The 144,179-nt window shown below is 40.6% G+C and overlaps 2 protein-coding genes and 1 long non-coding RNA gene across 16 annotated transcripts; 2 read left to right on the top strand and 1 right to left on the bottom strand.

The window, feature by feature from the left end:
• Positions 1-33,400: 33,400 nt before the first annotated feature.
• Positions 33,401-100,754, top strand: FN1 (fibronectin 1). Of its 13 annotated transcripts, none has more exons than XM_059703061.1 (46): positions 33,401-33,816; positions 34,774-34,902; positions 35,807-35,944; positions 37,287-37,418; positions 38,361-38,498; positions 41,392-41,550; positions 42,287-42,478; positions 45,756-45,935; positions 46,568-46,744; positions 47,798-47,950; positions 49,411-49,539; positions 50,574-50,717; positions 56,529-56,650; positions 57,169-57,340; positions 57,761-57,937; positions 58,700-58,828; positions 58,923-59,012; positions 59,739-59,933; positions 60,952-61,224; positions 63,083-63,349; positions 67,498-67,592; positions 69,229-69,397; positions 70,074-70,160; positions 72,261-72,452; positions 73,755-74,027; positions 75,447-75,629; positions 78,150-78,239; positions 79,518-79,787; positions 80,537-80,653; positions 81,221-81,385; positions 81,824-81,979; positions 82,848-82,961; positions 83,762-84,025; positions 85,183-85,370; positions 86,178-86,265; positions 87,072-87,248; positions 87,898-87,987; positions 88,221-88,400; positions 89,520-89,609; positions 91,110-91,216; positions 92,225-92,363; positions 94,928-95,080; positions 97,792-97,917; positions 98,426-98,532; positions 99,086-99,196; positions 99,986-100,754. In XM_059703061.1, exons 1-46 carry the CDS (start codon positions 33,669-33,671, stop codon positions 100,055-100,057), a joined length of 7,047 nt encoding a protein of 2,348 aa, XP_059559044.1. In that variant the 5' UTR covers positions 33,401-33,668; the 3' UTR covers positions 100,058-100,754. The 13 variants fall into 13 exon arrangements, with proteins under 13 accessions (XP_059559044.1, XP_059559038.1, XP_059559037.1 ...); XM_059703055.1 differs by having other exon boundaries at positions 90,831-91,216; XM_059703054.1 differs by having other exon boundaries at positions 90,756-91,216.
• LOC132238204 (uncharacterized) lies at positions 95,087-97,643 on the top strand. Its single transcript, XR_009453750.1, has 2 exons — positions 95,087-95,412; positions 95,638-97,643. It is a non-coding gene; the product is annotated as an uncharacterized LOC132238204 (long non-coding RNA).
• A 7,551-nt stretch (positions 100,755-108,305) lies between the features above and the next one.
• Positions 108,306-137,052, bottom strand: ATIC (5-aminoimidazole-4-carboxamide ribonucleotide formyltransferase/IMP cyclohydrolase). Of its 2 annotated transcripts, XM_059703053.1 has the most exons (16): positions 136,912-137,052; positions 136,478-136,604; positions 133,976-134,052; positions 132,777-132,843; positions 128,597-128,685; positions 127,899-128,050; positions 127,442-127,598; positions 125,025-125,150; positions 124,096-124,203; positions 123,363-123,448; positions 122,249-122,338; positions 119,515-119,643; positions 111,245-111,337; positions 110,336-110,518; positions 108,858-109,013; positions 108,306-108,531 (listed from the first exon to the last, which is right to left on the bottom strand). In XM_059703053.1, exons 1-16 carry the CDS (start codon positions 136,928-136,930, stop codon positions 108,412-108,414), a joined length of 1,779 nt encoding a protein of 592 aa, XP_059559036.1. In that variant the 5' UTR covers positions 136,931-137,052; the 3' UTR covers positions 108,306-108,411. The 2 variants fall into 2 exon arrangements, with proteins under 2 accessions (XP_059559036.1, XP_059559035.1); XM_059703052.1 differs by lacking the exon at positions 136,912-137,052 and having other exon boundaries at positions 136,478-136,875.
• Between the last annotated feature and the right edge of the window lie 7,127 nt (positions 137,053-144,179).

Genomic DNA, 144,179 nt, shown 5'->3' with positions numbered 1-144,179 from the left:
ATTTTAATTTCACATTTCCCCTCCCCCTTTGGACCTAACCAGGTTTTAGAAAACCTTCTACCTATGACAATAGTGCTAGTAAACTAAGAAAGAAAATAAACTATTCAACTCACAGTGAGTTAATGCTTTCCTCATCCTCTCTATCATAGACAAGGCTTTAGACCAAGAGAGGAGTTGTGCAGGCTCTAAATTTTGGGTTGAAAATAATGCATTGTACTGGAGACAATGGAGTACAAATGTAAAGTGCCCCTAACTTATAACAGATTTTTATTAGTTGTTACAACTGTATTCAATCAACTGTACCCAAGGAACTGAACTAAACTATTCCTAAGCAAAAGCCAAAAAAAATGACAGGCCCATGAAAAAATAATTTTGGATGTGGGAACCTTTGCCTTGGTATCACACTCTTAAGTTACTTGTAAATTTTGTGCATTGGGACAGACATAGTACACACACACACACACACACACACACACACACAGTCACTCCTATAGCTGGCAAGCTAATTGGTACTGTAGCTATACAGTTCATAATTAAGTGAGAGAGAGGGCGGGGATGATATCATTGTCAGGCTCAGAGAGATGAATAATTGGGATGCCAGCTCTATGCCAACAACCTACAATTGATAAAGCACTGAAATTAGGTTCCAAGTTAAGTAGAAAATAGGCTAGGCTATATTTCTAGAGTCATGGTTTCTATAACCACTAACAAAGGAATAGAATATAAAATTTAGAAATCCTAAATATTATAATCTGTACCTTGCATAGGAAAGAATCACTGTTTTTCTTTTTAAATTGATTTTAGAGAGAGGAAGGGGGAGAGAGAGACATGGATGTGAGAGAGAAACATCAATTGGTTGACTCCCACACCCACCCTAACCAGGGTTTGAACTCATAACCTAAGCATATATCCTGACTGGGAATCAAACCCACAAACTTTTGGTGTACAGGACAATGCTCCAACCAACTGAGCTATATGGGGCCCAGCAAAAATCACTGTTTCAAAGTTCCAAGTCTGAGGTTCACTACTTTCACAATTACAATGCCAACATTTTCCCTAAAACAAATGTATAAATTAGTTAACAGTTCCCAGGAAATAGTGTTGTTTCAATTTGGGGGGTTTGTTTATTTATTGTTTCATCTTTGCCTATCTTAGCAAACATTTCTTTTCTTAACCAATAAATGTGAAATGGAAAGAACAAAGTCAAGGCCATGAGAGATGATGGCATTTTTTTTTAAGTCTTTGCTTTCATTCCTGGGGTAGAGAAAAGTGACTGTACATTGAGATCAGCCCTTCAGCAGTTTTAGAACTTTGACATTAATCTCTTACCATCACTGTCTCACAAGAAGATCTTTTCTCAGAAAAATCCCTTCCTTTTGACAACAGACCATTCATATCTATCCTGATATTTATCTCGGTTTACCCATCCTTACAAAAGCAAGTAGACATTTCATCCACTTATGTGAGTTCAAATGCTTTCATCAGAAATTGCAAGGGTACCTATTCAAATCACTGATTTTTAAAAAATATATATATTTTACAGGCTTTCTCAGATTGGTGGCCCATCAGCTTGTCTGGGGAACTCCAAGCCAAAAGCTGTTATACCTGAGAGCTCCCTTCAGTTTGGGAGAATTCATTTTCTCCTTTGCTGTGGCAGCCAGCTGGCTGGAGCAGGGTTCCCCTTTTCTCACTGGCACATCCGTCCTCATGAGGAACCAAGTAAGGGAGGCTTAGATTTTTGCCTAGGAATGGCCATCTCCATCAAGTGTGAGCTCCAATAATTTAAGAGTGATGGCAGGAGCCGTGCTCTGTGTGAGCTATGGCCATTAACACAGATATTTGTACCTCAAAGACCCCAAAAACCCCCTCTTCCCTCCAGCTCCTATCCTGCTAAGCTAAGCGTTCTTCCACCTACTTGTACTTCCAGCTTCTTCTTATGCAGTAAACCAACCATTGGTTGTGTGGCGCATCACTCATGACCATCTATTTGCATAATATCACTGTTGAATTTCATGCCATTTGAACATATGAATGGTACCCTTTCGTGGCCTCAGAAATGATTCAGAGTTTCCTTTGAATTTTTATGAGAATTTGGGAAAAGAAGGATCCAAAATACCACCTTGAAGCAGAAGCATGGTATTCTTTTCTGTGAAAAGGGCTTAAATAATATGCTTTGTGCACTAAAAATTTATTTTCTGAAAAATAAAGATTTCTTACCAAAGACATGTTTTTGCTTTTGCTTGCCGGGAGCCAGTCCATCCTTGCTGTTTCAAGGAACCTGGCATAGATGGCATACTGTTCTTAATATGTTTGCTCACCTTCTTGGCACTATGTGTTTTAACCAAGGTCTTTGAGAAAGGTTGTTTCCCCAGGTAGGGATTTTCCCCTGAAGTTAGGGAGGGAATAAAACCTCTTAACTAAGTGCCAGGCGGGTAATTAATCACTTTAACTATGAACAATCATGCTTAAGCTACATAATCTTTACTCCCTGGAATGGAGATAAGAAACGCCCTAACCTTTGGAATAGAGATTGATAGGATTGGAATCAACTGGTATAAATACAGATGTAACAAGACAGAACTTAGAAGACAGAACCTACACAGAACCTAGAGACAGAAGAACTTCGCTGGAGAGAACATGCCAAAAGATCCTGGACAGAAACTGGCAACAGAACCTAGAGACAGAACCTAGCGAGAGAACATGGCAAAAGATCCTGGACTGAACCTGACTATAGAACATGGCAAGAGAACCTGACTAGAACCTGGTGACTGAACCTGGCTGGAGAACCTGGACAGAACCTGGCTGGAGATCCTAACCAGAACTTCGCTGGAGATCCAGACCAGAACTTCGCTGGAGATCCAGACCAGAACTTGGCTGGAGATCCTGGCTAGAGATCCTGGCTAGGCTGCTGATCAACTGAACACTATCTCCGTGTCATTCCTTCTTCGCCAACTCCGTCCACACCTTTGGGGACCCCTGGACCTGCTGGGGTTGGACCCCGGCATTTGCTTTTGTTTAGTTTTCTTCTACATTTTCCTCCTTATCTTTGAAAAGTTATATATTGATAAGATCTGACACTTGGTTCTCTGAAAGCTGGGTGGAAGATATTCACCAGACTGAAAGCTCAGGGTGATCAGAGACCATGTCTTTGTACCTCTAGCGCCTCTCATAAAATAGGTGTTTAATAAATATTCTTAAATTAATGGAAGGAATGGCTGTGCAGACAACTGCTTCTTTATCACAGGGCAACATGAAGACTTGATGACAATGCCAAGGAATCTTGGAGCCGAATGACCACACACAGGGCAACATGTATCCTTACCTAAGGTGAGAGGAAAGCAATATTCTTCAATTGCCTGGGCAGGAAGTAGAATTCCATAAACTCGACATGGGATTCGGGGTCATAATGGTAAAATACATCATGGCAGATTTCATAAAAACCAGGATGTAGCACATTTTGTCACATCTCTCTACTTGAAATGTAGGAAAGACTATGTAACATTTCTTAGGAGGGGGAAAGGAGCTATTCTGGGATGATTTACTTTCCCTAAATCTATGAGAAACATATTTTGGAATTCTCACTAGAACATTTGACGTCCTTAGATTTGAAGCTTCATGAGTTCAGGAAATTGGTATTTGGCCAGGAATTTAAAGATTGTTTTCTTTATTGAGTAAGAACATAATTTCTGAATTTACTAATGCTTTTGGAACACGAGTCTTTTTAAACAAATCTAAAATGTGAAAAACATTTTTTTATTTCAAAATATTTAAAATGTGGGGGTACTTTGTAAATGAAACTGCTAATATTCATCTAAACCAGGGGTGAGCAACCTTTTTGTGAGTGCGTGCCAAAACCAGCAAAATCTCTGACTCAAAATTCTTCTGCATGCCAACCCTAATTTTTTGAGAACATGTTATGCCTACTTGATATCTCTTAAGGTGTACGTATGTGAAGAACCTTAAAGAAATAATAAAATTCATTTGTGCGACAAAAACACAGTATATGATGATGAAAAATACATTTATTTTTTAATGTATACATGTTATGTAAAATTATTTATCTAAGATGCACCTACACTGAATTTATCTGAAAAATAAAAAAGTCGATATTAAGAAAAAAAATTGTAAATGGAAGATTATAAGAGAGTGTTTTGCATGCCAGCAAAAGTTACTGGAGTCCCATGTTTGGCACGTGTGCCAGGAGTTGCCCACCCCTGATCTAAACCAAGGGCAAGAAAATCAATAATAGAGTCCTGCCTATTGTCTTACATTCAAAAGAGCTGAAAATGTAGAAAGAAATTTTTTATAAGGAATAAAATGTCATTCTTACTAAAAAGTTGTTTTAAAAAGCTGTTTAGAAAAAATAAGAATGATAGGGTGTGATACAATTTTTAAAGACAATCCTTCCATTTGGCAAATAACTATCAAGGATCTAGTATATGATAAGTACTGTTCTAGATGCCAGGGATCAATAACAAACAAAAAATTCCCTACCTTCATGGAAGAAATTCTAGTGTGTAGATATGAAAGCAAACGCAATAAATGAGTAAAATATGTGTGGTGATAAGTACCACAGAGAAAACTAAACAGGTGAGGAGGATGGAGTATACAGAGGTGGGGGGTTGTATTAATTTCCTATTGCTGTTATAAATTATCAAGTGGCTTAAAACAACACAAATGTATTATATTATAATTCAGGAGGTCAGAAATCCAAATGGACTTCACAGGCTAAAATCAAGGTGTTGGCAGAATTCTGTTTCTTCGAAAAGAGAATCTGTTTCCTTGCTTTTCTAGCATCTAGAAATCACCCACATTCCTTGGCTCATGGCCTCCTTCTAATCATCACATCACTCCCACTGTTGCTTCTATCATTCAATTCACCCCTCTCTGATTCTCACCCTCCTGCCCCCCTCTTTAAAAAAACCCACCTGTGATTACATTGGGCCTACTCTGACAATCTAGGATAATCTCCTCATTATAAGATTTTTTAAAATTAATGTAAAAAAATTTCCTGATTACAGTTGGTATTAGTTTCAGGTGTACAACCTAGTAAGTAGACATTGATATCACCTCAATAAGTCTCGAACCCACCTAACATCAGGATAATCTTCCCATTAGAAGATTATTGCACACATGGACTCCAGGTAACCAGCATTGACCGACCTGCACTTGGCGAGACTAACGCCAATATTTTAATCTACTTCTCTTTCTTCTGTGTCTACTTCCATGTTTCTGTAATGCCCTTTGGAAACACTAAATACTCAGTTCTGGGTACATAATTTTGCAGGGAGCGACTGTGTTAGGGTTTGGGAATTATCTTGTTTCCTAAAAATGATGGATATGAGGCCAGTGCTATGGATATATTGTATGTCCTATTAACTCTTTGGGTTTTTTAGAAAGTGAGAAGGTAGACATTAAATTAATATAACTGCTGAGGTCCTAAAAACTCACATCCTTTTCTTTAAAAAAAAAAAAAGTGTTTCTTTAATTGATTTTAGAGAGGAAGGGAGAGGGATAGAGAGATAGAAACATTGATGAGAGAGGAACATCGATCAGCTTCCTCCTGCATGCCCCCTACTGTGGATTGAGCCCGAAACCCTGGCCTGTGCCCCGACCGGGAATTGAACCGGTGACCTCTTGGTTCATGGGTCAATGCTCAACCACTGAGCCACATCAACCAGGCATCACACATCCTTTAATGAAAAAACAGCCCAGGTTGCACATGCTCTAAGAACCTCACCTCTCCCGAGCTATCCAGAGCCCCATACACCAAGACTAAAATGCTGAGTTGTAAATTAGGAAGAATAGCTTCTAAGCTTAATTCTAATGTAAGAATTTTGAACTTTGGCCTTTTAGCTCACAAGGATAATGACATTTATTTATATAACTTAATTTCTTTGGATTTTAATATCTACTGATTTTCATTTAAAAGGAAACTTTGTTTATGGATTTTATAATTTCTTCCTAGGACTGTAATCATTGAAAAAATGTTATACTTACATTTGAGAAATCTCTAAATTTTTGGAATTGTACTAAGACTTATCCGGCCCAAATATCAGTAGCGCCAGTGGAATTTCTCTGCATTTCACTATTGGAGTGTCTTTATGTTATCATTTGATCTCTGAAAGACTAGAAAGGAGTATTCTGGACATCTTGTGGGCTGTGGAACAGAAGAGGATGTGAACATTCAGCCTTGGATCTAGACTGGCTTTGGAGTTAGTTGAATTAATACATTGCTCTGACCCACTCCAGAATTTTCTGGGTACCAAATCTACCCGATCCACTGGAGGTCCCAGGGGGAGCATCAGTAGAGGAGTGCTTGATATGGCGAGTGGCCCCAAAAAGGAGGGAGTAGGACTGTCCCTAGAGGGAGGTAGCCACTCTCCCGGCTGCCCATAGGTTTAATAGTTAATTCAGTGGGTTAAGAAAACTAAGAGCCAGGAAATACTAGTAGGAACTTTCCCCACATCCATGACATTGTCTTCCATATGGAAGTTACACTAGCTGTAACAATTCTGGCCTTTCTTCTCCCACCCCAAAGTCCTCAGAGACAGAGTGACTTACCTTATCAGTAAAAATAAATTGTTTACATTCACGGGGCCAGCCTGCTCACAGAGACCCCTTTGGGAGGTCAGCCCCAGTGCAGCCCTGCCTGGACTGGGGACTGGATAGAAAAGTCTGCTCGGTACTGTGGTTCATATTAGGAAATCCAAGTGGATCTAATGCCAACTGACATCTAATGCCAATTGATAGTCTTTATCAGAAATAAAGGTGATATTTGGAACCCTTATGATTTGTCTTATTTCTTGATTGGTTCAGAACCCAGGCACGGATGAATGGTGTTATTTACTGAACCCTTGAAAGATCCTATCAATGGGCAAAGAGGTGTCTTTCTGTTGGAGTTACTAGGTTAGTAGAATAGGAACCTGGAGCTGCTGGTAGACATCTTATCACTGTATTTGGGTGGGGAATGTTCTTTTTGAAAACAAGCCAATGAAAAGAAGGCAGAGCCAGGAGTAGTGGAAAGAGACCGAGTCCTGATGACAGATATTAAGCATCTGTATCTAGCTGTGTCTGATGCCCATGAGCTTTTCAGTTACAGAAGCCAACACATTCCCTTGTTTGCTCAGGACAGTTAGAGTTAGATTTTGGATCCCTGCATTGAAAAAGACCTGACCAATATTGTTTAGGGATGAGCTGTTTTTCTTGAATCTCAGTCACAAAAACATCTGCTTTTTAGTTTATTTCTGAATTGGAAAAAATGTAAATTTCAAAGTTGCAAACCATTAGCATTAAGGGCAAGACCCTGGCTTGCAGACAAAGTAAATAGCTACTTTCAACGCTACACCCTTCAGAGATGTTCTTGTCAGATATCTGGAGGAGGCAGTTAGATGGTTGTGGCTGAGGAATAGAATGGTATTTTCCCAAATAAAAAAAGGGCTGCTTGGTGGGTAAACACATTATGTAATACTTGGTTTTGTGTGTACGTGTGTGTGTGTGTGTGTGTGTGCATGTGTGCAATTTTCTTGTTTTTGAGCTTTTATAGCAAGTTAATTTTCTTTACTTTTGAATATATATTTGATTGTAAAATCTCTCATGACAATAACTTTAGTAGCTCATAATATGAAATTTTAGAAAAGTGGCACTTCTTATTCAGGAGATGTTAATGGGAATGGAAAGAAATGTGATAGCGAAATTACATATGCTTCCTTAGAGAAGATGTCAGAAGAAAAGGCATATTAATTAGAAATTAACAGCAGTAACAGTTTAAAACTGATTTCACGTCTGTCTCATTAACATTTTAGGAATACAAATAGGCCTGTCATCACAGAAGAATTTTCTAAAGACGCCTTATCAAGACTCAATTGTAAAACAGAGACAATGCTCCAGGGCAAAGGAAAATCTGGTGAAACAGCAGAGGGTGGGAATCCTACTAGACATGTTCTCCACTAGGATCAGAGCCGCTGGGTCGCATCTCTGAAATGAGATACCCACTGTGGTATATAATTGGTGATCACAAGGGAAGAACACAATAGGGTTGAAGATATCAACAGGAAATCTAAACACAGACAATTCACTTAACTGTGAAATTGGTTGCTTAATGGTTGGTGTGTCTAGACTGAATCCACATATAATCATGCACAGAAACAGGAAAAATTTACCCAAAAGTTGGGGATGAAAAATAGTTTATCCTTATGCTTGAATTTATGAAAAGAAACCATGTGTAAATTAGATAACTCTTAGAGTTCATAATTTTTCTGTGCTTTTGCAGGTTTTCTTACTTTCAAGTACAGTGGATTTTTTCGGTAGTTACACATTGTTGAAACTACCTCTAAAAGCCACTGTCAAAATCGAGTAGATTCACTTCATTACTTTTAGCAAAACCTGTTCATGAATATGTGTAGTAAGAGCTTTTTCATAAGGATGCTGCCATCTCAGTCCTAAAGTAGACAAAATGGAAAGGTAATCTACTGGAGTAGAACAAGCTGAGGAGAAATTTGTCTTTTATTCCTTATCAAAGGAACTAGAAAAAAACTCAGGGAAAAGAGAAAAGAAACCAAATAAAATGACACCATTTACCTTTGGGAGAAAGTAGAGTTGAATTGTGCTTTATCCATGCCTATCAAATGTTAAACTGATGTAAAACCTTAAATATTAACTTTAAAAATGAGCTTCCCAGCATATTCAGAAAAAAACCCTTTTAATTATTATAAAAAGAAGACAAAAATTTTGATAGCATTGAAGCTTTTCAACTTTATGTCTAATACATGTGATTTGATGTCATGTATATCAAACTTTGATATGTGTGTGTATATATGTATTTTTAATCCCCACCCAAGAATATGTTTTTATTGATTTTAGAGAGAAGAAGAGAGAGAAACATTGATGTGAGAGAGAAACATCGAGCACTCACTCTGTCGGGAGAGGGATAATCAAACTGGAACCCAGGTATGTGCCTGACTGGGAATCTAACCCAAAACCCTTTGCTGTATGTGACAATGTTCTAATCAGCTGTGCCACCCGGCCAGAGCATGTCCTGAAAGATATATCTTCAAGTTCATGCCTGGTGTTAACATTGGAGCTTTTTTCTACACAATCTGTAATTTTTACAACTTTTATTTTTTAAGTACAAAGAACCTGATCCAAGAGAATATTTTTCATTTCTTTTCCTTCTGAAGAAAATGTATGTATAATCTTTCTACTGGTCACAAAGGGCTTGCAGGCCAGGCAGAGCAATAGGAATGACCATTTTGTTTTGTTTCTTTTTTTTTATTTTACTGCTTAAAGTGTTACAAAGAGTATTACATATGTCTCCTTTTTTTTTCCCCGCCCTTGACAATCTCCTGGCCTCCCCTGCCCCCACCCCCACCCCCAGTGTCTTATGTCCATTGCTTATGCTTATATGCACGCATACAAGTCCCTTCAGTTGGTCTCTTACCGCCCCCCTATTTGCCCCCCAACCCTTCCCAGCCTTCCCGCTATAGTTTGACGGTCTGTTCTGCCTCTGTATCTATTTTTGTTCATAAGTTTATAATGGTCTTTATTATCCATAAATGAGTGAGATCATGTGGTATTTTTCCTTCATTGACTGGCTTATTTCACTTAGCATAATGCTCTCCAGTTCCATCCATGCTGTTGCAAATGGTAAGAATTCCTTCTTTTTTATAGCAGCATAGTATTCCATTGTGTAGATGTACCACAGTTTTCTAATCCATTCATCTACTGATGGGCACTTAGGCTGTTTCCAGATCTTAGCTATGGTGAATTGTGCTGCTATGAACATAGGGGTGCATATATCCTTTCTGATTGGTGTTTCTGTTTTCTTGGGATATATTCCTAGAAGTGGGATCACTGGGTCAAATGGGAGTTCCATTTTTAGTTTTTTGAGGAAACGCCATACTGTTCTGTTTCTTTAGTCACTAAATTAAACTGAACATCTATCTCATCTAAATCAGTGCCATTTTCATTGTTACTTTTTTTAAAATATATTTTATTGATTTTTTTACAGAAAGGAAGGGAGAGTGATAGAGAGTTAGAAACATCGATGAGAGAGAAACATTGATCAGCTGCCTCCTGCACACTCCCCACTGGGGATGTGCCCGCAACCAAGGTACATGCCCTGGACTGGAATCGAACCTGGGACCCTTGAGTCCACAGGCAGATGCTCTATCTACTGAGCCAAACCAGTTAGGGCATTGTTACTTTTACACATCACATTACTCAGAGTTCTTTCATTACAACAACAGAAATGAACTCTAGCTATTGTAAACAAAAGGAATGTATTGGAAGAATATCAGGGTTTCCTAGAATCAGCATGAAACTAGAGAACTGGGTTTGGGGGTCAGAGTCTTTTCTGAGCTTAGACCTACAATATCTACAAGTGGATTCCTTAAAGACATCTCAGATGACTTCCTCCCCTTTCTAGACAAACATCTGTCCTGCTTAAAGCCTTTCCATGACTCTCCATTGTCCTTAGTATAGTCAAGTATCCTCAGCATGGCCTCTGTCTCCTTACACAATCTTGAAGGTGTTGCCTATACTAAGTTCCTACCTCCCAATCACAACCAACTTCTCCAGTCCAGCCCCTGTCTACTTTGTCTGCATCCTTTCATGCCAAGTCCTCTCTTGAAGGCCAAGCTACAGCTTCCCAATTGGTTTGCCAAAGCTCAAAGCCCTTCTGCAAATGGATTGCAGATAGGCCAAAATTTGGGGGCCTTTGGGACTGCCAGAGGCACAGGCTAGTCCAGTGATGGCGAACCTTTTGAGCTCGGCGTGTCAGCATTTTGAAAAACCCGAACTTAACTCTGGTGCCGTGTCACATATAGAAATTTTTTGATATTTGCAACCATAGTAAAACAAAGACTTATATTTTTGATATTTATTTTATGTATTAAAATGCCATTTAACAAAGAAAAATCAACCAAAAAAATGAGCTCGCGTGTCACCTCTGACACGCGTGTCAGAGTTTCGCCATCACTGTCCTAGGAGGACTTCCCTGACTACCCACATTTGGTTAGCATTCAGTCCCGCAGAGCTCTTTACTCCGCCTTTTGAAATATTTGTGGCACGTGAAATTACATTCATCGGTGTGTGACTCTCCCACTCTATACCCAGTGGAGCAAGAACTCAGTCTGGTTCACTACTAAATTCCCAGCAGTAGAGAACAATTTGTTGAATTGATATTCAATACATTTTTGTAGATAAATGATTATCAGTCTTGATTTCCCAGATTTAGGTAAAAAAAAAAAATAATGGCAATTACTATCTTATATGTGTGTGCTCTTTTAAAATTGTTTTTGAATTACAAGCCTTTCTTATTTGAAAACAAAGAAATTAACAACATGCCTAAGGCAGCACAACTCACCAGTGGGAGATTAGTAGCCAGAAGTCAGGCTCTGTGTTATTAGAAGTTTAGGAAAACTTTGGGATTCTTTAAGGCTGAGATTCTTTGTAGGGTAACTAGAATTTTTTTTTCTTTTTTTAATAAACATGCATGACAGCCACAGTAAAAGCCAAACTTTTTGGTGACATGATATATTGGTCTGACCAATTATAGCAATCACCACATACTCATAATCACTTCCTGCTGGTATGTTGAAATTTTCAAGTACTATGAGAAATTTGGTCATGAAAATTCTTGATTATCTGTCATCTATCAATTTATGTTTTGATTTGAAGAATACATCCAAAAATATGATAATTAACTAGATAAGGGAAATCCTTTTGCAATGTATACATAATCAAATTACCACAATGTACACTTTAAATATCTTACAACTTTGTTAATTTCACCTCAATAAAGCTGAAATTTAAAATAAATAAATAGATAAATAATAAATGTGATGGGCAAAATTCCCCTGAAGAAAGAAATAAAGAAAGGAAGAATAGAAAAGGAAAAGGAAGGAAAGGAGAGGGGAAAAAAAAAACACAAAAAAGATAAGGAAGAGTTTTAAAATATATTCAATTGTGATGGTCAGACAAAGAATTTCTTTTACCATTTTCTGAAACTGGGTTTTACTATAATGATTCCTCACAATTTAGCAGAAGAGATGGGCTTCTAGTAAAAATTATACCAGGAGGTAAATATAGCAATGACCTGTAATTCTGATTTCTTTTAATACATCATGTGACATTTCTGATTATAAATTGATGGCAGACGAACATCAGTATGAAAAATTTACTATTACGGAATGCAGACATGTTATTCATAACAGTATGCCACATGGAAATATGAGTACTTTAACTAGAAAGTGAGTTATTTGGTCTTTCTATTTTGTGTAAATCTTGAAAGCATAAATTAAAAGCAGAAGATGTATTGTATGGATTCAGGATTTAAAAACCTCTGCCATACTCTATAAATCTTTCAGCAGTGTGAAGGCCAGCTTATTCAACTGGCCAGACAGACACTCTTATCTCTTCTCTAGTGTTGTTGTTCTACTTTGGGATGACGGGATTAAAGAAAAATGTACCCTGAAATGAATATTTCCCACTCTAAATATTCAACATAAACCCTAAGGCCAGATAAGGTTCATTTTAGTTTCTATTCAATGCTCTGTATGGTGCATGAGGTTGAAAGCTTTTTTATTCAGAAAACATTTCAAACTTTCATGGGTTTTCAGTGTCTATATGAAAGAGGACTCAGTACACAGAGTAATGATCTCCTAGATGCCTACTTGAAAGGTATTTATTTTATTTTCATGTTGCCTGAATAATTTATGGGGCATATTTTGCTACTTATGGAGAAGAGGAACTCAAAAGGCAATTTTTTAGAGCTAAGAAAACTGTTTCCCCCCATAAACATCAAGCTAGTACTCAAAATGTCCTTATGAGCAATATAATAAAATAAAAGATGACTATTTAATATGTAAGTGGAAGTAGAAAAATTCACACTTACATTATTGCCATATACCTCAATAAATAAAAGAATTACGAAGCATGAAATATCAAGATGACAAAACCTCCAAAAGAGAAATAGCTCTGTTGGCCAGGAATTTATAAAGTATTCCTACCCTAAATACCAGCAGAGGAAACCATACAGCATATTTCAAATTTGGAAACTAGGAAATAATTTTAATCTACTATATGTGATAGTGACAATGAGGAGTATTAAGTGCTTATGTTGCCCTGTACTGTCCTGGTCCATCCCACACATAATTGCCAGAATAGTCTTTCTAAATAAGCACAATTCTGAACATTGTTGTTCCCCAAGTAAAAAAATGTTCAAAGGCTTCCTCTTATTTTAAAAGAGTTAAGAACCTTTTTTTAGCTATATACTGAAATATTTATAGATAAATTATTATTATGACCAAGATTTGCTTTAAAATAACCTGGGGCATGGGAGAAAGGGAGTGGAGGCATAGATGGAATAAGATTGGCCATGTAGATCACTGTGGAAGATGGGGAATAACTAGATGGGGTTCATTACCAGATTTTCTCTACTTTGTATATTTTATACGTGTTGGTGTGTGTTGTTTTTTTTTGTATCTCTTTCCATTGACATTCAAAAACTCCTGTAATTTGAACCCAATAGTTTTCAAGTTTTATAGTCAACTTTTCAAGCATCCAAAGCCATATCCAAATCATTGTCAAAATATTGTCCCTGAGCATATCTTTTCTGAAATCATTCTTTGCTCAAGTTCTTTTTCCTTCCAGGAATGTTCTTCCCTCTTAGTTTCACTTGTTGGATTCTCTCTTCTATAAAATGATGGGCTTGAACTAGATAACTTCCAAGATCTCTTCCACCCTACAATTACTGAGCTAGGTTGACCATTCACTTCTAAAAACAAACAAACAAACAAACAAAAAAGAAAAAGATAAACAAAAAAGATCTACTTAGGAATAAGTCTATAAATAGAGGACCCAACTAAGCCACAGTTTGAGCTAGTATTGTTAAGTGCCTACAATATCAAGTAGTCTGGAACCCTAGCTGGTTTGGCCCAGTGGATAGAGTGTCTGCCTGTAGACTGAAAGGTCCTGGATTTGATTGTGTGCAGGAGGCAGCCGATCAATGATTCTCTCTCATCATTAATGTTTCTATTTCTCTCTCCCTTTCCCTTCCTCTCTGAAATCAATAAAAATATATTTTTTAAAAAGTTGTCTGAATAATGATAAAATTAGATTTTCCCCATTTTTTTTTATTTTACTATTATTGACTTCCTGGAAACATATCATCCTAAAAGAAAGCTGTTCTAATTAATCTCTAAGGTCTACTTAGCAGTATATTCAATGATTTCATGGAGTGAGTGTGCCTTAGGGAAAGAGGTTGTTGGAAACAGAATAGAGCATCGGACTGGTTGTAGGAATTTGGCTAGAGTGTGAGACGATGAAGCATGGAAAGGAAGGATGACTAACCTGGCTTTGGCTCTCCATTGTACCATGTGAGCACGATTCCCCTTATTTCAAATGACTTAGAGGAAACATTTTTTGCTGCATGGATTTCTGTTATTAAATGTTAACTAAAGTTATTTCAGAAATAAAAACTTTTAGCAGCCACTGGATTTAACAAAAGAGCAAGATTTTAAAAAAAATGTTATTCTCCAATTCTAAACCTCACACACATTTTAATTGTTGTAGTTTTGTGAGCACAGTTCTCTTTTACTAAGTGTCAGACACTGTGAACAGTGTTTTTCCTAGATTATCTCATTTAACCTACTCAAGAAGGCAGATTATTGAAGATGATGCTTATTTTGCAAAAGCACAGAGAAGCTAACAGACTTTATTCAACGTCATATAATTAGTGATCAAGCATGGCTCTGAACCCTGACAGTTTGACTCTCAGACCCACACTTCATTTCTCAGCCTCTGACAGCACTGTTAGTATCACTTATCTAGAGCACAGTACCTGGCACAGAGCGCACGCTCAGTAAATAGATGTTATTGTTAATATTTGTTACATTGCAATATTAGTGTCTTATTAAAATGCCCTGTGTTTTATTCTCCTCATAGCACCGTCCCACAACTTGTGACACAGGCATAACTCTTAACATGTTGTTGAATTAATCTATCAATTAAACCAGAAGTAGAAACATGCTGCATATCACTATCTCTATCAACAGAAATAATAAGTATGGTTTTTTTCCAAATTTGAGAAGCAGAAGTCTTTTGTATTTTCCAAATTTCATAAATGTACCAATGATTTTAAATCTTATGCTAGGTAAAAAATACAGAATGGACTCTCTGGGACACTTTCTCAGATTCTCATAAGATTTATTTTAATTTTATTTCCAGCTTTATTGAGACTATAATTGACATATAACATGGTGTAAATTTAAAGTATACAATGTAATGATTTGATACATGATGTATATATTGCAAAATGAGATTACTTTTATTTTTTATTTATTTTTCTTTTTTTATTATTATTAGGTAAGGTATTACAAATGTGTCCTCATCCCCCCCATTAACCCCCAACCTCCCCCTCCCCTACTTTTATTTTTTATCGTAACATCTTCCAGCTATTTTTAATACTGACTCATAACATGACAAATGTTATTTTATAATTTAGAATGGAACAAAGATTAAAATTGAAATGTATTAGGACAGGGGTCCTCAAACTTTTTAAACAGGGGGCCAGTCCACTGTCCCTCAGATGGTTGGAGGGCCAGACTATAGTTTTAAAAAAACTATGAACAAATTCCTATGCACACTGCACATATCTTATTTTGAAGTAAAAAAAACAAAACTTCAAAAAAAAAAAAAAAGGCTCTCCTAACTTCAAAAAAAAGGCCCTACTAACTGCAAAGAAAAAAAAAAAAAATAGACCTCCTAACCTCAAAAAAAAAAAAAAAATCCTAACTTGTTCTTACCTCGGTCCTCAGGCAGCAGCTGGCTCTGCACAGGCAAGCTCATGACTTGTCGGATCACACCTGAGACTGAGAGGAGGAGTCGAGAGACAGAGAGAAGGAGGGGAATTGGAGAGTGCAGCGCACATTCCACACATGCGCACTGCGGGCCCAGGACTAGTCGGCTGCTAAGCAACAGGCAGTGGCGGCAAAAACACCCAGCGGGCCGGATAAATGTTTTTGGAGGTCCGCATGTGGCCTGTGGGAGTAGTTTGAGGACCCCTGTATTAGGAGAACACTGACTACACTGAATGCATTAGAAAAATCCTTCAAGATTTGTCAGTTTTGAAAATATACCGCATCCTCTCATGGACATCTTGTAGCTGGAAAAGTGTTCTAGGTCAGGAATAATATAATTATGGTAATTAAGGATTTTACAACCAAGACATTTAATATATGTTGTAGACAAAATTCTAAAATGTCCCCCCACCCCATGATTTCCCATTCTCATATGAACAGCTCAAGCCTTGATTAGTTATAATATTTGGAAAGGGATTTTGCAGATGTAATTAAGAATAATAATCAATTGACTTGAGTTAATAAAGAAATTATCTGGATGGGCCTAATAAATCAGATGAATCCTTTAAAAGAAAGAGCTTTCTCAGGCTTGTGGCAGAAGTCAGAGAGATTTAAGGCACAAGGAAAGATTCAAAACACCATTGCTGCATTGAAGATGGAGGGGTCCACATGCAAGGACTGAAGAGTCACTGTATGTGGCTCTGAGACCAACCCTGACAACAACTGTAAGGAACTGAATTCTACCAACAATCTTAGTGAACTTATGAAGCGGATTCTTCTACAGAGCCTCCAGATAAGATCCTGCCCCACCCTGATTTTTGGCTTGTGAGGTCCTAATCAGAGAATCCAGGGGAGCCATCCCAGATTTCTGATCTACCCAACTGTGAATTAGTGTTTTATTTTAAGCTGCCCAATCTGTGGTAATTTGTTACACAGCAATAGAAAACTATTTTTCATTGATTGATTGACCTGTCAACATTCACTTTTTTGATCTACAGAAATAATGATTTCATTTGGTTTAACCTAATATTATTTGGATGTGTTCAATCTAATACTATTAATTTAGTTGATGGGTTCTTATAGACTTGACATCTTTGAAAGATAGCAAAAATAAATGTCCACAGACTTTACTATTTTGTCCTTCATTCCCCAAAATGCATATGCAAAAAAAAGTATATATGCTGATCTTGTCATCAGTCCTACACCAGAGAAAATGTCTCCCACCTCTCGTCATGTTATTTTTAACTGCTGTTGCTACCAATTATGAGCTATATTATAGTTTGTGCCTGTCCTCAAATGTGATCTTCAAGTGTTTGCGTTCAGAAACTGTATCTCTGTTTCCAGTAGAGTACTTAAGGTAATACTCTTGTAATAAATGAACATTGCAATCTTCAGGCTTACACTGATGGTGCTTTGTAATGCAAACAATTTAATGATTCTGTTATGAAGAGTGATATAAAGCATTTTGCTTTAGCAATGGCCACTGGGGAAAAAAGATGTTTTACAGTTTAGAGGAGAGATTGAGACTTTTAAACTTTTTATCTGCCAAGTGAAAGAGCAGTTGAGGAAAGTAAGTTCCCATATACAGAAACAAGACTGAGAGTGTTCATGAGTGAGCTGACAATTCAATACGCCATCCTTTCAAAACAGCTTATGAAAGTATTAGAGAACAAAAAAAGGGCAGAGGAATGAATCTTCATTGGCATAAAGAATCCAGCAATCAGGTTTTCTTCAAATACCTTAAAATGTACGCATTTTTCTTTACCTTTTACATATGCTAACCAAAAGATACAAAGGGTGAACTCATTTCAAGTAGGTGCAATGTTTTGACTTCAGGAAGAGGGTTTTGAGACAGAGTAAAGACCAAACAGCTCCTCCTAGTTGTCACTGAGGGTGTGGTATTTATTACCAAATCAGGAAGTGTGTTCCTGGTGAAGCCCAACTGTACGCTGGAATAAAGAACTTAGTCATGTGTCCGGACCATTGTTGCCTCCAGGACTGTAAATCAATGTTGCTCCAGCCATCCAGACAACAAGAAGCTGTGGTTAGTTTAATAAATTATGGGCATGTCACTGGAATCCATCTACTTAGCAAATCCTCAGGAACATGCTTCCAAATTATTACTGTCTCTTCTTTGGGCAGCCTTTGATCATGAGTGTCCCTTATAAGTTTTAGAATATGCCAAGTAATTTTTTTAAAATATATTTTATTGATTTTTTACAGAGAGGAAGGGAGAAGGATAGAGAGTTAGAAACATCGATGAGAGAGAAACATCAATCAGCTGCCTCCTGCACATCACCCACTGGGGATGTGCCCGCAACCAAGGTACATGCCCTTGCCTGGAGTCGAACCTGGGACCTTTCAGTCCGCAGGCGACGCTCTATCCACTGAGCCAAACCGGTCAAGGCATGCCAAGTAATTTTACCAACAGAATTTTGGTCATTTACATTATTGATTAAGGAGTAACACACAGAAACTATTTTCAAAACTAGCAATAGAATGCTAATAGAATAAGGCACTTCTCATAAACAAGGATCCTTTTTTAATCTCTAGAAATTGAGATGGTTCTTAACATCTTAATTTGTAAAAATTAATTTCAAATGGTTCTGTTCTTCCCTAACTGGTTTCAAATGTTCCAGATTCTTTGCTATTATTGTAAGCAAAGGAATACTGGGTAGTTTATTATGTTCTATTAATGAATATAAAGAAAAAAAACTTTAAAAAAGTTGACATCATTACATGTTTCAGTAGCCATTATAGAATATTAGAATTGAAAGAGAACTTGGAAGTCACCTAATGCATTATAAGCACGAATGAGTCTCCTTCAACAACTATCACCAAGTGATTGTACAGCCTTTGACTATGTCAGCCCATTTGAGTCTTTCCATTAGAAAGTTCATCTTTATGTTGAAATAAAATCTACCACCCTATAATTTCTATCTATTGTCATAAAATTCAAACTGTACTTAAGATTGCAGCTATTTTGTCCTTATCTTGTTATTATTTAATTATAGGTCTATATCTAGTTACTATGAAAAGTCTGCTAACATACCTATTCTATAAAAAATACATTCTATATTGTACGTTGACATAGATTTCCATAGAAGCAATTCCCACAAGTAGGATTTTAATTTCCAAATGGCACAGTCTTAAATATTAGCTCAGAAACCATTTCATTCTTCAAATCCATTCAAAGCCATTTCTGAAGTTTCTTCCGAAACACGTACATGAACTTGTACTGTAGCCCGGTCGGTGTAGCTCAGTGGTTGAGCATCAACCTCCTTTGATTCCCGGTCAGGGCACATGCTGAAAATTAGTTACAGCTCCTTTGAAGTGTGTTGTTTTTTAAATTTCTCCAAATAAAAATGTTAAAACTAAAATGTCAAAGTAAGCAATAGTAATACTAACACAGTTAAATTTAAAGATACATGTTCAACAGATGCATACATTTCTCTGCAAACAAGCATCTGCAAATGGAGAACCACGAGTGGTTACCTTACAAACAAAAAGCGACTTGAAAAGTTATACTAAATTGCTCTTCATGGCATATGTTGGCATTTCCTGAGATATTTAGAAAGTCACAAAGGTATATTTCTAGGCGAGATAGCAAGTAGATTTTGAAAGTGACCATTTTTACCCCGTTCCTGATAATTTTCCCAAAGCACAGTCCTCTAACTCTCTTGGACCTTTTTCTCATTTTCTCTCTCCCCTGGAGAAGTGAAGTGACTTACTGAATTTGTAAATTTGGGAAGAATAACCAGACAAGCTGGATCAACTCTGCACCCCTCCCTCTCCCCTAGGTGTTAAGTCTGTTCATTGAGATCCTTATTGCTCCTCCATGCAGTTGGCCTTGTGGGGGCAATCACATGGGCGGTGTGGGTCACTCTGTCCAGCGGGGCCTGCAACTGGCAGATAAGCCTCGCTAACTCTGAGAACAGTGAGCTGCCGGGGTCCAGCCCCAGCAGGTCCAGGGGTCCCCAAAGGCGTGGACGGAGTCGGCGAAGAAGGAAGGACACGGAGACAGTGTTCAGTTGATCAGCAGCCTAGCCAGGATCTCCAGCCAAGTTCTGGTCTGCATCTCCAGAGAGGTTCTGCTGGTTCTCCAGCCAGGTTCTGTTAGCCATGTTCCCTCGCTAGGTTCTCCAGCCAGGTTCGGTCACCAGGTTCTAGTCAGGCTCTCCTGCCAATCTCCGCAGTCAGGTTCAGTCCAGGATCCCCTGCCATGCTCTCTCGCCAGGCTCCGCCTCCAGGCTCCGAGGCCTGTCCCTGTCCAGGATCCTCCGGCATGCTCTCGCCAGCGAAGTTCTTCTGTCTCTAGAGAACGTTCTGTGTAGGTTCTGTGCCTAGGCTCTGTCTCTCTTGGTCCTGTCTTCCAAGCCCTGTGTCTTGCTGTCTTATTACATCTGTATTTATACCAGTTCATTTTAATCCTGTCAATCTCTATTACAAAGGTTAGGGCGTTTCTTATCTCCATTCCAGGGAGTAAAGATTATGTAGCTTAAGCATGATTGTTCGTAGTTAAAGGGATTAATTACCCGCCTGGCACTTAGTTGAGGGGTTTTATTCCCTCCCTAACTTCAGGGGAAAATCCCTACTTGGGGATTCAACCTTTCTCAGAGAGGTGACCTTGGTTAAAACACAGCGCCAAGAAGGTGAGCAAACATCTTAAGAACCGTATGCCATATATGCCAGGTCCCTTGAAACAGCAAGGATGGACCGGCTCCCAGCAGTGAGCAGGCCCACTTTGCTCTCTGCCGAATCACTTCCTTCACCTTAGCCCCACCCGTTATCTATTTAGCACTCAAGCAGGGAAGAGAAGTCTGTTTTATCATCTATACTTCCCACCTCTAGGGACCCCAAAAGGGGAAATCATGAAGTAGAATAACAAATATATTTTGATTACTTAAACAGAGGGGAGAAACAAAGGTTTTATTCTTCCTAGAAATAAAGCGTTAGTTCTTTACCTTTTCTCTTAAGAACAGAAACAAGTTGAGGATATATATTTCAATATTCTGGATATATGCGAATTATGCACATAAATACATAGCAAGTGTAAATGTGTCCTTATTTTATATTTAGGTATTTTTAAAGGCAAAGTTTTAAAAATTGTAATTGACAAGAGTTGTTTTATAATTGTGTACTAATTTTTTAGCCCACGGAGTAAAAAATAACTTAAATCAACACATTTGTTTTACAAGTGCAGAACCTGAGGCACAGGGAGATTGAAGCATAGTCAAGGACACACAGAGACCTAGCTGGTTTGACTCAGCGGATAGAGCGTCAGCCTGCAAACTGAAGCGTCCTGGGTTCGATTCCAGTCAAAGGCACATGCCCGGGTTGTGGCTTGATCCCCAGTAGGGGGCTTGCAGGAGGCAGCCGATTAATGATTCTCTCTCATCATTGATGTTTCTATCTTTCTCTCCCTCTCCCTTCCTCTCTGAAATCAATAAAAATATATTTAAAAAGGGGGGGGGGGGCAAAGTAGGAACCTGAGCACCAATTATATTAAAAATACTAATGATAAATATCATAAAGCTGAAAGCCATAATGCCACTGTAGACCACTTGTGTGCATCTTTTGACATATTAATGATGTAGGCAGATACAATTTTATTTAATTTTTACAAAAGAGAGTGATTAAGTTATAAAAAGAAGTACTTTTCCTGCAATCATAAAGCAAATGAAGAATAAAATTAATAACCTATTTTCTATCAGTGCTTCCTATAACAGATTACACATATTTGGCACTTGATAGAATTATACACTGAGATGATATAAAATACTAGAGGCCTGGTGCATGAATTCGTGCACAGGTGGGATCTGGCTGGCCTTCCCCGATTGGGCCGGGTAGGGGTAGGGGCCGCGGGCGGTTGACCAGCCTGCCTGCTTCTGATTGGGTGGAGGGGGCTGAATAGGGGCGGGCAGGCCAGGAGGAGGGGCCGAGAGCGGTTGGCCAGTCAGCCCCGCCCCCTCATCGAACTTCCCTTCGAACTCCTGGTGGAGGGGACAATTTGCATATTAGGCTTTTATTATATAGGACTGAGTTAATTTTCAACACAAAAGCATTTCTTCTTAGAATAACAAGGAATCTTAGACTAGACCAGTGATGGCGAACCTATGACACACGTGTCAGAGGTGACACACGAACTCAATTTTTTGGTTGATTTTTCTTTGTTAAATGGCATTTAAATATATAAAATAAATATCAAAAGTATAAATCTTTGTTTTACTATGGTTGCAAATATCAAAAAATTTCTATATGTGACACAGCACCAGAGTTAAGTTAGGGTTTTTCAAAATGCTGACACGCCGAGCTCAAAAGGTTCGCCATCACTGGACTAGACTGCTACAACAGAATCGTAATCATATTCCTGGGTAGCTAAAAATAAAAACAGCTAAAACAAGAATTCCATGAATTACATATAATAATGGGCCTTTTTCAGACAGGTCTTTTTTGTTGTCAATATTAATGACATCTTATAACTAGGCTTTTAGGCAGTGTGCAGCAAGCTCTTCCATTTTGCCAAAACTGAGCAAGCTTGTAACAGCATCCTCATCGTTGTCGTGAACAATAACTAGTGTGCCCATTTTCACTAATGTTTTATGCACCGTGAGGTCATTTAAACCTTATGGTCTTCTTTCTCATCAGCAATTCTGGGAGCATTTTCTTTGAATTTTGCTGCTTAGGCAAAAGTCCAATATTGAAACGTTAGATGAGAAAGCAGAGAAATAAATCATGAAAGCTGATGTGTCACTTGGGAGAATGGCAAAAAAAGATTACAGCATCACAAATTAAAACAAATTGTGGGTCTAAAAATCAGTGCTTGAGCAAATGTTTCTATGTGGCTATGAGAAACTGACAGACCCCAGGAACTGTCACCTCTAGCTGGTGGAAGCTTCCTCAGCTAACCTCCAATAGGTTTTGTTTGTTGTTTTTTGTTGTTGCTAATCCTCACCTGAGGATATTTTCTCCATTGATTTTCAGAGAGAGTGGAAGGTAGGAGGGCAGATAGAGTCCATGGGCTGATGCTTTAACCATTGAGCAACCGGCTAGGGCCTCCAACAGGTATTGACTGAACATCCCTTCATGTGCTTAATCAGTGTTCCAAGCTTGGAAGAAAGATTCAAAAGAAATGTAAGGATGATCCCTGCCCTTAGGGGGTTTATACTTTAGTTTGGAAGAGAAAACCAAACAGCTGACACAATCAGACTATAATTTCAATGTGAAGTCTCGTAAACATCTTCCCCTTAACCCACTCATCACATTAACCTATGCTCTGCTTTCTCTCCATATAACATGCTAGTGATACCCAAAGCATGTTGGTCATGCTGTGCTCACAGCCCATGGTCCCTCCCAACATACCAGTGCTCTTCTGCTCCTATCAGTTGAGTTCTATGTTTACCAGTTATTGGATACTATGGTGTTTATTCCAGATGTATTTGTTTTTATAATCATGAAATTTAGCTAAATATATTTTTTGAGCTTTGGAAATAGAACATTTCATAAGAAAACTAATTTAAATTACTTTGAAAAGACAAAGTTGAGACACTTAAAATATTGCTTTTTAATTGGGTGTGAGAAAGACAACTAAAATGATTAGGAGAAATCCTATATAATAAAAGCCTAATATGCTAAGTGTCCGACCATTCATTCGACCAGTCACTGTGATGCGCACTGACCACCAGGGGGCAGACGCTCGGACCAGTATGTTAGCTTGCTACTGGGGTCTGGCCTATTGAGATGGGCCGGACACGCCCTGGAGCCCTTCCGCGATCCCTTCCCTGCCCTGATCGTGCACCAGTGGGGTCCTTTGACCTGGCCTGCACCCTCTCACAATCCGGTACCCCTTGGGGGATGTCAGAGAGCTGGTTTCGGCCCAATCCCTGCAGGCCAGGCTGAGGGACCCTACTGGTGCATGAATCTGTGCACCAGGCCTCTGATATTATAATAATCTGAAAAGATACTTCACTCAGATGGTCTCCAGGGGTCAGCAAACTTCTTCCTACAGGGACAAATGATAAATATTTTCAGTTTTGTGGTCCACTGGGTCTCTGTCCCTATAAAACTCTGCCATTGTAGCACAGAAGCAGCCATAGACAATCTTTAAAAAATGGGCATGGTGGTGTTCCAATAAACCTTCAGTCATAAACACTGAAATTCGAATTTCATATGATTTTCTCATAAAATACTAGTGACCTGGTGCACAGATTCGTGCACATTGAAAGGAAATTAATTAGAAGGTGGCCAGCAGGGCGGGACTGGGCGAGATGGGCCAGACACACCCTGGAGCCAACCTCCCACGGTCCCTCCCCAGCATCTGCGGAGTGAGTGGGGTACCTCCAGCAAGTGGGAACCCTTGGCCTGGCCTGCGGGGATTGGACCAAAACCAGCTCTGCGACATCCCCAAAGGGGTCCTGGAGTGTGAGAGGCCACTCTGCAAAGCTGTTGTCATACAGAGTGTGGAAGGCAAATAGACGCAAGTGTGCAGTAAACCTGATTCAGGGCCAACAGTGCCTCAGAAACAACATAACCCATGGCCGAAGGTGGAATCGCGCCACCCTGCGAGGAATTGGGCTCCCTCCGCTCTGGTTTCAGGGTGCATCACCCAAGAACTGCCTCTGCCAAGTCACTACAGCTCGGCAGCTCCGGCATTGAGCATCTGCCCCCTGGTGGTCAGTGCATGTTATAGTGACCAGTCAGATGGTCGGACACTTAGCATATTAGCTTTTTATATATTTGGAAGATTGTTCTTTTGATTTTCTTCACCATTTTATAATCTAAAAACCATTCTTAGCTCATAGCCTCATAAAAACAAAAAGTGGGCTAGATTTGACCCCCAGGTTTGCCAATCTCTGGGTTAAGTCAGGTGTCTTTAACAAAACACACACAGAGAAATTTGGGATTTTTGCATCTTAAAAAAGCATGTGCATTTTGTTTTCAGTGTTCATTTATTTCTATTTAATTAAATACAGCTATAGTATAATTTTGAATATTTTTAATAGATATACATTAGATCAGGAGCATGTTCTGGAAATATTCAAGAGTCCTCTCTTCTAATTTCTGACTTAATGTCTACAATTCTTCATTCTCAAATGTCCCCTTGGTCAGGACACATTGCACTATCTGGGATCTAGGAACGAGCTTTTCTCTTCCCTTCCCAAAGCGCTGAAATAATTCTTGTCCGGCAAAGACTGCTAGTGGGATTTGGATAGTAGAATTCTCTCACTTGTCCTGGCCTCTTGTTATCCTTCCAACTCAGACAATTACTGAAATACAAGAAACTACAAAATCTGTCTCCAGTATTAAAATAATTAGGAAGCTTCTGTTTAAATCAAATATCTTGGTAGTTATTTTTTCTTATTATTTTGCTTTTTTATAATTTTATTTTAGTTTTTATTTTTACTTTCTCTTTTAAACAATTTTTATTTTATCTTATTAAAAGATAAATAGTACTACAAGATTTATGACAAACAACTATTCTCATTCTGTTCCTCCACATCTTTCTTTCCACCATCACCTTACCTATACCCTAAAAACTTCCCTTTCTCTCTTTTCAATTCCACTATAATTTTAAATAAAATCGAGAATCAGAGTTTATGCTACCTTATTCTTTACATTTCTGATAGTTATTTCTTACCCTTTGAATGCTTATACACATATAGATCACTACTTTTTTTATTCATATGATATATTTTCTCTCTTCAGTCACTGATTTGGGGTTTTAATGTTTTGTTTCTCATTTTCTTTTTTATTTTTTAAAATGTGTTTTTATTGATTTCAGAGAGAGGGAGAAGGAGAGATAAAAATGTCAATGATGAGAGAGAATGATTGATCTCATTGATTGGCTGCTCCCTGTGTGCCTCCTACTGGGAATGGGGCCTGCAGCCAGGTACTTACCCTGACCACTGGGAACTGAACCGTAACCTCCTGGTTCATGTGTCCACATTCAGCCACTGAGCCACACTGGCCGGGCTGCATTATCTCTTATTCAGATCTTTTTGTTTTGTCTTCTGTAAATCCATTTTGATCTTCTTCATATTAGAAACTGTCCTCAAATGTTTGCTGACCCTGGGCTGCCTACTCAGGGTTAGAATCAAGGCACTAAAGATCTGATTGGAAATTGTCCACATGGAGGAGCTTATAGACTGACTGGTATCACTGTAGGAGATTGGGTTGGAATCCATGTTTTATTTGACGTACAGATCATTATCTCCAAAGAGACAAAGTCCAGGGAGAAACTGTCTAGTCTGCCACATGGAGAGTAAATACAGAGAATATCACTCTGTCCTCCTGTTTTTGGCACTGCTTCACCCTTCCCACCGATGCCGGTGAATGAAACTCCCCTGTCTTTGGGGGGAGTGAGGTTCTTGGGGCGCTGCTAAAAGAAACATCTTTAGAAGCCCTCAGGGGAGGATGGGATGTGGAATAAGGCTTTACTTGTGTAGTTACATTTCTCGGGTTCCAATGTCCCCTGCCCCTTAGCCAGCCCTGGAGGAGGGGCAACTAAGAGTTCAGCAGAGTCAGAAACAGGGCCGGCGTCCAGAATTTCCATTCCATGTTGCAGTGGGGCATAGTTCAACATTTAGGGCAGATTAAAGTCCGTCAGTCTATGTGTGGAATCCAACAGGGCCCTGCACCATGAGGGCAGAGAGGAGAGCAGCCGCCTGCAGCAGGAGTCCCAAGAGGGGGAGAGAGCACACTTTCTTTGTAATTATTTATTCAATATGTGTTTTCCAATCGCCAATCGACCCACAGGTTGAGAACCGCTGCCTTAGAGGGTTGTTGGTTGTGTCATAGGCAGTTAGAAAGACATGAGCAGAGCAAGGACAATGGGCCAGGTACAGAAGGTCACCGGAGCAGAAAGCTCTGGGTGCCTAGCAAAGGACAATTGTAGGGTGGGACCTCGCCCCCAGGGTGACCTTTCCTCTCCTAGCCTACTGCTGATCATGCAGTTTGGACCCCCTGCCTTTTTCTCCCTAGAGATAACTTCTAGGCCTCAGTTGTACCTAAGTTCTTGGCCCAGAAAAGCAGCAAATCCAGACAGACAACACCAAGGCTGACCTGAGGATCAGCTGCATTGGATGATGATTCCCTGCCTTGGTGCTCACCAATCAATCAGTGGAGACCTAGACCCTGAAAGGACACACCTAGAAAATTGCTGAATATCTACTGAGATCTTCCCCTGAGACCTACCCTAAAATTTCCACCCTTGAAACCTTTAGGACAGCCCTAGCCAGTTTGGCTTAGAGGATAGAGTGTCAGCCTGTCGACTGAAGGGTCCCAGGTTTGATTCCAGTAAGGGGTGTGCAGGAGGCAGCTGATCAATGATTCTCTCTCATCACTGATGTTTCTATTTCCCTCTCCCTCTCCCTTCCTCTCTGAAATCAATAAAAATTTAAAAAAAAATAATGATAAATAAAACACCGTAGGACAGAAGACCCAGTGTGTTCTCCCTCCGGGGAGCACACCCAAGCTTTTCCTTTTCCTTTTCCCTTCCCCTTCCCCTTCCCCTCTTCCCAGGTACATTACCACTACCTTACTCACTCCCAAGCTCCTGGGGCCCTTCCATTGCCTCTATAACTTGTTTTTCAGCCCATTTATTCTATGAATTACTTCTACCTCTATGATTACAAAAACTCAAGGATTAAAAAAACAAAACAAAAAAACAGCTAAAAGAAAGTCAGCCTCTTATCTTAAAACAAAGAGGTCTGGAATTCCAAGAAACTCACCCAAGTCCACCCGATGCAAAACGAGGAGATGGTGGGGGTACAATGGGTCCCTGCTGGTACCTAGCACTGGTCTGGGTCTGCAAAGCAGTTCTGGGTGGGCGTCTCTGGAATCCCGCCACACAATCCAAGTCACACTCTGAGTCATGGCACCATAATGTTGTGGGCAGCAGGAAGGGTCTCAGGTTAGACAAGTGAGGTCAGACCAGACCTGGGTTCAGCAACCTCGGTACCTGAGTTCTGGCTAGGAAAGAATTCAGAACCAAGACTCAAACTATAAGAGAACATTTATTTGGAAAATCAATCTTCCCAGGGGAAGATCTCAGTAGAATATTCAGCATCTCTCTAGGTCCTTCCAGGGTCTAGGTCTCCACTGATGGATTGGTGAGCACCAGGGCAGGGGGGTCATCATCCAATGCGGCTAATCCTGGTGTTGTTTGTTTGGATTTACTGCTTTTCTGGGCCAAGAGCTGAGGTACAACTGAGGCCTACAAGTTATCTCTAGGGAGGAAAGGTCAGGGGGTCCAAACTGCATGATCAGCAGTAGGCTAGGAGAGGAAAGGTCACCCTGGAGGCGAGGTCCCACACTACAATTGTCCTTTGCTAGGCACCAGGGCTTTCTTCCCTGGTGATCTTCTGTACCTGGCCCATCATCCTTGCTCTGCTCATGTCTGTCTAACTGCCTACCACAGTTGAATAAAAAAAAAAAATGCATATAAAGCATTTCGTACCATATCTGGCTTAGAGTAAGCACTTAATATAATCTAGCTATTTAAATATCTTTTTCTTCAGTAACTGAAATCTTTATGACCTTGTGCACTCAGTTCAGCTTGCCTTAGTTTTTCATGTTTAAAATGAAATGATTTTAAATGTCCATTTCATCTCAGTCAAATTTTCATACCTAATGAAAAAACATGCGAATTTTATCTGGAAAAGGGTTCAGCATTAATTTAATGATAGTTATATTTATACTTTAATTTTATAATTCAGGTGAATTTATCTTTGATTTATTATAACTAAATGATCAACAGAGTCAATAGAAAAAGTGTCTGTTGACCACCCATATCACAGTAGTCTATTGTCAGAGTAAAAGTTTATTTATGATAAAACATAAAAGGTTACCATTTCAAAGCATTTGACACAAGCTTCATGATTAGCTGCAAAAGGGATAGAAAACAATTTAAATTCTGGTAGGGAATTGTTTAAGTGTTTTCTTTTAAAATATATTTTTATTGATTTCAGAGAGGAAGGGAGAGGGCGAGAGATGGAAACATCAATGATGAGCGAGAATCACTGATCGGCTGCCTCCTGCACGTCCTCTCCTGGGGACTGAGCTCACCACCAGGACATGAGCCTTGATGGGGAATCGAACTGTGACCTCCTGGTTCATAGGTTGACGCTCAAGCACTGAGCCATTCTGGCTGGGCTAAGTATTTTTTAATGTAACCTTTCAAAACAAACCTTTAAAGCTACCAACATAAAATAAAGCAAAATTGGAAAAAGGAGCAACAACATTGAAAAATAAAATATATCTAAGAAACCGCTACCTACCTTAGAAAGCTGAAATGTTCTATAATGTAGTTGTGGTTGTGTTCCAGCTACACAGTAGTTAGTTCCATTTTACTGGGTGAATTAGACTCCTTTGCAAAACCTTTTGGGAGTTACTATCCTTTAATGAGAAAGGAGACCTCCTGCTAAGAATCAAAGGGCATAGATTAAGACTTTTTAAAGTGCTGCTTAAATAATAAAGTAACTTAAAATATAAACAAAATGCTTATTAAGTAAAAACTGGCTGGCGTTCAAGGCATAATTTAAAGCCCTCATCAAGTATTTTCTCCATGGTGGCAGGTCTAGGCAAACTGCTCAGACATTCTACCCATGGGGCGGGCTGCCCATGAGGCCTTTATTTTTCATTCTTGCACCTGTGCTTAATCAGTATCAGTTTTGCAAGCTTGGCTGTTTTCAAGGGAAGAAGATGGGAAGGAGTTCATGCCAAAAAAAAAAAAAAAAAAAAATCAAGATAAGAAATACAACTATTGTAATGTATCTCTATCCAATCTACATATAGGAGCCCATGAATTAGAAAAAAGATACTTCAGGTTCTTAAGTCAGAAAGTTCTAAAGGTCACCTAGTCATTGGCCTCCGTAACAGGACTAAAAGAGATTAAGAACAAGATGAAAACCAAAGGTTTCCAGAAAAGAAAAAAAAAAGCCCACCTACCTCAAAATGTAACCCATGGTGTCAAGAAATTATTTCTTTATCAGAAATAATTTTTTTCCATAGGCAAGGGATTTGGCTGGAAGGAGTATTGTCTATAATGTGTTTAATTATTCTAAAAGAAAACCCCTTTTTAATTTTTTTTTTATTTTTTATGTTTTTATTTTTTTATATATTTTATTGATTTTTTACAGAGAGGAAGGGAGAGGGATAGAGAGTTAGAAACATCGATGGGAGAGAAACATCGATCAGCCGCCTCCTACACATGTCCTACTGGGGATGTGCCCGCAACCCAGGTACATGCCCTTGACCGGAATCGAACCTGGGACCTTTCAGTCCGCAGGCCGACGCTCTATCCACTGAGCCAAACCGGTTTCAGCAAAAACTCCTTTTTTAGATGGGAATAATTGCCCTTTAAAACTAGCTAGATCTGATCAATTCTTTTTATGCTTAAACATAATCTTCAATTCAAATGAAGTAAGTTCAATTCAGATTTCCATAATTGCTCATGCTCCTCACTGACCTTCTCCAATAACAAAACATGCAAATAATACTCCCCCACCACCCACAGATACATGCGCTCTTTTTTGCTACTGAAAATTTAAGTTGACTTAAGTTCTGGGAAAATTCTATCGCCATGGCAATTTCAAGAAGACCCAACACACAGTCTTAAATGAACATTTGTTCTGTCTCTACCACATACATGCCATCACACCAATACTAGGTTTCGTAAGGAGGTACTGGTGTGGAAGAAACAATCCACTACTGTATTAAAGGCAAACTTCCTCTTAGAAAAGTTAAGAAATTAGGACACCTTGTATGTGCTGCTGCCACCTGGGAGTGTGATCTTGAACAAATTCAGGAGACGGTATAAGTAAAAAAGGATAAAGAAATACTACTTTTAAATCAATTATTTAAAAACGTTATTGAGGTATAATTTACACACCATAAAGTGTACTACTCAATGATTTTTCATAACTACCAAGTTGTGCAGCCACCACCACAATCTAGTTTTAGAATATTTATTTCCATCACCCCAGTAAGATTCCTAGTGTCCATTTACAATTAATTCCTGTTCCCAGCCCTAGCCCCAGGCATCTGTGAATCTTTGTTTGGTTACATTCCCCTGTCCCTTCGAGATAAGAAAAAGAAGTCTAAGGATATTTCATACAAGCAGAAGCATACTGTTTACTAAAGAACCTACTCTGTCAAAATAGTCTTTAAGATTTTAAAGGAAATACAAGGGAATCTTGGACACTAGGCATGTCTGCTGAGTTAGAACAAAGTGTGGTCTTTATGTTTTAATTATCTCTCTAGTTAGAGTGAATAGACTTACATAGTTATAAGGATAACTTGATAATGAAAGAATATTGGTCTCAAGCCTTGTTAACTTAACCAAGAAAATGTTTCTATGTCCTAAGTTTAAATAAAACAAAAACTTTCAAGTAAAAGAGTAAACTCCCAAGCATTCCTATAAAATTGAGTTAAATATCATTAAGTTTTTGCTTAGGAGACATTAGATATATATACCGTTTCCTTAAACAAATTATATTTCAATGGGGTTGAAATATAAACATTTCTTCTGAAATGTGAGGTGGGCTTTTTTTCCTTCCAAGTTCGCATGTGTATATTATTCTAATGTATTTTGAGTACAGTAAATATACCAAACTCTCATGTTTTTGGTTGACAACATACTTTTCTAAGCACTTATTTCCTTCCTCCAGAATCTATGCGTATTAAGAAACCTGTGTGTGTTAGCCCCGAGTGTATCTTGCTGACATCTGATTTCCAGGTATTCTTACCTCTGGAAGGAACACTGGCTTCCCAGACATTTATTAGGAATTTACAAGAGGCCCTTTTATATTTGAAAGAGAAAACTGTTCTGTTAAGTGATGATGAGAAATTTAAAAAAAAAACCTCGAACCTAGACAGGACTCCGCAGGAAGTTATTTTACACCTCTTGTAGGAAACTGCTATTTGCTGTTTTATTTTGAATTCCCTGCATTAATAAAACAAATGTTAGTTTTGCGTCTTTGATGTGTTAGGTATTTTAGACCATAGAGTTGGAATTACCCCACGGCAGTTACCGAAGATGGAACTTTTGGGAAAAACAAGCCCTTATAGAAATAAACATATTGTTAGTAGCTTTCATAGGTTTTCAAAGCAAACGGGAAGTCTGCACTACTAACAAAACTGGAAGGCAACGATTTGAGTTTGGGTCTCTCAAGATTTACTGAAGAAGGTCGTGGACTCCTCCGCCTTTTTGAAAAATTTAAAAAGCAAGTGTGACTTGTGTCTGTCTGAAAAAGGACTGATTTGAGGGGTTGCTCAATGCCAGTCCGTGTCCAGCCTCCGAGTTTAGAGGGAAAGCCAGCCCCGGGAGATCTTAAATGGGAACCTTCCACATTCTTGGAGTAGATAATAACTGAAATTTTAAAAATCTGGCGGCGGGGCTGGCTGGGGGAAGGGAATCCTGTGACTTAACTGATGGCTACAAAAAAGAAAATGCCAAATTACAGCAAGGAAGAAACTGTAGGAAGGCAAGGCCGTAAATGGTCTTTTCTTAGCTTTCCGTGATTCATACAAGGTCTCTGCTTTGTGTGTCACGGGCACGGAGAACATGAGCAAAGACACGGTCTTGCTCCGGAGCCGGTCCAATTTCCCAGGTTTCAGGTCGACCACGGCTGCTTGCACTTTCAGAGGAAACAGACCCCATGGGGGAGGGGGGACGGAGGGGAGGGGGTTGAAAACAAAACCCAAAACCCAAAACTTCTTCCTGCATTTTTTTTTTCAAGCAAACTGCTGCGTTGTCCTTTCCAAAGAAACCTGGGTCCCTGAAGTCCCCCCAGACCCGCCCAGCGCCCCGCGAACTCCAGGTCCTCAGGGAAGCTCATGAAAGGATGGATGCTCCCCTCTGTCCCCGGCCAGCACCTCTCAGAACCGGGCTGGTACAGCGCTTGCGAGGAGAGGGCTTGCACAGGCAGCTCTGAAGGCGAACTCTAGGGAATCCCAAATCGTGCACATTAAATTAAACCGAAGAAAGGGAACAGGAGAAAAGGCCGCCCCGCCCTGGGACGCGAAGGCCACTTTCCTACAGCTGCAAGGTGGTGGCCACTTCGCGGTTTTGTCCTCCCCCCAAAATACACTCCAGTGAACAGACTTTTTTTTTTTTTTTAAGAGAGGACGAAATGTCCTCACCCCCCACCCTAATAAGAAAGAAAAGGGAAGCGGAGGGGGGAGGGAGGAGGACTTGCAACCCCTCCGCTTCACTGAACTCCAGCCCCTCCCTTTCCTCCCGTCTACCCTCTCCCAGTCGCTTCCCATCCCTCCCCCTCCGCCCCCCAAAAGTTGGACGACCGCAAAGGAAACCGAAAAAAGTTCTCCAGCCCCAATCCTGGCGGAGGATCAGCATCTCTTTTGTTCGCGGCGAACCCACAGTCCCCCTGACGTCACCCGGAGCCCCGGCCAATGGGCGCGCGGTCGCGGCGGCAGCGGCCGCAGGAGGGGCGGGGGGAGCCGGGCGGGCCCCTCCTCCCCGACGCCCGGGGCCTCGCGGGGGGCGGGAGGGGACGGTCCCATATAAACCCCCGGCCGTCCAGGCTCGGCCGCTCGCGCCGGCAGCTCCGTACCAGGGCAGGAAAGGGAGCCCCAAGCGCGAGTCGGGACCCGCAGCCACAACTTCTCTCCATCCTTTCCTTCCCCTCTGTCCCTCTACCCGTCCCCTTCCCCATCCTCTGACCCTTACCTGCCTTAAGGCATCACCCCCCTGCGGGCCCTGGGAGGGACCCTCCCGTAGGTTTCTAAGAGAACTGAACTCGGTGGCAATTGCCTCGTGGAGAGGGCCTCTCCCCGCACCGTCTCAAGATGCTCAGGGGTCCGGGACCCGGGCTGCTGCTTCTGGCCGCCGTGTCCCTGGGGATGGCGGTGCCCTCGGCCGCAACCTGGAGGGGCAAGAGGCAGGCTCAGCAAATGATACTGCCCCCGTCCCCGGTGGCTGTCAGCCAAAACAAGCGTGAGTATGGACTGCGGGCTGAAACCGGCTGGCGCAGGGATGGGACCATCTAACCAACTAAAGTTGGGGATGAAGTTTTGCGCGCGCGCGCATGGAGCGTGTGCTCGCCTTAATGGGAAACCACTGTGGACGCAGGAGGCATCGGTTTGAGCAGGCTGGGTCTGCGGGCCTAGGATAATACACTGGAGGACAGGGACTCCTGTGCTCTTATCAGCTCTACACGTTCAGGTCGTTTTCCTGTGAATGCAGCAAAACTTACCTTTAAAGAGGAAAATAATGGAAGCCTTTACAGGTTCTTTTGGGCTTAGTGTGGTCTTTCTTGTTTTCTGCGTTACTAAATAACTGGTTAAATATGTTCAACATGGGTGGGAAGAAGGTAGCTACATAGCTGTGTTCCTCACTACATCTGAATGTGAGGTAATTTAGTTTGCATTGCCTAGGGGCCCCTCAGGACACTTCCCCAAGAACAGAGATCAGAATTCCTGCTCCAGTTTTTCAAAGACACACCCTCCTTTGGCCTCGGCTAGAGAAAACTGCTTAAAATTGTCCTCTTGACTTACTACCCAAAAAGATCATGGAAGTTCCTTGCATATTTTAAAATGCATTTGTAGTTATCCGCGTTTTAAAGTGTTTCTTCTTCCTTGATGTTGACCCCTGGCCAGATGGAAATGACATCATTGTATACCATTTAGCTAAGTTAAAAGAAAGAGGGTTGGGGGGGAAGGAATACCTAAATACCTACATGTAAAAACTGTGGTTGAATCTTTAGATAGCTAGTTTCTACCTCTACATTTTAGTGCCATATTGCTTTTCATTCTCTGCGAGCCCTGAAGATTAACTTATTTTTCTATATTTGTTGCTTAGGCTCATCAATTTAATTGTGCAAAAAAATTCCATAATCTGGAAAAAGGGGGGATGCAAATGTAACAACTTTTTTGTTCATTTGTTCATTTACAGCTGGTTGTTTTGATAATGGGAATCACTATCAGATAAACCAACAATGGGAGCGCACATACCTGGGCAATACCTTGGTTTGTACCTGTTATGGAGGGAGCCGAGGCTTTAACTGCGAGAGCAAACCTGAAGGTAAGTGGTGAGGAGTATCTTGTAACTTCTTGGAGAAGTGGCGTTTGTTGATTAAATTCAGCACTGGTAGTAAAAATACGTACACCAGTTTTTCAATAGAATGATCTATCATTTCCTTTTTAAAAACATTTAATAACTGCTGATATTTGCTTTTTACATGTTATTTTTGCCTTTGAAACAAAAGAACAAATGTATCCCCAAGTAATTCCTCAAGTCTTTCTGTTTTACTCTCCAAAAGGTTTTGATGAGAAAATAAAAGATTTGTGTATTCTTCCTCCAAAAACACTTATAAAATTTTAATTTATTAGAAAGTAATTTTAAATCTTAAACAATAAGATTATGGGCCAGAAAACACTTTGGGCATTATAATGTAAAATGGCTTTTTTTTACACAAAACCACTAACCACTTCGAAGTTCTCATTCTTTATGACCATTGATATGTTGCTTGCAAATTATGGCAACTTGCACAGAGCAGCACAGATGAGCTAAAGTGGAAATAGGATTAACAAGTGACTGTGCCTGGTGGGGGTTGGGCTCTTCAAATTGTTTGCTTTTATGTGGACCTTGGTTGGACTCTCTGAGTCAGAGATCTGAATCTGCAGTCCTTCCTTCACCATCTAGCCTGTCCTAAGGTAGTACTGCCTATGGCTTTCTCCTAGGGCCTGAGAATCCTTTACAGTAGAAATTAATTTACAGAAAATTGGGGAACTTGCCAAAGATCAAAAGTCAAGGCTTTATGAGAGCCTAAAGGAAATTCTAGGTCTCCCACTTCCATCTTTAAAAACTTTTTGTGGTACCGTGTTGCTCACAGAGTAGAAAAGCGAGTTCTCCTTTGGATGAGGCTAGTGGAATAGAAAGGCTTTTACATATGTGAGGTTCATGTGCACTTTCCTTCTCCCCTCAGCTGAAGAGACTTGCTTTGACAAGTACACTGGGAACACGTACCGGGTCGGGGACACTTATGAGCGTCCCAAAGACTCCATGATCTGGGACTGTACCTGCATCGGGGCTGGACGAAGAAGAATAAGCTGTACCATTGCAAGTAAGATGATGCTGAAATACCATAAATATGAATTTCTCCATTACTGTCGCTGTCACTTTCTGTTATTGATGACTGGATAGTCTTAATTTTGGGATTTATTCTAGGTGACCAGGTACTGTTATGTTGTCATTCAACTGATTCCTGTGCTTCTGGGAGATGTCTCTCAGCACAGATAGAATCAGTGTGGTTTTAAGTGTGTGTGTGTGTTTGTGTGTGTGTGTGTGTATACACAGTGTAACCAAGTGGATCTCCTGGGTTCCACTCCAGTAAGACATACTTAGAGAAGTTACCCATTTTACATTCCTGGGCATCTTCAAGCCAGACTGACCATGTGATTATCTGCAATGATTGGAAGATGGTCATGAAGAGTGAACCTTCCATTGTGTGGACTGCTCTTCTTGTTTGCAATGCAGAGAGACCTCTTTCATCCCATACAAACAGTCTGGTTTCTTTGTGACCAATAGTTTATACCCAGGAATTGGATCTCTCTATTCCCAGGGACAATGTGGAATGATTAGCTTAATAGTGTTTCCAAGATACTTTGGGGAATGGGTTGACTCTCATCAATTGTAGTTTAGTTCAGGAGGTCTTTCCAGTATGATTCACTAGGTTATAAATGGATTCTATTAACATAGTATTTGCTTTTTTAAATCCATCCTGTAAGTCACTTTAAAAAGTTATATCCAAATGAACAAGACAGTCCCTTGTGAATAGGCCCAATCTGCTTTCCCCATACTTAATGTTAGGGTTTATGCAAATGTATTGGCAAATGTTAAGAGTCAGTGGTCCACAGTGTTTACAATGTAGTGGGTAGATGTGCCAGCTTGCTTAACAGCCTAGAAAAGTACCTGGTTTTTCACACTTGATATGCACGCATCTATTTGCTTTCTGCCAAAATTATATATGTAACCTAGGATAAAACACAGACTCTCCACACTCCCGAAAGCCGAAATACTATACCCAATATGGCTTTTCAATGAATTAGTCTCAGGCTCAACCTCCTGTGTCTGTATGGAGGTCATGTCTGCCAGCCTTGCTTTTCTGCTTTAGGACCCAATTTCCTGCGATCCCTCTGGGAGCCAGGATTTATGACCTCTTTCTTTGCCATTCATTTTTCTCTGTGGTTTCCCATTGTGCTTAAACAAAACATTTGATTGAATGACCCCAAGTCACCAGACCTGTTAACTTTTCCCCTGTCTCTGATGGGAAAGCTGTTCTCTGAATACTTACAGTGGCTAACCTAAGTACCTACTTTGGATAGAACATGAGACTACTTCTTTTTCTTTTTTTAATGTTTTTTTCCCCCCCACTCTCTTTAATTTTCTTTTTTTATCTTGAACAGACCGCTGCCATGAAGGGGGTCAGTCCTACAAGATTGGTGACACCTGGAGGAGACCACATGAGACTGGTGGTTACATGTTAGAGTGTGTGTGTCTTGGCAACGGGAAAGGAGAATGGACCTGCAAGCCCATAGGTGTGTGACTATAGGGACAAATGAGGGGTGGGGATGCACAGTCAAGATGTTGGGTTGAACCAAACTCCACATGAACAAGAGATCTGAATTCCAATGAAAAAAATAATGAAATGGGAATTTTATTTTAAATAATGAAATGTTTTATAATCCATAGTCTTAAAGAATCAGATCAAAAATATCCACTGCATATAAGTCTTGTCTTAATTTTGTTTCAAAAGCAGAAGATAAAGTTGAAAGGTTTAGGAAGAAGTTTCTTTTGTCTAGTGTCTAATCTCAGGTTTTCCTTGGTCAAGATATGTTATTTAAAAGAAAAAAAAAATGATACTTTTGACATTTTTATTGGAACACACTAGACTGAAACATAAAATTGTGTGTGCTCTGTCACACCTTAGTAAATTTTATTTTTCAAAATAAAAATTGTTGAGTTTCTTTTGGTCTCAATCCCAAACTTGAAAGTTTCTGTCTGTCAGTTTTACTCACGATTGTTCTCTAATTCAGATACTTTTATTTTCCTTTGGGTTGTGTTTTCTTTTTTTACAGAAATCCAAATTCCAAAGGCTTTCTTGTCATTTTTTTAGACATTCATAATTGGTCATTCATAATTAGATTGGAATTTTGCACATTTAGTGTCCTACAGACTGGATACATACATAGATCCTTTTCACTTAAAATACTGGTGTGAAGCAGAATAATACCAGCTGAAAATATACAGTCCATATTCTTATTAGAGGCACGGAATTTCTGCCTGCCAGCCCAACTTGAGCTTTCTTTTGCTTTGGTTACCATGTGCTTAGTTACAGGGCATGCTTTTCTTTTTGAACAGAGTACTACTTAAAACATGTGGCTGGATTTTTGCTTACACAATACACTTTAAATTACAGGGGAGGTGGCACAATTTGACATAGCTTTTCCCCCCTCTTTTTCCTCCACATTTTCCGACAGCTGAGAAATGTTTTGACCACGCTGCCGGGACTTCCTATGTTGTTGGGGAAACCTGGGAGAAGCCCTACCAAGGCTGGATGATGGTGGACTGTACTTGTCTGGGAGAAGGCAGTGGACGCATCACCTGTACCTCTAGAAGTATGTTCTAGATTTGCGTGTTAAGATGATTTTCTGGATTCTTAGAAATGTAATGTGATGTCACTTAGAACACTCCCAATACATCAATTTTTTTGGTAACTTTTGAATGTCAAGAAAAGTTCTATACTAAGCTTATTTTGCTTCTTCCAAGAAGACTAAATTTTAAAAAAAAATCTTTGTTCATTAAAGACTATCAGCTACTAGGAACCTTAATATTCATATAAAAGTCAAATGTGTTGTGGGCATGAAGATTAGTTGCAAATGTTTAATCTAAATTATCGCTGAGATATTTTCAAAGTATTAAGAGCAAAGAAGTCATTGAAATAACATGCCAACGCATGTTTGAGCATGTGAGTACTATTGACATAGAAGGGAGCAAAGCTCTAAAGTTTAAGGTTTCCTTATGTTTCACATGTAAATAAGGCCTATTCATAAGCAAAACTGATGGAAATAAAAATGCTTATCCCATTGGTTAAAATGATGTGTCTGTTGTGGGTTAAGGACAGTGTCTCTTGCTCAAAATCCTACATAAGCTTAGTAGTGCTAAAAACTGACTTCTGACAGCTTTACTGCTCCTTCTAGGGCTGCCTGACCTTACTTGCTGCCTTAAGGCAGGGATGGGGAATGTCAACCCAGGGCTGTACTAAGCCTGAGAAACCATTTGGTCTGGCCCAAATGATTAGGGTTGAGTTAATTAAATGTTTGACCAAATATAGCAGGCTAATTTTCAAGTTTATAAATTTTTTTTGTTAACCCTCACCTGAGGATATATTTTTCCATTGATTTTTAGAGAGACTGGAAGGGGGAGAGAGAGAGATAGAGAAAGGAAAACATCGATTAGTTGCCTCCTGCATAGGCCCCGACCAGGGGAGGGCTGGGGATGGAGCCTGCAACCAAGGCATGTGTCCTTGACTAGAATCGAACCCACGACCCTTTAGTCCACAGGCCAATGCTCTAATCACTGGGAAAAACAGGGTAGGGCTTAAGTTGATGATTTTGTATGGCCCGAGAATGATGTTATAAATATCCAAGTGGCAGAAAAAAAAAGGTTTTCCACCCCTGCCTTAGCGGTTCAAAACGTGTTATGTTTTGTTTTGTTTTGAAACTTCAAACTAATAGCAACTATAGAGTTTATAGAAGCAAAACAGCCATTAACTATGGGTGTTATAAATGATTTTAAAATCAAATCTAAATATTATGACCTATTTCATTTATCTAGCTTAAAATGTTTAAGTGTCTTAAAATGTTCATCATCCAAATTTAAATTCTTTGCTAACAAAAACTAAATCTCTCATGGAAAGTAATAACGATTATGACCAAATATTTTCCAAAAACTTGGTGGTTCATTAGATCTTTTGCATTTAAAATGTTATTATGATCATCAGACTTCCAAGACCTTGGTGGTAATGTTTTTGGCTTACGACAAATTAGATGTCTGACTTAAACTCTCATCTGTTATTTAAAACTCTTCTAACACAAGTTGGGTAAAGTTTCTCAAAGAAAAGTCATTTGTTTTATGAAATAATTTAAGCCCCTACTTTGTACAAGAGGGTGCAGTGATGAAAAAATGAATTGGATATTAATTCAACTTTCAAAGAGCACTTAGCAAGTAGGTCAAGCAGATGAGAGAAGCCTAGATAGTCATCTTCTATAAAGCACAATATTAAGACTTCAAGACGAATACTGAAAATAGTGCTATGGAGGTTCAAAGGAAGGCGATCCTTTCAGCTAGGGATTTGGAAAAAAGCTGTAACCAGCCATCTCTTCATTCAGATCTCTGTTCTGGTGGTAGATCAATGTGGGTGTATATTTGTGTGAATTTACATCAACTGTCCAATTATTTTTCTCTCACCCAGTGCAGAAAAACACAAACAAATCAAATCCTCTATACTCACACTGCAGCATATGGGCAAAGCCAGATTATAATTGAAACAAACTATTTGACAGATAATTGAACACATAGACTGATGGTAATTTCGTTATAAAACATCATTTTGCAATCGTCATCTCACTTTTCCATTGTAGAGTTAACACTGAGCAATTCAAAAGAGGTAATTTTATTAGTGATTTTAAATAGGTATGTGTGTGTCGAGGGGGGCGGGGGGGCGGTGGAGAACATAGTCTGAGAAGTTGGTAACCCCCTGAATTTTTTATGTGACAAATGAAGAAAGGGATGCTGCTATCTTTTTCTGGCTTCTTTGGGGCTTCTCTCCAAGACCATTTGAAACCTACTTGCCTCCCTACTGCTCCTAGTTCTGTAAAGAAATCCCCCTGTTGAAAGGCAGGTCATCTACAGCAATTACTAGGAGAGCCTGAAAAGACAAGGGAGATCAAAAGCCAGAGAATGAATTTGGTCAAAAGAACGATGTGAAAACTCTAAAAAGAATAAAATAAAATAATGAATGAATGATGATGAAAGAGTGTTTTGGCAAACAGAGAAATGGAACTAGATTAAATCCCATAGCTCTCTTTCTGCTGGAACAAACCTAATCCCATTGCTTGGAAGTTCTGCTCCTGTGGCACCACAGCTAAATAGAAACATATCACCAAAAAATAACTTACCAAGCTTTCTTTATTTTTTATTTTTTTAAATATATTTTTATTGATTTCAGAGAGGAAGGGAGAGGGAGAGGGAGATAGAAACATCAATGATGAGAGGGAATCAATGATCAGCTGCCTCCTGCACGCCCCCTACTGGGGATTGAGCCCGAAACCTGGGCAAGTGCCCTTGACCGGAATCGAACCTGGGACCCTTCAGTCCTCTATCCACTGAGCTAAACTGGCTAGGGCAACCTATCAAGTTTTAAGCTACTGTATATATTTTTGAAGTTTCAGTGGAGCATGTGCTAGCTTGACCTGATTCACATCTTCGAATGCTTTCTTTCTAACACAGACAGATGCAACGATCAGGACACTAGGACATCCTATAGAATCGGAGACACCTGGAGCAAGAAGGACAATCGGGGGAACCTGCTCCAGTGCATCTGCACAGGCAATGGCAGAGGGGAGTGGAAGTGTGAAAGGCACGCGTCCCTGCAGACCACATCCACTGGTGAGGAGCAGAGCGAGCTGGGTGGAAACGGGATAGTGTTACCAAAATTGTTCCTGCAAATCCATCTTTCCCTTGGCATGCCATTCAAGGATGATTTGCAGTGTTTGGGCTGGTAAGCTGAGTTCATTTACCGATTGTTAGCTGTTAAAACTTTACTTAATGTTAAGTTTTAAATGTACATGAAGATGAAATAAGGGGAAAACACACAACAGATTCACAAAATGTGGAAGGAGGGGCAACTTCTAAAAAACTGTGTGGCGGCGCAGGGCACGTTCTGATGAGCCCACAGCAACCCAGATGGCAAGGGTCCCTGCAGAGTGGCAGGGATTTCTCAAAGTAGGTCAGGAAGAGAAATGCCCAGATATTTTGAGCTATTTGAAGGACGTGGTCAGAAGTGAGCTGGGATGAAGGCAGGTGTGAAGGGTTGTGAAGGCATGGACTATGAGCTTCCTGGATGTGTAAAGAGTTGTTGAAGGTACCCGCTCTGTTAAGTGGCAAAATAATGTCTGTGATTTAGAAATATAATCCCAGTAGCTCCAGCTGGAAGGTGGAGACCATCTGGCATAGGCTGAATGCAAAAACTAATGCAGAATGGGAGAGCCATTTCTTTCTAGGTTTAGGTCAGAAACAACATGGATTTCAAGAATGATCTGTATGGGACCCTAAAGATCTCAACTTCAGAAAAGAGTTCTTTTCTCTTGTCCAACGTTGTGACTTTTCTTTCTCATGTCCTTAGGGTCTGGCACCGTCACAGATGTTCGAATGGCCGTTTTCCAGCCTCAGCCTCACCCCCAGCCTCCTCCATATGGTCACTGTATCACAGACAGTGGTGTGATTTATTCAGTAGGGATGCAGTGGCTGAAGACACAAGGAAATAAGCAGATGCTTTGCACTTGCCTGGGCAATGGAGTCAGCTGCCAAGAGACAGGTCTGCCTAATCTTTTAACAGTACTGAACATTTTCTTATGATTTAGTTTTTGAAAGGTAGTACATTCATTTGCCTAAAAAATAAAGCAAACAAGACAAGCTTATAATCTTACCACTAGTGATAACAGTCAGGATTGGCATTGATACACTTTCTTCCAGTCTTTTTAATCTATGTATTTTCTTTTCTGTAGTGAGGATTAAGTGCTCTGTACTATCTTTGTTGTTATAAGAGAGTTGCTTTCTGAATAACGAATCATCCATACTTCATACTATAAATCTCAGGTTTCTGGAGCTCTGTAAACTTCTTTTAACAACATCTAATGCATCTCTTCTGGGCTACAAAAGTGGTAGTTAGTAACTATAGCAATTATAATTGATGCATTTGACGTTATCCCTAGAATAACCTCATGTATTAATACTTATGCCACCAACAAAGGCATGCATATCCCTCCAGTATCTTTTGAGCAGCACCCTTAATTAACCTGTGTTAATATAGCTTTACTAATGGGGAATCTAAGGCATGACAGCACAGGTGGTAACAGGATATCAGCAGAGAAACAGGGGTTGCTCTATCCACAAAAAGCATGGCTTTCTGAGGAGTTGTATTTTGACTGAAACTCACCAGATGATCATCTATATTTATAGCACAAGCTCAGTCTCTAATCCTATATAATAAAAGCCAAATATGCCAAGCGTCCAGTCGTCCAGCCGTCTGTTGAACCAATCAAAGCATAATCCTCCTATCTAATAAAAGAGAAACATGGTAATTGGCTACCCTTCCCATTGGCTAATCAGAGTGATATGCAAATTAACTGCCAGCCAAGATGGCGGTTAACCACCAACAAAGATGGCGGTTAATTTGCATACTGCTGGGGTCCAACCCCAGCAATTCCAGGGGTCCCCAAAGGTGTGGACGGAGTCGGCGAAGAAGGAATGACATGGAGACAACGTTCAGTTGATCAGCAGCCTAGCCAGGATCTCTAGCCAGGATCTCCAAGTTCTGATCTGGATCTCCAGAGAGGTTCTGCTTAGGATCTCCAGCCAGGTTCTGTGTCCATGTTCTCTTGCTAGGCTCTCCAGGTTCTCCAGCCAGGTTCAGTCACCAGGTTCTAGTCAGGTTCTCTTGCCAATTTCTGTAGTCAGGTTCAGTCCAGGATCTTTTGCCATGCTCTCTCCAGCGAAGTTCTTCTGTCTCTAGAGAACGTTCTGTGTAGGTTCTGTGCCTAGGTTCTGTCTCCTAAGTTCTGTCTTCTAAGTCCTGTGTTCTAAGTTCTGTGTATTGCTATCTTGTTACATCTGTATTTATACCAATTGATTCAATCCTATCAATATCTATTCCAAAGGTTAGGGCGTTTCTTATCTCCATTCCAGGGAGTAAAGATTATGTAGCTTAAGCATGATTGTTCATAGTTAAAGTGATTAATTACCCGCCTGGCACTTAGTTGAGGGGTTTTATTCCCTCCCTAACTTCAGGGGAACATCCCTACCTGGGGAAACAACCTTTCTCAGAGAGGAGACCTTGGTTAAAACACATAGTGCCAAGAAGGTGAGCAAACATTTTAAGAACAGTATGCCATATATGCCAGGTCCTTTGAAACAGCAAGGATGGACCGTCTCCCGGCAGCATACATAGCCGCAATGCTGGGAGGCGAAAGGGGAAGGACTGAAGAATAGTGATCCGAAACCCAGGCGAAAGGCAAGAGCTGGGGGGTGGGCAAAGGCCGCCTTCAGCCGGTGATCGCCATCAGAAAGCTGGTTGGGGTTGCCGGCTGGCCTGCCCCCAGAGATCACCATGATGCCATGGCAATGGGAGGGCGGGAGGGCTGGGCCCAGGTCAGGCCGCAACCCCGGACTCCACGTGGGCCATGGTTGCCGGCTCGCCTGCGCCCAGCGATGGCCATGGCAATCGGAGGGTGGGAGCGCCTGCGCCTGGCTATCAGAGGGCAGGAGGGCCAGTGTGTAGGCCAGGGGGCAACCCCAAACTCCTGGGGCTGGCGGCTGGCCTGTGGCCTGAGATCGCCATGGCGATGGGAGTGCGGGAGGGCCGGGGCGCAGGCCAGGCTGCAACTCCGGACGCCCCGGGGGCCAGTGTTGCCGGCTGGCCTGAGCCCAGCGATTGCCATGGTGATCCGAGGGTGGGAGGGCCGGGGCACAGGTCAGGCCGCAACCCCAGACCCCCCGCCAGGGTTGCAGGCTGGCCTGCACCCAGCGATCGCCATGGTGATCCGAGGGTGGGAGGGCCTGCACCCTGCCATCGGAGGGCGGGAGAGCCGGGGCACAGGTCAGGCCACAACCCCGGAAGCCCTGGGGGCCAAGGTTGCCGGCTGGCCTACGCCCAGCGATGGCCATGGCTATCGGAGGGCTGGAGGGCCCGGGAGCAGGCCAGGCGGCAACCCCGACCCCCCAGAAGCCGCCTGCCCGCGCCTGGGTACAGCCACAGAAGCTGCCTGCCTGCCGCATCCCACTATGATCCACTGAGTTATGAGGCCAGAGAGCAAGGAGAACTTCCACCCCTGAGTCAGAGTGGGGAGCGGAGGACCCGGCCTCCCCTCCTAAAGTCGCCAAAGGACAGGACCTAACCTAAGCCACATCCTCTGAGACAGCTGGGCAGGCACCACTGACCCTCTCTGCAGGCCTGGCCCCCCACCCACTTCCCCTGTCCCTGCACAGCCCCCCTAGCTCCCCACTGGCTGAGTCAGGCACAACAGGTTTGCAGCCACAGGGGTGATTTAGCAGCTAATGAAAAATGCGAGAACGAACAAATGAAGCAGCTACTGCAGTGGGGAAAAGACGTTCATCAAATTCGTTGTCTCTGAGAAACTGAGGCAGCCAGCACAGGCCCCTGCACAGGATGAGGCTTCTGCTTCTAAAGAAACATCCTGGGGTTAGAGGTGAGGGGGTGCTGCCTTTCCCCACTCAGCCAGAAGCTGGCTCATGGCTGGCCAGTGCAGTGATGGTGGCAGGAGCTTCTCCCACCTCTGTGGCAGCACTAAGAATGTTCAACTAACAGTTTAAGCCTGACCCTTGGTCCCTCCCCGGCTGGCCAATGATCATGCACTGGTGGGGTCCCTCAGCCTGGCCTGGGCCCTCTCGTAATCCAGGACCCCTTGGGGGATGTTGGAGAGCAAGTTTCAGCCCAATCTCGCAGGCCAGGCCAAGGGGCCCCACTGGTGCATGAATTCGTGCACTAGGCCTCTAGTCTTAGGTATAAATAAGCAGCTACCAGTGGTAGATCCATGCAGCTCTATTTACCAAGACCCTTTTGGTTATGCTTGTAGCTGTCACTCAGACTTACGGTGGCAATTCCAACGGGGAGCCGTGTGTCTTACCATTCACCTACAACGGCCGGACTTTCTACTCCTGCACCAACGAAGGGCGACAGGATGGACATCTCTGGTGCAGCACGACTTCCAATTATGAACAAGACCAGAAATATTCTTTCTGTACAGACCAGACTGGTAAGTGTCCCAGAGGAAAACACACGATGAGAAAGAGCCATTTCTCATGCCCTCTTTTTATTAGTCAGCAATGTAGCCATTAATCTTGAGGCTGCATGAGAAGCATCACTTTTCTACAGTCTGGACCCAAGAGACGTGGAGTAACTTGGCAGTTGAAGATCCTTCCATGGTCCCTAGTACCCTTGGGAAATGACACCAAGAGAAAGGGCCACCAGTTCATTTATTTCTGACACATTGGGCTTATGATGTGATTAAAAATACTGATATATTAAAACCAGGATGTAATCCCACGGGGCTGAAGAATACACAGGATGGTTGACTGAGTGTTTTTGTTTCTCTTCCGGTTGAAACACCGTTTTATTCAAAGTGATCATTTAAATATTTTTTTGGCTGGGAAAAATGGGAGGGAAAATTGGACTTAAATCTATTTTTGAACGTAAAGGTGAACACACTTCAAAAAATGAAGGAAACACAGAACGCTATTATCAGGCAGCTTTTATTCTGACATGGACTCTTTGTAAATTAGCTGCAGAGACCTGGCTCTCTCTGAACCTTTCTGTAGTCACTCCCCGCTGCCCATTGGAAAGCTCCGTGGTAATGTTTTCTTCCTATTTGTCTATTGTGCTGGGCAGTTTTGGTTCAAACTCGAGGTGGAAATTCCAATGGTGCCTTGTGCCACTTCCCCTTCCTGTACAACAACCACAACTACACCGACTGTACTTCCGAGGGCAGGAGAGACAACATGAAATGGTGTGGGACCACATCGAACTATGACGCTGACCAGAAGTTTGGATTCTGCCCCATGGCTGGTAAGAAGAAGCCCTTGTAGACACTATTTTTGGAGTCAGACAGAATAGTGGCCACTTTACACTACTTTACCCATTAACACTTAATTTTTGATATCGCAAACAACTTTATGTGGTATAATATATTTATATGAATTATGTAATTATTCATATAATTTTAATATTCCATTGATACAATTTAATGTCCAAAAATATATAAATACAATAAAAAATACTCTTTAAAATCTCTGTGCATTTAAATTTTGCACAAATTTGTTTTTTGTGTAGAGCACACAACTGAGTAACTTAAAATATATCAAATGTAACTGACTGAGAGTCACAGACCTGACAATATTTACGTATGATTTTGGCTTAACTGGCATAAGCTCTATCATTCATTAAATACTTAAATGACAAAACCTCTATGTTTTCTGACAAGTAGTGATCTTTTTTTAAAAGTAGGGTGGGGCTCTAGTTTGTATGAATAAAAAAAGAGGAACCAGTGCCTTTTGTTTTCAAATTTCAAGGGTCCCACAGATTACATTTGATTTTCCAGTTGTAGAACCAAAACACCTGTACATTTCATTGTCAAGTTTGATAATAAGGCAACAAAGCATAAGAAGAAAAAAACAGCTTACTTTTATTTCTCTTATTTCAATCAAAGAAAATTTAGAAGCAAAACATGCTGGAGCTTACAGTTCAATATTCATACACATAGTTTCCCTTTGAGTTAGAATAAACTGGAACTAGAAAGTTATGGAGCAGTGGTCAAATCCAGGCTTCTAGAATAATGTAGACCCTTTGTATGAATGTGTAGGGAATCATTGTGGTTTAACGGCCACTTACCCTTCCTGTAAGTATTTCCTGCAACACGCCTCACCTTTGCATTATGCTTTCCTCTCTGGCACCCAAGGCTCTATTCGAGCACACAGCAGCACTGAGATTTCTTCGAGGCACACAAGACTTCTTTCTAAGTGAGAGCTCGTAGGATAACCAAATTAAACTGATAATACTGCATACCTTTTAAGAACTTGTGACCACTTATCACTTGTACATTTCTCATCCGTTTCCAAACAGCCCATGAAGAAATCTGTACGACCAACGAAGGGGTCATGTACCGCGTTGGAGATCAGTGGGATAAACAGCATGACATGGGGCACATGATGAGGTGCACATGTGTGGGGAACGGCCGTGGGGAATGGACCTGTGTCGCCTACTCCCAGCTCCGAGGTATGCTTACTTAGAGTGAAAACATTTGAGACGATAAAGGGTACAGAGAGTGTGGCTTTGATGTGAAAAGTTGTATTTAACCAAAAGGAGGAGATGTGTAATACCATCCCATTAGTCTACTGTGCTGGATGAGTTTCACATTTTAGACAGCTAAGAAAGGCTGGCCCAGCGATTTGGAAACATTTCCAGGATTTAGGTTCTTAGGCTGAGCCAAAAAGATGACTTCAAAGGCTAGAGCACCATCATTTGACCCTTTAGTATTTAGTTATGCAATTGGATTCATATCTAGAAAAGTTTGAGTAATTTCTGTAAAGACAAAATACTTTGCTATTCTAAGATCAGATCCAGATTTAAGGAGAAAAATACATAGAGAGGTCGATTTATTTTGCCCAGATAAGATTTTCCCCTTTAGACCCAGGTATAGAATATAGGGGTATTGATTTATTAAAACTATTTTAGCCCTAACCGGTTTGGCTCAGTGGATAGAGCGTCGGCCTGCGGACTGAAGGGTCCCAGGTTCAATTCCGGTCAAGGGCATGTACCTTGGTTGCAGGCACATCCCCAGTAGGGGGTGTGCAGAAGGCAGCTGATTGATGTTTCTCTTTCACTGATGTTTCTAACTCTCTATTACTCTCCCTTCCTCTCTGTAAAAAATCAATAAAATATATATTTTTTAAAAAACTATTTTAGTTTTTCTATTTCTTTCACTTGAAAAGTAAGATACAGGGAGCACTGTGAGCTAATAAATAGGCCATGTAGCTCGTGTGTTGACATTGGCCTGAACTTGTTCTCTTTTTGTAGAAAACATTTTTGTGTGTTCAGCGGGTAACACAATCCAGGAGTAATGAGAATGACATATGATGTTGCAGAGCTGAGAGGGACCCTACTAGAAAGGCAGACAGACCAGCTCCTCATTTTACAGATGGAGGAGCTGAGACCTGAGAGAGAAAGTAATTTTCTCAGTATCTCTCAGGGAGTTAGGAACAGAGCTCGCATGATTTTTTTTTTTTTTAACTTTATGAATGCCACGGATGTCATTTTCTTTTCCAAACCCAAATATCTCCCACCCACACCATCACACTGTACGGGGTGCTGTATATAAGTCTGTTTAATCTTCCTCCCATTTATCATAACAAACAGAGATCTAAAGGGCATTATCAACTAAGCAAGAATTTTTCTGAAAGTAAGACATGTAGTTGTTAAAAAATGGGCTTTCCACAAGAAAGTGTATTTTTACCACATTCTTTAGTTTATACGAGATACTTCTTTTGTGTGCAGAAATTGTATTACTGACTAAGCTTTAAAAAATGTTTATTCTCTGCCACTAAAAAAGTTATTCTAATGGGTGGTCTTGATAATTTAGTGGAAGGAACTGTGTGCTTTGAAAAGCATAGCTTTTTAAAATTCCATCATTGAAGCCTAAAAAACGTTCTCCACCCCTCCCACTGTTTCCTAAATAGATCAATGCATTGTGGACGACATCACTTACAACGTGAATGACACATTTCACAAGCGTCATGAAGAGGGACACATGATGAATTGTACCTGCTTTGGTCAGGGCCGGGGCAGATGGAAGTGCGATCCCATTGGTAAGTAGCCTTGTCTCTCCTGATGGATTTGACCACTGAGAATAGTTAGCAGGTTTCAAATTAAGAGAGCGATTTGATGTTACATGATTGAAGTTGGATTTAGACTTTGGTCAGTGGCTATCAACGAGGTTTGCAAAGTCTTTTCTCTAATCATGGACCGTATATAATTTTGATTTTGGTAGTCATCTCTTTTTGCTGAATTTGGTGACAAATACAGATTTATTTTAATTAAATGCAATTTGTTCTTTAGTTCTGAATCATAAAGATAGTCTGTGTTATGAAAGAGAACTGCCCTTTGCTGATGGTGCAATAACATGGGCAAATGATTAGGCCAGTAAATACCTCCCTTCAAGTACTTTATTTTTCTTGGCTGCCCTTTACAATGGAGCTAAGCAAATAGTGAAGGTTGAGCCTTAAACGAGCTGTGTTACCAGCTTTGAGGTAATCCATTAATACTCCTTTACTAAAAGAGACAGGTTGCTCACTGAGAAAACAAACTGATCAGATACTCGAGTTTGTTTGACCCGAGATTGCCAAAGCTGGGAGAAAAGCCCGAGAGGTTTTCTTAGAAACTGCTCAGCAAGTATTCACAGTTAAAACCTGGTTCATCGATTTACATGTAAAATTAAATCCTCTGAAGTTTGAGAAAGTATTTAAACTGACATACTGTCCTTGCTATTCAAATGGGAAATCAGTTGTATTAATAAGGGTAAAACATATGTCATTTTTTACTCAAAATATTCAGCCTATCAATATATACTGAAATTTAAATCTTCAAATTTTTATTTAGAAATATTGCTCTTTTAGAAGACTAAATATCCCCCTCCCCTGGGTACCTTTTTGTTTGTTTGTTTTTACTACTAATTGTTCTGTGCAGTAAAAGATAGGAACAAAGTATTTTTTAAACGACACGTATTTGTCAGAGCAGTTGCCAGTTTCTAGTGAAACGAAGAATGAATGCTCTAGCACACTGAAATTAAATTTGTAGCTTTAAGTCTTCAAGGCTGCTTAACTTTTACATGTATATATTTTAGACCAATGCCAAGATTCAGAAACCCGGACATTTTATCAAATCGGAGACTCCTGGGAGAAGTATGGGCATGGGGTCAGGTACCAGTGCTATTGCTATGGTCGCGGCATTGGGGAATGGCATTGCCAGCCTTTACAGACCTATGCAGGTGAGTAGTTCAGTTACTGCAAAGTGAGAACTGTAGGCCGGGTTATAAAAACAGGGCAGCGTCAGTGTTTATTAATATTCTGAGGCTTAAGTTAAAATCCCCTTCCTTTTCCATCCTTTTCTCCTATCACTGTCTACTAATCAGCTGAATTTTTGACAAAAATGATTTTCCTTCCTCCCCAATCAAGTAAAAGGTGTGGAAGGTGTGGAAATGTGCCTGAATGTAATTTTTTTCTTTTTAAAAAAATATTATTTTTATTGATTTCAGAGAGGAAGGGAGAGGGAGAGAGAAATAGAAACATCCATGATGAGAATCATTGATTGGCTGCCTCCTTCACACCCCTACTGGAGATCAAGCCTGCGACTCGGGCATGTGCCCTGACCAGGAATCGAACCGTGACCTCCTGGTTCACAGGCCAACACTCAACCACTGAGCCACGCCGGCTGGGCTATAATTTGTTTTTTAAAACTGTAGAACATTCTATTAGGTTAAAACATTCTGACTGATTTCATCTCACATCCATAATAGGGATAGAAACCAGTGAGCTGTGCTGAGAGTAAGGGGATTAGCATTTTATGTCATGAGTCCTAACAGAGAAGTCGTATAGAGAAATTACGTGAAATACAGTATAGGGTTTGTTTTCATCCTACTTTCCATCTAGGCTTTTTGTCAAAATTTTCAATTTGTTTGATCAGTTTGCATGTGGAACAAAGTATCCTGGGTCAAGAGTTGAGTAACGAGGTCCATTTTCCACCCACACAGTTCAAATACCCTCAAGTGTTTATTGCTGGGGTTTTTTCAGGTCACAGGGCATTATTAAAATGAACGAATACTGGTTTTGTTCGTTCATTTTAGGAAAAGAAAATTTGAATTTAGTTTCCACTGAGTGATTAATGATAACAAAATGTACTGAGTTATGAAAGTCTAATTGCTAGGCATCAGTTATTTGAGCAACTACTGAAGTGCAAAGCCTCCTCCTAGACCTCTGTTACCTTTAGGCCTAAAACATGGCCTACACTCAGAAATAGAAAGAGATTTCCAGGGTCTCAGAATATACCTGTAACAGGAATTAGGACCAAGTTAACTGAATCCCTCCATCATATGATCAGAAATTCACTGTCCCTGACCACAAGATATGAAACACTCCAGCGAAATGCAGTGCTCACCAAAGCATGGGTCCCAGCTCTCTCTGTGCTTCTGAAGAGGCATATACCATGCTTCACTCATTATTCCTTCATCTGTAAAATGAGGCGATGGTAGCTGATTGCCCTTAACGTTCCTTCCAGCACTAACAGACTTAACGTTCTGGGATCCTGACTACCACCCACGCAGACACACTCTTCTATGATCTTTGAAGTGATCCTGTTCTCCCCACACTTTACACACTGTCAGGGCTGCCCAGCTGACCTTGCTTTGGGCAGGCTCAGAGCACAGATTGACCTGGCTCTAGATTGTATTTCGTGGTTAATTTGAATATAAGAATCATTAAATTTTTTTTTTTAGTAATTTTTTAAAATTTGGCTGCAGAATTACCGTAGGTTCAAAAAGTACAACTGGGTTTTCTTTTCTTTAATTATGCAGCCAAAGGGTAGAACATTCTAAATGGTAATGCTTTCTACTTTCTATGTTTATGGCTGTTGTTGGTGTGCTGTGACAATCTGTTGAAAGTCATTTCCTCCTCCATGGTTTTGAGGGAACTTCACCTCACTGCTGGCTGGAAGCATTTTGGTGGACATGTCAGAGATGAAGCTTAGATGGGAAGGAGCCCTTCTGTGATGGAGTCTTACATGTCCACCTGTTCCTACTCTTTATTATTCTTTAAATATATTTTTATTGATTTCAGAGAGGAAGGGAGAGGAAGAGATAGAAACATCAATGTTGAATGAGAATCATTGATCTGCTGCCTCCTGCATGCCCCACTCTGGGGAACCAGCCCACAACTTGGGCATATGGCCTGACCTGGAATCAAACCATGACCTCCTGGTCCATAGGGCGATGCTCAACCACTGAGTAACACTGGCCAGCCTGTTACTACTCTTTAAAAAAGAGTAGTGGTCCAGTCCAGCCCATTGACCATAGAGGAGATTTAGGGGCGAGGAGACTGGCTTTTCCTCTCAGTACACAGCTTATCCATATGTCTAGTTTGCTCAGTGATTCGTGACTTGCATGTGTGACTCCAGGAATATGTAAGAAGAAAGGAACAGCAGGTCACCAATAGATTGTCTCTGAGCCTTGCCCTGTCTGTTCCTCCGACCAAGGACCTGTTGAGTCGTTTAAACTAATAGAAGATAAGAGGCAGTTGGTGTGTCAATAAACAACTAGGAAGGCACAGAGCTTAGCAAACTAAACAGGAAAAAAGAACCGAGTCGCAAACCCATAAATGTTTAACTTCTCCAGGGTCACCATTACTGGAAATTATTCATTTTGACCTTATTTTAAACTAGTTTTTAAAGTATGATTTGTATCATATCTTTACTTAACTATTTTTATTGCTAGGCCAATCATATTGAGTAAGAGAAGGAGTAAAGTTTTCTCCATAGTAATTGTTCAGTTTGGATCATTTTATTTTATTTTATTTTATTTTACTTAAAATATATTTTATTGATTTTTTTACAGAGAGGAAGGGAGAAGGATAGAGAGTTAGAAACATGGATGAGAGAGAAACATCTATCAGCTACCTCCTACACACTCCCTACTGGGGATGTGCCCGCAACCAAGGTACATGCCCTTGACTGGAATCGAACCTGGGACCCCTAAGTCCGCAGGCCGATGCTCTTTCCATTGAGCCAAACCAGTTAGGGCCAGTTTGGATAATTTTAAAAGTTTTACTGACCTACCAGTTTTGAAAGGGTTATCAGAATTTTAAGTTAAAATGGTGGAAATGGTTTTTTGTTTTCCAATCAGATGTAGAATAAGGTAGAGTATAGTGATAATAGGAATTTAGTTGACCTTACAAATAGTGGACACAGGTTCTCTACTTCCTGGACAAGAATGTGCTAAATGCGTGACCTCCCCTTTGTGTTCAGTGCAGTTCCCTTCAAGGGTGCTGTGCCACAAGCCTGACATTGAAAACAGAATTTCAAATCAGTGCTTGTAGTTTTAGAAAGAAAAGAAACTTCTGCCCTAGCTGGTTTGGCTCAGTAGATAGAGTGTTGGCCTGTGGACTGAAGGGTCCCAGGTTTGATTCAGGTCAAAGGTGTGTAGCTCGATTGCAGGCTCAATCCCTGGTTCCTGGTTGGGGCATATGCAGGAGGAAACCAATCGAAGTGTCTTTCTCATCATTGATGTTTCTCTCTCTCCCTCTCCCTTCCTTTCCGAAACCAATAATATATGTATATAAAGAAAAGAAACTTCTTTAGGTTTGCTCCATCACTGAGGTGAAAATCACTAAGTCACCTTTACTCTTCCCTCCCTTCTCCTTTATTATCCTCTTGGTCAGTGGTTCTCAACCTTCCTAATGCCGCGACCCTTTAATACAGTTCCTTATGTTGTGGTGACCCCCAATTTCATTGTTACAAATTGAACATAATTAAAGCATAGTGATTGATCACAAAACAATATGTCATTATATATGTGTTTTCCGATGGTCTTAGGCGACCCCTGTGAAAGGGTCGTTCGACCCCCAAAGGGGTCGTGACCCACAGATTGAGAACCACTGCTCTTGGTGGCTATGGGCGCATGATTAGGCTTAAAGGTGGGCAGGAAAGTTTATCTCTGTTGCCTTTCTAAAACTTCATCTTAATAGACACTTAACCATCATCAATTTTTTAAAATTAAAGCTTTTTTAGGGCCGTGTTAGGTTCATAGCAAAATTGAAAGGGAGATTTCCCTTATGCTCCCTGCCTCCACACATGCATAGCTTATTGTCAATATCCCCACCAGAGTCATGCATTTGCTACAGTCGGTGGACTTAACGTGGACACATAATTGTGTCCACGGTTTAGGCTAGGGATCATTATATATTTCCATACCATCATAAACTTTTCCCCTCAGAATCATGATTGCCAAACTAAGTAAAACACCTACCAGGTGTCTCTTTATATGAGGAAATTATAGTAGGATTCCTGGGAAGGATCAATATTTAAATCTTATGCTAATTATTGTAAATAATGTAAGAACACAATATTCCTATAGTTACTGATTTGCATGGAAGTAGTACTTTAAATCATCACATCTCTAAAACTTTGCTTCAGTGTTTATCGTTCAAAACTCATTTACATTTTTGAGCATCTTTTTTTAAAATATACTTTTAATGATTTCAGAGAGGAAAGGGGATGGAGAGAGAGATAGAAACATCAATGATAAGAGAGAATCATTGATCGGCTACCTCCGGCACACCCCCTACTGGGGATTGAGCCTGCAACCCAGGCATGTGCCCTTAACCGGAATTGAACCTGGGACCCTTCAGTCCACAGACTGATGCTCTATCCACTGAGCCAAACTGGCTATGACAAAGTATTTTATTTTTTTATAATCTTCACATAAAGATATTTTTCCATTGACTTTTAGAGGGAGTGGAAGGGAGAGGGAGTGACAGAGAGAGAAACATCAATGTGAGAGAGACACATCAATTAGTTGCCTCCCACAAACGCCCCTACTAGGGCCAGGAATCCAGCCTGCAACTGAGGTACAAGCCCTTGACCAGAATCAAACCCAGGACCCTTCATTCCGAGGGCTGATGCTCTGTCCACTGAGCCAAACCGGCTAGGGCTATGAGCATCTTCATGAAAAGAAAGAGTGACTCAAAGAGGGACATGCTATTGGCTTCTGCCAACTGATTAGAACAAACATGCCATGTTCTGGGAAATACATACTATTTTAGAATGGAAAACTGAGAATTTTGTACATGAATTGTGGAATTCACATGGTTTGGAAATACTTGCAGTAAAATGAATTTAAGATTCAAAAAATACTTGTTAGTCTTCAACCAATGTTGAATTATTCCCAGTGTGAAAGTAAATATATTATTCTAGAACTTTTGTGTCTACACAGATTTGCAAGTGTTATATATATATATATATATGTGTGTGTGTGTGTATATATATATATATAGGCTAAAGAAAACTTTATTTTCAAAGAGAATCTAAAAACAGAGACAATTTTGAAATCAACATATAATTTTCTTAGAGCTTTCAGGAAACCTACATCTGTTGATCTGGTGAAGTGTTTTATTAAACGCCCAAATTTTTGCTCTGTTTGACAGAATGGCTGTTAGAAATTCTTGGAAAGGTTATCATAAGGAACTTTACTTTTATTTCTAATAAGTTGAACATTGATTCATGTCATAAGAAGGCAGAATTTAGGAAAAAGAGTGTTCTGTTCTGCTAGTGTAAGTTATTCAGCTAATTTATTATTACCCTGAAGTGAGTCTACACTATTAAGACATTAATTACACTTCCCTTATTTTGCTTTACAAACAGAACTAAAACCATACTTTAAATCAATATGTGGAAATATTGAATTTAGTAAATCCTGCAAAATGTCATTTCAGTTGATAGCTGCTCTAGAAAAAATTTTTCTCTTAATAATTTGACCAAACAATAGTATAATTTGTAGAGGGTAATTAATTTTATTTGTCATAAAAAGTTCTAATTGCAGTTCTCATGATAAGCAATAATTTACTATCTAAAAAAGGACTTGATGCTCTGTTTCCAATGTCAATATGTGAAAGGTTGATTCCAGATCATTCTTATTTATATTCACATTTACTGATAAGCCAAACTATTTTTAGTGATGCCGTCCATGTGCACTGAATTTTAATTGAATTGAATGAATAGCTAAGATAACCAAATCTCACATTTTCATCTTCAGGTGGGTCTGGTCCTGTCCAAGTAATCATCACGGAGACCCCCAGCCATCCCAACTCTCACCCCATCCAGTGGAATGCACCTGAACCATCCCACATTACCAAGTACATTCTCCGATGGAAACCTGTGAGTATGCCGCTCAGAAACTTGGACACTGAGTCTCCTGAAATTGACAAATGCTGAAATTCTTTTCCTTCAGATTTTGAGCTGATAGATCTGATTAACTATCCATATAACATTTATATTTATTTAGTGACAAAACAATATGTGATCAATTGACATACAGACTTAGCTTTTCTGGTATTTAGAAAAATTTATTTATTTATGTTAAAAAGATCTCAGCAAGGACTTAGGAATGATCATGCTTAAAATTATCCTTCCCCAACATGGGAAGAGAATTTAAAGTTTTCATACATTTTATAACTGTATCAAAGGATAAAAACGATTGGTGTCATTTTCATCGTTGGGAGAAAAAACAACAGCTAAGTTAATATCTTTCTCTTTTATTTTACTTTCTAAGTGATCATTTCTTAAAATCTGACTTTTGACCCTCTGAAGTATTCAGTAGATTATGCCACATCATCTCCGAATATTCTTCCTTGTGAATATTTGTGTGACTTTTTTATTTTTATTTAAATTTTTAGAAAAATTCTCCAGGCCGTTGGAAGGAGGCCACCATTCCAGGTCACTTGAACTCATACACCATTAAAGGCCTGAGACCTAATGTGGTATATGAGGGGCAGCTCATAAGTGTCCAGCAATACGGCCACAAAGAGGTGACACGCTTTGACTTCACAACCACAAGCTCCGTGACCAGTACGTACCCAGCCACCCCATCTGTGCCTCTTGTTTCTCTGGAAGCTTTTCCTCTTGATTCACACTCTTCCAAGGATCACACTCACATTTTAAAAAATTATTTTCTAGCCCTACCGGGATTAGCTCAGTGGTTGGAGGGTCTGACCGTGGACTGAGGGGTCCCTTGTCAAGGGCACATATCTTGGTTGTAGGCTCGATCCCCGGCCCCAGTTGAGGTGTGTGCAAGAGGCAACCAATCGATATGTCTCTTTCACATCGATGCTTCTCTCTCTCTGTCTCTCCCCCTCCCTTCCACTCTCTCTAAAAATAAATGGGAAAAAATATTCTCGGGTAAGGATTAACAAAATAAAATTATATTCTACAGGTGATAGTAGATTTTCTCGATGGCTAAGGCTCTCTTTCCCCTTTCTGTGACTCTAGGCAACACCGTGACGGGAGAGACGACACCCCTTTCTCCTGTTGTGGCCACTTCTGAATCTGTAACTGAAATCACAGCCAGCAGTTTTGTGGTCTCGTGGGTCTCAGCTTCAGACACTGTGTCAGGATTCCGTGTGGAGTATGAGCTGAGCGAGGAGGGAGACGAGCCACAGTACCTCGGTAAGCTGAAGTGTTGTGGTGACAGGTTGGGAGTGGGGAGCCCTGCTTAGGAGATGGCACCCAGGCAGGGGGTCTGTGAGCTTCAGAACTAGCTGACAGCTCGGTCTGAACAATACCTTCCAGTATGAGAAAGGGAAACGACCGACCCTTTCTAGGACTGCCCTGGGCTTTTCCTGAGCCAGCTTCATGGCTTCCTAGTCCCTGATGTGAGCTGCATTACGTGTTTGCCCAGACACGAGCTGCTAGGATGAAGACGGTGGTAGAAAATGTTAGCTTTGGGGGTGCACGGTAACCTCATTTGTGCTTTTCAAAAATCTCATGTTTAGGGGCCTTTTGAAAACTTGATTGTAGAATAATCTATATACTGAAAAGCACATAGATCATAAATATAGAGCTCAGTGAATTTTTATCAAGTGAATACACCCACCTGACTACACCCACCCCACTCCCCATCACCCCTACTCATAACCACTGCTCTGACTTCTAGTTACTTTGCTTACAAGAGGACTATGGTCACACATTTAGGGGTGGATTACAAAAATTATGCATCTCTAGAGAACAAATTTGAAAAAAATGAAAAAGTAGGAAGAAAAATTATCCCATTGTGCATTGATAATTATTAAGTATCCATGAGTACATTTCCTTCTAGTCTTCCCCTGCCCCTCATGAATGTATCACTTTTTAAATATTCTTCTCCTGGGCTGTGAAGTCATTTGAGGGACTGGTATCCTTGATTAGTAACCTTTCCTGTTTATTTCAAAGACCTTCCAAGCACGGCCACCTCTGTGAACATCCCCGACCTGCTGCCTGGCCGGAAATACATTGTGAATGTCTATCAGATATCCGAGGAAGGGGAGCAGAGTTTGATCCTGTCTACCTCACAGACCACAGGTACATGTGTGCCGCCTGGTGTCAGATAGTCTTTTTTGTAGAGCAGACCGGTAGCAGTCTTTCCTGACTGCTTTTCTTCTTTTTCTTTTGTCAGCACCCGATGCCCCTCCTAACCCTGCCGTGGACCAAGTTGATGACACCTCAATTGTTGTTCGCTGGAGCAGACCCCAGGCACCCATCACAGGTCAGCTGAGCTTCCTCTTCGTGGCTGCCGTGTTAATCGTGATGGCATGAGAAAGGGGTGAGGGAGCAGATTCTGGTCTGAGGATGGAGTATCACTGTAATCTCCTACGTAATTGCTAGCCTAGGGTAGTGGGGGGTGTGTGTGTGTGTTTGTGTGTGTGTGTATAATATTAATTAAGAATGTGATTCTTTTCAAGTCTTCCAGTTCTACTTTCTTTTGGATCATTTCCCCTCAAATCCATTTTATCAACCCCTACACATGCACACACACACACATACACACACACACACAATCACAATCTCTAAAGCCACTTTATTGATTCTTGAAATCAGGCATTCCCATAGTAGAAGGGGGAAAATTTTTCTGAAAATCTCACTCTAAGACTTATCCTTAATGAGGTAGCCGAATTGCTTTCGTACTTAGCTCATTTGGTAACTCTACTGTCTGTGAAGTTCCTAACGGCACAGACCGTGCTGGGTGGTGCTGTGCTCGGGGTGGCTCCCTAAGTGCTTTCATCTAGAGCATAAAAAGAAGGCCCGGTTTAACAGGACATTTATGAAAGCTCTCGGGTCTTCAAGAATATTTATTATGAAAGCGGTTTGCATGGCTGTTCCTATCCCTGTTCTAAATGGTTCTTAAAAGGTGTGGCGGCATTGAAAGGGTCAACTTTCCGAGAACCACTGCTTCTTAGCTAACCGAGCTTACTTTTCCTTCATGGATCTGTAGGATACAGAATCGTGTATTCACCCTCAGTTGAAGGCAGTAGCACAGAACTCAACCTTCCTGACACTGCCAACTCCGTCACCCTCAGTGACCTGCAGCCTGGCGTTCAGTATAACATCACCATCTATGCTGTGGAGGAAAATCAAGAAAGTACTCCTGTTTTCATCCAACAGGAAACCACTGGCGTCCCTCGCCCAGGTAACTTAGAGACACTTCCCATGCTATCTTATCTCCTAGGATTTAACAAGGTAACAGCTTTAATCTTCATTTTGGTAGAGCAGCAATTTTTATCTCATGGCATACATAAACTAATTACTAAAATTCTGCACACCAGAAAATATCTTTTTTGTTAATCTGGCCCCCCCAAAAAAGGTATAATTTTGATTTATTCACACCAGACAGCTATTATTGTATTGGCTGGTGTCTTATTTTTATTTGACAGTCTAAGGGAAAAAGAGGTCAGTGCCCCTGCCTAAATAGTCAGGTATTGCTTGTTTTAAAAATTCTTGTGGCATACAATTGGAAATCGCTGTGTTAGAGGACAGAGCCATCCTTGAATTGTGCTCATTCTGTTAGCCTGCTTGGGAGGACCAGGAGTGTAAGAAGAAAGAATAATTGTCTTGGGCGGAGGTGGGGTGGGGTGGGGGTGGGGGGGCGTGTATCTCTGTCAGCAGTTCCTATATGTTAGTAATCATAGATTCGTGTATCCCTAAATTTATGAAATTTGGCTGAAATGTCCTTGTTATAAAACAACATCAAAGCTGGCTATTGACTTTCCTGATTAAAAAAACTGACACCATGAAGCCTTTGTATTTTTCCCTAGTAACTTAGGGGGTCAGTTCATCTATTGCTCTTAAGTATCATAGAGTGATTCAGTAAAATGAAAATTACCACATATTTTTCTGTTGTCTCAGTGAGGTGTTTTGTTTTTTTCTGTGTGTTCATTTTAAACCCCTTAGTAAGACCCTTCGCGTGCTGGAACCTCACCTGCTTACTGACATATTTGAAACAAAACCTTCAAATGTCAGATGAAAGCAGTAGGACTGAACCATAAAAATATAAGCAAAAAGAGCACAGCCCCTGGCTAAGAGGTGACGCTTAGTGTTGCTCTGGGATGAGAGGCCCTATGGGTTGCCTCATGCAACTCAGGAAACTGGCTTTTTAAAAATAATCTTCAGCCGGAATTGTGAATGACCGTTTGGTTCTTGTCTGTCAGATAAAGTTCCTCCTCCCCGGGACCTGCAGTTCGTGGAAGTGACGGACGTGAAGGTCACCATCATGTGGACACCCCCTGATAGCGCGGTGACCGGTTACCGCGTGGACGTGATCCCCGTCCACCTGCCCGGAGAGCACGGACAGCAGCTGCCCATCAGCAGGAACACCTTTGCAGAAATCATGGGGCTGACCCCCGGGGTCACGTATCACTTCAAAGTCTTTGCCGTGAACCACGGCAGGGAGAGCAAGCCTCTAGTAGGAGAACAGACAACCAGTAAGTCCTGCTCCCGACCTCACCTCCACCTCAGTCTCCACTCTCACTGCCAGCCTGGGATGTGTGTGCACATACCATTTACTCCTCCATCTACAGTTAGAAAGAGGAAAATGCTCAGCCAGTAAGGGGCATCAGAGTGGACAGAAAGCACATTAAACTCGAAAACAAAACTCGCCAAATGGTAATCCATTTCCCAAATACATGTACCAGTGAAATGGCACTAAGAGAGGGGAACTTAAGAGAACCTAATTTTCTTCGTAATGGAGGTATGGATTGAAAATTTGAGTGCATTTTTGTGTAAGTAAATATATCTAGATCCAGCTCCAGATGAAACCTAAAACTTTTGTAGTAGAGTTGTTTACAAATAATATCTATGAGTCTGCTTCTGTTGTGTTTGTTCATTTTGTTCTTTAGATTTCACATGTAAGTGAAATCATCCGGCATTTGTATTTGTCTGACTTATTTCATTCAGTGCAATAACCTCTAGATCCATCCATGTTGTTGCAGATGGCGAGGTGCCATTCTTTTATTATAGCTAAGTCATACTACATTTGATATGTGCACCACTTCTTTATCCACTCATCTTTTGATGGAGACTTAGGGTGCTTCCATATGTTGGCTATTGTACATAATGCAGCTATGAACATACGGTGCATATGTCTTTTCGATTTAGTGTGTTGGGTTTCTTCAGATAAATACCCAGTCACTGCTAAGACAGTGAGTGCTTTTTAGGCATCAGGTCCTCTGCTCAGTTCTTTGGGAGCTTTATTATCCTATTTAATCCTAGTGTTGACTTAATGAGGGAGGTCTTCTTGTTACCCTTTTTGGGTCCATGAAGAAACTGAGGCTTCGAAAAAAATTCTATCGCTCATGAGGTCTTGGATCTAGGAAGGGATGGAGCTGGATGGACAGGCTCATGCTTCCGATTATTACCCCTAACTGCTTTGTAGACATTTCCTGCCTCTTAAAAGTATTTTATTTTTTATTTTATTTATTTATTTTTTTAATATATTTTATTGATTTCTTACAGAGAGGAAGGGAGAGGGATAGAGAGCCAGAAACATCCATGAGAGAGAAACATGGATCAGCTGCCTCCTGCCCGCCCCCCACTGGGGATGTGCCCGCAACCAAGGCACATGCCCCCGACCGGAATCGAACCCGGGACCCCTCGGTCTGCAGGCCGACGCTCTATCCACTGAGCCAAACCGGTTCTGGCTTAAAAGTATTTTAAATCACTGCAGGTTAACGGCTAGTTATCATACTCCAGAAGAGAACTCACAACTTACTAGTATGTGATTCTTCTTCCTGTTAGTGCAAACTCGCCAGTATCCTGCCATGATTCTGAAGTTCTGAGTCTATGTTATAATTATCGTCTAACTAGAATCCTGTGAAAATTACTTTTATTTCCCCATCAAAGGACTATTCGTTTAATAAATGCAGAACATACTGTTTTTGTTCCATGTGGAGCTTTCTTCTTGCCCTCGTTTTATTTGGCTTATTCATCTTAACTTGTTTGGCTCAGCAAATTGTTGTGTTTACAAGTGTTGTGTGTCTTTTTTTTTTAATGCCATCTCTATAATGTTAGTATTATTCCGGAGGGTAATGAGGAAGTCATGCTGGAAAATTAGACTTTCCACAGAATCACAGCCACGTAAAAAAGGTCAGCAATTTCTCATGACTGACACAGAATTTTACAAAGTATGTAGCGCTCACTCTCTTAATGGCTCAGTATTTCCAAGGTTTTGACGTATATTGTTTCAACCTTAAGAAAACTTTAGAAAGTTCAAACTATAGAATTTCAGTATGATAATTACTGAGGTTCAGATATGTCTTGATGTGTTTTATCCTTTTTTTCTAGAATTGGATGCTCCCACTAACCTCCAGTTTATGAATGAAACTGACTCAACTGTCATTGTGACCTGGACTCCGCCTCGAGCCCGGATAGCTGGGTACCGACTGACCGTGGGCCTGACCCGGGGAGGCCAACCCAAGCAGTTCAATGTGGGGCCCTCCGCCACGCAGTACCCACTGAGGAATCTGCAGCCTGGGTCCGAGTACACGGCCACCCTCGTGGCTGTGAAAGGCAACCAGCAGAGTCCCAAAGCCACTGGAGTCTTTACCACTCGTAAGCCCCAATTCAGTGCCTTTTCTTAGTGATGCCATTGGTTCTCACCTACAGTTACATTCTCTGTTCTTTATCCATTTTTTAAAAAAGCTAACTCAAAAAACTTAGTACAAGATTTAAATAAGAAATAAAATTTTAATATATTTTTTTATAGATTTTAGAGAAAGAGGAAGGGAGAGGGAGAGAGAAACATCAATGTGAGAGAGAAACATGGGTTGCCTCCCACATGCACCCCGACTGCATATTGAACCTACAACCTGGGCATGTGCCATACCTGGGAATCAAACTGGTGACCTTTCAGTGCACAGGACGATGCTCAACCAACTGAGCCACATCGGCCAGGGCAAGAAATAAATTTAAAATAATTTTTTTACAGATTTAAAGTAGTGCTACTCATCATGTGGTCCATGAACCAGCTGCTGGTCCTTGAACTGTTTGTCACTGGACAGTAAGGAGCTTGTGCCGAAATGTAAATCGTGAAGCACACTGTTGAGTCCAGTTGATAATTTTTTGAGGCAAAATTTTCTTGACGAGAGAAACAATGCGTTAAGTTACATATGTTGCCAGGCTCTTTATTTGCTCCAGGACTAACATGGAGTAACATGGTTTAAAGCACCCACTTATTTGAAAATTGAATCCTATTGTAGTAAGTGAATTTACCAAATACTAGTTGAGGCAAGAGAAGATCAGCACCTATGTCTACATGCTACTACTTTGGGTATCGAATGACAGCAGTAAGTGTAGGATAAAAATATCTACGGAGTGAACAGTCACCAACAGAACAAAAGCAAGGAAATGATTTCTTTGCAAGCGTTGCTGCAGCAGATTAAAGTGCTCCTGCAGAACAGAATAGCTTTTTTCAAAAAGAATTTAATCTTTCTTAAATTTCTCTTGAAATTCCACAGAAGGAAAAATTCTGACAGTAATTTTTGGTCTGCCCTTTAGGTCAATTTTACAGAAAAGTGGCCTTAAATCTCTTTCATTTCACAATGAAAGCCTGTCTTCATAAACTGACTTCTACTAAACACATTTTCATTCAAACTACAAAGAATTATGAGAGCCCTTATTTCTAGCTGAGCATTATTTATTTTTAACTTGACATTTTGAATTATAAGAGCACCTAACATAACACTTTTTTTAGCATATATATATGCAACTATGAACTAGTTTGCCATTTTCATAAAGCTCTCAACAAATTTTCTCTAACTAAAAATATAGATGTTAAAAAGCATTCAAAAGTGAATGTAAGTTTAGTTTAAAAGCAACTATGGAATTTATCTCCCAAAGAAATTGTCTATAAATATTTCCCTATAGAAATTTATAATTTACCAAAAATTTACTTCCATTTAAATTTAGTGTATGGAGTTTGGCTACTGAAGGCTTCTACTTAAGTAATTGCTGTTCATCAGCAAGTAAAATCCACTTTTTATTTGTAAGTTTGCCTTACAATTTTGCTATTTTATATTACATGTTACTGAGGTACCCTAAAATCTATTAACATGAAACCAGTGTCTTGATATTCTTATAACTATAGGTTTCATATAGAAACCTTTATGCAATGGCATAAAGGGCTCAGTAGATGTAGTCTTTTACTGACTACATATGATTCCGCAATTATATAAATATATTAGTAAATGTAGAATTATATAGTTACCATTTTTACTCCTACACATAAGATGCATTTCATGTGGTTTCTTTCATTGGATAGGGTGCCTATAAAAGAAAAAGGATTTTTAATGATACTAACAATAATTGAGTGGGGTAGGATGGGTCAAGATGGGCCATTTTAAACCTGTTAGGAGACTTTGATATATAGGACGTGTTATTTTTTGCTCTGCACAATATATTTACATATTGTCAAGATTAATTTTACTAGCTAGAGGTTACCATCGTACCTTGTACATAGTATATTTTTTTTAAAGTATTTAATAAATGATTGGCTGAGGAAAAACTGATGAAAACAGCTCAAACAAGCTTAGTTTTTTAAAAAACCCACGTAAGCAGGGAGTTTTACAACAGTTGTTGAACATCCAGTACTCTCTGCGGCTATAAACATCAGCAGGGCTTGCAAATTTTTGAAATTGCTTTAAATTTCTGTAACTTTTTACTGTCTTACTAAGCTGAACCTTGGGAATAACTTTGCTAGGTTTTGCTAATTTTTTAAGAGCAACTGTGGGGGTGGGGGAGGTGACTCTGGGGAGGGGGGGTGGGAATTCCAATCCGGTAAATTCATTCCTTTAACAGCCAGGCTGTTCTTCACCTAACAAGACCTGCCAGAGCCATGGCTCCGACTTACAGTCACATCCTTTGTTTGACATCAGTTTGTAGGTTTGTGGTTTGGAGATTTTCCTGTAATGGTCTTCCCAGGCTGAGAGCATCATCTCCAACCTGAGGAGCTTCTTGCTGGCTGGCTCAGGCAATAGGAAATTCCCAATCGTAAAGCCCAAGGCAGTTGAGGAGAATGTAATTTGAAAAAGTTGTGGCTTTCACAGATGTTCAGTGAAAGAAGCTGACTGCTGACCGAATCGTTTCTTGTGGCCATGAACCTAGTCACACGGGGCTGGCTGTGGCATTTTGGCCAAGTCAGCAGCAGCTTAAGTGGGGTAAGATTTAAGAGACATTGGAAAGGGATCACGGGTCACTCACCCTAGTTTCCCGCCCCCTCCTCTCCGCAGATGCCATCAAAATAATAGCATACTTCAGAAACAGCTCGCTATATGTAGTGAGCCATTAGAATGGTCACTGCAGAGTGGCCCACACACAATTTATTCCCCCCACCCACACACAATATTTTAAAAACATACTTTTAAAAAATTGCACATTAAAATCCAAACTGGAAAAATAAAAAGGAAGAAAAAATTGTAATAGCGGGTCTGAATTCCCACATGACAAAGGCAAAATGATTGACTGAAGCTGAGTGGAGACGGGCACTTCTCAGCCCCCGTATAAATGTATAGTTCTGGAGGGAAACACTTGGCCTCGCCAGCCCTTCATAATTTAGTATAAAGTCATTTAATGGCTTTTATTCCTCCAGTAGGCACAGATTTGGCTGGGAGGTAAAGAGGCAGCAACTGTAAACTAGGACCCAAACACGTGACCAGGACCATTAACACACTTAAAATCCTTGAATTTGACTCACTCACTCAGATGTCTTGGTTTCTGAGGCCTCACCTTTCCCAGAGCAGCCAGTTACCAGTTCAGCCCATTCTACTTTAGAAATCTACATTTATAAGAAGACCTCTAGGACTACTACAAATGTCTGTCTTAACTTTCTGTACTCCTCTTTTCCTTCTTCCTTTTTTTTCTTTTTTTTAAAGTAATACTTTCACTAAGAGAAATAACAGCGGTTTCAGAATACTTACTGTGTGAGTAAGCTTCTGTGATGATCCCTGATTCCAGTGGCAGAATATTAAATATCTGCAGTACTGTTATTCTGAATGCTCACATACTAGTATTTAAGGACTCTTTAGAATTTATAAGTGTATCCATGGTGGTCAGTTTTGTTTAACTTTCTAATGGCATCCTTATTGCAACCAAAAATAATTAGCCATCCTCATGGAGTAATTCAGCACAAAGCTGTTTTTAGATCACCATCTAAAATTTAACATTGTTTTCAAATTAGTGATTAACCAGTTAACTGCCATGCATCCAAAATGGAAACCATCCCCATTTCTTCCATATGTGCTGGGATATTTACAAATTTAAGTTACCATAATTTTCTTTACAAACCCAGAGATGTCACTAATAAGTCTGATTTTAAAATTGGGTGAGCAGAGTTTATATGTGAGGTTTGCGGCTATATATGTTTATGGTGTACAAAGAGTTAAGAGCCAGAAAGATAATTAGTTGGTAGTGACCAGTTTTACATACTAACACTATCGGGAAATTTATTGTCCTCAAACTTAAATCCTAACTATGATGAAAAGACATAAACCTGCCTTTCAGCCAGAGCTCAGATGATTTGGGTAATTCATGGAAGACTGGGAAGCCCTGACCTCCTCCAGATCCTCGCCCAGTGAAGGGACAGGTGTTGTTTTCTGGATCCACCTGCTGATTAAACTGAGGTTCTTGATAAAAATACTATCTGCATTCTGTGCAACCGCCTGTGAGTCCAAGGTTTTGACATGTGCATTGATCCCATTTCACAGTGCAGCCCAGGGGCTCCATCCCACCTTACAACACAGAGGTGACTGAGACCACCATTGTGATTACATGGACGCCTGCTCCCAGGATTGGTTTTAAGGTAAATCATAGATGTTCTCATCTCTTGTGATACAGCCCTGAGGTGCCCCCATGTTTCTGGATGCAGCAGAAGTCAAGATGCTCAAAAGTCAGGAGATCTGGTTTTGTTTGTTTGTTTTTGATATATGTTTGTTTGTTTTTGATATATATATATATATAATTTCAGAGAGGAAGGGAGAGGGAATGAGAGATAGAAACATCATGATGAGAGAGAATCACTGATTGGCTGCCTCCTGCACACCCTACACTGGAGATCAAGCCCGCAACCTAGGCATGTGCCCTGAACGGAAATTAAACCTTGATCTCCTGGTTCATAGGTTGATGCTCAACCACTGAGCCACTTTGGCGGGGTTTTGTTACCTGCTCTGTTCAGACCTCTCTGACCACATTGTCAGGGCATAACAATATTTGTGTCTCACTGGCTAGAAAGATGGACGAAGGCAGAGAAAGTGCTTTGCAAAAGATAAAACATTAGCATGTAACTGTCACTGCTGTTATCTTATTTTCTCTATCCTTTCCCCCCGGGAACTACATTTAAAAATATAAAGGAAACTCCATTTGATGTTGCTCTAAATGGGTCAACAAGTTCATGAAAGCCCATTTAGAGAGACCAATTAAACTCAGAGTCATTTAAAAATCACATTATTATCCAATCGGTTTCATCTCAACTTGTTCTAAGCCCCTGTGGGTGAATCACTTAATAGAAGTTAAGATTAAGGTCTTCCCTGTAGATATACTAGTATGGATTCATGTTCTCTAAAGTGATAATATTAGGGGAGTGATGAATACAAATGAGTTGTTCAAAATAATTCTTTTTTTTTTGCATTTTTATAGAGAGAAATATTTATTGGAAATCAAGACTAACTCCCCGTGATTATTTGTTTAAGAAAATACACCAACGTTCATTTCTTCTTTGAGCTGTACAAATGGTCATATTGATGATTAAGCTACTTAAATTTAGAGAAACCCTTTTTGAAGATTACCAGCTTACCTTATAAATTGCCCTTAATGTCATTCTGACTTTCAGAAGCCTTGACATACAAGGGATGTCTCTAGAGTTGAACATCGATGACACAATATTACTCAGGTTTTTGAAAGAAACTCTTAAAAGGATTTCAAATTATGGGCACATTTGTTTTAACTCTGCTTTTGTAACATATGATCCTGCAGTTGAAGCTCTGAACCTACTTCTACAAAAGGAGTGTTATAGGGGCTGGTACCCTAACTGGCAACTAAATGGTAATAACTCATTAAAGCAGGAGCTAGGGGATTCCTTCCAGTGAAAGAAAATAGTAATGAACTGCTGTGTGGCCCAAAGCCCCTGTGTGTGTACTTACGGTTTGTACTGGGAGATGATTTATCTAGAAAAATAGTAGGTAATAACATTTTCCTGGAGCCTTTTATTACAGCCACCTTTGTGCAGTTTTCGAGGACACCTCCCCCACCCCAGCCCCCCAGTACAGAGAATTCCCAGCTAAAGTATTTTAACTAAGATAAGGCTCCAACTCATTCCCCAGTAAAAGCACACTGTGCCATTCCTGAGTTCACAGTCTATGAAACGTAACCACAACCTCTCGGAAGACACCCAGCTCTGGAAAGATTTGTTCTTGGTGTTTATTTTGCTTTTCTTCTTCCAGCTGGGGGTACGACCAAGCCAGGGAGGGGAAGCCCCGCGAGAAGTGACTTCAGAATCGGGAAGCATTGTTGTGTCTGGCCTGACTCCAGGTGTGGAGTACGTGTACACCATCTCAGTCATCAGAGACGGGCAAGAGAGAGGCACACCCATTGTCAACAAAGTGGTGACACGTAAGAGGAGTTCTTTGCCCTTTTTTTCTTTTAAGTGTTTAAAACTGTTCCACTTTCAAAGAATAGCTGAAATCAATACCCCCCCCCCTTTTTTTTTAAGAGAGGGAGATAGAAGGAAGAGGGATAGAGATAGAAACATCAATGAGAGAGAAACATCACTGATTGGCTGCCTCCTGCATGTATCCTACTGAGGATTGAGCCTGCACCCTGGGCATGTGTCCTGACTGGCAATCAAACTGGTGACCTGGTTCATAGATGACACTCAACCACTGAGCCACACCCGCCAGGCCAGTATCACTTTTTACATATGATAATGGCATAGGGGAAAGATCTACCCCTACTTATATTATTAGCTGTTGCTAAATTTCGAGTAGCAAGTTCAATTTATGCCATATAGTCCATGGCATCAGAAGTGTTCTTTCCATGTCAAGAGTATTTATGAACTGGTAAGATGGAAAGGATTTCAATAGTATTGCAAAATCATTGATCATAAAAAAAAATTCTGACAGAGAATTGCTTTCCACCTTGGTTTTATAGTACAACTTCTATATTTTTACTGATTCTTTCAAAAAGAGAGAATCGAAGGAAGGAAGGAAACATAGGGAGGGAGGGAAGCATTCCATAGGTCAAGTGTTTTGTGTTAGCTTTAACTTTTAATTTTCAATTATTTCTCTAGCTTTATCTCCCCCAACAAACTTGCACCTGGATGCCAACCCTGACACCGGAGTGCTGACGGTCTCCTGGGAGAGAAGTACCACCCCGGGTAAGCCTGCGAGGTACCAGCGGGCACGTGTAAGCAGTGCCTTTCCAAGACAAGGGCTGTGGAAGCTGGTCCTTTCAGAGAAATGCAGGTTGACAATGATAAGAACCTATCCCTCCATAAAAAGCACGGGAGGACATGAGTATGCATCATAGAGTGACAGGGAGGGTGTTTAACCGCATGTTTACTTAAATCACAGGAAAGAGAACAAGGCAGGTGCCTGTTGAGCTCTGTAGGGAGTCACGAGGGCTGTGGAAAAGCATTCTGGAAGGTGGCTTTTGCCCAGTGGCATTCAAAATCGCCAAGCAAATAGTTGAAATCAAACTGCGTAATTCTTCTTTTATGAGTTATCACAGGTTCAAGTTTATTATTCAGTGAACTTTCGCGTATATTTCGTCATGAGTTGCACCACAAAAATCTAAGGGTGATGGAAGGTAGAAACGATCCACTTTGCAGAATGAAAAATTGAGACTAAGAAAAAACTGACCTACCCATGGTCACAAATTATAAATGTTACAAAATCGGGATTGTAACTAAGTTTTCCAGACCCTTTCTCACACCCAGCGTCATATATTGGGAACCTAATTGTTTGTGTGTTTTTCTATGTATAGTCAGTACCAAGGAATTGCTTTCATGGAGTTCCATGACTATTTTTAAAACTTTGAATATAGCTTTTGTTTAAACTCCTTGATCACACATATTGAAACTTATCGTGAAATATTTTTAGCTATAGTATTTTTCAAGTAGCATGATGTATGTACTGTGACTATGACAGCAGAGATTTTAGATATTCCTGACTTTTGCCAAGCCCATGTGAAAGTCTCTTTAAAAATGAGAAATGTTACCCAAAATGTAATTGTATTAGTTAATATTGGGTATGTTAAGAGAATCACTATTGAGATATCGGGATAGTCATAAATGAGAAAATTCTAAATTAAACAAAAACAGAAGTTCCAACTCAGATTGATTTCACCTATAACTATTATACTTGTTACTTTAAGGGCCATATTTAGTTTATTATTTCTGATTTACTAATTCTGATTTTAGAAATAGTTTTTACATTTGCTGAGGCATACAACTAAGAGAATTACCTCTAATTATCTGATCAATGTGTACAATCACACAGAATAAAACTAGCTCAACCTATCTTTTTTTAATCTCCCTCTGAAATAGAGTGATTCTGGTGAAGTTTTCATTATCTGTGGAAACTTTGTTTAAGCCAAAGTTATGCTATTTCCAGCCAAGTGACTGAATTTGAAACTAAGTTGGCAAATCTCATGCATGTCAAAAGCTAGGTCCTTAATATTTAGTCTTAATGGATGGCCTCGCCTGCCTGTCTAGATGGTCACTAGCAAATGCAATGACCTCTGCGTGTATTTCCCATCTGGTTGGATTTCCTTGTTTATACTTTTGTTTTCATCCTGTTTCTAATGGCAAAATATGCCATCATTTCCTTGCCCTTTATTAAGTTTAACGTAAATATACTTTCTCATTTACTTTAGTCTATCCCTATAGATCGCTAGTCATCACTGTTTTAATTTGAATATCTCTTCCCCCTCAACCCTCTTATTGCCTAACTTCTATGATTCCTGAAATCTTCATCAATTAATATTCTTTCACTAGAATAAGTAGAGCCACTTCTTTCTCCCACTTTTTTTTCCTTTCCTATTCCCTTCCTGTAAATTCCATAGTTAGACTTTGTACGTTAGGAGAGCCTGCTTTGGGGAATGTGCCTAGGTTGAGAGCCATTTCATACTAAGCAGGTAAAATGGAATATTCCTCAGGCATCATGCAGATGATCCAGTAAGGACAATCAGGGTACAGGGTACAGTAGTAGAAGGGTCATGGAGTTTTGAGGCAGGAAAGCCTTTGGTAATCACTTTCCCATTCCAAGGTTTCCCATTCCAAGGTTTTCTTTAAACCAAGGATATTATTGCCTGCCTCAAAGGGTTGTTGTAAGCACTAAGGACAGTAAATCCTTAATAAATGCCAAGTCCTTTCCCCATTCCCCTTTGGGGGTTCATCATTGGATTCTGGTTTAAAATGCTCTGGGTTGTAAATCCTTCCTGTAGCCACTAACTTACTCCTTTCTGTTTTCTGCAGACATCAGTGGTTATAGAATCACCACCACCCCAACGAATGGCCAGCAGGGATATTCTTTGGAAGAAGTGGTCCATGCAGATCAGAGTTCCTGCACTTTTGAAAACCTGAGTCCTGGCCTGGAGTACAATGTCAGTGTTTACACTGTCAAAGATGACAAGGAAAGTGTCCCTATCTCTGATACCATCATTCCAGGTAATGGAAAAATAAGCTGTTATCCTCAGAATGGCAGCTGCAGTAAGAGTGGGGATTAACATCTTAATCCCCAAGTGGTTGAGTTTGTCAGATAGAGGTGGGATTGAATGCTGACCTCCCAACCGCACTCTTCAAAACCAAGAAGTCAAAGCAACAATTTGGACAAATGCTTGCTGTTAACACTGCTCACTGCCTGCTTCACTGGGAAGCTGTCTGTTGCGATGAGTATGTAATGGAGTGGCAACCGTGGCATTAACTCTGTCTGCTCACGTGGAAATATTACTAAAATGATGTCACGTGTCTGTACTCAGTACTGACAGGCTAAAAGTAATATGGTAAATGCATCCCCTCAGTCCATTTGTGCCTGGTCTCACAGTCCAATTGTCAGCTGCTGGCTGTAAAATAGTACCTGTCTCCATATGTAAGCACTGAAATAGCACCTGATAGACACATCCAATTCTTTCTGTTTCAAATCCTTCTTTGTTAAAAAATTGAAAAAAAAAAAAGAAAAAGAAAAAGAAAGACCACACCTTCAGGGCGTTCTTTCTTGTGGATTGAAACACAGACCTGAAAAGACCTATCCAGGGATAGGCTCGTTGTTTGTCCAAAATGGGACTGTGACAGATGAAAGCGAATAGGTTGTGTTCCCCTTAGCGCATTTTGGTAGAATGCTTTTAGTAGTGCTAATTAAATAACTTTGATTATGAATTAAACACAATATTGGCACTGGCCTTGGACTCAGGCCTGTCTGTCTTCCACCTGACTCTGCTTTTAGATGGCACATTTCACACCATATATTCATAATGTGTTAACATTATGGCCATATCTTGTCATGAGTTTTTGTATGGGGAGAAAATGAAAAAACTCATCAATCAAATTTTTAAACAAATCTTCCTGCAAGCTTTATTTTCCTACTAAAAAAATATTGGATTTTTAAGACAACATTGCTGATACTACAGGTATTATGTCCAGATCCTACGGATGGTTTTGACATCCTAAACAGGCCTATAATTTTTAGGAGCCTGAGACGTTCCAATTGTACTGTTTAGAGACATTTTCAAAATTCAAGAGAATCCCTAAGATCAGTGTAATTTGTTTGACTCTCACAGGGAAGCAAACTATTCAGGATGCTCAGGAATATTTCAGATAATTTGGAACAGACTGCATACTACCATCATTGCTTTAACATTCCGTCAATTTTACTACTAGTGACCTGATGTACACTGCTTTATTTTTTCCTCTTTTTTGCCTCTATTTTCCTTTTGCCCCCCTCCCTCCCCCTTTTGCTTTGTAACTCAATAGAGGTGCCCCAACTCACTGACCTAAGCTTTGTTGATATAACCGATTCAAGCATCGGCCTGCGGTGGACCCCGTTAAACTCTTCCACCATTATTGGGTACCGCATCACAGTAGTTGCGGCAGGAGAAGGTATCCCCATATTTGAAGATTTTGTGGACTCCTCAGTAGGATACTACACAGTTACAGGGCTGGAGCCGGGCATTGACTATGACATCAGCGTTATCACTCTCATTAATGGCGGAGAGAGTGCCCCTACTACACTGACACAGCAAACGGGTGAATGTTGAAAACTTCTGTGTTTGAGACACGGATGGTGTTGCATGCTGCCACCAGTCACTGGTTAAATATGGATGTTTTCATGAGAAAGCCAGCAATTTGCCAAAGATTAAAAGAAGGTGGTTTGGAGAGTAAGGAATCCAATGCAGATGCTAAACTGATTGGGTGAAGACATAATCAAGCAGTCTTAAGTAGACTTTCATTCAAAGCACAAATATGTATAAAGCTAACAAAATGTAGATATCGGATCTACAAAACAAATGGCAAAGATTAATTGAATTTGCGGACCTGTGATTTGTCAAATGATCTAACATGAATGCCACAGTGTATCATGAGCACCAGTTATTAATAAGAAAGTACTTCCAAAATGTGCTTCCTTCTACTCTTTGATCAATTCTACCATGTTCCTTCTTTGGAGCTGACTAAAAACCCATTGAAATTTAGGGTAGAGTGGAAAGGGGTTGTTTTGAGGTAGAAAAACAAAACAACACTTTGGCACACTCTAAGTTCTATTGCTGTGGCGAGGTAAGGAAACTCCTCTTTAACCTCAGTCTGGGACGAGCATGCAACATTATACACGTTCTCTGCCCTGCATGGTAAGGAACATGCTGAGAACCAATTTGCATGAACCCTCTTCACTTGTAAGTAGTAGTCACGGAATGGAATTGTAGCTCTCGTCCTCTCGTGTCCGGGGGACATCTAGGACTCTGTCTTCTTTTTGTCTGTGTGCATGTGTTTCTTTGGAAAGTACCGCTATGTTTCTCTTTGCTGTGTGGCAACTTGAGCCTCTTCAGCCTGGGATAAAAAAATCTTCAGTGATGTTAATAATGTACGTAAAAGCAACATATTTGGATGTCAATTAAAATTATTGTTTAAGATATATTGATGGCAGAAAGGTTAAAGGGGCCTAACAGTACGAGGTGTAGTGTTTTATTTTTAACAGTACAATTGACCCTTAAACAATATGGGGATTAGGATCACTGACTGCCACACAGTTGAGAATCTATGTATAACTTTTGATACCCCTAAAACTTTATTACTAATAGCCTACTGTTGACTGGAAACCTTACTAATAACATAAACAGTCAATTAACACATATTTTGTATGTTATACAAATTATATACTATATTCTTACAGCTAAGTACGCTAGAGAAAAGAAAATGTTAAGAAAATTATAAAGAACAAAAAATACATTTACAGTATTTTAAAAAATCCAGACAGACCCACATAGTTCAAACCTGTTTTGTTCAAGGGTCAACTATAGTTTACTCTCATTTAGATTAGATTTAGATTAGACTATGCATGATGATGACTTGTTTCCTTTATGCATGAAATATTGTTTTTACCTTTCCAGCTATTTCTGTTACCTTTCATTTTAAAATGATATTAATTTAGTCTTCCTTCTTATTTGAAACCAGCTGTCCCTCCTCCCACTGACCTGCGATTCACTAATGTTGGTCCAGACACTATTCGTGTCACGTGGGCCCCGCCTCCATCCATTGAATTGACCAACTTCCTGGTGCGCTACTCACCTGTGAAAAATGAGGAGGATGTTGCAGAGTTGTCCATTTCTCCATCAGACAACGCAGTGGTCTTGACAAGTAAGAGGTCAAATGTATCTGTTCAATAAATACCAAGCATAAGGAAAGAATTCTGAGTTCTCAGGTGGGAGCAAATAAGATCAAAACAGCTACAATAGAAGTACAAACTAAACTCCAAATCTGACCTGAGGCTTTGTAAATTTTGAAAGATGTCATGTTTATTGTTATTTTAATACATCTTTCATATCTACAACTTTAAAAAAATCATAGTGGAAAACACCAGCAATGAAGTTCAAAGACTTCAAACATGCTCTGCTTCCAAATAAGCACATTAAAATAATGTATGTCAGGAGAAATTACATGACTAAATTTGAATGTTTGGAGAGAAAATGAAAATTGAGAATAATGTCACTGTTTCTATTTTATTATCTCTTTTTTCCCCAAGTGTCAGCAGGCAATCTGTTTAGCATCTGAAAACACGGAAACAGTGACTGGTTACTCAGGATAGATCAGGATGCTCTTTGAAGAAAGAGCCAGTTTGATTTGTACTTCAGAAAGAATCTGTTGGCGGGATTTCTCTTAAGGCTGAGGACTTAGAAAACAACTGACATGAAAATAAACAACAACAACCATTTATGGAAATTGCCTCTTTCCAGTTCCTACTCTTTTGAAATAGATATCGTTTATTAAAGAAAATATAAGTGGGCTGTGTTTCAAGTCAATGCTGTTTTTCAGCATTTTCACTGTACTAGTTAAAAGACATACATAAGAACAGCCAAAGTTAAGACATAAGACAGAAATAGTTCATATTTAGGTCCATTACCAAAGGGTGGTCTAAAAACGTTCTCTATGTTTCAGACATAGTATGACCATAGTTCTGGTTTCTCATTTTGTGGCTGAGGGCAAGAGCATCCCTGTATCTACCTATCAGCGGGAAGGTTGTTTCCATCTGGAGCACCCTGTGATCAGTAGCTATAACTTCACCCAATGCAGAAGCCCTGCTTCAGGACTACCATCTGCCCCCATCATAGCCACAGATCTGTCACATGTCCATCCTGTGTTCTAAGACCTCATTCTAGATCCTACTCTAGATCTCAAGGTAGCCATTTCCCCCTAGAGCAGCAGTTGGTGGTCCGTGGACCCCTGGTGGTCCGTGAATTCCAAAAGGTTGGCAACTGCTGGTTTAAAGAAACCTTTGGAGCAGCGGTCGCCAACCAGTGGTCTGTGAGGTCCGAAAGGTTGGCTACCGCTGCCCTCGAGTAGCCATTATATCCTATTTTACAGATGAGGCAATGGCGGTGCCCAGTGTTTAAGTAAATTGCCCCTGGCCAAGCAGAAAGGAGGAAAGTGGAGTCCAAGCTCCACCAGGGACCTCTGCAGAAAGGCTGAAGGGCAGATGATATGAGGGGAATGGGGATTTTTGAGTAGGAGGTCAATGGTTAGAAACCTTACTCTGTACCTTTATTCCTCAAAATAGGAAGCTATCCAGGAATGTATATTTAAATTTTTTAAGCTGAGTGCGGTGGCGCGCGCCTGTGGTCCCAGCTACTCGGGAGGCTGAGGCTGGAGGATCGCTTGAGCCCAGGAGTTCTGGGCTGTAGTGCGCTATGCTGATCGGGTGTCCGCACTAAGTTCGGCATCAATATGGTGACCTCCCGGGAGTGGGGGGCCACCAGGTTGCCCTAGGAGGAGTGAACCGGCCCAGGTCGTCAGGTCGGAGCGGAGCAGGTCAAAGCTCCCGTGCTGATCAGTAGTGGGATCGCGCCTGTGAATAGCCACTGCACTCCAGCCTGGGCAACATAGCGAGACCCCGTCTCTAAAAAAAAAAAATAAAAATAAAAATAAAATAAAAAAAATTTAAGTGTCTGCTCTTACCTTAATATGGCAGAACCAATCACTTTCCCTTTGGGGTATGACTCTCCCAGTAAAGGTTAATTGTTAAGACCATGGGTCATGGTCCGGGTCAACTCCTGTAGGATCTTGGGCAAGTATATCCAAGGAGATAACTTTATGCCTCAGTTTTCTTGTTTGTAAAGTGGGAATAATTGTAAACCAATCTTTTGGAGGTAATGGATTTGTTCTTTAATGTGATGATGGTTTCACAAGTGTATACATATGTCAAAGCCTGTCAAACTGTACATTTAAAATATATGCAGTTTATTATATGGCCATACAGCTGCTTTTAAAAACTAGCAGACTACCTCACTGGGTTGTTCTGAGGAGTAAATGATAATCCACAGTGTCAAGGTCATTGTCAGCACATGACCCCAACAGACGTACTATTAAGTGGGTGATAGAAATATTACTATGCTACAGCAGCTCCATCTTATTGCAGATCGGGCTGAGTCACATGCATAGAGGTGGAACAGGCCAGGGTTTAGAGATGCTACAGGGCAAGGTGACCTTTCCTTATCACCCAGTTGCAGCCCATCTTCGGGTAGCCACCCACATTCACTTAGGAATAAGTAGGCTGTAGGACCAGACACTTGGATATTCTGTAAGGTGAAATAGTCCCAGGGGTGCTTAGGTTTTTGATGCTTTCAAGGGCAGTTTTAAAGTAAGTCCCACTTACCTCTTCAGATCTCCTGCCTGGCACAGAATATTTGGTCAGCGTCTCCAGTGTTTATGAACAACACGAGAGCACACCTCTCAGAGGAAGACAGAGAACAGGTGAGTCATGTTGGCAATATGCTTATCAAGTAGCATTCACCTACTAATTTTAAATAACAAAAATGGAATCGTCCTTCTAAAAATACATCTCCATCTGTTGTGGTGGTGATGGTGGTGCTCGTAGCCTTGTCATTACTTTGTGATCACTGGTCTTGAAAATTAAAAGACGCCTTATTCAACTATTACCCTGACTTCCTGTCACTAAGATTCTACTCTCTGTTTCCAGAGAAGACTGAAATTAGTCCAGAAACTTTGTTGTCTATCTTTTTAAAAATTCTCCCAAGAAGAATATCTCATAATGTCTATTATTTAGGGATGATAAACATTCCTTCTCTTTAGCGAGCTCTGTCTAATGGCTGACCCAACACTGTCATTGTCATATTTTCCCTCTTTTACTAAGTCAACAAGTTTATCTCTTTTTTTCTACTTTATTAAATCTTCATTTACTGTAAAAACGAAGTTGAATTGAATCCCATAACGTGATGTGGTATTTCTTTTAATTTTTCCCTTTAAAAAAGTGCAATGCAATATATCCACTAATTAATTCATTACAGTCCACTTGCTTCCAAAAAGGTGTTGTGATATCTCAATTTGGTTTGAGTATGTTATCGAATAGAATAAGTAAATGTTTTAACTGAAACAGAATTTGTTAGAAGTCCCAGAGAGGTTACATGGTTTGAATTTGAGATAAACTCCAAATTCTCTCTGGTTTTTCTGCACTGCACTAAATTCCGATTCATGAGGAATTACTTGCATTGTAACTTGTCTAGAATAATGTCTTAGTTTCAGAAACTTTCATATCAGGCATCATCATCATCTGTTGACATATCAGTTCCCTCTTGAGTGTAGAAAGCTTCTTTGAGAGCCAAACACTTAACTCAAGAGTGGGAAGATCTTCTCACTTTCAGAGATTCACTTATAGGATAGAAACACAGACTACTGAACACTGAAACACTTAAAAATATCAATTCCTAGAATATCTTAAGCACCTTTTCTTTAATAGCATGTAGAAACCTCCTGTAATGATACTTGGAATGCTTAGCAAAAGAACAAAGAAAAGAATGCTTGAGTTGGCCATTTAGAACTGAGTCAGTTTATCATTTTGAAGTTTATATGTGGTTTAGAATCAGTCCATCATAACCTGAGTTTATGGCAATTCCTTGTGTTAATGAAAAAAACAAACAGAAACATCAGCTGTATGTTACTTTCCACTATTTTCTCACTTCCTAATCTGGTGGTGTTCCCCCCCCCCCTTTTTCCCCTGGGTGGGAAAAACAGGTCTTGATTCCCCAACTGGCATTGACTTTTCTGAAATCACTGCCAACTCTTTCACGGTGCATTGGATTGCTCCTCGAGCCACCATCACTGGCTACAGGATTCGCCATCATCCGGAACATGCTGGTGGAAGACCTCGAGAAGATCGAGTGCCCCCGACTCGGAATTCCATCACCCTCACCAACCTCAATCCGGGCACAGAATATGTGGTCAGCATTGTTGCACTCAATGGCAGAGAGGAAAGTCCCTCATTGGTTGGTCAGCAATCAACAGGTAACTTGTTTTCTGGTCTTCAAAGAAATATAGAGGACTTTTCCTATGCAAGTGGTATCTTCTGTGAAATAGGTTGGTGTTGTCTGAGTCATCATCTCTTAAAAATTAGATCATGGTTATGAGACATAGGGAAGTGACAGAATATATGGAGAAAAATCTCCATCTTAGAGTATATGAGAGAAGATACTTTTTTTATTCTAAGAAATGTCTCACCTGATTTGGGTATTTATGCATTTTTAATAACTGCAGTCTTATTCAAAATACAGAAAATACTCTTTCAAAGTTCTCTTAAAATCATGATTATTTTAATGTAATAGTGTCAAAGTTCTTGATAGATGCTGAAGTACTTAAGGGAGTATTATCATGATATTTGTACCCTAGTCTCAAATGGATTAACAAAAAGACAGGGGGAGGGCTGCAAATGTTATCAATTGTCAGATACCTAAAGGAAGGGGATATGGGTGTTCATTATATTATTCCTGTGACTTTTTTTGTTGTTTTAAAATTTTTCAGAAAAGAAAGTTGGGGGAGGGGGAACCCATTCAATAAATTTGAAATAATCATTTTTATCAGAATTTGAATTGACTCTTTAACCCCTTACCTTGTTCATAATTTTTAATTTTGCTAATTTTGTATGTTATTTACACTGTTATATAAAAAACTCACAATTATCTGGAAAATGAGCAAAGAGTGAATCTGGGCATTGTGTGAAAGTTACGGATGTGAGAACTTTCCCTTGCTTTTTCTAGTGTCTGATGTTCCAAGGGACCTGGAAATTATTGCCACAAACCCCACTAGCCTACTGATCAGCTGGGAAGCTCCCGCTGTCACAGTGAGATATTACAGGATCACCTATGGAGAAACAGGTGCGTTAGTCAAATGCTATTTCACCCTCTAATCAAGTCAGATCCTGTTGTGGGTAATCTGAAAGCCCAACGGTGAACACATAATCAAAGAAAGCTTGGCAAGTTCATTCAATGGAGCCTTGTCTTTTCCAAGAATATGTGGAAAATATGCATGAAATAATTGATAGCAAAATCAAGATTAGAAGTTGTTTGTATAGTCCTAAAAGGGGAATAGTAGAGTTGAAGAAGAAAGGATTGCAAGTTCACATACCTATTATCAGCAGTGAAATGATAAGCTATTTGTATTTTTCTTTTTACTTGTTTGTATTTTCAAAATTTTATTTTACATGAATATATTCTATTAAAATTTTGAAAAAGGAACACAGCTTATGCAATCCTGTGTTGAGGACTTACCTTCTTCTCCCTTCTCATGTTAATCTACAATTCTGACTTTTTGTTCAAGCCCTATTAAGAGCACCTTTTTAAAGGGTCACTTGCAGGCTGCTCTCAATACGTTAATGCAGTAACTCAGCAATTCCCCAAGTATCTCTCAGCCACTCACACTTTTACTAACTTCTTTTCAAACAGGAGGACACAGCCCTGTCCAGGAGTTCACTGTGCCTGGGAGCAAGTCTACAGCAGAAATCAAGGGCCTTAAACCTGGAGTAGATTATACCATCACTGTGTATGCTGTCACAGGCCGGGGGGACAGCCCGGCAAGCAGCAAGCCAGTTTCCATTGATTATCGGACAGGTATTGATGCCTCTGGGATGAAGAGAACACCTACTGCCAACAGTTTTAAACCAAATGTACAAGGAAATACCCACAAGGGCAGGGATTTTTGTCTGTTTTGTTAATTGATGTATTCCACATGCCTACAATAGAGACAGCCATAGAAGGCGTTGAATGAATGAATGGATGAGCTGATATGGTAAGAAGGTAAACACCTAAGTTAGAATGTAGTTTTTGTGTGAATGAAGCAGCCATCTTGAAAACAGGTAATGGTATCAAGGTGCTCATCTCACCTCCCAAAAGTTATCTCTGTTTTTACAAAAGAAAACCTTGGGAGTCGTTAATCATAGTAAGAGATTATCCTATATGTAGCAGAACTGGAGACAAGGACTTGTCCAGTCTTGTTGCATGGGCTGTGGCTTCATTGGTTTCTCCTCTTTTTTTCTCTTTTTTTTGTAGAAATTGACAAACCATCACAGATGCATGTCACTGATGTTCAGGACAATAGCATCAGTGTCAGGTGGCTGCCATCAAGCTCCCCTGTCACTGGCTACAGAGTCACCACTGTTCCCAAAAATGGCCTGGGACCAACAAAAACGAAAACTGCAGGTCCAGGTAAGAATTGCAGCATCTCACATGCACCAGAAAAAAATAGGAGGCCCACTTTATGTTAAAGTTTCCCCGTTTGTGAATTCAGGGCTCATGATTGTTACTCCCTCCACAGTAGAATTTTTCGAATAAGTGCATTTCTGTTTTTCCATGCATAGTTCTGCTTAATGGTGTGGACATCTTAAATGATGAGACCCACCTTTGTGGTTTTGTTCACTGTGCACACCAAGAGAGAGATTGGCTTAACTGATTTTTTACGTATCCTTTTAGCCCTTGTTTTTGTTTTTATATAAAATACTTGTGAAATGAAGATCTTAAGGCAATATTGTTTTTTTTTTCAAATACGAGTGAAAGTTTAGTTAGAAAGTCACAGAGGTAGAAAAAGTGAGCCAGCTGGGCTGTGTGGGCTCAGGAAACAAGTTACAGATGCAAAAAAAGGGCCTTTGGAGCTTAGGGGAGAGAGAAGCAAAGGTATTTGCCATCAAGCAAGAAGTGAGGGCGGGGAAGTGCAGACATTCTACAGAGAGAGAGAGAAAGAGAGAGAGCGCGTGCGAACACGCGCCTTAAAGCAATATCTTAAAGTCAAGTTAATTTTCTTTTTTTTCATAATTGTTATCATTCATTGTTGGGGGTATCATATTACATTTTGGAGCTTATTCTTTAGTGTGACTGTACTCCAATATGATGATTTGTATTAGCAATGAACACATTTATCCAAGAGGAAATCCATGTCTGACTCCTGTATATTTTCCTGATAAGTGTACGAATGAAAATCTAGGCCAGCACACATTTCCTACTGAAATCTGAATGTCCATTGGATGACATTACAGTGGAATGACATAGATGCTGCATTTGCTTTTCACTCCCTTTGCAGATCAAACAGAAATGACCATTGAAGGCTTGCAGCCCACAGTGGAGTATGAGGTCAGTGTCTACGCTCAGAGTCAAAACGGAGAGAGTCAGCCTCTGGTCCAGACGGCCGTCACCAGTACGTAACCCGTGCTCATCTTCCATTTTCAAAGTCAGATCTTGTTCTTAGGCACCTGAATGCCCTCTGCATGTCATTTGCGATTATACATGGGGAAAGCCAACTGGTTGGTCAGTTTCTATGTTGAATTGAGCCCTTTACAAGCATATTTTTTCCTCCCAGTTCCAAGCAATGAACATATAGGGAAAGAAGTTGTGGAACCACCATAGTTGGTTGCTGTGCTTTAAGTTTCTTTTGCTTAAATGGCCTCAGCAAAAGCTTATTTGCCTATTGCACATCTACAGAATATTTTGCCAGGACCGTCTTTTCTACAACTGGATGGTAAAGTTGATTGAAGTCTTTCTCATGAAGCTTGTATGTTTGGAGCATTTGCAGGACTGTGGCTGCACCAGAGTTATTAAAGAAGGATTATAAAAATCTAAATCTAGCATTGAAAATCAATTTTACCATTCCCAAAGGTGTAGAAAATCCAGGTCTGTGAGACTGACATCACATTGCAAAAGTAAATTATGGTACAAAATCTTAAAATCAGTGCAAATAAGTCCTCTTTGAGAGGACACTTTGCAAGGTGTCTACACATCTCGTGTACACCTGTCTTAATAAATGATGTGACATTAAATATTTTCAAAATCAAAAATACTTCAACAGGATCAGGTAATTTTCTCTGTAATAGTTGGGTTGATTGGAATTTAATTCATCAAAGAGAATGGTATCTGCAAAACTGCTTTGCATGTTATAAAAAAATGCTTATTTCACAACTTGCTTTTCACATAACCTCTTACCATTAATTTGCCTAACAGACATTGATCGCCCTAAAGGACTGGCATTCACTGATGTGGATGTCGATTCCATCAAAATTGCTTGGGAAAGCCCACAGGGGCAAGTTTCCAGGTACAGGGTGACCTACTCGAGCCCTGAGGATGGAATCCATGAGCTCTTCCCTGATGGTGAAGAAGACACTGCAGAGCTGAAAGGCCTCAGGCCTGGTTCTGAGTACACAGTCAGTGTGATTGCCTTGCACGGTGATATGGAGAGCCAGCCCTTGATTGGAACCCAGTCCACAGGTATATCGTTAATTGCACCACTGGGTGCTCATGGGAGCAGAGGCTTTATGCCCTGCTTAATGAGTTTATCAGGCTATTAATTTCCATGTAAGGGGGTTAAAAAAAAGTTGCCTCTGTTAGGAAAGGCCCTCTTTACGAGGAATTGTACTAAACAGTGAAGTTTAGGTGATCTTTAAATCAAGTCTAATACGCGGACATTTTGGAGTAACCTGGCTTATCAACAAGGCCATAAAATGAGACATTTGAGGATAATTCTAAAATTGTGGATTATTTTCTGAACTATGCCTCCCTGTGGCTATACTCACTGTGTATAAAGAAAAGGAGTTTGGCATCCTAGAGCGTACTCTACAAAAGGAGCCCCAAATGAGCCATTTCATAGCAGCATAATTCTGAGAACACGTGGGTAAGACCTTCCTTCTCTGGTTAGATAATCGTGTGCCCTATGTGTAATTTGCTTAAAGGATTGAGAATCAGACACATAGGGCACAGGCTTTCCACAATACTTTATCTTCTTGTGCTTTGTTTCTGAAGCACAGGGGAACGCTAAGATATGTCCTTCTGACAGCAGAAACCCTGCAGGTGACAATCTGTGTTATTGCTCTTTGCTTCTCTTTGCTGCTTCTGTTATGATCCAATTTTCTTATGCTGCACCACAGAGAATACTTCAAATTTAGCAGTGATATCTGCCACAGGGTCCAAATAAAGCGAATCAAAACATAATTCTAACTTTGGGGGCATGGAATTCTCTGGGAAATGGATTTCCATACGAGGATAATTTATATCGGAAAAGGGCTATTGCTCATCTTTCCGTACAAATGGAAAATCAATCTCAATGGCCTAAATCAGTCATTCTGACTTTTCAAAAAAAATTTTAAGGGAAAGCAAAAACATCTTCTAAAACCTAAAGTCTTTCAGAATTCTGACATTTATCTGTGTTTCCAGTGATGCTGAACATTGGTGGATATAAAACATGCTTTCAGCAAACATTTTCTTCATTTTGCATCCCTTCTTGTTGTACTTTCTCATACTGAATCTTTGATCAGGGAAATCACCTAACCCAAACCAAGCACAATCTATTCTACTTCTTGGAATTCACTTTATTGTCCGTTTCCCCCATTTCCTATAAGATAACCTCTAACCAATGACCCTCCTGACAGCCATTCCTGCACCAACCAACCTGAGGTTCATTCAGGTTACGCCAACTAGCCTGACTGCCCAGTGGACAGCCCCTAATGTTCAGCTCACTGGATATCGGGTGCGGGTGACCCCCAAGGAGAAGACGGGACCAATGAAAGAAATCAACCTTGCTCCCGATAGCTCATCTGTGGTTGTATCAGGACTCATGGTAAGAAATGCTCTTTTTCATTGAAATAAACAAGTAGGCCATCTCTAACAGTTTAAGGTGGTAGAAATATAACATCATAGTAAATCTAATGATATTCTTGGCACCTGCCATCAAATACTTTTATTGTGATTTTGTATCAATTTTATAAATAGCTTTGGATTGTGCACAGTTCTTTAAATGTATTCTGTTCACTTTAAAAGGGTATGTGTGGGTGCAGGGGGAAATTTATATACAGGTTGAACGCATGTATCTTCTTAGTTATTATACATTTTCTGCGCTCTGTTACTTTGGCAGGGAATATTCTCCAGCTTGCACCAACCCAGCCTGACCCTACCTTCATAAAAACACTTTTAGTCCTTCTGGACTTGTGTGCAAAAAACTAACCAGTAACCTAGGAAATTGATATACATTTAACATAAGTCCAATTCCAGAAGAAACTATAGAAAGAGGGTTCAGAGAGAGAGTCGTCTCTTTGCTTCTCTATGATCAGAAAAATTCACAGTTTATACCTGTCTGTTCATAAAGAAACAGGCTAATACCCATTCTCCTCATTTTGTATCAGCTTAGGATAAGTATATCAGTTATGGCTTACTTGGGCTTTACCCCTAAGGGCATTTTAAAATTCATATAATTTAAATTTGTTGTTGATCACCTGTATTGTAGGAAGGAAATTAATCTAGGAATGTATAGTGCTGTAGGTTTTGCTAGTTTATTTATTTTTCTTTTATAACTATGGCATCTTTCTAATGCAGCAGTGAAAGTCCCCGGGCTTCCGATTGCTAAAGCTTACCGTGCCCTTCTTTCTAGGTGGCCACCAAATATGAAGTGAGTGTCTACGCTCTTAAGGACACTTTGACAAGCAGGCCAGCTCAAGGAGTTGTCACTACCTTGGAAAGTGAGTGATCAAACTTTTTAAGTATCAAAAAACATTCTGTATAAACAAAAATTAAAGAATGCTAAATGGTTTTCTAGATCACTAAGTTAACAATGGAGTGATTCCCAATCTGGGAATTGATTAGTTCGCTCATCTTTTTGACTTAACTACTGGCGCCTTTGGTGTTATGAATGAAGACTAGTTTATGCTCTACTTGCTGGAATTTGTTTTCATAGAGTTAAGTTTGGGGAGGACATGCTGCTTTGTACTGTATCTTAACAGTACAGTACAGTCTTGGACCAAGTTGGGCCCAGATTCTCATTTTCTGCCATATCAATGAACTCCCGATATACTCTTTCAGAAATCATATAAAGTGTAAGTGTTTTCTCATCTATAAAATAGGGATGGCATTGCATCTGTTGAGAGAGAAAAAATATGAAGCCCTATGGAAATGACACAATACTAGCATTGTATATATATATATATATATCATTGCTGGCTGGCAATTATTCTAACTCCTGCTACACATATTTTACATTTTAATAAATTAATAACTTTCACCTTTATTGAGGGATTTGTAGATGCTATAAACCAGCTTTGGGAACCACTGGTAGTATCTCTTACAAGCTTTTCAGTTCTTCCGAAAAGAAAAGGTGAATATTTTTATATTTCTAATTATTGTCAACCTTTGTTTGTGGATGCCATAGGAGAAATGCTCTACACTGTCATGTGTAGAAATGAATGTATTTGTTGTATAATAAGGAAACATTTAAAATATCAAAACCTTACCCATATGAGCACTAATCTCAGGCTATGATCCCATGCAGATGTCAGCCCTCCAAGAAGGGCCCGTGTGACAGATGCTACTGAGACCACCATCACCATTAGCTGGAGAACCAAGACTGAGACGATCACCGGCTTCCAGGTGGATGCCGTACCAGGAAATGGCCAGACTCCAGTTCAGAGAATCATCAGCCCCGATGTCAGAAGCTACACCATCACAGGTCAGGGCACTCGCTGTGCGGACCACACTTGCTCACTGCTGCTCACAACATCCATTAGTTCATTAGTTATTCCAGCACTTACACTGATTAAATTATTTCCAAAGCGTTATGATAACCCAGCTCTGTTCTTTAAAAGCTTATTTTTAAACAATGATCAGAATTGGTTTGTCCTGTGAATGCCTGATTTTATCTAATGTTTGCCAGAGAAATGGCCTAAGTTCCACTCATCATTTTGATTTTTAATCATTGTACCCTTTCTTATATTAAAAAATTGTAACATAATGCTTATAACTAAAATAAACTAAAATGGTTCAATATTAACATCGATGATATAGCATGATTAAATTTAAAAAATCAAACAACACTACTTTATAAAGATCAAAGTTGTCAGAGAATGTTCAATATCTGGGTTAATTCAGCTCTCTTTGAGATTTAAAATTCTGATTCCAGTTACCAATCAAAGACCATCTAATTATGATAAAGAGAACAGTTATTACCCATACCATGTTCTAACTGTATTGTTCAAATACGAACCACTTCTGTCGTTCATATAAACATGCGAGGGTAGAGGAACCATGAAAATTGCAGATGAGTTGAAACTTCCTAGTGAATCAAGATCAGATAAAAATTGTCTCTTCACAAATCCCAGGTTTACAACCCGGCACTGACTACAAGATCTACTTGTACACCCTGAATGACAATGCCCGGAGCTCCCCAGTCGTCATCGACGCCTCCACGGGTAACTATACTTTCTACTGAAGAAATGCCACTGACTTGTCTGTGATCAGTCATGTGAACTTAAGAAACAAAAATGAGGCTGTTATTTTTGTATTATAGATCACAGTGGATCCCTTATACAGTTTTCAGAACTCCCAGATTCTCTCCAGTCTGTTATTAAGGGCTGGAAAAGAGTGTGGGAGTAATTTTCTTGGTTATTCATTTTCTTAGAGACTTCATTTTGATTTCTTTTAGCCATTGATGCACCATCCAACCTGCATTTCCTGGCCTCCACACCCAACTCCTTGCTGGTAGCATGGCAGCCACCCCGAGCCAAGATTACTGGTTACATCATCAAGTATGAGAAGCCTGGGTCCCCTCCCAGAGAAGTGGTCCCTCGGCCCCGCCCTGGTGTCACAGAGGCTACTATTACTGGTATTGCTGCTTCCACGCTGTCCTTCTCTCCTTACTCCCTAGGACAGAAAGTGCCTAGCAGACTCCAGCTGTGTCTTCGGTGCTACACCATGAGGACAAGAAGCCCAAAGAGCATTCTCTGTGTAGGAGCTGTAGAGCTCAATACATCCCCAAAGGCATGAGTCCATGTGAAGGAAGTAATTTCAATACTGACCTAATGGCTTACCATCTTTTTATATGCTCTGCGTTTGCCAGATACTTGTCAGTCCTAGAAAAATACATTGTTCAAGGCAAGCTAGCTCATTTAAGCTCCTTCTCTCTCAACTCCCTCAAAATCAGATGATCTTGCAGGACTTGCCAGGGTACCACCTGCCCTCGCCCCTCATTATCCACTTTCACAGAATAGGTCTCGAGGCAGAGTGATTCCCAGCTACCCTTACTGGAGAGAATGCCTGGCCTGGGAACTAGGGGTTGTCCGTTTCAGTAGGAAAGATCAGAAGCCTCTGGTATTATTTTTCTCCAAGAGATTATATTTTCAAACTGTGTATAAGGTATTGTCTGGACTTTCAAATCCTATGGAACACAAAGGTACCAGAAACAGACACTGTATTTTTAAGAAACTTTGGGGCCAGGAAAACGGAATCTGATATGGGAGGAGTTGAATTGGATACTTCCTCTAGGGACCCCCCAAAGATTGATCATTCTCTCCTGCAGAGCCCTTACCTGTCCTCTGACTTTGCATCGATCCTGTTGCTGAGGGCCATCTGGTTATTAGGCCTAAGCACATTCATGGGTTCAATCTGCAACAATCTCTCCCAAATGCTTACTCCACAATGCTGATAGATTTTTTGCAATTCAAAAAGCAAAATAAGATCACGTGCTAAAAGAATGCCCAGAAAAATTTAGCATGAAAGTGCTTATTCGGCTGTCAAGCTGGATAGTGAGAGCATTGTTTAGTGGCCATTGCATGCACAGTGTTTGGGTGTTTATGGAAGGAAAGGAAGTCAATTTTACCTTCCCAAGAGGACGGTGGGCGGAGGACAGAGGATGCTTGCTCCCCAGGGGTGATTCCCGGCAAGATCCATTTCCTCTTGACAAGCTGAGCCCACAGGTGTAACGTGATGATCTGTCCTCCGTCAGGTTTGGAACCAGGAACTGAGTACACAATCCAAGTCATTGCCCTTAAGAACAACCAGAAGAGTGAGCCTCTGATCGGGAGAAAAAAGACAGGTAAAGAAAGAGTGCCTTCTGGGTAACCTGGAGACGGTCAAGGGAAAACTAATTACAAATGTTTAATTTTGCCGTGAAAAGGTTCTCCGGGTTTGGATGTGTTTCTCACGGAACCTTTTTTTTCTAACAGCGCAGCATATATGTTGTGCTCTTTGATAGCAGGGATAACCTAACATAATCTGTTAGTTCAGTTTTATTCTTTTCTTAGCCAGTCAAAATAAAGCCTTTTATTCACCTTTAAAAATTTCAAAACAGATCTGGAAATGTACAAGTGAAATGGCTACAGGTGCTATTTGTCTCTACCTTGTGTTGAAGTTAAAAATGTTTAAGAAAAAACGTTGGGAGAAAATTCCCTATTTGTCTTTACATTATGTGATTTCTGTAACTTGCAGCCAACAAAATGTCTTACTTTTTCATCCAGTTTCAGTTTAATTTGAAGAAAGTGCTATATTTATGCTTATGGAAATTTAAAAATGAATATATATGCATTTTAACCTATTTCTACCATTTCAAACCATTGACCCAAACCTCTGGAATTCTCATACTTCAAATGCTGATATAATTAGTGTGGATTCTAGTCCTTAAACTCAATTCTCGAGTGAAAAAACAAAAGGGGGGAAAGGCTGCACATTTAAATTCCATTAGGCTTAATTTGAGCAGAGGCAGCTTCTATGGGGCTCAGCGGTCTGAAGCTTTGTATGATAAATTCATACTAACACTTTTTTCCATTTTAAACTCTAAAGCAGGGGTGGGGAACGTTTTTTTCAGCCAAGGGCCATATATAACATCATTCGAGGGCCATACAAAATTATCAACTTAAAAAATTGGCCTGTTATATTTGGTCAGACATTTAATTAACTCACCCCTATTGCCTTGGCAGGGCCAGACCCAATGCTTCCACGGGCCTTCCACGGCCCACGGGCCGGATGTCCCCCACCCCTGCTCTAAAGGAATCTTCGAGGGGAAAAATCATTAAGATTTCTTTCTGGAAAAAGTGTTTTGTGATCTAAGAACTGCTAATTTTCCAGGGGCTTTGATCAAATCAATAAACAGTCATTGTTGCCTGAGTTGATAATGACTACTGCTGGTACTTCGGGGAGCTTATTAACAAGCTTTGCTTTTTTGGCTCTAACCTCTCTTGGCTAGATGAGCTTCCCCAACTGGTAACCCTTCCACACCCCAATCTTCATGGACCAGAGATCTTGGATGTTCCCTCCACAGCTCAAAAGACCCCTTTCATCACCAATCCTGGGTCTGAAAACGGTATTCAGCTTCCTGGCACTTCGGGTCAGCAGCCCAGTGTTGGGCAACAAATGATCTTTGAGGAGCATGGTTTTAGGCGGACCACACCACCCACAACGGCCACCCCTGTAAGGCATAGGCCAGGACCATATCCGCCGCATGTAAATGAGGAGATCCAAATTGGTCATGTCCCCAGGGGAGACGTAGACCATCACCTCTACCCTCACGTTCTGGGACTCAAACCAAATGCTTCTACAGGACAAGAGGCTCTCTCTCAGACAACCATCTCTTGGACCCCATTCCAGGAAAGCTCTGAGTATATAATTTCATGTCATCCAGTTGGCATTGATGAAGAACCCTTACAGGTATTTAATGAATTTTTATCTTTACTCCTGACTGGGAAGCTGGGAAAGGAGCAAGCTAGACAACAGAAGTGAGCAAAACTCCCATATCAAGTGGCTAACATTTTCAGGACCTCTTAGGTGACTCAATTAGCCCTGATTTTTTTTTTTCTTTTTAATCTCAATGTGGTACTACTTCGGGTAGGGGTTGGGGGGAGTGTCACTCATTATTATTTAGCAGAAAGAATGAAATCCTCTCTATTTTCCTCACTGATTTGAGGCTCCTTGGTAATACAAAGAAATAATCCTAGAAAAGAGAGAAATATTCTGCCTGAATTTAAATTTGTGCCCATAAGGGTTGAAATACCATCCTATGGTTTGTCCTTGAAGAATCCCATTATCTACAATAGGTCTGAGGAGAAAGAACTTAGGTGAAGCTGTGCATATCAGCTGTTGTAAGTGATTGATTCTCTAACTGAAACTTCTGTTCTTTAATTTGTCTTGCTGGTATCAATTTTATTGTGTTCTTAGTTTTAGAAAGTGGCAGAATTTTAAAAACTGACTACAGCGGTGGCAGATTTATGAGCTTAGACACTTGAGTTGGAGGATTTTCCAAAGTGTCTTAAGGATTCTAGTGGGGGTCGGGTGCCACCTCTTGTGGGATGAATAAATCTCCCTACAGTGCCCACCTTCTATGTAAAGGGGGCAAGGCCAGGGTTTCCCGGGCTCGTGCAGACCTGTGGCTGCAGCAGCTGGAACGGAGACTGTCTCTAGAATTATTGAGGTCCCCAGGTAACTGCAGAGCACATGGGGTAGATTTTTGGCAGGAAAATCTGGCAGGTAGAAGTGTTGGCCATTCACCCCAAGTTCCATTTCTCTCCTTGGCTGTTTGGGTCCTTTTACCCCCTCTGCTTTATTGGTGTCCCTTTGTTTTGTTTACACAGCGAGGGTTATTGATAAGAGCATAGGGAAAGTCATGGATTCCTCTCTCTAATGCTTTCTCCCCTACTTTGGATGTGCTAATAATGGTAGTTCCGAGTTCCTGGAACTTCTGCTAGTGCCACCCTGACGGGTCTCACCAGAGGGACCACCTACAACATCATTGTGGAAGCACTGAAGGACCAGAAGAGGCACAAGGTTCGGGAGGAGGTTGTCACTGTGGGCAACTCGGGTATGTGAATGCCTGTGCTACGCAGGCCAGACGCCCCTCTGGGGGACGCTTTCTCCACTGACCGTTCCGTTGTTGCTGTTTTCCGTGAGCTTTGGGAAATAATGTTACATCATGAAGTAAATGAGCCACTTTAAATTGAATTACAGTGGAACCTCGTTTCTCGAACTGAATTCGTTTCCCCCATTGGAAATAATATAAATTGAATGAATGCGTTCCAGACCCCCAAATGATGCCTTGTTTTAACCCTTCTTAGATACAGTACACCTCTAATGTACTGTTTATAAATAAACACTTTAAAAACAGAAAGGGCATGAAATGTAAATGAAAATTTAACAAAAAGGAAAAGAAATGTACAGTAGGAAAATGAAAATTAAACGAAATTATAAGCAAAAAAAGCACAAGAATATTCATAGCACAATATCCTGAGATTTTAACAGTGGTAAACTGACTCAAATTCGCACATTCTCTCCTTTGTCACTTGGGAGATGCATGGCTGATCATACAGGCATCAGTATGAAAGGGTGGTCAGGTTGAGAAGTGAATTGTTCGATATGGGAGACATTCGAGAAACTAGGTTTCACTGTATTTTCCTAGTATCTTTGTAAAACGCATACGTATTGGACAGAGTCACAAACGGGGACGTAATGATAGACCTGGCACAAGCTCAGATCCTTCGTCTGACACTCTTGAGTCCTTGCCAGAGTGCCTTTCTGAGTTGATACAGGGCACAGGTCCCCTGACCTCTGCCCAGACCATCTCCATGTCACCATGTTGGAGTCCTCTGGAGTGATTTTTAAGTACCTACCGAAACCCATGAAAGGAAATCCCCCATCCGTGGACATTAGGGGCAGCTGGTGTTTGTTCCTCATGTAAAATGCTACCAACACAGCCCATTTCTGCCCCAAGGGCTCCCTTATTCCAGTGTTATCTCCATTTTTTTTCTGATGACATAGATCCAAAACCTCTGTCGAGGTTAAGTGGTCCTTGACTCTGCAGCACCCAGGAAGTCCTTTTAAACCAATAGCGTGTCTGTCCCTTGGCTCTTCAACCTGCAGCAGCTGAAGATTCTCCAGGAAACATAAGATAGGGAGTCATCAAAACCTTGAGTCCTAAATCTTCCAGCCAGAGGGTGTCCTACCAGCAGGGAGACTAAATCCTTCCCCTGCTCAGGACTGGCTTTATTTCTAGGGTCAGTTGACCTAGTTTCAGCCTCCTTCCTCATCTGACGGTGCTATTTACATGTATGAACGCATGTGAATTTAGCAGTTGCATATCTGGCAGAGGAGGGGGGACAGGGTGTTATTTTGTGCTAGTTGTAGTATATATATCCATGGTAACACATACCCTTTGCCTCGTGTGCTTTTACTAGTAGAATGCCACGTGAAAGACCTTTGTGCTTTTCCACATTTTTTTTTTAAAGATTCCATCTCCCTAACTTTAGTCAGGTGGAATTTTAACGCCTGGTTATTTTTAGGAGGCTGAGTGAAACCCCTCATAGTTATAAGTTCCTTCTATTTTTCTTTCCGCCTCCATATTCCCAGCAGTGGTATTCTGCATTCTAGCCAGGTTCTCCTGGCTTTGAAACAGACTTCTTAGCCTCCCCAAACTATTTTTTTCCAAGGTGTTGCCTTTTAAACTATTAGGCACTTCAAATATATCTATGGCTTTTGATTTTTGCATTGTAAACAGTGAGATTGCATACACAGTGAGATGCAAAGACACAGAAGTTAACTTATCTAATTTTTAAAATAATTTGAAACATGCTTTGTTTGCATAAATTACTTTACAATGAGATTTCCCCAAACACAAAGATCTAGATCTTAGGCAACGTGAAGACACCCCATTACCAATTTCTAAGTCATTCATATCCCATTGCTTCCTCTTACCTGGAACAATTGAGTTTATTGATAAAGTAAAGCAGTCCTACAGTTAATTGCGATAATGTGCAAAATGTCAAAGTTTAGCACTATTTCCCAAAACTTGCAAAAATAAACGTGAAGATCACATTATAATGGAGTATTGCAGTAAAAACAAAAGATGCTCTCTAGAGATTATTCTTTATTTGGTGAGCACGTCCTAAGTGTTGGTAATGGACCAGTACTTTGCCTTCATGATCTCACGTGACCATCACAAGATCCAGAGCAGGTAGAGATATTTTGAGTATTATCCCCATATTACAGATGACAATAATATAATAAGTAGCTTCAGGGCATCAGGTACTGAAGGAGAAGTGTTTCCATTCTTTGCATCTTAACTCGCTTAAAGTGAGTCCAGATCTGTTTCACGTTCTATAGACTAGATTTACCAGAAATGAATTTTTAGAACTGATGACAAAAGTGAAAGATGGGTTTACTTTAAGATGCCTTTTCAAGTGTCCACTGGCAACATTTGCGCATTGTTTGTTAGAGCAGCTGTTGCCCTGATGGACAGGTGAATGCTTCTTAGTGCTACTGGGGCTTTTGTTTCAATTCAATCATTATGTGGAATAATCAGTTTTCTTCTTATCCTCCAAAACTGCCAATAAGATGTCTTTTTTATTGCTTTTCCTCCTTTTCTTCATGTAGTTGACGCACCTACGGATGACTCGTGCTTCGACCCCTACACGGTTTCCCATTATGCCGTTGGAGAGGAGTGGGAGCGGTTCTCTGAATCTGGCTTTAAACTCTCCTGCCAGTGCTTAGGCTTTGGCAGTGGTCATTTCAGATGTGACTCGTCTAGTGAGTAGCTTGCTTGTCCATCCACTTGTCGCCCTGTCTCTTCCAGCCCCACGCATCCGCACAGTGTGCCAGGGAATCATGTTTGGCAGACCCAGGCTCTTCCAAACATGAAGCAAACAGGGGGAGACTGCTTGACTCGAAGTAACATTTTGCATCATAGAAAAATGATGGGAAATTTTACTTGTGAAATATTGCTTATTTCAAGGGTAGTATGCCAATACAATTAAAATAAAATTTGTGGTGGTAGTATGATTAAACTCCTCTGTTAAGATACATGAGCTAAGTCAAATTCTTTGGAGCCAGGTCAAATGAGAGATAAAAGAAACCCCAAGGTTCTTTATATATATATAGGTTTTTTACAGAGAGGAAGGGAGAGGGGTAGAGAGTTAGAAACATAGATGACAGAGAAACATCGATCAGCTGCCTCCTGCACACCTCCTACTGGGGATGTGCCTGCAACCAAGGTACATGCCCCTGACCGGAATCAAACCTGGGACCTTTCAGTCCGCAAGCCGACGCTCTATCCACTGAGCCAAACCGGTTAGGGCAACCTCAAGGTTCTTTTAACCTTTAGTGTTGAGTGAGCTCAGAGGTAAATATTTATGTTCACAAATACTCTTTCTTTTTTTAAAAAAAATATTTTTATTTATTTCAGAGAGGGAGAGATGGAAACATCAGTGATGAGAGAGAATCATTGATTGGCTGACTCCTCCACGCCCCCTCTGAGGATGGAGCCGGCAACCCGGGCATGTGCCCTTGATCAGAATCGAACCTGAGACCCTTCAGTACACAGGCCAATGCTCTATCCACTGAGCCAAACTATCTAGGGCAGTGGTCGGCAAACTACTGCTCGCGAACCACATGCGGCTCTTTGGCCCCTTCAGTGTGGCTTTTCCACAAAATACTGACTTCTGTGCATGGGCCACGAAGTTTCAATCGCACTGTACATGCGTGCCCGCATGTGGTATTTTGTGGAAGAGCCACACTCAAGGGGCCAAAGAGCCGCATGTGGCTTGCAAGCCGCAATTTGCCTACCACTGACTAGGGCAACACTATCTCAACACAAACCAAACAAACTTGTATCAGAGTATATACACACACACTCTCTCATATCACACAAATACAGATGCATACCAAGTAGTTTGACTCTTTCTAAGTAATGCAGGGAGTACAGATAATGTGTAGATAATTAAGAATCTTCAATTAAAATTTATTTAATTTTCAACTTATAAAGAGATGGTAATATATGAATTATGTTTTAGTTAAAATGATCTGAGGAATTATTATATTTTGAGACTCAGTAGTAGAATTTATTAACCTTTTATTTATGCTTTGATTTTAGGGGATGTATTATTGATAACTGGTTCATTTTTGTTGGTGTTCATCATTATGCCTTATAAACAAACCTTGTATAGACATATATCCAGAAATCATATTTGGAGAAATAAAACATAATAGATTTTTTCCCAAAGTATTTTACTTAATTTGTGTACATGAAATGGTTTAATTCAGACTGAAGCATAAAACGACTAATTTTTCCACTGCAGACAACTATGCTTGACCATCTGAAAATGCAAAGAGCAACAGAGGTGTCATCATGTTTAGGAGTTGGCATAGTTTTTAAAGTCTATTTTATTGATTTTCAGAGAGGAAGAGAGAGATAGAAACATCAATGATGAGAGGGAATCATTGATTGGCTGCCTCCCACACGCCCTCCCCTGGGAACCGAGCCCGCAACCCAGGCATGTGCCCTTGGCTGGAACCAAACCTGGAACCCTTCAGTCCAGAGGCTGATGCTCTATCCATTGAGCCAAACCAGCCAGGGCAGAGTTGGCATTTTTAACATTTGGCATCAATTAGGCGGTTTTTCATTTATGCAACTGAACTGTTTTTAAGCTTATATATTTATTGCCTATATAAACGTTAGGTACAATTTTGGGAGCAGAGCTATAATTTGATTTATGTGGCTCACATGACATATTTTTTTTGCCTCAAATGACATATTCTTTGCTTAGATGTCTTAACTGTTGATTAACTTAAAGTGTAAGGAATGACATTGATAGAATGGAAGTAATATACTGTTTTACAAACTTCTGAAATGTGTTTTGTTTCAGTATGAACTGTGGGGATGAAAAAGTTAGCTTTTATGTGTAGTAGTAAAGATATATAACTGTTAGCTCTCCTTAAAACCAGTCTTATTATTAGGGATAGTAACCAATGTTTATCATTTTGTTTGCTTTTTTTTTTTTTGATACACAGATTTATTCTTTTTCTCTTCTCATTTACAAGACACACATTGTGGCATATAGAAACCTGCTGATCTTTGTGAGGGCTTTTTGGTTAATGGAGCTACTTTGTATCCAGGATCTCTGCAAATCCAAAGTGATTTTCTACTCCTAAAATACTCAAATCCTACTTTAGTTTTACCTTAATAATGAGAATTCAAATGAAGGTCACTGACTGTTCTTGTGATATGATTATGGTGGAATACATTGAATCTTAAAAGAGCCTAGAAAATGTTAAATGGTAAAGATAATATTTTAAAATCCAGTCCCCCCCACCCCCCCAAAAAAATGGTTTGTCTTAGGCATGATGACCTTTAACCTTCCTTACCATTCCTTCCAGATGCGTGTGTGACATGTCCCAGTGCAGTCACTGTCTTGTGAGTCAGAACCCACCACTAACTCTTTGCCTGACCCCCTGCCCCACAGAGTGGTGCCACGACAATGGTGTAAACTACAAGATTGGAGAGAAGTGGGATCGGCAGGGAGAAAACGGCCAGATGATGAGCTGCACGTGTCTTGGAAACGGAAAAGGAGAATTCAAGTGTGATCCTCGTACGTTGCCACAGATCATTTTTAGGGTCTTGTCAAGCACTCCCACACTCATTACTGAGCTGCCGCTCTCATTTATGGGAACGAGTGGAGTTGTTCAGTCTCCCTGAGGAATGGACAGTGGGTTTATTAATCTTGTGATTTGGGAAGGCAGAGACAAGCTTCAAAAATGAGCCATGATTTAATGTTATTACAGGCACTTTAGCACTTTTCCATCCTGAGCATTTTGACCATAAACTGCAGTGAGAAGTTAGCAGAAAGCTTTATGGGTCTTTAGACTCAACTTTTAAAATACAATCTCCATCTTTTCAGTTTATTAGATCAAGTTTTTGGAAATGCTGCCCTATGGTCTGTACAGCAGTTTCTCTATTATGAATAATTCCCATAAATGTGGTATTTTGGTTGTGATGATGCAAATTTAGGTGGGAACAGAAGCCACCCCCACACCGGGGTCCCGTCTGTCTGATTGCTCTCAGTCTTACACGCACTTCTGACTTGTGTCTTCATGTAGATGAGACAACGTGCTACGATGATGGGAAGACGTACCACGTCGGAGAACAGTGGCAGAAGGAATATCTCGGTGCTATTTGCTCCTGCACATGCTTTGGGGGCCAGCGGGTAAGGCTCTCTGCAACTTAGATAAGATCAGGAGAAGATGATTCAGGATTGAGCTTCTTGTGTGCATGCTGTATGTATGAGTGTGGCAGTACCCCTATGAAATGTTGAAGCACCTCATTTCCTGTTGGCACATAGCTGCCTGAGTGATAGTCTTTCCAGTCCTCCCCTTTTGTGGCAGCCTCAGCCCCTCCCACACCCAGTGTTCTCAGGCTGTTCTGTCTTCTTTGGCACCTAACCTATTAAGGTTGGGTAGCACTCAGCCTCCAGCTCCAATCTAAAGTACAGGTGCCCCTTTGGCATTGTTGCTAAGTATGTTGAATAACACCCCAGATCTAAGTCAGTGTCCCTTCCTTCACCTTTTCTCTTGAATAATCAGCCTAAGTATATTCTACAAAGGTTATAAATTCATGAAATCATCATCAAAGTGTCCTTTGTGACTAAACTGTTTTTATTTTGCCAATGAAGAGCTGACATTCTTTTGTAACCCACGCACTAAACCTGTGATGTGCTGCTCTTCTTGTAACCCCATCTGAATGCACGCCTTTGCTCTCAGGGCTGGCGCTGTGACAACTGCCGCAGACCCGGCGCTGAACCCGGTCACGAAGGTGCTACTGGTCACTCCTACAACCAGTATCCTCCGAGATACCATCAGAACTCAAACACTGTGAGTACATTTGCACGAGCATTTCTCCCCTAAGTGCAATTGGTCACATAGTAGGGATTCTCTTTCATGGGTAATTTTCTTTTGAATGAACCTATTTTAAAAACAAAACAAAATAGCCCTGACCAGTTTGGCTCAGTGGATAGAACGTCAGCCTGGGGACTGAAGGGTTCCAGGTTCTATTCCAGTCAAGGGCGTGTACCTTGGTTGCAGGCACATCCCAGTAGGAGGCGTGCAGGAGGCAGCTGATCGATGTTTCTCTGTCATCGATGTTTCTAACTCTCTATCCCTCTCCCTTCCTCTCTGTAAAAAATCAATAAAATATATTTTTTAAAAAATAACCTTTAAGTAACTTGAGTACTGTATCCTATAACATAATTTTGGTTCTAATGGATAACCTCTTGAACATTTCCTTTTACTCAGTTTACTGAGTTTGTTGCGAGGTTCTCTTTTTTTAAATATATTTTTAATGATTTCAGAGAGGAAGGGAGAGGAAGAGAGAGATAGAAATATCAATGATGAGAGAGAATCATTGATCAGCTTCCTCCTGCACATACCCCACTGGGGATCAAGATCACAACCCGAGCATGTGCCCTGACGGGGAATCGAACCATGACCTCCTGGTTCATAGGTTGACACACAACCACTGTGCCACACCAGTCGGGCTATTGCTAGGTTCTTAACGCTAGAAATATTCTATCTGGAAGTAATTGCCATAGAAGGCCCCCCTCTTTTTTTCTGTACACTTGGCAGTATTTGCTGCTAATTTTTCTTTGTCTTCCATTTTAACAGAATGTCAACTGCCCAATTGAGTGCTTCATGCCTTTAGATGTGCAGGCTGACAGAGAAGATTCCCGGGAGTAATATTTCCAGCCCAGAAAACCACGCGTGGATCTCTGCCACGGCCCATCCCAACTGGAGCGACATTAGCAGACCCCATCCTTGAGTGTTTGTTTCTTTCTTAAGCCCTTTGCTCTGGAGAGGAACTTCTCCAGCTTCAGCTCAGCCCACAGCTTCTCCAAGCATCACCCTGGGAGTGTTTTGAAACTTTTCTACTAAAAAGGGGCAGTTCCTTGCTTGTACTGCTCCAAAGTGTTCAACACCGCTCAGTATTTTTAATGAGATGATTCTAACTTGTGACTTGGTTTGGGATCCGCAGGGAAGCGCATGCACCAACCCAGATGCAGAATGTACTGAAATGATATTCCCAAAACTTTAAGTGGGAAAGGTACCCAAACACTTCTGCTTCCACTTAACCGTCTGGCCCGCGATATTGTAGGAATGGCATGTCCCTGTTACTGTGACATTTAAAATATCCACAGTGCTCACTTTTTCCAAATGATTCTAGTAATTACCTAGAAATATTTTTCTCTTACCTGTTATTTATCAATTTTTCCCCAGTATTTTTATATGGAAAAAAATTGCATTGAAGACACTTAGTATGCAGTTGATAAGAGGAATTTGGTTTAATAATGGTTGGTGATTATTTTTTATACTGTACATGCCAAAGCTTTACTACTGTGGAAAGACAACTGTTTAATAAAAGATTTACATTCCACAACTTGAACGTCATGGCTTCTCTTTTATATAAAGACGTTTTGGGGAACATAATTCTTATGGATGTTCTTTTTCTTTTCAGTTCAGCAACATTTAAAAACCTTTGTGTTCAGTTCTCTGATGCTTGGTGATTTCAGTGCAAGAGTTTCTAAATCGCTACAAAAGCACAGATTCATTCTTGTCATTTCATCTCCTCAGCAGTGGAGAAACTTTTGTATTTTCCACTTTACCACATTTAAGTGGATGTAAATATTCATCCAACTTGCTAGCTAGTTCTTCAGAAGTAAAGTCGAAACAACCTCTAGGTGCTCTTTTCTAATTATAATTCTTCCTTCCGCAGAGATTACCTGCAAGGGGAGTGCAAAGGTGACAGATGCAGAAGCTACTTGAATTGTACAGCATGAAGGAGTTTTGTCCTAGGGAAACCCCATGGTGTAATTACCTCAATCCAACTTGTCTGCATTTGTGTCAGCCACAGTTTTAGGGTCCCCCAGCTGAACAAAGTTTGCTTAGTTGTGGTCTGCAAAAGCCATTTCCTTTTCAGTTTAAATTTGTGGAAACAACAAAACTCTGAGATTAAACCTGGCACTCAGACTAACAGTGGCACTGGGAATAGTTGATTATTAATTAGTAAAATATTAACACATAAAATAAAAGACATGAAAATACATTTTATATGCTACTATGCAATGTAGGAAAATATTTTAATGAATAATCTGGCAATGAATATTAAGAATCTATAGAAAGAGATTTCCTCAGGATTCTTTGTTTTAAAAAGCAAATTTACATTTGAGTTGATTTTGTTTATAAATGCTTTGATGGTTAGCATCTCATTGGGGGTAGGTTTTATGGTCTTATTTTATAAAGACTACTAGTGTCCTGGTGCACGGATTCGTGCACATTGAAAGGAAACTAATTAGAAGAAATATTTTCATGTTGCTATTCACCCTTTATAATAGAGTATCAACCAAATTCACAACTAACAATGACAGGTTGAAACAAACACATGTGATTGGTGCCAGCGAGAGCTTTATATGTATCGCACATGTCTGAGTCAACTTAGCCTTTTATATATATACTAGGGGCCCGGTGCACGAAATTCGTGCACTGGGTGTGTGTGTGGGGGGAGTGTCCCTCAGCCCAGCCTGCCCCCTCTCACATACTGGGAGCCCTCAGGTGTTGACCCCCATCACCCTCCAATCGCAGGATCGGCCCCTTGCCCAGGCCTGACGCCTCCGCCAGAGGTGTCAGGCTTGGACAGGGGACCCCCATCTCCCCCTGATCACTGGCTCTGGCCCCCGCCCAGGCCTGAGGCCTCTGGCCCAGGAATCATGCCTGGGCAGGGGACCCCCATCTCCCTCTGATCGCTTGCTCCACCCCCCGCCCAAGCCTGACACCTCTGACCCAGGCTTCAGGCCAGGGCAAGGGGACCATCATATCCCCCCAATCCCTGGCTCCGCCCCCCACCCAGGCCTGATGCCTCGGCCAGAGGAGTTGACCCTCATCACCCTCCGATCACCAATCACCGGATCGGCCCCTTGACCAGGCCTGAGGCCTCTGGCAGAGGTGTCAGGCCTGGGCAGGGGACCCCCAGCTCCCCGTGGTTGCAGGCTCCGCCCCTGCCCAGGCCTAACGCCTCTGCCGGAGGCATCCGGCTCGGGCAGCGGGGACCCGTAGCTGCAGCGGCCCCGCGATCGTGGGCTCCGCTTTAGGCCCAGGCAAGGGACCCCTAGCTCCCGGGACTGCCAGCTTCGACCGTGCCCAGCTCCCATCGCTGGCTCCACCCCTACTTCCTGCTATCACTGGCCAGGGCAGCAAAGGCGCCTGATTCTCCGATCATGGCTGGAGGGCAGGGCAAAGGCGGCCCCCTGCCCCCCAGCTCTTAGCTCCCCCCTGGGTTTCCGATCACTGTCAGTGGCAGGGGGCTTCTTCCTGCTTTCCCTTTCGCCTCCCTGCATTGTGCCTACATATGCAAATTAACCGCCATCTTGTTGGCAGTTAACTGCCAATCTTAGTTGGCAGTTAATTTGCATATAGCCCTGATTAGCCAATGAAAAGGGTATCGTCGTACGCCAATTACCATTTTTCTCTTTTATTAGATAGGATAGATAAACTTGCTTAATTAGACCTGCTTTCTGATTTAACTTTTTCCAGCCCAGTGAAGCAACCCAACTTCTCTTTCAGGTAATTGTCAGCAACACAGCAGTAAATATCAATGTGAAGCAGATTATTATTGTAGATCACGCAGGGAGAACAAAGGGTAAAATATTTAACTGCAGCAGTGTTTGACTACATTCTTCACAGTGAGAAAACCTGAAGTCATTTTCAAGTTCCACCATTTCTTACTTCTTTTCAGTCGGGTCAAGTTTCTAAACTTTCTAAATCTCCATTTTCTAACTAATGAAAAGAAAATAGGATTCTACTGAACTGAGTCTCCTATTTACCTACTCCAGGATGGACCTCTGTGAGGATCAAATGAGATGAGGCATGTGAAAACGCTTCACAAACATTTGGTTAAAATGTAAAATGTCTGCACCTGGCTATAAAGCAAGTAGGGTTCCTGGGCTGAAGAAACTCTAAGGAGGCTAGTCGCTAGGGAGAGGAAGCCAGGTGTTGCTACGTGATGTCATTACCCAGTGCCACAGCAACCGTTTCCAGGCTGGGCTGGGCTGTGGGCCGCGTTTTGCACCATGGGGTCTTGGCAGCATCGGCTGTGATTTGGTGGGGTATCACTCTGGCGTGGTGGTGGGGCCTGGTTTGATGGTGCCGTTGATTTTTAAATGGCCAGTGCGCATCATGGCAGCTCCTGCATTGAGCGTCTGCCCCATAGTGGTCAGTGTGCATCATAGCTACTGGTTGGTCAGATGGATGAACACTTAGCCTTTTATTTATATAGATAGAGGCCCGGTGCATGAAATTTGTGCACTGGGGAGGGGGTGTCCCTCAGCCCAGCCTGCACACTCTTGCCGTCTGGGATCTCTAACGGGATGTCTGTCTGCTGGTTTTCTTCTATTTTTAAGATGGTCTCTGCCTTTGGTTTTTTGTGGTTTCCCTCTAATGCACCCAGGTATTAATTTTCTCCTTGCAGTCCTGGCAGTCTGGGACCCCTTGCTCCTTACTGCCTGCCTGCTCACTCCTTACCGCTCAGTTAACTGCTCCTTAGTGGCAGGCTCCTTATCACTCAGCTCGCTGCTGCTTAGCACTGCTGCAGAAGTGGGAGAGGCTCCCACTGCACTCACCAGCCATGAGCCTGGCTTCTGACTGAACGGCACTCCCCATGTGGGAGCACACTGACCACCAGGGAAAGCCCCTGTGTTGAATGTCTGCCCCCTGATGGTCAGTGCTCATCATGGCGACCAGTCATTCTGGTTGTTCCACCATAACGGTCGCTGGGCTTTTATTATACAGACTAGAAGCCCATTGCACGAAGATTCGCACAATAGGCCTTCCTTTCCCTGGCTGCTGGCACCAGTTTTCCTCTGGCACCTGGGACCCAGGCCTTTGGTTCGGACGCAGCAGAGAAGCCAAGCCTCTTCAGTCTTCAGTCTTCACTCCTGCCAGAGCCTTCACTCTTCGCTCCTTGCCTACATATGCAAATTAACCACCATCTTTGTTGGGTTAATTTGCATAGTCGCTCTGATTGGCTGGTGGGTGTAGTAGAGTGACACTAATTTGCATGTTTCTTTTTTATTAGTGTAGATACTTCCATTGGAAATTCTATACCATTTCTAGTTGTACATAACTCTTAAAGTGATTAAGAAACATATCCACACATTTAAGTGCCGAAATCGCTTCCCATTTAGTAAATTTCTCTTACTGTGGTAGAGAAAGTGGCAGGCTACAACTGAAAAATCATTTTCAGGGGATACGTTCCAACCATTAAAAAAACAAAACAAAAGAAAACACCCACTCTTGGGATGTCTCAATTTGGGAACATTTAAACATTATCATAAAGGCTAATAAAGCAGAAGCAGCACAAAGACGACCTGGCACTGCCATAGGGTTTTCAGACTGAAAGGTTTTTTTTTTGTTTGTTTGTTTTAAAAGTTCTTTTTAGAGCGTATGTGATGCTCATGCTATTATCACTGCTGCATGGTCCCATTCCATGTCTTCGTTAAAAGATCCCATTGGGATTGCAAACAAAAATCTATATAAATTACAAAGAGAATATTTTAAGTAATAAAAGTGCCAGAGAATCAATGCTTCAGTTGAAAGCCCAAAATGGGAAACTTTTTTTAATAACAATCCTCAGTAGAATTCAGGTAATATATTAAAACATGTTTTACATTTCCTTGAATTCCTATGTAGTGTTTAGAGACAGATAGGTTTTTTAACAATCTCAGGAGGCAACTTCATCTCTAACATAGCACTGAGTGGAGCTTCCAAAGACTTGCAATTAGTATTATTTGGAGGCTGAGAAGGTGCCTAGTGTGGGGTGATGGTCAGCATCCTGCACCTTCTGGGGCTGGCATCACCTTTCCTCCAGGCTACCTACCACAGCAGGCTCCCCTTGCAAACAATATGTCAAAGGGTAAGGGATTACCCCTGGGCCATCTCTCTTTGCATCAGGGTACCTTGGAACCAGCCAAAGGGAACATTGCCTCTGCCAGGAGACTGCTGGGCAGGACTTCACAATAAGACCTGCTGATATGTATAATCCAGCATCAGCTGTAAGATGCTGACCCAAGAGCGGAAAAGCTATACAGTATTTCACTCCAAAACGTGCTACTTTGGTGGAGAAATTGGAACCCTCATACGTTGTTGAGGGGGAATGTAAAATGCTGCAGCTGCTGTGAAAAAGTTTGGTGGTTCTTCAGAAAGTTAACCCCTATTTCCATAGGGCCCTGCGATGCTACCCCTAGGTATACAGCCAGAACTGAAGCATGTTCACATACAAACTTGTACAAAATGTTCATAGCACCATTATTCATTGTAGCCCCAAAGTGGAACCAACCCAAATGTCCATCAATGGATGAACGAGTAAACAGAATGTGGTCTATTCCTTCACTGGAGGATTATTTGACCATAAAAAGGGAAGTACTCACACATTCTACAACATGAACCTTAGAAACATTGTGCTAAGTGAAAGAAGTCAGGCACATATCACATGATTCCATTCATATGAAATGTCCAGAATAGGCAAACCAATAGAAAGAGAAAGTAGATTGTTATCAGGGGCTGAGGAATAGAGAGTAACTGCTTACTGGGGATGGAGATTCTTTGTGGGATAATGAAAATGTTCTGCAACTAGATCAGGGGTGGGCAAACTTTTTGACTCGAGGGCCACAATGGGTTCTTAAACTGGACCGGAGGGCCGGAACAAAAGCATGGATGGAGTGTTTGTGTGAACTAATATAAATTCAAAGTAAACATCATTACATAAAAGGGCACGGTCTTTTTTTTTTTTTTTTAGTGTTATTCATTTCAAACAGGCCGGATCCGGCCCACAGGCTGTAGTTTGCCCACGGCTGAACTAGATAGTGTGATGGCAGGACTAGATAATGTGAATATACTTACAATCACTGGCTTGTACACTGTAAAATGGTTAAAATGGTAAAAGTTATGTTTCATAAATTTTAATAAAAAAAGTAAAAAAAAAAAAATGCCATGTTAGTTCCAGAAAAGTCTGTTTATTGGTAAAAAGTGGAGTGTGGGAAAAAGAGTAGGTGTTAGGGTGTAGGAACTCTGAAACATTTTGGCTACCTATTCGGAAACTGAAATAAACTCTTCCATAAATATACACTTACTACTTTTTATGGAAATTTCCATACATTAATATCCTCCAGTACCTTCCATGCCATCATATACACAAAAGCATTATGAAAATAATCAGCATTTTTTATAAACAGCATTTCCTTTTTTAAAATATATTTTTTTATTGATTTCAGAGAGGAAGGGAGAGGGGAAAGACAGAAGCATCAATGATGAAAAAGAATCTTTGATCTGCTGCTTCCTGCACGCCCCCTACTGGGAATTGAGCACACAACCCAGGCATGTGCCCTTGACTGAAATGGAACCTGAGACCCTTCAGTTTTCAGGCTGATGCTCTAGCCACTGAGCCAAAGCAGCTAGGGCTAGACAGCATTTCTTAAGTTCCAGGTGGTATTCCAAGTGCTCTTATTATCTATTTACCCCTCAGAGCAACCGTTAAGAGGTGGGTACTGTCAGCACCATTACTCCACAATAGTGAAAGAAAGGCTGAGGGAATTAGCCAGGTCAGTAGCAGAGCTGGGACTTGACCCTGACAAATACCCAGGGCATTTATTTTGAAAAGGGAGCTACTCTCTTTTCCAGGAACAAATCTGCCTCCAGGTTATAGATGAAAAACAAATTTCAAGAGGTTAAACCAGCCGTGGGCAAACTATGGCCCCTTTGAAATGAATAAAACTAAACATTAGTAACAAAGAAACAGAATTTCCGGAGGATGAAGCCCAGAAATCAGGATTTTAAAAAGATTCCCAAGTGATTCTGATGTGCAGCCAAGGTTGCGAACCACTGGTTTAAGGGGAAAGATGACAAAAGCTTTTAGCTGGTCTCAGGTGTAACAGGTTATAGTCAGGACCACACGTGCAGGATGTAAATGCACGATGACATCATGACGCAGGGAGGCGCTGCCCGCCCCCCCCTCCCCCGCGCTGGACTTCTCCGTGGGAATCCAGAAGTGCAGTGTGGTCTGCGTCTGGGCATTAAGCAGCCGTTATATTTTTTATGCAGCTGCAGAGGGGACATTGCCCAAGTGACGGGAAACATTTCACTTCTCACAGAGGGAAAGGTAAGTACCAGCATTATCCGTCCGTATGGGGTCAACAGAAGACATTAATCTCTTCCTAGGTGTTGGTCCCCAGGGACAATCTGCTGTGCTTAGCAGGCAGAAAGCCATGCTTTTCATAACTGTGATGGACAGAAACGGAGTAGGATTGTGGCATCTAGTCAGCGCTGCTCGGTTTCTCTGGCTCACGTGATGGTTCTCAGAAGTTTCTCACAAATAATGTGTTGGGCTGTGCTGAGCTCCAGGAGGTCGGGATACTCCTGTGTTTCTTACACACAAATGTTTGTGTGCAAGACCCTAGATCATTTTCCTCTCCCAAATTATCAGAGAAAGTTTGTTTAGAGATAATAGAAGCGAGCCAGCTGGTCTGCGTAGGCTCAGAAAACTAGTTACAGAGGCAGAAGAAGGGCCCTTGGAGCTTAGGAGAAAGACAAAGGTAACACACCTGGGCGGGGGGGGGGAGGAGGGAAAGGCACAGCTGTGTCCCTGAGAGGGAGAGCACGCCTCAAGAGCCTATATCTTTTTTAAAAAATATATTTTATTGATTTTTTACAGAGAAGAAGGGAGAGGGATAGAGTTAGAAACATCGATGAGAAACATTGATCATCTACCTCCCGCACACCCCCTACTGGGGATGTGCTCGCAACCAAGGTACATGCCCTTGACCGGAATCGAACCCGGGACCCTTCAGTCCCCAGGCCGACGCTCTATCCACTGGGCCAAACCGGTCAGGGCAAGAACCTATATCTTTAGGAAAAATTACATACAACTACTGGACACCATGAATCCAAGGTTATTATTCAGATTTATTCTTATTTTTTCCAAAGTATTTTCAAAATTGCCCTCATGATTTTTCACCCACATAAACAAACTTAAAGCGCGTGTGATGAAATTAGTGGTGAAAGAGCCGAAGATTCGTGTGAGCGAGGACTATTCCCAGTTCATCGCAGGCCTCAATCACAACCTTGTCAGCAGCAGAACCGGACGGAGCAGCAATATACGCCACGCCACTCTAGGGGGGAGGAGGAGGAGGAGGAATAGATACTGACTTTCTGAACACAATTTTATGTTAAAACGCACAAAAGTCAAAATCCAAGTGACCAAAGCATAAGCTAAGAATGACTCACACTGCAGACTGATTCACTCAGACAAAAGACAGAAATAATAGGACCAGAGTTATTCATACATCACATGGAGAAGTCAAACAGTTCTCTAACTAACTATCCTGACATAGCCCATAGAATACGTAACTCACAGAACTTACAATCAGAAGCAGGCTTTCTGCAACTTTCCACACAGTGATCAATTCTCTGCACCGCACACGCACGCCACACTTACCCTTTTAGCTCTGTCCACATTGTCCCTGAAAGGAAAGAAGGCATCCGAGCTGACGGACACTTCACTAAGCTTGTCCACCCATTCCTTCTTCTCGGCCTCGGTCAGTAATTCAGGGACTTCCTCAAACAGAGCCTTCCACTTTACCAGATCTTCATCCTGTGCGTGGGGGGAAGAGAGAGAGGAAAGTTCTGACATCCTCTTTAGGGCTATCTGACGCCACGATGCTGGAGAGCACTTGGGCATTTCTCCCAGGACTTCTTCAATATAAATAGTGGCATTTACATTCAGGCTCCTATTTCTAGAATCTCTCTCTCTTATTTTTAATGCTTTAACATTTCATTAAGGAAGAAAACTGATTCTAAGTGTAGCAAATAAAGACTATCCCATTTACATTCTACATCAGCTTATTCCAAATATATTTTGTTCTTTAATCTCTGCTCAAGTTAAATCTACCACTTTATATCCCTGTATCAAAGCAAGACTAACACTACATTTACACAATTAGCCTCAGTACATAGTCTTGACAAATCAAAACACAGTTCATAATATTCATATTTTAAGAAGGTGCTTCCAATTTGGGTTTTATTTTGGGGGGGCGGGGGGGGGGGGGCGGCTTAAAGCACATACTTTTATTCCTGTTCACATATAAAGACCTTTCTAGGAAAATTAGAAGGGTTTTGCTTGGTAATATCAAACAGAAAAGTACACAATTAAAATAAAAAGGGAAAGTTGTTTCAAGTACTTCAGTCACAAGGCACACTCTGCAGCCTCGCTTTTCAAGGGCACTCACTACGTGGATTCCTGACCCTGAATGAACACCTCCGTGTAGTACTCACCCTTCAGAAAACCACTGAGATTTTGATTACAGGACCTTTCTCTCTTTCTCTTGTTTTCCATCCAATATGTCTTAAGCACTTGCTAATATCCAGAAACTGGACTAACCCCTATTCTTTTGGCAGGCTACCTGATTCTTGCAATTTTTAATGTTCCCATACACCTTCTTCAGAACAAAAAATATTAAAGAGCATGAAATATAACAAAAGCATGAGTTGTTAACGGTGCTTGGAGGAAATATGGGTGGAGAAGAAACATACTGGTTATCTGCTACCAGGCAATTCGTATGTAATGTTGAACATACACCTAACATGTAGTGTCATGCATGGCACTGTGACTGACACCTTAAGATGCATGAAAATCAGTCCATCCTGTCAAAAACTTATCAACAAACACACAAAACTAAACCAATGGTTATAATTTGAAAAGGCAGAGAATATTTGTGGTGTCAGACAGGGATGAAGAAAGTTAAATGAGAAAGAGGACAATGAGGAATTGGTAACCAGTTTAGAGTAACAATTTTAAGTAATACAGAATTTCAAAATAATAGCATTTTCTCTTTGTAGTGATGAAGATAAAAGTCACACAGAAAAGAGTGAACATACTAACACACCCCACTCATAGCCCAACGAGAAGCCTTGTACCTCGCCGATGGTCCCAGTAACATACTGATCGATGGCGTTGGAGATTTCTGCTCTCTTCACTCCGGTTTTGAACTTCATCGAGAGCACTCGTGGGTGATGCCGGAGCCACCAGAAGTTCGCCTTATCTCCTGCCAGGCGTGTGCAGTGGATCCGAGACTGCTGTCCTGCTCCAATGCCGATCACCTGGAGAACACGGACATCGCCATGAATGCCTCTTCCAACCACACATCTGTCTCAAAGCATCTTCTGTGCAGATTCCCCCAAACCCAGCTATTAATTTCGTGAAGAAAAAAGCAGGCCAAAATAAGAGACAGGCAAATACGTGAGGGTAAGAGGTTTATGACTACTATTTATACAGTTTACTTCTTCATATTCTGTAAGTTCCTACAACTCCTGGACATATGTAGTGAAGCATGGTCTTACTGGAACTTACTAGAACCTGAGGAGTCCAGTAGCCACAACTCCCAGGTTTCTGTCATCAGAGACTAGCAATCTTTTAAAAGTCTGACTTTGAGAGGGTCTTCCTGGGCACACACTAATGAATATCCACCACCCCCCCCCCCCCCCTTTACGGGCCAAACGAATGCCAAGAGAAGAGCTAAGACAGTGAGAAGAAAAAATAAGGGCTGGTGGGTGGCATCATCATTTTTTACTCCTCTTCTACTAATGGTGGGGAGGGTGAGTAAGCCAGTTTTGTAGCAGCTGTTCTAGTCCCACTAATCCAAAATGTGCCAACCCATGCTAGGCTTGAACCGTCCACCAACTTACTCAAGAAATTCCGACAAACCCAGGAGAGAAAAATTTGGCAAATTCTCCCCTTCAAGTTGGTCTAGCACCACAGGCAGGCGGACTTCTGAGTATCATTTTGTAACACCACAGCCCCTCGGGTGAGGGTCACAGCTCTGTTACCTGCCCGTTCTTGGCGTAGCACACGGAGTTGGACTGAGTGTACTTCACAGCAATGGTGGCCACGATGAGGTCTCGGAGCGCAGATTCCGGCAACTGAACAGACACAGGATGGTAAGTGGCACCAGGCTTCGTTAAACTTCATTTAACTTTTAGCATCTTATTTGGCATTTATTGTGATAGACTTACAATGTGGTTAAACTATTCAGGCTAAGCACTAGCATGAAAAAAATCAATATTGAACATATTTGTCGTGGAACTTAGCGCAACGCCTAATGCATCACAGATTCAAACTGACACCGCTTTGCAACAGCTTTGGCTTAAGCCTGTTTACATTGTCACACACAAGATTAAGAAATACCATATCCACTCCAACACTAACAAATACTATTCTCTACCATAGTACCAGCAAATACCTGGAGGCATAACATTTATATTCAGAAAAAAACACTGAGAATAATTTCCAGACATTACAAACAACTGTGATGCCCACACACAGCCAAGGCTGTTTGGGGAAAGTCAAATTAGGATCATGTTCTGCTTTATCTAGCATAGCCTCAGTAGAAATATTAAAAAATGCATTGTGAACTACCAGTTCCAATATAAAACAAATATTATAGCCTCAAAGTCACTATCTTTAACATAACGGGGAAATACAAACTGAAAAGGATGATGATCTATGTTGGTATGCTAAGTGGGTAAAGGACCTAAGCAGCGGCTAACTGATAAATTAGCTAACTGAAAAACTGATGAATCAGACTTCATCAAAATTCAGAACTTCTGCTCTGCAAAAGACGCAGCCTAGAGAGGATAAAAAGGCAAGCTACAGACTAGGAAATAATTGCAAACCACACACTAACAAAAAACTAGTGTCTAAAATATATAAACACCTGTCAAAACTCACCCACAATAAGAATCTAATTAGAAAATGTTGACAAAAGACACAGACATTTCAGCACAAAGGATATATAGATGGCAAATAAACCCATGAAAAAAAAGTCCAACATTCGTTATTAGAAAATGCTAATTAAAATGAGACAATGCCACACACCTATCTAAAAAAGCTGGTAAGAATGCAGAGAAACGGGACCACTCATACACTGCAGGTGTAAAATGTAAAACTCCCAAAACTCCCAGGAAAAGTTTGGCAGTTTCTTAAACAACTAAACATGCAGCCTGGCTGGTGTGGTTCAGTGGTTGAATGCCAACCCAGAAACCTGAGGTCAATCTCTAGGAGGGGGCGTGCAGGAGGCAGCCAATCAATGGTGTTTCTTGTTTCTATCTCCCTCTTCCTTCGTCTCTCTCTAAAAAACAATAAAAAACCCATTGAAAAAACTAAACATGCAGCTACGATACTACCCAGCACCCAGAAATTACAATAACAGAAATAAAAACATATGTTAACACAAAAACCTGTTCATGAATGTACAATGAACAAAAGTGACAGAAAAGGAAGAACAGATTAGCCGTTGCCCACGGTTCAGAAGGGGTGGAGTGAGGAGTGTGGCTGCAAAGAGCAACAAGAGGGATCCTTGGTGATGGAAATATACTGTCTTGACTGCATCGAAGTCAATACCACAGCTGTGATGCTGTCCTATAGTTTTGCAAGACTCTACCATTAGGGAAATGGGGTACAAGGTACTTGGGAACCTGTAAAACTGCATGAGAATCTATAATTTTTTACTCTCAAAATTAAAAACAATTAAAAATCATTTTTAGCATTTTTTAAGAATGTGTAATTCTAAGGTGCTAATAATGTAATATATCCTCTCCTATCTGTGTCTGCTGTCTGAGTCACTGGCTATACATCCATTCCTGTTTCTAAGAAATAGTCAGTGGCGGCCTCCTAGATGTCCACCTTCAAGTATAACCTGGTGTTCTGGGTTAGGATGAAGGAATAGGAAACGTCAAGGAAGGGGTGCAGGTGAGGGGCCCCAAAGATGTCAAAAAAGTTAAAGCAGTATTTTAAAACATGGAAGTAATTCAGGGATGTTCATTAATATTTAACACCTGGGCTAGCTAGTTTGGCAGTGGATAGAGCATTGCCTTGTGGACTGAAGGGCCCCAGGTTTGATTCTGGTCAAGGGAATATGCCTGGGTTGCGGGCTCAATCCCAAGTGTGCAGGAGGCAGCCAATCAATGATTTTCTCATCATTGATGTCTCTATTTCTCTCTCCCTCTCCCATCCGTCTGTTAATCTAAAAGCCTGAGCTGGTAGCTATGATGCACAATGACCACCTGGGGGATGACACTCACGCAGGACCTGCCGAGCAACAGCAGCTTTGTAGAGTGCCTTCTCATACTCTGGGACCCCTCGGGGGATGTTGGACTGCCGGTTTCGGCCCGATCCCCGCAGGCCAGGCCAAGGGACCCCAACTGCCAGAGGGACCCTGCTCATTCTGCAGACACCCTTCGAGCCCCGGCACTGCCCCAGGTGCAGCTGGCAGAGGATGGACCGTGGGAGGTTGGCTCCAGGATGTGTCTGGCCTGCCTCGCCCAGTCTTGCCCCACCAACCACCTTCTATTTAGTTTACTTTCAATGTGCACAAATCCGTGCACGGGATCTTTAGAATCCTATCTAATAACAGACAAACATGGTAATTGACCATACCTTCACTACGCCTCCCATTGGCTAATCAGCGAGATATGCAAGTTAACTGGCAACAAAGATGGCAGCTAATTTGCATACTGCAGGCATGGCGGGACAGCACAAGACGCCATCCAGGGGAGTGCCACTCAGCCAGAAGCTGGCTCATGGCTGGCCAGCGCAGAGGTAGTGGCAGGAGCCTCTCCCACTTCTGTGGCAGCACTAAGAATGTCCAACTAACTGTTTAGGCCCCATCCCTTGGGGGCCTCAGCATTTAGTTGGACATCCCCTGAGGGCTCCCTGGCTGCCAGGATGTCTGTCTGACTGCAATCTTAGGCCTGATCCCCCCAGGCAGTGGGCCTAAGTCAACCAGTGGACATCTCCCCAAGGGGTCCTGTACTGCAAATGGGTGCAGGCCGGGCTGAGGGACCCCCCTCCCCCACGAGTGCACAAATTTTTGTGCACTGGGCATCTAGTATATATATATATATAAAATCTCCCACTTCTTTTACTTCTGTGGCTCTCTCAGGACCGAAACCACTCTAGACCTAATCGTGCAATCTGATGATTTAGAGGCTAGAATGTTAACAAAAAACTGTATTTTTAATTGGTTAAAGGTGGGTTTTTTTTTTAATTCTTTATTTTCAAAGTATTACATATGACCCCTTTTCCCCCCATTGTCCTCTCCCAGCCTACCCCTGCCCCACCAGGCCCAGCCTTCATTGCCCACCTCCGTGTCCATTGGTTATGCTTATATGCATACAAGTTCTTTTGTTGATCTCTTACCCACAACTCCCCTCCCACCCACAGGCCTCCCCTCTGAGATTTGATGATCTGTTAGATTCTGTCTCTAGATCAGTTTATGTTGTTCATTATTTCTCTCACTGGGTTATTTTGCTTAGCATAATGCTCTTGAGGTCCATTCATGATGGTCCATCCAGTACATATGTGTATTGGGTACATATGTTTACCAGTAAATGGTAACTTCTTTCTTTTTTACAACAGCATAGTATTCCATTATGTAGATGTACCAGTTTTTAATACACTCATCTGCTGATGGGCACTTACGTTGTTTCCAAATCTTAGCTATGGTTAAGTGTGCTATGAACATAGGAGTGCATATATTTCTTTCTGATTGGTGTTTCTGAAATCTTGGGATATATTCCCAGAAGTGGGATTACTGGGTTAAATGGGAGTTCCATTTTTATTTTTCTGAGGAAACTCCATATTGTTTTACAGTGATTGCACCAGTCTGCATTCCCACCAGCAGTGTACAAGGGTTCCCTTTCCTCCATATCCTTGCCAGCACTTGTCCTTAGTTGATTTGTTGATGACAGCCATTCTGACTCATGTAAGGTGGTACCTCATTGTCGTTTTTATTTGCATTTCTCAGATAATTAGTGCCATTGAGCATTTTTTCATATACCTCTTGGCCTACTGTATGTCCACATTAGAGAGGTGTCTAGATACTTTGCTCATTTTTTGATTAGATTATCTTCCTTTAGTTAAGTTGTATGAGTTCCCTATAAATTTTGGAGATTCAACCCTTATCAGACATCACATTGGCAAACATGTTCTCCCATGCACTGGCTCTCATTATTTAGTTGTTTTTTTTTGCTGCGCTGAAATTTTTTATTTTGATGTATTCCCTGTTGTTTATTTTCTCTTTAGTTTCCATTGTCCTAGATGTGTCAGTGAACATATTGCTATGAGCTATATCTGGTATTTTGTTGCCTATGGATTCTTCTAAGATTTTTATGGTTTCCTGTCTTACATTTAAATCCTTTATCCATTTTGAGTTTATTTTTGTTTATGGTGTAAGTTGATGGTTTATTTTCAGTTATTTGCATGTATCTGTCCAGTTTTTCCAACACCATTTATTAAAGAGACTGAGTTGACTCCATTATATGTGCTCACATCCTTTCTCAAATATTGAGCATAATGGTTTGGGTTGATTTCTGGGTTCTCTGTTTTGTTCCATTGGTCTATGTCTGTTCTTGCGCCAGTACCAGGCAGTTTTGAGAACAGTGGCTTTGTAATGTGGCTTGATATCTGGTATTGTGATCCCTCCAACTTTGTTCTTCTTTCTTAGGATTGCTGTGGCTATTTGGGGGTCTTTTTTTTATTCCAGATGAATTTTTGGAGTTTGTTCTAGGTCTGTGAAATATGCCATTGGTATTTTAATGGGAATTGTGATGAATCTATAGATTGCTTTGTGTAGTGTGGACATTTTAATGATGCTGATTCTACAAATCCACGAACACGGTATATCCTTCCATTTGTTTATATCTTCCTCTATCCCTTGTATCAATATCCTGTATTTTCCGAATATAGGTCTTCTACCTCCTTGAAAATGTCCCGTGTGCACTTAAGAAGTGGCCTTCCTTATCTCTTGTTAGAGACTTCACTTTGAAGTCTATTTTGTCAGTTATAAGTATTGCTACACCAGCTTTTTTTTTCATTTCCATTTGCCTGAAAAAATTTTTTTCCATTGTTCAACTTTCAGTCTGTGTGAATCCTTTGTTGTGAGGTGGGTCTCTTATAGACAGCATACATATGGGTCATGTGTTCATATCCATTCAGCCACCCTGTCTTTTGATTGGAGCATTTACTCCATTTACGTTTTATTATTGATAGGTACTAGTTTTGTTGCCATTTTTATTCTTTGTGCCTGTGTCCCTTCTTCCCTTTCTATTTCTTCTTCTTACAACAGTCCCTTTAGCATTTCTTGCATTGCTGGCTTAGTGGCAATAAACTCCCTGAGCCTATTTTTGTCTGCGAAGCTCCTGATTTCACCTTCAATTATGAATGATAGCCTTGCTGGATAGAGTATTCTTGGATTCAGTCCATTGCTTTGCATCACTTTGTATACTTCATTCCATTCCCTTCTGGCCAGATATGTTTCTGTTGAGAAATCATTTGATAGTCTAATGGGAGATCCCTTGTAGGTAACTTTCTGACTCTCTCTTGCAGCTCTTAAGATTCTTTCTTTGTCGTTAATGTTTGCCATTGTGATTATGATATGTCTTGGTGTGGGTCTTTTTGGTTTCATGTTGTTTGGAACTCTCTGTGCTTGTGTGACTTTTTTCTTCCCCAAGTGAGGGAAGTTTTCTGTCATTATTTCTTCAAATAGGTTTTCTATTCCTTGCTCCTCTTCTTGTGCTTCTGGCACCCCGATTATGCGTATGTTGTTTCGTTTCATGTTGTCCCAAAGCTCCCTTAAACTCTCCTCCTGCTTTTTAATGTTTTTTTCCAATTGCTGTTCAGCTTGGGTGTTTTTTTCTACCCTGTCTTCTAATTTGCTGATTCGGTCCTTCGCTTTTACTGGTCTACTGTTGGAACCTTTCAATGTGTTCTTTATTGCAGCGATATCATTCTTTATTTCCTCTTCATTCTTACATAGGACAGTGAGTTTCTCATCCAGATGGTTGAGCATCTTTAAAAACATTACTCTGAATTCTTTCTCTGTCATATTGCTTGCCTCCATTTCGTTTACAAAAACCTGCTTTAAGAGGGAGGGAAACATAAAGGAGGATAAAACCACCATTCTCATCCTTAAGTTCCCAAATTTCTATTAAAAATGGAGATGAAATAATTAGAGAAGAATTTAGATAAATTAATTAAAGAGTAATTAAAATCATACCCTCCATCTTTGTAAATAAACACACACATCCAAGCTAGCACAACCAGAGGTACAAAACCTATCAAGTACTGCTAAATTAATTAGACCAATAAAACTACAAGAAAAACTTTACAAAGTCAGAGTTTTAGTAGTTTGGCACAAATGTCTACATGGATACCATGGAATCTAGGTCAATACCCTTTCTGTATTTCTAAAGATACATTAGCCAAATAGGTTAATAAAGTAATAAAAGGGTCCCACTTTATTATAAGCTGTTTAAAGTTACACTGCTGCAAAATACTGTTTCCATGTGGAAATTCCAATTCCTCACAGCCTTGGCCAAGAAAAAAATTGGAAGGGCTGAAAGATATTTGTATGCAAAATGCCTACAAGTTACTTTGCTTCAAAGCACCATTAGTTTTCAAAGTTAAAAATGAAAGAATAGCACTAGCTGGTTTGGTATAGTGGATAGAGCGTTGGCCTGCGGACTGAAGGATCTAGGGTTATATTCTGGTCAAGGGCACGTGCCTGGGTTCCAGGCTTGATTCCCTGTAGGAAGCGAGCATGAGGCAGCTGATGGATGATTCTTTCTCATCCTTTATGTTTCTATTTCTCCCCCTCTCCATTCCTCTCTGAAATCACTAAATATATATTAAAAAAAAGAATACTCAATAAATCAACAAAGATCATGTCTTAATATAGTTACTCACAGAACTTCCCCAATAGAGTTTAAAGCTAATTTTCAGCAATTCTCCTTAGTCTCAAGAATCAGACCTGGGAATAGATTATAGCCCCATATTTCTATTACAGTGAGTGGGAGACTAATCCTCTTCAAAGAACAAACAGAAAAGCTAAACACAGAGCTAGTAAAATAGCAAGCAAAGACAGGCAAAATCTCAGAGACAGAGGGAAAAAGGAGTGTGACCATATGCTATTTCCCTCAAGGCACTTTCCAAGATGCAGGCAACAAACTCAGAGGTGAGTAAGTTGAGCAAGCTTTGGAGTCTTACAGGACTAAAAGGCAAAAATGGAGTTCAGTGTATATCAGAGAAAAGTGGTACTAGTAGACACAGAACAGGGGTGAACCATCAACAGACCAGTCCTTACAAAAACTAAAGCCCAAATTCAAATTAGCTCCATTCCTGCCAGAATAAAGATGATCTACTTCCATTTGATCTGCCTTCCAGAAGCATAAGTCTACCCTCTTAAGAAAAAATAATGCCATCCAAAACCTCAAACTATCTCTATAGTCTGATTATAAGCAATAACCAGCAGTCAATCAAAAATGCCAGGCACAGAGGCAGACAAGACCAGAAAATAAGAGTGACAAATTTAAAGTACTGAAAAAAGTACAGCCAACATTAGACCCAGCAAAAAAAATCCTTCAAAACTGGAGGCCCAATTAAGAGATTTAAAGCTCATCTATTCGCTCATTGTGTAACCTTGGGCAAACTTCTTAACTGTCTTCTATGTCACAGTTTTTGACCTTTATAATAGAGATGATAGTAGCTCCCTTCCCACCTCCATGGAGTGCCATTGTACTCAATGATATAATACGTAGTTACAAAACAAAACAAAACACACCATTATCATCCCAGGAATATGTCCTCCTAAAAGATGACTAAGAGCGTAAGAACAAAAACTTGTCTACACAAAAACACTGATCACAGCACTAAAAATGAAAACCAAGTAATTATCCACATAGTACGTCTATAAATGAATTGCTCTGTGGCCTTTCAGATGGAGATGTGGATATGTTTACTGACACAGAAACACATTTGTAGCTTAGTGCATTTAAAAAGGCAAGTTACAGAATAGAATTATAGAAGACATGACTCCATTTATAAATGAAGTCAAATCTCTATGTACATATTCATGAAAGCTTCTAATATGGTCTTTTATTCATTTTTTAAGCTCTCAAGATTACCTGATGACTCAAAGATACACTAGCATTTGCATGTCAACCAATTTTAAATATGGCCCTTAATAAATGCATAAGCTTATAAATATTAAAACACGACCTACAGAATTACTAACATTCAGTTCAGATATTTTCATACTTACATCTTTATTCTTGGTAACAACATTGCTAAATAATGACCTGTCGATGACCCCATTATTTCTCTTCTGGCTTAAACAAAGACCAAAGAGAGTCCGAACTTCATTTTCATCTGGATTGTAAGATTGGTCCATCTGAATACAAATATGAAGAGTTAAAAGTAATATACCTACATCCCTCAAAAATCTTCATTTCATTTATATCCAAAGGATTTCTTTGTAAACAAGGTTATGTGTGTTTTTTTCCTATTTTAGCATAAATAGCATCATTTCAGTATAGGTATGAAAGAAAGGCCAGGCACTAATCACTTGTGCCAAAAATTTTATAGGTTTTACAACTCTGTACAGTATTGGGGGTTTGCATTTTTATATAACAGAACCAATAATTCCAGTGAGTGCATTTTTGATTGCATTAACTAAAAGCACTATTTATACAACCCTTTGGAAAGATTAGCAGATAAAACAAAATTTACTAACAGGCAGTGGCACAAAAAATTCTAATTTTCTGGAAATCTATTATAAAATACCCAACACTTGAATTGTAAGTTAAAAAGAAGTTACATGGGGAAAAACAGGACTGATAGTAGGCTGTCTTTGCTAATTGAAAGGGGCTATGTCATTTATTACTCTTTCCTAAATCTTGAGCAAAAGATAATAAAATGTGGGAATAATCTGTGTAAGACCAGTCTGTCCATAGATATTTTTCTAAACTTGACAGTATTTCTTCACTTATCCTTTGGATGATCTTTTACTTAAAAAGCACTAATATGTAGCCCTAGTCGGTTTGGCTCAGTGGATAGAATGTCGGCCCGGTGACCGAAGAGTCGCAGGTTTGATTCCAGTCAAGGACAGGTACCTCTGTTGCAGGCTCCAACCCGGCCCGGGCCCTGGTTGGGGTTCCTGTAGGAGGCAGCCAATCCATGTGTTTATCTCACATTGATATGTCTGTCTTTCCCTCTCTCTAAAAATCAATGAAAGACTATCCTCGGGTGAGGATATATATATAAAAAAACACTAATATGTATACTTACAAGCAAATCCTTTTGTTAATTATGCTTAATTTGCATTTTCCTGGATTTTAAAATGATCCTTTTTTCTTTGTACTATACAATTTCTAATATTGGGATGTGCCCTCTTATTAGCTGATGTCAAAAGAAACCTGTCATTAGTCAGGTAGAGGAATTACATTGTTTCATGGCTGTCATTATGTGTCCATATGCAAACAGGCAAATTCTCAAAGTACTGCGGAAGGTCCAGAAGCCTTTTCACCCCTTTGAATATGAAACTTATCAGGTGCTGTAGAGGTCATGCGGATGAGCTCAGGGCTTGGAGAACATTCTCTGTGTTACTACACATAACTGCTAATAGCCATGTGTACTTAATACTCTTAATTAATAACGCAGGACACGATTTAGAAATTGGAGAACACAATGGCAGCTAACTGAATGGTTGAATTTGTTATCAAGGAGCTGGGACAAAAAAGTATGTATATTTGAAGTGGTATCTTTCCTTAAAAAGCTGATGTGGAATCTATGGTGAATGACACAATTATTGGCATTTTACAATGAAGGATAAGTACTTAACAACTTCCATATATGGAGTTGAGATTCTACAGACTTTCTGACATTAATACTTCCTGAAAAACAGCATCATGAATTTGTTTTTTCTATATATATTTTATTGATTTTTTTACAGAGAGGAAGGGAGAGAGATAGTTAGAAACATCGATGAGAGAGAAACATCGATCAGCTGCCTCCTGCACATCTCCTACTGGGGATGTGCCCACAACCCAGGTACATGGCCTTGACCGGAATCGAACCTGGGACCTTTCAGTCCGCAGGCAGATGCTCTATCCACTGAGCCAAACCGGTTTTGGCATGAATTTTTACTTTGAATTCAATTAACTCTTTGCCTTACCATTGTAAAATAAAACTATGGGCTAGTTTCCCTAATACTTAAGAGCTTGCAAAAATCAGTTAAGAAAAGAAATCTCAAAAACCTCTTAGAAAAATAAGCAGAGTATGGCAGACAGTTCATGAGAAGAAAATAAAAATACTCTTAAATGTGAAAAGATGTTTACCCCATGCAGAATGAGAAATTAAAACTGCAGTGAGATGCCGTTTTCATCTATCTTACTGCTGAGAAGAAAAAGTTTAAGAACACAGTGGTGGCAATGCACTGAGAAATAGGGAACCTTACACATCCTCATTAAGACAAAATTCTCCTCCTACAATATCTAGGAGGAGAAGCATCAAACTTGCAGCACTTATGTAATTTCTCTCTTAAGACTCTTTCCCTGGGTTGTTATTCATTGCAGGGATTGTGTAGCAGCTAAAGAATGCTAACTGTGTAGATAAGACACACAGACCTAGGACAAAATTCCAAGATGGCGAAGCATTGTGTTTTGCTAAACATGTAATTCAGGAAAAATCAGCAAGAAATTTTAAATGTTAGATGCTCCTAAAAAAGGTAACCATGGCAGAGGGAAGGTTGGGAGACTTTTCTTCAAATGGCCTGTAATAACTTTTGACTAGAAAACCATGTAAATACACTATTTGAACCGCTTAGAAATTTATTATTAGGAGTAAGGAAGGTACTCTCATCTTAAACCCAGTAATAGTTAAAAAAAAGGGGGGGGGGCAGGATTCAGGAGTGTCAGCATAAAGGACAATTAAATGTGGGGGGAAAGAGACACAAAATGAAAGAGCAAATTATTGTTTTAGACATGAAATTCACTAACCTGAAGAACACAGTAGTTCCCATTTTTCTTTTTAGAAAGTATTGTCAAAGCTTCTTCTTCATATCCTGGGGCAATAATACCATCAGATACCTATAAATAAATATTTTCTGTTTTAAACACCTAATCAAAGAATGCTGCCACATATTCTCATTCCTACCTCCAACAGATAATGCTAATCCAGCAGGCCCTCAAATAATGTCATTCTGTGGATGATATGCCAGAGGAACTTAATTGCATTTAAATCATTAATTGGTTTCATCTTTTTGCTTAAAGTCACAGAACCTATCTACAACCTTAAATGAGGACATACTTACTATACTAGATTGGGAAATATAAGCCTATGTTAGAACATAATGTTCTATAGCTGAACTCATCTCATCTGCTGTCCTTTCACAAGTTTTTGGTTGTTATTTCCATTCTAACTAATATGTGAATGATTTGCTCTAATACCCTTAGGAAGAAAAACGATTTCTTACTATTCTGCTTATGGGGTGGTGTTTTGCATTAAAAGAGCATGTTCTGGTTGGAGATGACAGTGGTCATGGAAAGAATCCCATGAATATTGTCAAGCCACATGACCCTTTAGCCTTCACTTCTGCCTTTTTTCTCCCTCTTTAAGCTATTTGAGCTATCTTTTTTTTTTTTTTTCTGTCTGTCTCCTCATTCCCAGTGCCACCCTCACTTCTGGAATATTTGTTTGGTACTCAGATTAGCTTTTCAGAGTAGTTTATAATCTTTCCCATTATACAATCTCTTTTGTTATAGACTCATGGAGCTTTACAATAAAGTTCATTATTGCATCACCACCCAAGATGGCATCCTCTGCTCTTCAGAAAAAATAACTTTGGAATTAAGATAACAATTATTAGAAAATTTTAAAAAACTGAATAATTAAAACCTAACAGCCAAATATGTATTTGAAACATTAATTCACTAAATTTAGAAATTATAATTCAGTCAAGATTTGTGTTCTACATAAAATATGAACATTTTAAATGATAAATTAATTTACAGTTATAAATATAACTATTAAAGGTTAAGGTTTCAGTAAACACTGAACAAATAAAAGCTTGACTAGTCATGCATGGATCAGGATACACGAATGCCCACTAACCTCTCTGGAGATAATTTTGGCAGTAGGGACATCACATATATCAGATAAGGCAACAAAGTCACCAAATGAAGACATCCTATCGGCCCCTGAAAATAAAAATTATGATAGTGTTTTTTAAAGCTTTGTGGCCACATGGTTTCTCACGTGACCACTGAACTACGTAGTTCTAACCAGCCATTGACACAACATCGACAAAGGGACGTGACCCTGTTCCAATCAAACCATTTACAAAAAACAGGTGGCGGGCTAGATCCTGTCCGTGAGCCATAGTTGGCTAACCCCTGTTGTAGAAGGTAAACGATAACATCAGGTTTCTTGATAATCTCCCATAAATGTTATAATAACATTCACAGGTTATTAAACTCACAAATTAAATATGTATGAAACATAATTCTAACCAAATTCAGTATAGCTGAAATAACCATGCGATTTTAGTCATATATTAAGCAATTCAAATGCATTCAACAGCCTAATCTGAAATTACATGCATCAGATTCCAATTATGTTTCCATTTATTACATTAAAATGCTAACACACTTTTATAAACAAATTTATTCCGAGGCACTCATACAATCATTCAGAAGTATAAATAAAAAACAAAGATACTTTAAAATCTTATAATGAAAAAGAGTTATTACTATTTTATTCTACTTCAGATAAAATATTGCTTTTTCTGTTAAAAACAACAACAAAACAAACCAAAACACCACAAAACCCCCGTGATTCTTCTGACCTCTTGCTCGTGCATAGGCAGTGGCTATGGGTGTGAGGGTTTTATACATGTCATAGACCATGCACACTTTGGCCTCATCTTCACTAAGGGGAACTCCAACAGCAGCGCCTGAGAGAGAAAACCGTAAAATAAGCCAAAAACTTCAAGTTATTACTTGTCAACTTGTAAATGAAGACAACAGTTTTTCTTAACATTGTCTACGTAGCGTAATTTCTAGCACCTGTGCCAAATTAAACAAAAATCTGTTTGGCCAGATAATCAAACATAAAGAATAGAGTCGTCGGGGAGGTGAGGAGAGAATCTCCCCTCTCTGGCCTCTGACCACAGAGCCACGTGTCTGAAGTTGGCCAGCACCAGGCATGTGTATGAAGCTGGTTTACTTCAGTGCTGACTCTCTCCATCCTGCTTCATACCATATGACGCTCGCTTCTTTCCGGCTCATGTCACTCTAACAGTGAATCACCATCGGAGGATGAATTTATGTGTCGGGCTGTCAACAGATCTGGTGATGTTGACTTAAGTGTAAAAAAGCAGAAAAGTATCTCACACAATGGCTATAACATTACAGATAAAGTGTCCCAAGAATAACTTCTTTAGGCCACTCAGTTCCATCTTCCAACATGTGGGAAACTATTTAGTCACACTGCATTAAGTCATTTTACGTTTTCCTTTTTTAAAACTTCACGTTTCCACTACCAAAACAACTAGTTCCTAACCTTCCCATCTCACAATGATGTATGTTTGTATATATTTTTGTATGCTATTTTATTATCAGATTTTATGATGTTACTATATTGAAAGTGTTAACAAGCTTGAGAAAAAACAGGCTTCAGACTTCACAGAATGTCTACATTCCATAGGAACTCACCAGTTCTTATTACAATGAGAAAGAAGTGCATGTGGAACAGTTCCCGCATGCAGTGCTTTACCTGCTGGGCTGACATGCTTGAAAGAGGCAGCAGCTGGAATGCCTAAGGCTTCTTTGAGTTCCTTCACCAGCTGCCAGGCATTCAAAGCATCACACAAGTTTATAAATCCAGGGGCTCCATTTAGAACTACATACAAAATGTACCAACATTACCACCTGGGTCAGTAGGTCAGACATGTGTACATTTCTTAAACATGTATCAAAACTGCACAGATACGTTTTAAGGGAAGAGGCAAACAGATCTACACAAACATATATAAGAACTTGATGAGAAAAGTTAAAACACACATGCACATGTGCACACATATGACCAAATCCAGCCAATGTAGAAATAAACCAAGAGTGATCCAGAGCCCAGCTGGCATGGCTCAGTGGGTGAGTGTCGACCTGTGAACCAGGTCATGATTCGATTCCCTGTCAACATGCCTGGGTTGTAGGCACCTAGGTTATAGGCTCGATTCCCAGGGTGGGGCATGCAGGAGGCAGCCGGCCAACGATTCTCTCTCATTATTGATATGTCTCTCTCTCTCTCTCCCTCTCCTCCCCCCCTCCCCCTCTGAGATCAATAAAAATAATTTTTTTTAAAACAGCAATCCAGGAAGGGAGATAGAATGACAACACTAGTGATAACTAGGGATCCCTTTCAGTATAGAACTAAGATTAATCAAGTATGGCAATTACAGAGACAGCATAAAATTTAAGTTACAAGCTTTGTTGATTTAAGACATAATATCACAAACCAAAGTGCCAAGAGCTGTGAAAGGAGGGAAAAGTGTACTTTTTTCTTCATTTATATCCAACTCAGTAGGTTCTGCTTAAACTGGAAACACAGTTAAAAAGAAGACTGCCATTCAGAGCTCTGCATTTTCTTAACAAAGGCAGGATTTCTTAGAAGTTAATACCTCTTATGAATAAATATTTTTAAGTTCACACACTTTAAAAAATTGTGGGCCATTAATTAAAATCGATTTTATTAATAACTGCATTTCCTTTGTGTTATCTTAGGTACTAAATACTTTTAAATGTAAAACTTTGACAGATATTTACTGACGCCTGGCCAGAATGGCTCAGTGGTTGAGCATTGACCTATAAGCCAGGAGGTCAGGGTTCGATTCCCAGTCAGGGCACATACTCATTATGGGTTTTTTTTAAAAAATATATTTTATTGATTTTTTTACAGAGAGGAAGGGAGAGAGATAGAGAGTTAGAAACATCGATCAGCTGCCTCCTGCACATCTTCCACCGGAGATGTGCCCGCAACCCAGGTACATGCCCTTGACCGGAATCGAACCTGGGACCTTTCAGTCCGCAGGCCGACGCTCTATCCACTGAGCCAAACCGGTTTCGGCTCATTATGGGTTTGATTCCTAGTGTGGGGCATGCAGAAGGCAGCTGATCAATGATTCTCTCTCATCACTGGTGCTTCTATCCCTCTCTCTCTGAAATAAATACACACACACACACACACACCACACATATATTTACTGAGTACCTACTGCAATGTTAGGCATTGTCCTACGTACTTGAGATATTAGCTATGAATAAAATAGCCTCTCTCCCCCCCCCCCTCCCCAAATTGACTGTCCTCATGGAGCTTCTAGGAGAGGTATAGGAGAAACAAAATAGGCAATAAATAGTAAATAATAAGAGAAAATATTAGGTATTTATTTTTTATTTCTTTTTAAACTTTTTAAAAAACATTTTTATTGATTTCAGAGAGGAAGGGAGGGAGAGATGGAAAAATCAATCATGAGAATCATTGATTGGCTGCCTCCCGCATGCCCCCCACTGCAGATATCAAAACTGTAACCCCGGCATGTGCCCTGACCAGGAATTGAACTGTGACTTCGGGTTCATTAAGTCGATGCTCAACCCCTAAGCCATGCTGGTCGGGCAAAAATATTAGGTATTTATACAAATGAGTTGAAAACATGGGCACACAAAAACCTACACTTGAATGTTTTTAGCAGCTTATATTTATAACTGTCAAAAATTGTCCTTTCATTTTTTATGTCCTTCAGTAAGTGAGTGGAAAACCAACTATGGTACATCCATATACAACGGAATATATTTAGTGATAAGAAATGAGCTCTCCAGTCACCAAAGGACATGGAGAAACCTTAATGCATACTGCTGAGTGAAAGAAGCCAGTGCGAAAAGGCAGGATAGTGTGTGATTCCAACATTATAACATTCTGGAAACAATAAAACTATGGAGACAGTAAAAACATCTCTGGTTGCAGGCGTGAGGAGTGGAATGTAGGGAATTTTTAGGTGGCGAAACTATTCTGGGTGATATTATTGAGGTGACTACATGACATGCATTTACCAAAATCCACGGAATATAGAGCAAAGAGTAAACCCTAATAACGTAAGTTATGGACACAGCAAACCATGCACCCGAACATTCAGCCTTTACCTGTGATGGGAAGCTTGGGCTGCAGTGTGTATAACTGGGCTGGCGTTTGATGAGGGTTCATTCCGTACCGCAAGGGCATCTGAGATATTCCTTTACTATACTGTCTCCTGAAGTAATCTGAAATTGCTGCATCATATTGTGCCGTGTGAGTGAAAGCCTACAAAAAGTGGAACTTCGGTGAATCCACATGCAGCATTTCCCAGTGAGAACGAAATGGTTTTATTTTAGCACATAGTCAACTACACCCCAAATAATACTAAACAGCACTGTGAATTATTCCCTTTCCAATGCTCTGTTGATCTTTTTAAGGGACTCTCTCTCTAATATTTGGTGTCTTTATTTATAACAAAAAGGAAGCAGATCCCTCCAAGCAGGGCCTGGTGGATGATACAAACTAGTAAGAACTGAGTACCGTTTGGTTTTGCAAACAAGGCACCATGTAAAAGTGCACTCTCACCTTCAAGGCCAACTGGCGCCTGGTCTCCAAGGAGGTGTCTTTGCTGTCGGAGCTCTGCATCTCTGTGGACACGGCGGCGTAGTCCTCCGGCTCGCACACTACGGTCACTCGAGCGTGGTTTTTGGCTGCTGCTCTCAACAGGGTTACCCCACCTTTCAAAAACAAAATAGGATTTGTATTTTCACATCGGTTTAACCTCTTTGGAATACGGTTACTGTACACATACCACTACTTAATTCTTGACTTAAACAATAAGGGAAGGAAGACAACCAAAGTGAATCCCTACACAAAGAAATAGCTTCACCCAGCCAGCATGACTCGGTGGTTGAGTGTCAACCTGTGAACCGGGTCATGGTTCGATTTGCAGTCAAGGGCACATGCCCAGGTTGTGGGCTTGATGCCCAGTATGAAGTGTGCAGGAGGCAGCTGATCAACGATTTTCTCTTAACATTAATGTTTCTAGCTCTCTCTCCCACTCCCTTCCTCTCTAAAATCAATAAAAGTATATTTAAAAAAAGAAACAGCTGCGAAAATATAGATAAATTAGAGTCATTCCAGAGTACAATCTGGGAGCAGTAACTATTTCCTACTTCCTCAGTAGTGAATTTCAAAACAAAATCTTGCTTAATTAAATTTTAGTTAAAATTTAAATAAACCTCTCCTCTGTCAGTCTTCAAATAACGGTTTTCCCAACTTACCAATATCAATTTGCTCAACAGCCTTTTCAACTGTTACATCCGGAGAAGCCACTGTCTTCACAAAGGGATACAGATTGCAAACCACAACTCTAAAAGGAGAACATACCTGTCCTTAAAATTCAACTTGCATGGCAGCTACGTAGAAAAAATAAGTCAGTCGCTATTAATACACAACCCAAACCCAAAAAGATCTAACGCGTAAACTGTGAGCCTGACAGGTTAGAAGTCTAAAGTTATGCTGAAGAGTCAAAATCTCCCATGTGGCTGAGCATGGGTTAACAGAAGTAGCTGAAGAGCAGATGCTCTCAAAACACATTGCTGCTGCCTGGATAAACCTAGCTGCCCACTACACTATCAAACCATCAAAAAACTTGAAAAATCTTAACAGAAATGTAAAATACAAGGCCACAGAGACTATCCTCATATTGGGATGTAATCATTCAAGTTTAGATTCTATTTCCAACGGATTATGTACAATGATGAGAAATGATGGAAAGTCTAAGGGTAAAATATTTGCTTTGTCTTCAGAGAGGTCATATACAAAAGGTGAAAGGATTAAGAAGTACAGATTGGTCGTCACAAAACAGTCATGGGGATATAAAAGGGAGTGCATCATTAATATTCTAGTAACTATGTATGTTGTCAGATGGGTATAAGATTTATTGGAATGATCACTCAGTAAGTTATATAATGTCTACTCACTGGAGTGTACAGCTGAAACGAGTAATTTTGTATTAAATTTAAATTAAAAAGGAAAAACAATGGAAGGCCAAAAGAACAATTTAAAATACAGAACTGATCTAAAATGAACAACTAGTGAAGCAGTTCCACTCCTATGGCTGCAATGTGAGGAGTTCTGTTGCAGGTACCCCAGCGAAATAAGTTCAACTAGAAAAACTGTTAAAAAAAGAGAAAAGGAGGGGAACATTTCCCAGACAAAATGTCACAAGAAAAAGACCAGTATCTCTTACAAATACTTACACAAAAGTCTTCAACAAAATATCAGCAAACTGAATCCAGCAAAATATTAATAGAGGTATACACCATAGCCAAGTGTGGCTTAGCTTAGGAATGTATGGTTTGTTTAACATCTAAAAATCAGCTAATATAACATAAAGGAAAAAAACCACCTGATCATTTAAATAGATGCACTAATAGCATTTGTCAAAACTGAACATTCATTCATGATAACACTCAACAAATTAAGAAGAGAACTTGCTTAACATGATAAATGCCATTTAAGAAACACCCATTGCTAACTTTATACTTAAAGGTGAATGACTGAATGCTTTCCTCTAAGCTCAGGAACAAGACAAGAATGTCCACCCTTACCACTTCCATTTAACAGTGTACTAGAGATTCTAGCCAGGTCAATTCTCAGAGAACATGGAATAAAAGGCATCAAGACTAACGGAAGAAGTGAAGCTATCTTAGCAAGTGACATGACCTTATAAATAGAAAATACTTAGAAATCCACACACAGAAAAACCCCATTAGCATTAATGAGTTCAGCAAAGTTGAAGGATATCTGAACAATCCGAAAGTGAAATCAAGAAAACAATTCTACTTATAATACTATCTACTTATAAAACAAAAAAAAATTAAGAATACATTTAACAAAAATAAGATTTGTATATGAAGCAGTACAAAACATTATTGGAAATCTAAATAAATGAAAAGACATCCCATGTTTATGGACTGAAAGATTTAATATTGCCAAGATGGCAATATTATCCAAATTGATCTACAGATTCAACACAATCCCACTTCAACTTCCTTCTTTTGAAGAAATGGACAAGTTGAGATTCATATGGAAATGCAAGGGACAATGAATAGCCAAAACAAACTTGAAAAAGAAAAAAAAGAACAAAGTTGGAGGATTCACACTTCTCAATTTCAAAATTTATCACAAAGCTAAAGTAATGGTATAGTGCTGGCATAACAACAGAGATATAGATCAAGTGTGCCAAGATCATTCACTAGGAAAAGAATAGTCTTTTCAACAGTGATGCTGGGACAACTGGGTAGCCACATACAAAAGAATACAGTTGCACCCCTACCTCACACCTCTACATAAAAACTAACTTTCAGAGAATCAAAGACAAAAGTTTAATACCCCCAAAAAAACTCTACAAAGGACACCACAAAGTGAAAACAGCCCATGGAATGGGATAACTTAATAATAAAAAGAGAAATAAATCAATTAAAAAATAGGCAAAGGATCTGAACAGACATTTCTCCAAAGATATACACATAGCCAATAAGCACATTCATGCACTGGGGAGGGGCGGGGTGTCCCTCAGCCTGGCTGTGCCCTCTCACAGTCTAGGACCCCTCGCTCCTTACGGCCTACCTGCAGCAGAGGCTTCTGCCACCGCCAGCTGTGAGCCGAGAGCCATGAGCCTGACTTCTGGCTGAGCGGCACTTCCCCTATGGAAACGCACTGACCACCAAGGGGCAGCTCCTGCATTGAGTGTCTGCCCCCTGGTGGTCAGTGCACGTCATAGCGAACGGTCATTTTGCCATTTGGTCAATTTGCATATTAGGGTTTTTATTATATAGGATGATCTAGCACTTTGAAAACAATACGGCAGTTCCTTAAAAGTTTAAACAGAGTTACCATAAAACCAAGGAATTCTACTCATGGGTATATACCCAAGAGAAATGAAAATAGCCTATTAAAGAAAAGCTTGTACATGAACGTTCATAACTGCATGATTCTTAACATGCAAAAAATAGAAACAATCCAAATGCTCAACAACTAATGAACTGATAAATGAGGTATATTCATACAATGAATTACTTTACAGCAAAAACTAATTACTGATAGTGCTTTCTAATAAAATTGATCAGTGATGCTTTCAAGGAAATATCTTGATCAAAAGAAGGAAAATAAAAAAAATAGTATAAACCGTGTAGCTTTACATTTGAGTTGGAGCTGCCATCCCATAGGAACTGCCCTTTTGGGGGACACTCTACATTGTGACTACTGAACTGATGACTTCCGACTGAAAAATTAAAAACATTGTTTAGACTTAGTGTCACTATGTTAGCTTATGGCCACCAACAGAAATGCCTTCCTTCTACTGATATAATTTTCCCCTTCCCTTTCTCATAAATGCCTTTTGCCTTTGTCTCCTAATCAAAATACTTTTTAGGTTTCTGCCTGAATCAGTGCTTTCAGAAATAGCTTAAAAAAAAAAAAATCTCAAATAAGTGCTTGTTGCCTATTAAAAAACAACAACAAAAAACCCCGAAGTACTGGTGTTATAACATGCAAAGAACCACATATTGTAGGATTCCACTGATCTGACATGTTCGGTGCAGGTAAATCCATAGACAAAAATATACTGGTGGCCAAAGCCAGTTTGGCTCAGCAGATAGAGCGTCGGCCTGCGGACTGAATGGTCCCAGGTTCGATTCCGGTCAAGGGCATGTACCTGGGTTGCAGGCACTTCCCCAGTGGGGGATGTGCAGGAGGCAGCTGATCGATGTTTCTCTCTCATCGATGTTTCTAACTCTCTATCTCTCTCCCTTCCTCTCTGTAAAAAATCAATAAAATATATTTAAAAAAAATATATATATATACTGGTGGTTGCCTAGGGCTAGAGGATGTTTGGGGAAATGAAGAATGAATGCTAATGGCTATTTTTGGGGGGTTTTTGAGGGAAGCGATAAGTATGTTCTAATATTAACTGTGGTGATGGCTGCACAACTCTGAATATAAAAAACTACTGAGTTGTATATTTTAAATTGGGAAATTGTATGGTATGTGAATTGTATCCAAATAAAGCTGTTTATATATTTTAAAAAAAAAACAGTGAATAACTTTATACAAATAATTAAGTTGCTTATATGTATGAAAATTTACATCATAACTTCCTAAAGAAGCAAAGGTTGTTTTTAGTTTAAGTACCCATTTTGGTGATATATACTTGGCAAATCCAAAATGCTAGCACGTACAACCTGACACAGAAGGTACTCAATAAATGTTTATAGTCAACAATTATAAAACTAAACCTAATGGTATCTTTTCATTTTATTTTGTATTGGGTTTGGGTGTACAGCTTAGTTATTAGACAATCTTAAGCTTTAAGTGTTCCCCTCGATAAAAAGGGGCATCAGGTTTGGCACACTCTTCATCTTTGTTCCCGTATTAAAAATTCAACTTTGAATTTACCTTATAAGATTGAAATCAAGTCTGGCCATGTCAGCATTATCTTCGGGGATATTACGAGCCAAGATTCCTAATTTAACAAAGTTAAAATATTAGTTCAAAAACAAGCCAGAATAAGGCACTTCTTTCTAATATAGTCCCTCAATCAAGTTGAAATTTCTAATACAGCCTAATTAAGAATACCAAACACATAGTTAAAATAAGATTAGTGAGTATATTTAAAAATCTCTTTTTGCCCAGACAGTGTTGCTGAGCACCGACCTATAAACCAGGAGGTAATGGTTTGATTCCATCAGGGCACATGCCAGGGTTTTGAACTTGATTTCCCAGTAAGGGGCAGGAGGCAGCCGATCAATGATTCTCTCTCATCATTTGTTTCTCTTTCTTCCTCTCTCTTCCTCTCTGAAATCAATAAAAACATATTTTAAAAAAGTATTTTTTATCAGTTCCTGATTCCTCTTTTCTTTTTAAAATTTTTTATTGAATTTATTGGGGTGACATTGGTTAATAAAATTATATAGGTTTCAGGTGTACAGTTCTACAGTACATCAATTACTTATTGTATTGTGTTTCATCACCCCAAGTCAAGTCTTCTTCCATCAGCATTTATGCCCACTTCTTTCCTCTTTTCTTAACAAAATGTAAAAGGAATTTTCCCATAACTGTTGCCAGTTTCATCTATGTGCTCCAATACGTAAATGGCTTGTCTTAATTCTTAGCCTTACAGCCTTTTATTCTGCCATATTTTACTGTAACTGGTAAGTTGGCAATATACTTGTTTTTCACTATTTTTGAATGATATGCAATTTGTTGTCTCAGATGAACGAACAAAGTAAAGTACTTTGAAGAATTCTTTTGAAAGTCAGTTATATGGTCATGCTGTATGCTAAGTTTGAATAATGATAAAATCTCTTCACTCATAAGATCAAAATATTTTCATTAACTCCAGCAGGAACTATCACTAAGTTAATTCTCAGGTTAGCACTAACAGCAAGCAAAAGAAAACAATCTGAATTCATCACATAAAAAGCAAACTAGATTTTAAACAAGTTCTAATGTATTATGAACTTTAGCAGCAAATGTTGACGCAATCACTATAACCTACAGATTTTTTCCCTTTTCTTTGTTTATTCTATAAAGTAATCAACTAAACTATCCTGAAAGCCACTAATTATTTTAAATTGAAAATACCCACTACATACCGGCATGGACTGCAGGGTGCAAGGTTTTCACACGGCCCCCTAACATTTCGGGAAACCCCGTCAGCTCAGAGACATCTCTGAAAATAGATAAACAGAACATTTCTCCTCTTTCTACTTAACTGTCACTCACATTTCACACTATTCCACAGCTTCTTCTAACATTAAGCCTACTGTTTTCATTTTGAGAAATTTTTCAGCACCTGAATTTTCAAAATTCTGAGTAGATTAAGGAGGGCCATTTGCAAATGACTGAATTTTCCCAAGGACTCCCAGTTCCAATATAAAGAGGGTTAGTGACATTATGATTACCAATTTAAATTCACTTTCCCAGAGTCCTGGCCCAGTAGCTCAGTTGGTGAGAGCATCCTCCAAATATGCCGAGGTTGTGGGTGCAATCCCTGGTCAGGGCACATACAAGAAGCAACCAATGAATAAGTAAGTGGAACAACAAATCGATGTTTCTCTCCCTCTCCCTCCCCCCTTTCCTCTCTCTCTTTCAAATCAATAAATTAAAAAATTAAATAGAAAAACATTTTTTAAAAAATTCCCTTTATTTCCTGGTCTGTTGGTTATCATCCAGTGAACCGAAAGGTTGACCATTCTATTCCTGGTCAGGACACAGGACACATGCCTGGGTTGCAGGCTTGATCCCCTGTAGGCAGGGGGCAGCTGATTGATTTTTCACTTTCCCTCTAAAAATCAATAAAAATGCTTTCAAAAAATTCCCTTTCCCAGACTTTAAAAAATAAAATCCAGCTTCTCCAACTGAGGATAATTGTTAAAAAAAGAAAAGGCAGATCTATACTGAGTTGGTGTAGGGATTACGTGAGCTAATATATATTTAAAAGTGTTAACAGTCAGCCTCACTTTAATAGGAAACATATTGACATTCCCAAATTTTAAAAAAAGACATCATCACAATGGGGCTAAACCAGGAATAGGTAGAAGTACAGACAGACAAAAAACAAGACTAGAGTTGATAAATATTTAAACTGGAGGATAGGTATGCAACACGAGGGCTCATACTTTTCTCTCTTTTTATGTCTGAAATGTCTCCATAATACGGAGTTTGATGGAGAGGGAAAGGGGATACAGAGAGGACCTTTCTTAACCTGAAGGGTCCAACTACAAACAACCCAACATGGGGACAATGGAAAGAACAGTTCAGACTTTGGATTCTCACCGCCCCACCTCCCATGATTCTTAGGGGTTGTGGTGCAAACATCAGAGTGGTGCTGCAAAAAGACTTTGGAACATGTACAGTAAGGCATGTTTGCCATATGAACTTAGGGGATTTAGGGAAGCGGCGTACTGTCCACTTAGGGCAGGATTACAAGATGAAAAAGGTAATCCCTGACCTCTCCATGGAGCTAGAGGTCAAGCAGCAACATCTCCAACATGACAGAAAAAGCAGACAGGCCTTTCACTCTTTTGCTAAAATATATTTCAGGGTGGGGATGGTCTTCCTCTGAATTCTCACATCAGTTTATTAAAGTCTTTTTCATTTTCTACATTTTCAGCGGTTACTCCCTCTCCCGCTAGAATGCCAGCTCCTTGATGTCAAGAGCTGCAGCCTGATCTTTCTTTTGCTGATTATTCCTTCTCCCCATCACTTCGGTGGGTTACTGAATAGATGTGGATGAAGGAAGGAATGATAGATTTTATGACTTCATATGGTTACCAAAGATGCTAGCAGCGGTTCTCAACCTGTGGGTCACGACCCCTTTGGCGGCAGAACAACCCTTTCACACGGGTCGCCTAAGACCATCCTGCATATCAGGTATTTACATTACGATTCATAACAGTAGCAACATTACAGTTATGAAGTAGCAACGAAAATACTTTTATGGTTGGGTCACAACATGAGGAACTGTATTTAAAGGGCCAGAAAACCCGAGCCGGCTTTGCTCAGTGGTTAGAGCGTCAGCCTTTGGCCTGAAGGGTCCCAGGTTCCATTCCGGTCAAGGGCACATGCCTGGGTTGCAGGCTCAATCCCCAGTGGGGGGTGTGCAGGAGGCAGCCGATCAATGATTCTCTCTCATCATTGATGTTTCTATCTCTCTCTCCTTCTCCCTTCCTCTCTGAAATCAATAAAGAAATATATTTTAAAAAAAATAATAATAAAGGGCCAGAAGGTTGAGAACCACTGTCAGGGAAGGGAGGCAGGCTTGAATCTTGATGTCAACAGTTTACTAAAGAGCCAGTCAAAACAGACTATGCAAATTATAAACTCTGTGGTGCAAAACGGCCCGCCCCAGTTAATTTCTTATAAGAAGTGGTTTGGAAGGGGGGCCCTGAAATGAGGACATCCGGGGCTCTAACCCCTAGCTCCGCTCCTTACGTAACTCTAACCTGGAGCAGCACCTTCCTCTTCTATGAAGGGCCAGCAGCGCACCAGCCTCGCAGCACTGGAGGCGCGGGTGAATAGCGGGTTGTACCCACAGCGCCTGGCAGGCGTTACTTTCTGATGGGACTTAACCTACACACCAAGTTGTGCCTTACCTGACGGCCAGACCCGCATCCCTGAGAGCTTTTGCGGTCCCTCCAGAAGCGACCAGACTCAAACCCACAGAAGTGAGGTTCCTGGCAAATTCCACGAGGCCGGTTTTGTCAGAGACACTAAACAAGGCTGAAAGAGAAGACGTGTTTTCCTCCCCAGTCGCTGCACAGGACAGCATGTTCTTCAGGGCCGTGGGATGGGGTGCGTTTGGGGAAGGGCAGTCACGGATCTCAAGCCACCATCCCCTCCGCCCACGCCACCCGCGGCCCAGACTCGGGGCCCCATTCTGATCCCCGGCGGCCGCACAGCGGCGGGCCGGGGCCTCCAGGCCTGCAGCGCAGCCGGCCCCCCGCCCCGCGCCCGCCACCGCGGGGCGAGGGCGCATCGGGGCGCGGGCTGCGCTGCGCCCGTCACCGAGGACGCGCGAGGGGCTCACCGAGCTGGCCGGGCGCCATGGTGCACGCTCGGGGGTCCGGGGCGAGCAGGACGGCGGGGCAGACACCACGTGTAAAGGGCGGTGGAGCGGCTGGAGGCTCTCGATCCGGAAGAGAGGGAGGCGGGACCCGCGGGCACCAGATGGGTCACCTGACCCGCCGCCCCGCCCCACGCCGCGCCCGCCCTGCTCATTGCAGGACCTGAAATCGGAGCCTGCGGGCTGGGAGGGAAGGCGGGCTGGGGCTCCATCGGACTTTCCTGGACCCAAAATTTACGTTTGAAAGATTCCGGTCCCAACCTCACCCCGCGGGCCTGGCTTGTCCCCGCCCTCGGGAACGTGGCAGCCCTAGGGCCGCGGGAGCCACCGCCCGTTGCCCCTGGCAGCCTGTCCCCAGAGGCTGGAGGTCTATGAAAGCATCGAAAGCACTGGTGCAGAACGTAAGGGCAGTCCTGGCAAAAGTGCATGCGGTGGCAAAGGTAGACAGCATCTCGGCAATCACTTACCATCCTCCCGTTTCAATAAGTCAAAAAATAAAATAAAATTAAATTAAAATAATAAAATAAAATAAAATAAATAAATAAAATTAATAAAATAAAATGGAAGACCTAACGATTAAAGATTAAGTGATTGACTCCACAGTTCCCATAGTAGAAGCAAAACAAAGTGGACGTTCATTTGAGCTTTTGATTCCACGTTATAAAATAGCTTGAAATCTGCATCTCCTTGCGAATCAGTAAATATTATTTGAGTCAAACCAGAGAGGAATAATAATGATTTATTTTTAATTCATTAAAAAATAGGAAAACTGTCCAGCTGTGGCTCAATGGTTGAGCATCGACCTATGAGCCAAGAGATCACTGTTGGATTCCTGGTCAGGGCACATGCTGGCCTTGTGGGCTCAACCCCTGGTAGAGGGCAGGCAGAAGGCAGCCTATCAATGATTCTTTCTCATCATTGTTTTTCCCTCTCCCCCTCTCCCTTCCTCTCTGAAATCAATAAAAATATATTTTAAAAAATAGGGAAACTGAATATATTCATTTCTCTTTGAAAATAACAATTTGCATATATATACTTATATACGTATATACTATTGTCTACAGAAACCTTTTAAATTACTCTTTATTAGAATTATATTACAAAAAGAATACTACTTCCTGTCTTTTATTCTTCATCTGGGGCTCACAGCTGCAAAAAGGAGTCTATTTTCTCATTACCTTGAAGGAAAAAAGTTCTATGGAAAGTAACCCCACAGGGTGATCTGATCATAAATTCCTAACTGGGCAGGTCTTAATGGGTAGTCATGCCCAGTCAAATAAAAGGTTTATCTTTGCCTTAAGCAAGTCCTGTCCATTGTTTTTGTGTATCTAGGTTAACACACCTTTGAAACACCAGAAATAATACCCCTCTAAGTTATTAACTCTCAAGAGAGCACAAGGTCTTAACTATCCTGTACTCCATCGATTTTCAATCAGTGTGCCCCAAGAATTTTTAAAACATAACGCCTGATTATTTAGTCAGGCACACTGACCTCTTTTCCCTTAGATTGCCAAATTAAAAAATGACAACAGCCAACACCACAGTAGCCATCAGTGTGAGTGGATCAAAATTATACTTTTTTTTTTTTTTGGTCAGCTGGGTCAAAATATAATATACTTTCTGGTGTGTTACATAATTTTAATAATTAGTTTCTGTGTGCTTGAGATGGAAAAGGTTGAAAATCCACTGCTGTAATCCAGTCCCCTGCTTGCTTTCTCCAATCTCCCTTAGGTATCCTCCTCCTTCATGTAAAGTGCCTAAAAGAAGCCATAGAATGGTTGTTAATATAAAAACCATTGAAACCTGTAAAGAATTTTTGTGAGCTTATTTGAGCCAAACTGTGGACATGCCGGGAAGTAGAACCTCAAGGAATTGAGATAATGCTCCGGAGAATGGCGGGTTACATCTTTATTTATACATTGCAATCAAAGGAGAGGGACATAGGTGGGTTACATGAAATTCATTGGTGATAGATTAAGGAGGTGGGAGAAAGCAAAGTGGGGAAACCTCTGGGATAGGGTAAAAAGTGAAATGATGGACTTGTGCTTCTTTTATATAGATGAGAACAGGATAGTTTTACATAATTAACAGTTGACAATTAACTTGATAACAGTAACAATGAGGGAATGTGCTGGTGCCATTGGTTGTGCCCTGAGGGGTCTGGAAACAAGGGAAGTTACAAGTTACCCAGTCATTTCACTGATATGTTATCTCAGAGGCAAAAAGACAAAAGGGCTCAGTAAAGGTCTAAGTTGATCTTTGTCAGAGAAAAATACCGGCCTAGGTCATGACTACCCACCATAACCTGTTTGTAGTTAAATATTTAATTTTCAGAACACCTTTTGTGGTTATTTTAGGTCTTTGAGTTTGTACAAATGCCATGCAGGCCTTCTCTGAACTAGTCAGGTTAGCATATGGCCCCTTTCATCCACACTGTTCTCAGGAGCATTTGAGGTCTTGCTCCCTTACATAGTTCATCAGTTTGGCTCAAGTAAACTCTTATAAAAATTATCTACAAGTTTGGACGTTTCTTATATTGACAAGATTTTTATAAAAAAATAGGTAGCAAAGAAAAAATAAAATAATGCTGAGATTTAGTAATAAGAGAAAAATAAACAGTACCTAGACATTCAGCATCTGTCTTGCATGTGAATTTCAAATTTTCAATTTTTTTCTTTTTTTTAATCCTCACCTGAGAATATTTTTCCATTGATGTTTAGAAAGAGTGGAAGAGAGAGTGAAAGACAGAGAGAAATATCAATGTGAGAAAAATACATCGATTGGTTGCCTCCTGCGTGACCAGGGCCCAGGTTAGGCCGGGGAGGAGCCTACAACCGAGGTACATGCCCTTGTCTAGAACTGAAACCAGAACTCTTCGTTCCGCAGGCCAACACTCTACCCACTGAGCCAAACAGGCTAGGGCTGTCCATTTTAAATTTAGAAATAAAACAGTTGAGTATATACATAGATTTTAAAGTATTTTACTTAGTATCTGGAAAAGTAAATTTTCATATAATAGGATTTTCATAAACTTTTATCTGAATTTTTAAAGGAAATAATTTGTATGTGAAAATGGAATTTTTGGGGTAAAATAGGCAGGTTTAGGGACTTTTTAAAAATTAAAGGGGTCCATGGAAAAAGCACAGGCTATCCAGCTGCAAACAAGTTACATTTCCATAAGACAGGGGAGTTGGGGGAGGCAGAAGTTACATTTCCATAAGACAAGGGAACTGGGAGTAGTCAAAGGTCTATATTTACAGAATGAAGGAGGGCCTCACATGCCCCCTGTGAGGTTTGACCTTTGAGCTCAGGAGTTGCTATAGTGACCAAATCAAAGGGGATTAGTGGCCAATCAGAGGGGATATTGAGGCACAAAAAGTTAAGTCTTTTTAAACCGGGACAAAGGAACTGGGTGGGACTCTTTCCCCTTCCCTATGTGGGAGTCTGTACTTGTTCTTCAATAAATTTCCACCTTTGCTATACCATCTTCATTCCATGGTTTCATTGTGGTTTCATTCTTTGACTCCTACAGACAAAGAATTCCAGGGAAGCCATCCTGCCCAGGGAAACACCGTGTGTTCCAGTCCAAAATTCCCATATCTTATGGAATTATATTTCTTTTTATAACATTTAAAATAAAATATGTTAGACTGACTTCTACCAATGTGTAATACTCATTACAAGTATATAGCTGTAGCAATGCCCATGTACCATTATAAATATACTAGAGGCCCGGTGCACAAAAATTTGTGCACTCGGGGGGGGGGGGGAGAGGGGGTCCCTCAGCCCAGCCTGTGCCCTCTCGCAGTCTGGGACTCCTCGGGAGATAACGACCTGCTGGCTTAGGCCTGCTCCAGGGTGGCAGAGGGCAGGCCCAATCCCTAGGTGCAGCCCCTGGTCGGGCTCAGAGCAGGGCCGATTGGGGAGTTGAGGCGCCGCCCCCTGTCATGCACAGAGCAGGGCGATCGGGAGGTTGTGATGCCATCCTAAGTCACACTCAGGGTAGGGCCTATTGGGGGGTTGGGGCACCGTCCCCTGTCACACTCAAGGCAGGGTCAATGGGGAAGTTGAGGCGCCACCCCCTGTCACGCACAGAGCAGGGCCAAATAGGGGGTTGGGGAACTGCCCCCTGTCACTCACAGAGCAGGGCCCATCAGGGGGGTAGGAGCTCCGTACCCTGTCACGCACAGAGCAGAGCCCATCAGGGGGTTGGGGCGCTGCTCCCTGTCATGCACAGAGCAGGGCCCATCAGAGGGTTGGGGCGCTGCCCTCTATCACCCACAGAGCAAGGCCGATCAAGGAGTTGGGGCGCTGCCACTGTCACACTCAGGGCAGGGCCCATGGTGGGGTGGGGGGGCGTTGGGGAGCTGCACCCTGTCATACACAGAGCAGGGCAGATCAGGGGGTTGGGGCGCCGTACCCTGTCACACACAGAGCCGCAGGGCGATCAGGGGGTTGGGGAGCTCCCCCCTATCAGGCACAGAGCAGGGCTGATCAAGGGGTTGGGCGCCTTCCCCTGTCACGAACAGAGCAGGGTGGATAGGGAGGTTGTGGCCCCGCCCCCTGTCACACACAGAGCCACAGGGTGATCAGGGGTTTTGGGCGCTGCCCCCGTCACGCTGATCCCGGTGCCGGGAGGCATATTACCCTTTTACTATATAGGGTAGAGGCCTGGTGCACGGGTGGGTGCCAGCTGGTTTGCCCTGAAGGGTGTCCTGGATCAGGGTGGGGGTCCCCACTGGGGTGCCTGGCCAGCCTGGGTAAGGGGATGATGGCTGTTTTTAGGCTGGGGGTGACTGAAGCTCCTAACCGCTCCTTTTTTTCTTTCTTTTTCTTTTTATTCTGGGCCAGCTTTAGCTTTGAGGCTTGGCTCCAGCTCTTAGGCCTCTGCTGCTGAAAGTAGGTTTCTGGCCTTTGCTTACAATGTTGCGATCCTGCTGGCTGAAGCCTGGCGGACTAAAGCAGGTTTCTGGGGTTTTGTTTAGCTTCTATATTTGTTACATAGTTGCTTAGAGTTGCAGCTCAGAGGCCTGCAGCGGCAGGCGGGGTACGTTGGAGTCCTCCGTCACTGAAGCCAGCAAGCCTCATGTTCGCTTCTAGCTGCCTGGCTGCTGGCCGCCTTCTTGGCTGACAGTTAATTTGCATATCGCCCTGATTAGCCAATGGGAAGGGTAGCGGTCATACACCAATTACCATGTTTCTCTTTTATTAGATAGGAGGATAGCTAACAATTATATATCACTAAATGCTGCACACTGTTCTCTGCACTTTATGAAGATGAACTCATTTAATCAGGTGTAGTTTCTCAGAATTTATACATAAAAATCAAAGCTTTAATATTATATAACTGTATTTTCAGAACTTGAAACAATACCTCAAGTGTTTGGAGATAAAAGGTCAGCGTACAAGGTTAAACTAAAATCTTCAGTTAACACTGGGAAGAGTTCCACATAAAAAGCAATAGCAAAAGAAAAATATTTTCGATCACTTGGAACAATAAGAGCATAATGAAATACTTCAAAACTTTCTTGAAGCAAAACATGTGTGTCTCTTAAAGAGTAGGAAAAAACTCTCCATATGCTCAGTTAGAAGATGAAGCACAGTTGTCATCTGTCATATGTCTCCTTCCCCAGAAAAATCTAGTTTAAGATTAAGATTAAATGTCAGACCCAAGAGATCGTACACAGCATCTATTTATTATTGAATCTGCATAACAAAAGATTTCCAAGCAGCAGAATTATTTCAGAAAAGCATCAGTATAATTTATTATCACTTTTTGTCATTAAATGTCAACTATAAATAAATATAATTTTTAAGTTTAAGTTTTGTGAAACCCAAACTATAATCTATTTGGGCTTTTTGATGCTGGGTTTTCAATGAACATCTAAGAACATCCCCTTTATTTGCTTTTTTTTTGGAAGCACCATTGATTCAACATGGATATAATAGCAAAGAGAGTACAGGGCACAGATAGGTCCTTGAAATAATATTTTTTAAAATAGCATAATTTTTGTTCTCAAGAAAAATTTTTTAACTTGTCTATTGTCTAGAAGTGAAAATAATCTTGATAAAGCTATCTTTATTTTTTTATCTTTAAATTCTTTATTAGTTAAGGTATTACAAATGTGTCCTCACCCCCCCCCACCTCCCCCCCCCCCCATTAACCCACATCCTCCCCACCCCTCATGCTCTCATCCCCCTGTTGTCCATGTCCATTGGTTTGGCTTATATGCATGCATACAAGTCCTCTAGTTGATCTCTTCCCCTTACCCCCACCCTCTCCTACTTTCCTTCTGGGGATTAATAGTCTGATCGCTGTTTCTCTGTCTTAAAGCTATCTTTAAATAAAATTATTAGTTTTCATTTTTAAGGATAATGCAAATTAGAAAGGGCTCCGAGGATTTATGTGTAACAATATAAATGTGAGTGAACAAAGTGCTCATGGCATAAACTCATGTATAGGCTTGCTTCTCCCCATCCCCTCCCCAAATTCATACTTGTGAAGGTGGGAAGGGCAAGGGGACAGGAAGGAATAAAAGGAGGGCACTCAGGACATTTAAGCTTAATACGGGCAGAGAAGTTCAAGGAAGTGCAATTGCAGAAGAATACTTAAACCATTTTCTGTTTAGATTATTCTCTATAAATATTCTTTATTCAATGAGTTCCTGCAGTTGTTCCACACAAAACATTAAGTCTATCAAAGGAAAAGCATCTCCTCAAAGAGTGAGGAAAGCAAAGATGATTTATTTCTAGACAGTGCTCCCAGGAGAAGATGCCACCACTAGGGAGCAGCAGAGGTTGTCCCTTGGGGCATCAGCATCAACACAGAATCTCAAAGATAACCAACTACGTTTGTAGATAACCAACTAGTTATGCTTTCCACTTAATGAGTCGCTCTTCTCATTTATTTTCATTATAATGCAATGAGGGAAATTCTATTCTTACCCCCATTTCTCAGATGCAGAATGTGAAGACCTGTAGAAGCTCAAGGTCACAGTGCTGGGACGTGGTAGAGTTGGAATTGTGTTTCCCCACTCCAAAGTCCGTGCTCAGTTTAATACATATTGAGAGAGCTAAGAATAAAAGACCCTCTTCTGGGAGCATAAATTGCAGCCTACAAGGAGCAATCTCTGAATTTTTCAATTCTAAGGTAAACCATTGGTTTTATTTATTTATTTATTTATTTATTTCCTCATCTGAGGATATTTTTCCATTCATTTTTAGGAGAGTAG

This window comes from Myotis daubentonii, chromosome 7, assembly GCF_963259705.1.
Source record: "Myotis daubentonii chromosome 7, mMyoDau2.1, whole genome shotgun sequence".
Lineage (NCBI taxonomy): Eukaryota > Metazoa > Chordata > Mammalia > Chiroptera > Vespertilionidae > Myotis > Myotis daubentonii.
Note: the sequence above shows the minus strand (reverse complement) of the source record. Positions and strands in the feature narration are given on the sequence as shown.

Coding starts and splice junctions, on each gene's coding strand:
- FN1 (XM_059703054.1), top strand. CDS start 33,669: ATGCTCAGGGGTCCGGGACCCGGGCTGCTGCTTCTGGCCGCCGTGTCC. Junction 57,341..57,760: donor AACCACAAGCTCCGTGACCA/GTACGTACCCAG, acceptor CTGTGACTCTAG/GCAACACCGTGACGGGAGAG. Junction 72,453..73,754: donor CTCTGATACCATCATTCCAG/GTAATGGAAAAA, acceptor GTAACTCAATAG/AGGTGCCCCAACTCACTGAC.
- ATIC (XM_059703052.1), bottom strand. CDS start 136,860: ATGCGCCCTCGCCCCGCGGTGGCGGGCGCGGGGCGGGGGGCCGGCTGC. Junction 134,053..136,477: donor GATGCGGGTCTGGCCGTCAG/GTAAGGCACAAC, acceptor ATCTATTTTCAG/AGATGTCTCTGAGCTGACGG. Junction 110,519..111,244: donor GCTACGCCAAGAACGGGCAG/GTAACAGAGCTG, acceptor CGTGTTCTCCAG/GTGATCGGCATTGGAGCAGG.